This window comes from Grammomys surdaster, unplaced genomic scaffold (assembly GCF_004785775.1).
Source record: "Grammomys surdaster isolate TR1022 unplaced genomic scaffold, NIH_TR_1.0 135, whole genome shotgun sequence".
Classification (NCBI taxonomy): Eukaryota; Metazoa; Chordata; class Mammalia; order Rodentia; family Muridae; genus Grammomys; species Grammomys surdaster.
This window is the reverse complement of record NW_021604593.1, coordinates 1593105-1705068: the sequence shown is the minus strand read 5'-3', so window position 1 is coordinate 1705068 and position 111964 is coordinate 1593105. Positions and strand designations below refer to the sequence as shown.

General features: G+C 43.1%; 6 protein-coding genes, 2 long non-coding RNA genes and 1 other non-coding gene across 14 annotated transcripts; 5 read left to right on the top strand and 4 right to left on the bottom strand.

Moving 5' to 3' along the window:
- Nucleotides 1-4480: 4480 nt before the first annotated feature.
- On the top strand, nt 4481-9875 carry LOC114617235. The gene is made up of 4 exons (XR_003710754.1): nt 4481-4563; nt 5564-5598; nt 7403-7480; nt 8159-9875. It is a non-coding gene; the product is annotated as an uncharacterized LOC114617235 (long non-coding RNA).
- On the top strand, nt 7836-8031 carry LOC114617286. The gene has a single exon (XR_003710767.1). It is a non-coding gene; the product is annotated as a small nucleolar RNA SNORA74 (small nucleolar RNA).
- Nucleotides 9876-14313: 4438 nt separating the features above from the next.
- Nucleotides 14314-43443, top strand: Matr3 (matrin 3). The gene is made up of 15 exons (XM_028762715.1): nt 14314-14379; nt 23119-24205; nt 28935-28996; nt 29844-29885; nt 30192-30304; nt 30556-30608; nt 32519-32644; nt 32738-32863; nt 33273-33440; nt 34066-34197; nt 35278-35321; nt 35724-36093; nt 38686-38908; nt 39386-39507; nt 42345-43443. The coding sequence occupies exons 2-15, from the start codon at nt 23294-23296 to the stop codon at nt 42393-42395; spliced, it is 2544 nt and encodes an 847-aa protein (XP_028618548.1). The 5' UTR covers nt 14314-14379; nt 23119-23293; the 3' UTR covers nt 42396-43443.
- Nucleotides 43444-50559: 7116 nt separating this feature from the next.
- Nucleotides 50560-69372, top strand: Paip2 (poly(A) binding protein interacting protein 2). 2 transcript variants are annotated; one of them, XM_028762679.1, is made up of 4 exons: nt 50560-50702; nt 63308-63471; nt 65524-65703; nt 68353-69372. In XM_028762679.1, the coding sequence occupies exons 2-4, from the start codon at nt 63334-63336 to the stop codon at nt 68407-68409; spliced, it is 375 nt and encodes a 124-aa protein (XP_028618512.1). In that variant the 5' UTR covers nt 50560-50702; nt 63308-63333; the 3' UTR covers nt 68410-69372. The 2 variants fall into 2 exon arrangements, with proteins under 2 accessions (XP_028618512.1, XP_028618513.1); XM_028762680.1 differs by lacking the exon at nt 50560-50702 and adding an exon at nt 56905-57013.
- Slc23a1 (solute carrier family 23 member 1) lies at nt 67053-79404 on the bottom strand. 4 transcript variants are annotated; one of them, XM_028762675.1, is made up of 15 exons: nt 79260-79400; nt 78538-78672; nt 77999-78156; nt 77404-77492; nt 77219-77286; nt 76889-77070; nt 76637-76757; nt 76299-76455; nt 75441-75588; nt 74861-74966; nt 74514-74570; nt 74289-74397; nt 73778-73873; nt 71529-71793; nt 67053-67810 (listed from the first exon to the last, which is right to left on the bottom strand). In XM_028762675.1, the coding sequence occupies exons 1-14, from the start codon at nt 79293-79295 to the stop codon at nt 71546-71548; spliced, it is 1710 nt and encodes a 569-aa protein (XP_028618508.1). In that variant the 5' UTR covers nt 79296-79400; the 3' UTR covers nt 67053-67810; nt 71529-71545. The 4 variants fall into 4 exon arrangements, with proteins under 4 accessions (XP_028618508.1, XP_028618507.1, XP_028618510.1 ...); XM_028762674.1 differs by having other exon boundaries at nt 74289-74432; nt 74514-74643; nt 79260-79391; XM_028762677.1 differs by lacking the exons at nt 74861-74966; nt 75441-75588 and having other exon boundaries at nt 74289-74432; nt 79260-79391.
- Nucleotides 79405-92692: 13288 nt separating this feature from the next.
- On the bottom strand, nt 92693-95070 carry Mzb1 (marginal zone B and B1 cell specific protein). Its single transcript, XM_028762801.1, has 4 exons — nt 94807-95070; nt 93715-93839; nt 93245-93355; nt 92693-93147 (listed from the first exon to the last, which is right to left on the bottom strand). Exons 1-4 carry the CDS (start codon nt 95032-95034, stop codon nt 92991-92993), a joined length of 621 nt encoding a protein of 206 aa, XP_028618634.1. The 5' UTR covers nt 95035-95070; the 3' UTR covers nt 92693-92990.
- Nucleotides 95071-96239: 1169 nt separating this feature from the next.
- Nucleotides 96240-101104, bottom strand: Prob1 (proline rich basic protein 1). The gene has a single exon (XM_028762774.1). It carries the CDS (start codon nt 101102-101104, stop codon nt 98048-98050), a length of 3057 nt encoding a protein of 1018 aa, XP_028618607.1. The 3' UTR covers nt 96240-98047.
- A 989-nt stretch (nt 101105-102093) lies between these two features.
- Nucleotides 102094-103152, top strand: LOC114617209. The gene is made up of 2 exons (XR_003710752.1): nt 102094-102778; nt 102903-103152. It is a non-coding gene; the product is annotated as an uncharacterized LOC114617209 (long non-coding RNA).
- Nucleotides 102798-109844, bottom strand: Spata24 (spermatogenesis associated 24). 2 transcript variants are annotated; one of them, XM_028762729.1, is made up of 6 exons: nt 109676-109844; nt 108483-108548; nt 108131-108261; nt 107972-108042; nt 103065-103167; nt 102798-102960 (listed from the first exon to the last, which is right to left on the bottom strand). In XM_028762729.1, the coding sequence occupies exons 1-6, from the start codon at nt 109790-109792 to the stop codon at nt 102831-102833; spliced, it is 618 nt and encodes a 205-aa protein (XP_028618562.1). In that variant the 5' UTR covers nt 109793-109844; the 3' UTR covers nt 102798-102830. The 2 variants fall into 2 exon arrangements, with proteins under 2 accessions (XP_028618562.1, XP_028618563.1); XM_028762730.1 differs by lacking the exon at nt 109676-109844 and adding an exon at nt 109412-109513 and having other exon boundaries at nt 102812-102960.
- Between the last annotated feature and the right edge of the window lie 2120 nt (nt 109845-111964).

Here is a 111964-nt window from a genome sequence, read left to right as displayed (position 1 = left end):
TTCTCCTTCTCCTTCTCCTTCTCCTTCTCCTTCTCCTTCTCCTTCTCTCCTTCTCCTTCTCCTTCTCCTTCTCCTTCTTCTTTTCAAATTTATTTTTACATGTATGGGTTTTTTGACTTTGTGTCTGTGACTCACATGCCTTGTGACCTCAGAGGCCAGAAGAGGGCAGCGGATCCTCTCAGACTGTAGCTGAGCTGCCATGTGGGTGCTAAGAGTAGAACCTGGGCCCTATGGAAGAGCAGCCAAGTGCTCTTAACTTCTGAGCCATCTCTCCAGGCCCTCTGTATTCTTTCCATTGTTATTTTGACATCTTTTTTTTTTTTTTTTTTTTTTTTGGTTTTTGGAGACAGGGTTTCTCTGTGTAGTCCTGGCTATCCTGGAACTCACTCTGTAGACCAGGCTGGCCTCAAACTCAGAAATCTGCCTGTCTCTGCCTCCCAAGTGCTGGGATTAAAGGCGTGTGCCACCACCGCCCGGCTTATTTTAACATCTCTATTGAGATATAATTCATATACCAGATTATCCACTCATTTAAAGTATACAGTTCAGTCATCCACCGTGGTACACACCAGAATAATAATAATTCCAGAAGCTGTTGTAGGATGATCACCAAGAGTTCAGGGCCAGCTTGAGCTACATAGTAAATTTGAGGTTAGACTAAGCTATATAGTGAGACTCTGTGTCAAGAAAGGAAGAAAGAAAGAGAGAGAGAGAGAGAGAGAGAGAGAGAGAGAGAGAGAGAAAGAGAGAGAGAGAAGAAAGAAAGAAAGAAAGAAAGAAAGAAAGAAAGAAAGAAAGAAAGAGGAAGAAAGAAAAGAAAGGGAGAAGAAAGAAAGGAAGAGAGAAAGCTGGTAATGGCACTGCCTTTAATCCCAGCACATGGGAAGCAGAAGCTCGCAGCAGATCTCTGGGTTCAAGGCCAGCCTGGTCTACATAGGGAATTACAGGACAGCCAGGGCTACACAAAGAAACCTTGTCTTGAAAAACAAAAAAGAAAGGAAGAAAAGAAGGAAGGAAGGAAGGAAGGAAGGAAGGAAGGAAGGAAGGAAGAGGGCTCGAGAGATACTGAACAGTTAGGAACCCTTCCTGATCTTCAAGAGGGCCCGAGTTCCATTCTCAGCTCCTTTAATCCCCGCACTCAGGAGGATCAGTGGATCTTTGTCACATCAAGGTGAATGTTGTGATCACAGGTGCCACTGACCCTGGCTGCTAGACTGCTCTCCAAAGCAGCTGTACCATTCTGCATAGCTACCAGAAACACAGGAGGGCTTTAATCTCTCTGCATTTTGACAATCTAACTATGCATTTGAGAAATAATGAGGGCAACACAGAATCCTTACCTAACTCGGGTAAATAAAATAGAGATGTATAATATAGAGCTGGTGTGATGTAGAGATGGATAAAGAGTCTCCTGTAAACACTTAGGTCGGGGAGAGAATCAGCCGTCTCTAGAACTCTCCCTGCCATGCTACCTGCTAAAGCCTATATGTGTAATGTATGATATTCCCTACTAGACTATAGACAGTGCACAAACAGGAATCTCTATCTCTCTGACTTTGTCTGCATCTGTTGAATGGTTATGTGAACAAATTATTTAGTATTTTTCTACTGATGGTCCCTGTTGAGGTAGAAAAGGAAGAGTAGTCTGAATGGCAAAGGGGATTAAGGAAGAAACAAGGACGAGTGGGTAGAGCGAAGAGAAGGGGGAAGGCAAGGAAGAAGAAAGAAGCTCAGGGACTATTTCTCCAGGCTGGATTTCTGTTCTATGGCCATCATCCTTTGCTTCTCACCTACCGACATTGTTGGTCCGGACATGTTCCCTCCTGGGCTGCATAATGAGTCTATGGCCCAGATGAGCTACATAGCAAGGTCTCAAAGATCTGGGATTTAATTTTGAGCCCTGTGAAAAAAGAGAAACGTTTCTTCTTTATTTTATTATTATCCCCACAGCCTTGTCTCTGAAGGTATTATAAGAGTCAAAAATATGGGAAAATGGGGCAATGGGACAGTGGTTAAGAGTACTGGCTGCTCTTCCAGAGGTCCTAAATTCAATCCCCAACAACCACATGGTGGCTCACAACCATCTGTAATGGCATCTGATGCACTCTTCTGATGTGTGTCCGAAGACAGCTACTGTGTACTCATATAAAATAAATAAATAAATCTTTTAAAAAATATAGAAAAATATTGATAATACAGATAACAACAAAATACCAGGGAGGCAGAGACAGGTGGATTTCTGAGTTCGAGGCCAGCCAGGTCTACAGAATGAGTTCCAGGACAGCTAGGGCTACACAGAGAAACCCTGTCTCGAAAAAAAAAAAAAAAAAAAAAAAAAAAAAAAAAAAACACCAAAATACCTACAAATACATAAATCTACCTTTTTGATGACTTAAAAGGATATATTTTGTTTGTTTCATTTTATTTTTTTGAGTCAGGGTTTTTCTGTGTAGCCCTATCTATCCTGGAACTAACTCTGCAGACCAGGCTGGCCTTGAACTCACAGAGATCTGTCTACTTTTGAGTGCTGGGATTAAAGAAGTGTGCCACCACCTGATGACTGGATGTGCTTTTTTTTTTTCCCAAAGGGGAGAGAGTTTATTCAGGGCAAAGGGCAAAAGTGGGGGGAGAGAAATAGAGGAAGATGGTGGAGAAAGAGGGAGAGAGAGAGAGAAGAGAGAGAAGTGGAGGCCGGCCATGACCATGTGGAGAGTGGGGGAAGGGAAGGGAGAGAGGCTAGGGGACAGAGAGAAGCTAGAGGCAAGAGAGCAAGAGAGTGGATGTGCTTTTTTAAAAGGCAGACTATGAAGGATTTTTTTTTTTACTATGAAAATAAATCATAATCCAGATTCTCCTCCATAGGGCACTAAATGGTTCATCCCTAAAAAGAAGTTGACTACCTTTCTACTATGGCATTAGAACAGGGCTCACCACATAGCCATACTCACAATAACTTTCTTTTACACAATTCTTGCTTTCTACTTCTGCCTAGACTAAGTTGTGAATACAATTGGCATCAGGTGATTGGTCTCTTTCTCCCCAAAGACTCTTACATCTTCCTATGTTCAGTTACTTCTGCCTCCTCTCTGAAGTCACGAATACACACATGCACGCACACACGAAGGCTGGCTTTCTCTGCCAGGTTTGTAATTCCTGAATCTACTTTGTAACTCCATCAAGCTCTGCTTTCTGACTCCCAGCCTTTCCTCCTTTCCTAGCGTCTCTGTTGATTATCACACCTGTCAGTAACGGTCAGGCCAGCCTCCTGGAATCAGCCACTGTCCTTGGCTTTCTTTCCCTCATCTGAGCTCTTATGAACTCTGCAGGTCATCCTGCCTTCTCTACTTTGTGGGTTTGAAAGGGAAGAGAGCAAAATATATGAGGTGCCCATGCACTTCCTCCTTTTACAGAGCTCTGCAGGACAATTACCCAGACAGTCTGTCAGGTTTAACAGGTCTCATAACCCTCCTTTTACAAATACGCTGTGACAATGCAGCTGGATGCTGCATTGATTATGACAGAGCCCCTGCCTTCCAGCCCAGCACTGACCATGTGACCTTTTAAATTACTGTATTTATGTAAGCCTTTCCCTAGCCAGGGGCAGTATCCAAGTCCATCAAACCTGGGGAGGAAGACTGGGGACTGCTATTTCTCTGGTGGTTTTTTTGGCTCCATAGCCTAGGGTCTCCTGTCCGAATCAATTTGGAGCACCATGTGTTTTCAAAGGTGTATGCTAGGGCTGGAATGCACAGGACCCCGCCCCCTTTCACTATGAAGGAACTGAGGAAATAGATAATAAAATCATGTTGGCAGATGCCAAGGACAGTGGCTGATTCCAGGAGGCTGGCCTGACAGGTGTGATAATCAACAGAGACGCTAGGAAAGGAGGATAGGCTGGGAGTCAGAAAGCAGAGCTTGATGGAGTTACAAAGTAGATTCAGGAATTACAAACCTGGCAGAGAAAGCCAGCCTTAGCTGCTGCCACTCAGTTAAGGATTTCAATGAAGGATGTCAGGGATGTGGTCTGCAGGGTCAGACTACAGCATTGACCGGCCTAATCTAAAGAGCATCCAGGAAAGATCCAGAGCACATGACCAAGCGATCTGCGTGTGTGGGAGTTCCATTAACCAAGTAACAACGCAGATGATGAAAGCCAGAAAAATCTGCATTTGGAGGTGCTAAAAGCGTAGGCTAGACCTGCAGAAACCGCGACCGCTAGCACTAGGTAGGCAGTCGGCTTTGCTCCCATTAGGACACAAGGCACTCTGAATTTAGCAGCTGCAAACCCAGGGCTCATATACTTAAGGAACCGGACGGGAGCCCAGGAAATGTAGCATTTGTGCAGAGACTAACCAATTCTCAAACCTAGGTCAGTTCAAATGGGGATTTTGCTGTCCTTCCTAGTCTCCCGGTGTGTTCCTAGCCCCGCCTTTCTTGGGCGGGAACTCATCGCCCCGCCCTGCAACCGCCACAGGGCGGGGCTCCCGCCCGCTCCCGGCTGCCCTTTTCCTCCGCGGCCTCTGCCGAGGCTGTTGTGTCCTGCGGAGCTCCGAGCACGTGTAGGTAAGTGAGGTCCCAAGGAGCAAGGGGTCTAGAGGATTTACTGACTCAGGCGAGAAGCGAGGTGAGAAGGTTTCTGCCTGGCCAGGGAAAGAAACTGGGGTTTGTTTTCTATTACCTCCGGCCTTGGAGGTCATCTTGAAGGGACTAGCCCGAAAAGTCGCCGCCAGTGAGGTGCGGTCCCTATCCATCTGGGGAGTCACCTGGAATGCGTCTCAGTTAGCATTTCCGGAGCCTGGACAGGGACCGAGAAAGGTTCGTGAGGAACACGTGTCAGCGGAGAACCAGATCTGCTTCAGCCCACGTCCTGAAGTAGCTTTTAGACCTAAAATGAGGCCTGTTTTCGTTTTCCTGTCCCTTTAAATTGGTTGGAATTGGTTAGATGTGAAGTTTGTGCTTGGATAACTTGCCCTCAGATATGTTAAAATGGAATGTAAATCGCCAGCCGTTGAGGTCCTTGGCACATCTCCCCTCACTCTTACTCCATCTACGTTCAATTACTGTTCGAAGTGTTAACTTTTATTGCCTTTTAAAGTGCCCTGTATTCAAGTCTCTAGATTTAGTCCGCACACTAGATAACTTTCTCACCCATCTCCCCCCTCTCCCCCCCATCTTTACTAAGGTGTCATTTTTAAGAGTGGGTCTCAAAGTGCAGGATGGCTGGTTCTGGAGGCAGTCTTACTGCCTCAGCTCCCTGCATGCTAGGATTCCAGGGATCAGCCACTAATAAGTTCACTGTGGTCCAATCTACCTGATGTACCAGGGGTACTGTCTACTGCCAATCTATAAATGAGAACTCCAGATAGTGGACTTGGTTAATGGAATGGTTATTTGGGAGTAGAGCTCCCAGAGTTAAGTTGTTAATCTATTGTTTCTTTCACTCAGCCCAACAAAGTGAAGGGGGTTTGAGGGCCAGAGATGGTTTTGGGTTTTTGCCTTTTAATTTAATTGCACAGGTTTTGTCAGCTGGCTGACTCTAATCTGGGGTGTTTTGATTTCATAGTGCCCAGCTGCCAGTTTGAGGAGATGCCTGTCCTGGTAAGTACAGTTCAGCCCATTCCCTTTGCCCCAGCTGTAGGCAGCTGCCTAGGTTTCCTTGTACCTAGGCAAGTGTTACACTGCTGGGAGAACAGCAGCCAATAGCTGGTTGGCATTCTGGGCCTGGTTCATGCCAACTCTGTTGTTAACTATACCAGGATGTCAGCATAGTTGCTTACCCATGAAGAGAAGAGCAAGTTCTATAGGAAGAAACCTAAGATCCAGGTCTTCTAACATGGAGGTTACTTAAATCACAACTTGGAAATGGAACTGAGTAAAAGCCGATGAGGGATATAAATAGGAGGGGAAAAAAGATCAAGTTTTAGTGCCTGTGAATGGTCAGAAGTGAGCCTGAGGCAGTGGAGGGAGTTATTGGACTGCACTTTCACTAAATATATTGCTGCCTCTACACAATAATAAAAGCTAAATCACGACCCCTTTTAGTGAGCTCCCTGTTGGGAATATCGAGTCTGGTGTTGTAGTGTGCAGGGTCCCTTCAGATTGTCCAGGCAACCTAGATGCCCAGTCTCAAAAATTACTAGTATTCTGCCCTCTAGCTGGTCAATAAGTTTACGCATATTAATTGATGATGGGGTTCTGGGAAGTAGCTTAGGTCAAACAGTACTATGTGACTATGTGAGCAGTTAGGTGCCCTTTTTTTTTTTTTTTTTAGAATGCTGATTTTCTAAGAAATGCCTCAATTTTAGGCAAGCAGTGATCACTCACGATGAATCTGAGGATTACCTAATAGAGCCAACATAGTTACTGCTTTTGTAAAAAATCCTGGTTTCCACAGGAAGACACAGCCTTAATTTCCAGAAGTCTCTCTCTTACCCTACCCCTTAAATGTTTTTTGGGAGGAGCCCTGAAAAAAGGCTGCTTGCCAGGCCCACCAAGCACCCCAGACTGAGCGTCTTCTGGCAGGTCAGTCAGGAGCCTCAGTGTTGCTCATCTTCATCATTGTCCTCCCCTTTACATCAACACCCCCTTTGATCCTCAGTGTAACACCTAGGCTACCTAGACATGCGCACTCGCACAGGCACGCGCACGCACACCTTTAATCAGTCAGAAAATAAATGTATCACAGTTACCACAGGAATGTTACTGCCCCATATATTACCCACTCCATCTACCTGCTCTTGGATTCATGCCCATAATTACTTTGATACTACTGCTCCTAAGTAACAGCACCAGCTTAGCCTTGAAAATACCCTCCAATAGACCCCTGAGCCTGCCTTACCTGTGGCCGTCCCTCTGGTGCACTAGCCTTAACATAACTTTCCTGTCCCTCAAATTCTTACTCCTCTCCTGCCATGAGTCCCACATCTAGCAACTTAGAGTAAATTTCACTAATCCTTATTTCTAAACTTGGATCAATTTCCCAGCTGCTGGTGCTGTCCTGCACCCAAAATAAAGCTGTTCCCTACTTTTGCTCTTCCTGATCCCTATCAGGGAAGATGTGGGCAGCAACTCATCAGACTTTACTATTCACCTCTTACAAGGACTCAGTTGAGCCTTGAATGCTTTGTGTGGAATTTGGGGTTCAAGTGTTAATGGTGAAATAGACTAATGTAAATGGTTTTTGGGCCAGTGGTGATCAAAGGGTGGTTGATTGAAGGCAAAATTTAGTGGGCTATGAGTTATATTTATTTTGTGTGTGGAAGGGAGTTTGGGACAACTTGTAAGAGTAATTTCTTTGTTTCAAATGTGTGGGACTCAGAGAAGGAAGGTTATTTACAATTTGAAGTATATAGTGCATTGTTGAGGTACTGTAGGCTGCTAAAACTTGCTTGCATTTTTTTAGGATGACTTGAAAGTAGAGTGGTCATCGACAGGCTGAAAGAAGTAATGATCCACAACAGGGCGCATGTGTGGTTCTCAGGTGAGTGTCTTGATTCTAGCATTGGCTACTTGGTATGCATCGGGAAACAAATGGGAAACAAGCTCACTCTTGGCAGTTACTGTAGAATTTTGGTATTTTTGTTTGAAAGTAGCATAAAATATTTTTGTGTCTGCCATTCCAATTAAGGAACGATTTATAGGAATATTATGTGTCTTAGACAAAATGTGTCTTGATTCTGTTCACTAAGAGTCTAAGCTTAGTCCCTGCCAAATGGCAGAGACTGGATAAAACTGAAAGCATAGAAAGTACTTCTGTGCATTCTGTATTCATGTCTGCTACCTGGGGTGGTCCTGGGATACATGAAATGGGAAAGGGGGAGATTTTTCCAGAACAGTCCATCAGTTGTCAGCTATCCAGGCTGTGGTGCCTGTGATTGTGTTACACTGTTGGAAGAGTAAACACTGCTTCATTAAGGGTTGGCTCCGAGCACTGTTTTGGTGTCCGGTGCTGAGTACCTTTGAGCAGTGTATTGCATCTCTGAGAGTGGAATAACTCCTTGTGGAGTTGGTCCTGGTCTAGGTGCAAACAATTTTCATGTTAAAAGAACAAGGGAATGGGACTGGGATGTAGCTGTGTGAATGAATATAGGACACTTGCCTCACGTGTACTAGGCCCTGTACCTTACTGACAACATGTCACCTTCTCCTTAAATTCTAGATCTGAATGAGATCTGCCTCCATCAGGACTTCAGGTTTCTGACAACACCCTGTTTTGAGTAATGTACATGGTCTCTGTAATGTAGAGGTACTTCAGTTCAGATGGGGAAAATTAAGTTTGCTTTAGAGGATTACAGAACTGTGATTCCAGAGAATGCTTGTAAAGTCCAGCTACCCTTTGGCAGATGAAGCAGTGAAGGAGCCCACACCCATGGCCTCTGAGTTACATCTCCAGCTATAATTTTTAGAGGGACTAGATGATGTCTGTGTACATGTGGCTGGCTACTTGCTAATTAAAAAGTAAGTGATTTTCAGACATCTGTTTGGATGGTAGCCATCTTAGGACAGCTTAGAATGTTCCAGAAAGTTTAGGATATTGCTTTTTAAAAGCAAAAGTTTGGGAAGTTCTTTTAATGGCCCAAGATAGTAAGTATTGTTAATATTGTCTTTAGTTTTGCAACTATGTTGCTTCTGTGTGTGAAAAGCAATGTATCAGCAAATGAACATGGTTATATTCCAGTAAAACATAACTGATGAACACTGACATTGGAATTTCATTGGCATTTTCAGAGTCGACATTCCCAAATGTTTGAAAGCTTAAGATTTTCCCAAGGAACACTTACAGAGATAGCGGAATATTTCTGACCTCTGAAGTTTAGGCCTTGAGGCTTGAAAAGCATTAGTCCCAGTATCAAAATATATCTTCACACTTTTTACATAGTCCTCCTGGGTTAGCCTTCTAAGTATAGATTCATGAACCACATGACAATCTTATTGGTATTCCTTATTGTAGAGGAATAAGGTGACTAAATTATCCTGAAGAAACAGAACATCCTTATTTCTTATCCCTGGGTTTATATGGCTTCTATCATAGTGTTTTTCTCTGTTTATAGGGAGCTTAAAGTGAAATTTAATCATGTGTATGACATGTATGTGTCTGCCTCTGGAGGGCAGAAGAGGACTTTGAATCCCCTGGAATGAGTGCTGAGAACTTAGTGATCTAGAGGACCAGCAAGATTAACCACTGAGCCATCTGTCCAGATAAAACACTTTTTGAGATAGGTCCTCTTTTTTTTGGTTGGCCTCATACTCAAACTGCCTCCATCCCTGAAGTGCTGGAATAATAGGTGAGGACTATCACATCTGGCAGATTCTGCAGCCTCTGTCTCCTGAGTTATGGAATTACAGATGCCACATCTGGTTGATCACAGTTTTGGAGACAGTCTTATGTAACCAAGACTGGCCTTAAACTTAATACAGAACAGTAACCTACTGTGTCTTGAAAGCATTCGGATACCTGCAAGTACCACCATGCCCTTCCTGCAGCAATTTTAATTTTGTATCTGCATTAAGTGTGGGAATGCATATGCTACTCAACAGTGCTAATGGGCATCAGAGGGTAACACGTTTTGCCACATGAGTCCTGGGAACTAGGTTGTCAGGCTTGCCCAGAGGCAGCTTTACCCAGTAAGCCTCCGGCAGGAAATTGGGTCTTAGACTGTTGAGGCTGCCTTCCTGGCCATGGGTAGGGATGCCCACAGCATAGTTTACTGTGATTTTGAAAGAGGATAATACTGTGGCTATTAATGCATGGATTCACTGGCCTAGGTGGTTTCAATGCCATAGATAGTGCAATTAAAGCAATTTTAATGGGATTTTCTAATTGATAAGTGGAGTTAATTAGTTTATTAGTTGAATCATTAAAGCATTCAAAACAACTTACAATGTTTTGTTTTATTTATTTTATTAATTTATTTTGTGGAGGGAAGTTGGAGAGACAGTTGTTTATCAGTTAAAGGGCCTGGCTGCTCTTCCAGAGGACCTAGGGTTCAATGCCAAAGGTAGTGCGAAACCATCTATAACTTCAGACCCAGGGGATCTGATGGCTTCTGTGGTACACAGGCAAAACACCCATTCACATGAAAATAAAAAGCTTTATAATTTACATTTGTTTTATACATACCAGCTTTTGCCTGCATGTATCTATGCCCTTTGTTCCTGGTGCCCTAGAACTGGAGATAAAAATGGTATGTGAGCCACTGGGGGCTCAGAACTAAACTTGGTACTGGACAAGGGCAACAAGTGGTGTTGGCAAATTGCTCTGAACAAGTTTTATCTCCCACATGTATATAAGTTAAAAGGAACATGTGAGAAGTGAGTAGGTGACCAGTGTGCTGTTCATTACTTTGACACTGTCAAAACAAGTGACATTTGTCTTGAAATGTGCCAGGTCTCAAATTACAATTAGAAAAACAAAACCCAGAGGGATAAATTCTAAGGATCCCAATGGGACACACAAAAAGCCACTTTAGCCCAGAGGAATTTACACAGGGAAAGGACAGGTAAGAGCAACTAATTATGACTTAAGAAGAATGGAAATTACTCTAGAGACTTGTGAATAGCTCCCATAAATGGAGCTGTGGAGAACTCTTAGGAGAACAATTCCACTGAGCTAACTAATAGTTGAAATTTTTACCTAGCAGCATCCCTGCCCTTACCACTGAAGGCTTGCCTACAATTTGCTAAATCATGGTTTTCAATTAGGTGCCACCCTACTTTTGTTGTTGTTTTTGATTTTGTTTTTCGAGACAGGGTTTCTCTGTGTAGACCAGGCTGGCCTACAGAAATCCACCTGCCTCTGCCTCCCAAGTGCTGGGATTAAAGGCATGTGCCACCACCGCCCGGCCCCACCCTACTTTCAAGTTATCCTGAAAAGGAAATCAAGCAAACTTTAGCAATTGTATAGAAGTAACATCAACACTCCCAGCTCTTTCCCAGGGATAGGTTTCTGGGCTGGATCTCTCCATTAGCAGCCAAGAATGCATAGTGATACTTCATTAACAGGTCTCTGCCTGGGCAGTTTTCCCAGCACTTGGAAGTCAAGCACAATGACCAGAAGTCTGCTATACATTCTTGTGTGTTGAGTGTGCTATAGCCACCTGGCTCCACTTTACCTGACTGCTCTCACAGGCCTGTTGGCTAGCGTTTTAGATTCACAAGGAAGATCCTAGTAAAGTTAATTTTCGTGGAGAGTTGCTGGGGCCATGTATAGCCATAAAGTGTACCTTCTGCTCTTTAGTGACTTAAAGATAATAGATGCTTTCTTAATGATAGAAATTTCCTGTGGGCTTGTGAACCCCTTCAAGGTGTCTGGAAACTGAACTTTGGTCCTCTACAAAACCACCATACGCTTTTAATTGCCAAACCATCTCTCCCACCACCTAAGCTTCTGCTTTGTGTTTTGAGTAAGAGGCTCTTGCCATATAGCCAAGTAGTACAGTTACAGGCATGGTAAACCTGCATCCAGTTTAAGCTGCTTACTGTAAGATATATACATTTTTTCCCCATTGTTGGGAAATTGAACCCAGGACCACTTGAAAGCAATGGGTAAAACTCCTAACTCCGTGGGAGGGAAGACCATTACTGCCTAAGTTCATGGTAGATTGTATTAAAGATAAATGTGAAATTATTGTGACTTGGTCTCTTTCTTGGTATGTACTACCCTTGACCCTCCAGCCTGACAGGCCTACAGACACTGTTAAAATTATGTTACAATGTTGAGGACTGAACCTCAACACAAGGCTTCAAGTAACCTACCAGCTGTGCTACATCCCCAACTTTTGTCTTGAGTTGGAGACTTGATTCAGTCATAGGGCGTTTTATGAGGTGCTGGGGTTCAATGCCCTGCACTAGGAAAATGAAATACATAAGTCCCTGTGTTTAATCTGCAGTGCTCAAATATATTGATAATGTACTTACTATATTTATCAGATAAATATGGCATGAATTCGAGGGGTTTTGTTTTGGTAAGGTTGGATCCTATAGGTTAACTCAGACTGTTGTCACACTTGCCTCAATTGAGGTTGCAGGATGAGCCACCCAAATGCTTTAATGCATTTTGTCCTACATAGATGGTATGCTTTTTCCTGGTTGGAAAGCCTTATTACCAGGTCAGGTCCTAAGCTGTCCTCTATTTTTTTTTTAAAGCTTTGCATTGGGAAATCCCATCATATATCTGTACCAGGCTGGTCACCTAGACCTCAGAGTCTTAGCTTTTCCTGCTTGTGAGGGCTTCATTCTTAACCATCCCTGGTGGAAGCCACACTTCCCAACTTTGTATCCCCAAACTACTATAATGTACTTTATAAATACAATCTTTCAAATATTTGTCTTTGTTATAAGTCTCCTGTAATTTGTCTTCCACTTTACTGAAGATCTTCAATAAATAATTTAAAATATTTGACTTTAAAATCATGAGATGCCATTAGAGTTCTGCAGATGTTTGGTAAAGTGTATTGTGACTTGGAATTTGACAGCGAGATCTTGATATTTCAATGACCATTGAGTCTTTTTATTCCTTGAAACCCTGTGATCTTGGTTAAAGCTTTCTTTATTCCTGTCTTCCAACGCAGAATTCAACTCGCTCCATATATAGTTGTCAGAAAAACAAAAATCATTTGATTAACACTCTTGTCCTCCAATAAAACTTTAAATTTCAGCTCTATTATAATTTGTTCAGAGACATTTAAACTTCTATTGTGTTGTTTCCTTTTTCCAACCTCTCCTTATCTAAGATATTCTCCCTGCCAATTATATTTAGTCCCTATGGCTCATGTCATAGTAAAATAAGCTTACTTCAATTCTGTTTTCTGTTGCTACACATTCCTCATTGAATGTGCACTGTTTCCCTTCAAAATATTCAGAATCTATTATAATCAAGTTGCTAAATTTTTAGTCATGTTCTTACTAATCATTGTGATTTTCCAAGTATTCCTTCACTTTTGCTATTTTTTGAGGATACTATGATGTGTAGCAACAACTTGCTTCCTAGTTCCTTCAGTCTCCTGAGCAGAGATTTCAGGCATATGCCAGTTTCTTGTAATACTCCTTAACAACATTGTCCTGGAGTTCTCTTATAAAACTCTTTGCCTTTGCTCTATTCACAACGGAAGCAGAAATGTTTTTTTGAGGGTGTAAATATGGTTCTGCATGCTTTGTGTTTTCTGGATTTTTTTTTTTAATGTTCATCACTATCTAATTCATCTTGGGTGTTGCTTGTTTTACCTATCTTCATTGCACTTGCAACCTCAAGGAGAATGGCTCTTCAGTCTTGAATGAAATTTTTTTTTTTAAAGATTTATTTATTTTATTTATGAATAGTACACTGTAGCTGTCTTCAGACACACCAGAAGAGGTCATCCAATCTCATTACGGATGGTTTTGAGCCACCATGTGGTTGCTGGGATTTGAACTCAGGACCTCTGGAAGAACAGTCAGTGCTCTTAACCACTGAGCCATCTCTCCAGCCCGAATGAAATTTTTTGATGTCAACCTATACAACCACTAGTTTGACCCCCTGATCTTCCATTGCTTTTTCATTCTTAAGATTTCTCAGATGCTAAGTTTATGTACATTTTGTTTGTTACCTGCGTGTAGTGTAAGCTCCATGAGGACAGAAATCTGTAACAGTTGACTTTCTCTGAGGCACTGACGAAATCATAAATTGGGGTAAAGTGCTAATTGGGAGGCTGAGCCTTGCATCTTTTCACCTGTTAGAACGAACTGGTTATGTGTGTAAGTAGCCTTGACACCCCACAGAAAGCTGTCCATAATAATAGGAAGATTCTCTGCCTTCCAAATTCTAAGTTCTTGGAGGGTGTTTGCAGCCTGCTGGGCTCTATTTCATCTCAAAACGGAAGAATCGTGGACTTCATAAAATCTGGGACCAGCATCTCAGCTCCCAGACACAGTGACGAGCCCTTAGCAGTTAGGAGCGAAAACTCCACTTAAACAACTAAAACTTTAATGCCTTTTGGGCACGTGCCCTTATCCGATAAATCGGAGAGTATAGATTCCCGCCTAGCGCTGCTAACTCATAATTTGCAGCACTGTGTAGACGTTGAGATGTAAAGCATTTTTAGAGAGGTACTCAAACCTGAAGTCGAGCTGGTGCCGTCTTCCCGCCTTCGCGGGAAGTGGGATCCTAGGCCTCGGAGAACAACGCTAGCCGCGTGTGTCAGGTCCCCACCTCGCGCATGGGGAGGGGCTTAGCGCGTGCCGAACTAGAACTGGGGCGGGGGTGGGAACGGGCGCTCTCGCGAGATTAAGCTCTCGTTCTGTCGCCACCTCCTGCCAGCGCCGTTGCTGCGGGGGATTGTGGGAGCCTCCGCGTCCCGCTCGCAGAGAGAGGTATCTCTCCTTTTCCCTCTCCCTTCCCCTAAGGTAGGCGTGAAGAGGGTAAGAGTCCGGGCGGGTGGCTGGGGGTTCTCTGCATCTGTTCAGAGCGGGACGGCCGCCGTGGCTGAGGCTGTAGGGAGCTGGCACGCCGCTCCGGCTCGCCCGTTCTGCCTCCTCCGGCGCTGCGTATGTGAGTCGCCCGAGCGGCGGCCGCCATGTTAGGAGCGCAGTGGCGGCGCAGCCTGCCTCCTCGGGCGGAGGAGATGAGCGGTTGTGGTGGAAGGTACGCAGCCAGGCAGCGGCCCGGGATGCTGCGGGAGAGTCGGGGGTCCGGAGGTGTGCTTGTCTGCCGAGCGTCCTGCGCCCTAGACTCGCAGTGGGCGGGGGCGGGACGAGCCCGTTACACGCGGGCCGCGGCGCTGAGGAGGAGGGAGGAGCGTTCGACGCCTGAGGGACCGACGGAGCGTCCACTGGGGCCTGCCATTTGAGGAGGATAAAGCTAAGTAAAAGTCGGTGGGAGCGCAGGTCCCATATAGTGCGTTTGTCTTTTTTCCTCTGAAAACGCACCCAAAATGGAGGATTTCGTAGGATGTGAAAAGCTTGCGTGTTTTGACCAATGTTTCTTTCTCCGGCGTCAATAACCTCGCCATTCCTCACCCATCGCCTTGTATTGCCCCATTCTCAAGACTCCCGCGTCCCTCGCCCGCGCGCAATTTTAGCCAGACATTTGGAACAATTCCTCCCCACCCCCCATCCCCCGCAGTTGCGTAAAAATGGCCGAAAATGAAACGTTAACGCTTGGAATTTGAATTGCGTCTTTGGTGAAGCCTTTTCATGCTAGGATATTTGTTTGTTTAATCAGTTCCCACACATTTCATTTCTCTATCAAGATAGACCAGGTTCCTCTGGACAGGATCGTGTGTTGTGGGACCTTCCGGTTTTGAGACAAAGGGTTTGGAGGGCCGTGGTGTAGTCCTTCAATCTTTTCACTGCTAGTGCTATGCCATGCTTTTGTGTTTTTCTTTTACCGTAGGTGTTTGTCCCTTAGGCTCATTTCCTGTTCTATGATTCGGTCTTGTGGAATAACCCCCTTCTGTGGAATATTTCTATATTGGATACGTTACAATTATCCATCTAGACGTTTCTAGAACGTCTAGATGTGGTTCTGAAATTTCTAGTTTTTCTGGGGCTCTGAAATTTTTGTGTCGCTGATTTCATAGGCAGTGTTCTTGGGACTTTTGTATTGATTCTGCGTGCTGCATATTTAAATGGACTAACTTGTCAGTCGGTCCAACATGTTTCGCCCAGGTAAATTTAGACTTGACTGTGCGGGCAAAATTAATTATACCTCAGGCAGTTTTCCATAGGTGTTGAAAAGCTCCTTAAAACCTCTTAATTGTTGGGAGTCGTGACGCATACCTGTAATAGTGTCACTCAAGAGAACAAGGCAGGAGAATTGCTGTGACTTCGGGGCCAGTCTCGGTAACATCACGATTGTCTCAAAACACTGTACTAGCAGTTAAGTTACTCTATGCATTATGTAGATTTCTTTATGAGACAGCTGGAGGCTGTGCCTCCTGTCTCAACCTCCCTAGAGCTGAATACCTACAGGCTTGTGCCACCACGCCCAGCCCAGTTATCTTTATAACTTTTGAACATTAGTATTTTAGGAATCTAGAAGGGAGGAGAAAGTATTTTACTGCAAAAAACCCCAAGGTTGCTTCACTTAAATGTTTTTACAAACTCAATTGTCACCGAAGTACTACGAGAAGATTAATCTGGTTGATTATATAATCCTTTAAAAAGATAGCTTTTACCCAACAGGGTTGCATTGAGGTTATTTTAAGTTTACATTTCTAGGCACTTCACAAGTATTTAGTTCATACTTCTACCCATAGAGGTAGTTTTTCCTTATTCATCATTTATATACAGCTTTTATATAGCATTTTAAACATGAACTAATTTGAAACTATATTAACTTTTTACCTGATGCTTTTAAACGAAATAATAGTACAACAAGGCAATATGTGAAATTTAAAAAGCAGGAATGCAGTGATAAATGTATCTTACATAATTGTAGAAGTATGGATCACATACATGCTGTGGTAGAAGAGTTAAGTGGTTTTTGTTTGTTTGTTTTTATGCAGGTTTTCTCTAGAATTTGTTGTGAAGAGTAGGCTGGCTTTGAACTCACAAGAGTTCCACCTGCTGCTGCCTCCTGAGTTATATAGTGATAATGCTACCAGTATGGTCCTTAATAAGTGGTCCTAAAATGAAAAGGTTATACCTAAAGGAATTTATCCTAACAGTCAGGTTGTGTTTAGAAAACATTAATAATAGCAGTTTTTAAGCATATTTTAGTTGATGGAGTTGAGTGGTTTCAATCTTATTCAGTTATGAACAAAAGCAGGGTTTGTTGGTAGGCACATAAAATTTGACTCTGAAAACTTCAGTTTTTTCGGGGGAGGGAATGTGTCTTATTTGGAAATGGAAATCTGTACAGCTACTTTTAAATAACATTTTAAGGGTAGGGTAATAATGGGAAATGCTTACATCATTACATGGGAAGGAAAGTGAGTATTACTGATGTTGGCTTTGATTTATTAAAGAAATGTGTAAAAACAAAAATGCACCCAAAAATCTTGTCTCTGATGGTTGATACACTTGGGTTGATATCTTGCCTGGTAGGTTTTTGAAATTTAAAAGTTATATTTACTATTTGTTTGGTTTTGGTTTTTTGTTTTTTGTTTTGTTTTGGTTTTGGTTTTTTTGTGCATTGGATCATGGTCTTGGCACTATAACCCAGGCTGGCCTCCAGCTTTTCCTGCTTCTGTCTCCGAGTGCTAAGACAGCAGGTATGTGCCACTAAACAAGCCTACATTTGCTTTTGTAATGTGGAAAAATGAGTATGTAGGTATACATGATAGAACCCCTTATCAGATCAGACTCATGGTTTTTAGTATCATACATTTTTAAGAATTAAGAGAAGTAGACTAGCTTCTAACAAACTCTGGAAAGTAGGATATTCAGAAATGACAAAAATCTAGTACTTGTCTTAATATCAGATAATGGTTTGCTAAGTGTCCTTAGTATATCTGAACAGAATATGTTCTCTTTGTTCTAAAATTCCTTTTTTGTTTTTATTTTTAAAACCAGGTCTCATTGTGTAGATCAGGCTGGCCTCAGTCTTAGAGACTGACTGCTGCTGCCTCCCCAACAGTGGGATTCAAGGCATACAACACCACACCCAGCTGGTCTGAAATAATAAAAAACTTTGTGTGGAAAACTAAATAACTAAAAGTAGAGCAGAAAGAAAAAGTATTTAAGATTATTTGTAGTGAAATGGATAGGATGGCCTCCCTCTGCCCCTCAAATCCAGTTAAGGTATTCCGGTTATTATGTCACTCAGGAGCACATATTAGAAAGTAAAATGTTTCTGTTTTTGTTGTTGTTTGTTTTTTTAAACAAGGTCTTGCTATTTGACTTCTTGTGTTTGTGCAGGAACAAATGCAGGCTCACATGTATGGACTAGAATCATACTCCATGATTCTTAAGGATTGATCCTAGGACTTTACACATTAAGTGTTCCACCAGTGAACTCTATATCCCAGCCTCCAAATGAAATTTTTTTTTTAAATTTGTGTGTAAATGTGCACCACATATGTTCCTGATATCCACGGAGGGCAGGCATTCCTTGAAACTGAAGTCACTGATGATTGTGAGCCACCATGTGAGTGCTGGGAATTGATCCCTCTGAAAGAGTAACCTGTGCTCTTTCATAGCTAAGCAGTATCTCCAGCCCTACCAAATGAAACTTTTAAAGAATATTTGACAGTTCTGTCCTTGAACATGAATTTTACACTGGTCTAAAAATCTTCCACTTGGGCTTGGAGTGTATAGGTCTGTAGTAGAGTGTCTGCTTATCATGTATGAGACTCTGGGTTTGAAACTCAGGAGCCTAGTGAAAAAAATTCAAAAGTTCTAGCCTTATAAATAAACACAGTGGCTCATACCTGTAATCTAAAGCTTCTGCAGCCTTTATAAATGATAATGACTTGAGATTGATAACAAACTATCCATGCCATCTGCCAATAATGACATATTTGTTGTTACTTAAACATGTTTAATGTTTTTGACTTTGATAAAACATTTAGGTGTCAATGAGATGGCACAATGGGTAGAGGTACTCCACTCTTCTAATTTTATGTGTATGAGTGTTTTGCCCCCATGTATACAGGTACACTGCATTCATGCATAGAGATACAGATAGTTTATAAGCTGCTGTGTGGGTGCTGGGAGCCCAATTCAGGTCTCCTGCTAAGCTGTCTCTCCACCTCCTAGAATTGATTTTTGAATTATGGCATAGGCATGCCTGCCCTCACAGAACATACCCAAAAGCAGAAAAATCTAAGTTCTTGCCTTTGCCATCCTTTTGTATGGCTCAGAAGGAGAAAATAATAAAAGAATTGAGATTTTGTAGCTTTTTCTTTTTTTCTTCTTTCTTTCTTTCTTTCTTTCTTTTCTTTCTTTCTTTCTTTCTGAGCATAGGATTAAAAAGTTTAATGTATAATGAATGATATTATTACCTGCATGTTTCTTCTTTTTGGTTATGTCTTAAACTACCACTTATGGTTAAATCACCATCAAATTAGTTGACTTCTCTAGTCGTTTAGAGACTGTCCTGCTATGTCACCATGACTGGTTTGGTACCCACTCTGTAGCTCAAGTTGATCTAGAAATTTCCTTTTCTCAGCCCGACAAATACTGGTATCACAATATGAACACCACATGCAGACTTAAATGTGTTCTTAAGAAGTGATTGTTTTATATAATTGAGAATGTACCTCAAGATGTGACAATAATAGATACCCTTTTAACAGTTTGTGGTTTTTTTTGTTTTTTGGTTTTTTTTGGTTTTTGTTTTTTTTTGGTTTTTCGAGACAGAGTTTCTCTGTGTAGCCCTGGCTGTCCTGGAACTCACTCTGTAGACCAGGCTGGCCTCAAACTCAGAAATCCGCCTGCCTCTGCCTCCCAAGTGCTGGGATTAAAGGCGTGCGCCACCACTGTCCAGCCAGGTTTTTTTTCTTTTTTTTTTTTTTTTTTTTTCTGGCATAAACTTTACTTCCGGGGATTAAACTCAGGTTGTTGTGTTTGCAGGGCAAGCACTTTACTGTCTGAACAGTCAACCTAGACCTAATATTGTTTTTAATTTAAAAAAAAAATCCAATAAAGAGTACTTAATACTCAGGGAAGGGAGTTGTATTGTTACATGCAATAAATCAGAGGTTGTTCTATATGTAAATGTGTATTTTAATAAATTGGTTAGTTTTGATTATTGGGCTAAGTTCCTTTTAGCCAAGCCTGACATCCTGAGTTTATTTAATCCCCAGGACCCACATAGTAGAAGGAGAATACTAATTCTTGCAAGCTATCCTATAACCACACTCATATTCACTGCACATAAAATAAAAATATTTTTGTTGTTTCATTTTGAGACAGGTCTTACTATGTAGCTCTAAACTTACTATGTAGACTAAGATCCTCCTGCCTTTGTATATCAAGTATAAAGTAAACTGATTTTCATATTGTAGTAAATTGCATCTATTCATGTATTTTTGTGTGTGTGGTACTGGCAGTTGAACTCCAGACTTCTCAAATATGCTAGGCAAGCAAGTAGTCCACTGAACTATTCCCCTCCCATCCTACCTAAAGTGAAATTATAGGTCATTTTGGTAAGTTTTGTTTGTTTGTTTTCCTGATTTTAGAGGGTGGGGATGCTTTGTGTTTGGAGCGGGGAAGATTGTGCACTCATGGATGGACATTTAGAATTTATAGGTAAATTGTATTTTGACATTACATTTGTAGGTTAGTTCTCAGAGAATCCAGTCAGCCTCAGAACTCTTTTTGTAGGTGAAAATGACCTTTGCTCATGATCTTCCTGCCTCTACTCTGTCAGTGCTCTGGAAGTAGAAGCAAGAGCATCTTAGAGTTCGGAGCCTAGCTTCAAATGTGGACATTATGCTAGGATCACAATTGAGTGACATCATATCTGTGCTGGAGGTTAAGCCCAAGGTTTTAAAAGCACTCTACTCACTGGGTAACATCGCAAGCTTAAATTTTGTTTAGTTATAATTGGGGATAAGAACATGCCGAAATGAGGATGTAGAACAGCACGTGCCACAAGAAGACAATTCTGTGGGGTCGATCCCAAACATTTCTATCTGCTCCAGAGATCAAACTTGTATAACTGGTCTTTACCCACTGAGCTATCTAAATGATTCCCAGCCCTTGAACTTTTAATAAGTATTTCAGTATTATGCTAACTTTACTAATGAGTCAGGACCTATGGAAATGAGCCCTTTAAAATGACTTGTAGGTTCACTGACTAAAAATACTAGTGGCACCATTTTCATTTTTTCTCAGCAGTGCTTTTCATGCCTGATTTCTCTTCCTTTGTTCTATAACACACTTCTAAGTTTTCCTGAAGCCAGGTTCCAAGATGTCTTAGAATGTGTGTGTGAAACTGTGTAGCCTCAAAGTCACAGTACTCCTACTGCTTCAGTTTAAGTGCTGAGTTTATATTTGAGCTCTACTGCTGGCCCAGGGTGGGAGTATGGGGGTGTGACAATTTATTTGGCTTGTATTAGTTAAAAATCCAACTTAAGTTCTTTTCTGAGTAATACTACTTCAGTGTTGTTCTTAGCTGCATTTTGAAATTAAGTATGTTAAAAGTAATAAAGAAGTGGTTCTTGTGGAATTGCACTTGTCATAGGACTTACATTGTTTGTCCTTTTCTGAGTTTTTCTAACATCCATTTTCTGTTTTGTCTTTTACCTTAACTTGGTTTTCTAGATCCACTGTTTTCATATAAAGTACAAGAATGTAGTTGATGTCTCTGTGACTTCATGATTGTTTCCTTAAAATATGGTCTTTTTTTGTGCACAACAAAATACTATTATAGCAGTTTTTTCAAAAGACAGGCTTTTGATCAATAAAAAGCTTTGACTGTAACATGAAAGTCAAAGCTGTGATAAATATTATTAACCCTAATGTTTTAAAACTTTTATCTTGAAAGTGGCTTTTTAAAAAATGTATATAAAAATCTAGACATTAATACTAATATATATAGTATTTCAGCCTGCTATCCTGTGTTGGAGTTTTAAAGATACTATTAAAAAAACTTTCATCCACTGTTCACTAACTCTTCTCTTCATTAATCTTAACTCAAAGCTTAAGTAGATTACATATGTGGATCTTGTTTAGAACAAGTTTCTTTGGTGTCTTTCTCAAATTCATCTTTCTTGGTGTACAAAAACATCTGTAATTCCAGCTACCACTGATAGCATTTGTGTCTTACTTTATTACATCTTTTTTTTTTTAATCTAGTCCAAATCTTTCTTGCCTGTAACTTTTTTTTTTAAGTCTTCCTCTGCCTCTGTGTTCGTTCAGTATATCCTTCCTTTAATCTATCATTGATGGAATTGATCCTATAGTTGACTTTTAATTATTGGGTATTTTCTGGATTTTAGTATAATAAATTTTACTAAATTACCAATGCTTAGGCATATGACTAATCAAACAAAACTGAAAAGGCAATGCATCATAGAAGTCTGTGGCAAATTGATCAGAATTATCTTGTATGTGATTGTGATTATAAAATTGTCCTACAGAAAACATTGGTTGTGTTGTATCTTTTAACTAATGCTTTATGGGAATCACATGTTAATCCTTTGCATATTCTTTTAACAGTTTTGAGATACAGTGCAGCAGATTTAATAAGATAAGTTTCATCCAGAAACACATCTTGAAGGATCATAATCAGTTAAAAGGTTTCAAGCTACTGGGCTATTCTTGTGAAGAGTTTGTAGAAATCTGTTAACAAGATCTTAGATTTCATTTATAAACTTTGAATTGTAGAGGTGTTATAGCCTTGAACATTAAATGAACAATAATAGGTGCTAACTTGATGTTTCCCTTCTTTAAATCCACCTATATTTCCTATATCTGGGTTTTTTTCTTGTTAGGTCTGTTTCTATACTGACCGAAATTGCTCTCCTTACGTTACAAGAGTAGCTATCAAATAAGCACTGCCTGGTATGGGATGGTCAGTAAGAAGGCAAGTTAGTTGTGTGGCTTAAATTTGGGCAGAAATCCTTAAATTTGTAGGAAATTACTTATTTTTCTTATTCACATCTGTCTTCACCTCAAGTTATTTTTACTGCATGAAGGTCTCAACTGTTACTTGATCTTAGATCTTACATCAGATGCTTGACCCCCTAAGCTTCATTTACTTGTGATTTTACTTGGTTCTTTCTGAGAGTGATAATAGGTCTCATTTTCTATAGCAGAATATGACTGGTTCATCTTTGACTTGCTGACCTTGAAATTTTTTTTAATTTTGATTTTTTTTTTTAGTCTTCTAGAACTTCAGCATCGTACAATAGATAGAGTATATTTTTATTCTTCTAAAAGAAGAAGCCCATCAATGTTTTCACTGCAATTTTGATGCACCCAAACATCTTGCCCTTGGATTTAAATGTTTTTAAGCCAAATTTGAAATTCCCTTTGTTAAATTTCAGCATGAAAAGCTACTTTTTAAATATCTATATGCAGGCTCTGCATATATCCAGAATTTGTTAAAGATATGTAATGAATTCCTTGTAAGTTTGAGATCTTAAGTGGTTTTTTTTTAAATCAACATGATGCGTAAATTTTTTTTTCTTTAAAAAAAAAACGGCATCTACTTAAAGGGATTTATGACTAAAACTGCTTATTTTTCTACAGAGTTGTCTGCTGGTTCTCAGCTTGAAGAAGATTCTACAGTCCTTATTGATCCTTTTTCTTGGCGTTACCATTTTTGAAGCAAAGTTAACCTAGCTTTCTAGTCTGAGCTTTCTTTTTGGCCATCTTTTAAAACTTTTTTTTTTGATCTATAAAATAGACAAGAGATAGTTCTACAATGTCCAAGTCATTCCAGCAGTCATCTCTCGGTAGGGATTCACAGGGTCATGGGCGTGACCTGTCTGCAGCAGGAATAGGCCTTCTTGCTGCTGCTACCCAGTCTTTAAGTATGCCAGCATCTCTTGGAAGGATGAACCAGGGTACTGCACGCCTTGCTAGTTTAATGAATCTTGGAATGAGTTCTTCATTGAATCAACAAGGAGCTCATAGTGCACTGTCTTCTGCTAGTACTTCTTCCCATAATTTGCAGTCTATATTTAACATTGGAAGTAGAGGTCCACTCCCTTTGTCTTCTCAACACCGTGGAGATACAGACCAGGCCAGTAATATTTTGGCCAGCTTTGGTCTGTCTGCTAGAGACTTAGATGAACTGAGTCGGTATCCAGAGGACAAGATTACTCCTGAGAACTTGCCCCAAATTCTTCTACAGCTTAAAAGGAGGAGAACTGAAGAAGGCCCTACATTGAGTTATGGTAGAGATGGCAGATCTGCTACACGGGAGCCACCATACAGAGTACCTAGGGATGATTGGGAAGAAAAAAGGCACTTTAGAAGAGATAGTTTTGATGATCGTGGTCCTAGTCTCAACCCAGTGCTTGATTATGACCATGGAAGTCGTTCTCAAGAATCTGGTTATTATGACAGAATGGATTATGAAGATGACAGATTAAGAGATGGAGAAAGGTGTAGGGATGATTCTTTTTTTGGTGAGACCTCGCATAACTATCATAAATTTGACAGTGAGTATGAGAGAATGGGACGTGGTCCTGGCCCCTTACAAGAGAGATCTCTCTTTGAGAAAAAGAGGGGCGCTCCTCCAAGTAGCAATATTGAAGACTTCCATGGACTCTTACCGAAGGGTTATCCCCATCTGTGCTCTATATGTGATTTGCCAGTTCATTCTAATAAGGTGAGTTAAAGCAACAGATGCTTCTAATTTCTTTTACATTGTAGTGCCTATTCTGTATTTATCTATATCTTTTACTCTAATTCTGTAGCCTGATGACATTGAGTTGATCAAGAATTGTTATACTTTTGAGAACACTTTATTTGGAAGGTAATTGTTTTTGAGCAATATAAACCAGGGCTTTACATTAATAATACAATCTACCTAGAATGCTTCTTGCCACAAAACTGTCATCCACTGGAATTATCTTGGTGTTTTTTTGTTGTTGTTGTTTTGTTTTGTTTTTTTTGTTTTGTTTTTGTTTTTGGGTTTTTATTTTATTTTTGGCATCAGTATGTTCTTCTTAATCATATTTAAGCAGGCTTTTTTTCTCCCCAGTCTGCTTTGTTGAATTGTTTTAAGCATTTTTTATCCCCCTGAAGTCAATGTGCTTTCCATTTAGGATGCTAGATTTCAGCTTTCCATCTGTCTTGATTGCTGATTTATATGTAGTCAAATATATATTCTTATACAATTCTCTTTTTTCCTTATCTGTGGCTACAGGGAAAGAGTTAATGTAGAGCCCTGGTGTGTATGTTTCATATTTTAGATTAGTTCATTCTTCCGTTTTTAATTTCCCTTTAACACAAACTCTCATACTATGACTGAAAATTTTCATCATTTTTTTTCTCCGTTTCCACAACTTCTTAAACATACTTCAAAGCTCACTTTTTATTATCCCATATTTATTGCATCTGTCCCTTTTAGAGATTCTGATAAATCATTGATTACATTATTCTGCTCTGTGTTCCTTGTTTAAAAAAATTCTTTTTCTGATTTAGGCTTATTGTACTTCTGGTATAGTCATTTGTGGGGGGAAAAAGGAAACCTAATTCTCCTTTGATTATCACATCTGGCAAAATGGAAACCATTTCAAAATGCCCTTTTAAATATGTTGTCCTTCTCTTTCAACTTTTTTAGTGTTACTCATTTTCATGGGGTTTTAAAATCTATTTTTCAGTATATATTGCAGTTGACTTAAAGTCAATGGTGCTGCAGCACCCCACTAGCTTGTTCTGTAATCTATGACCATCCATTTTTTCCCCGATGTGCTTTGTAGTAACCTACCTAACTGGAATAAGTGCTACCATGAGATTGATTTTATGGTTACTGTTACAGGGTTTTTCTTTACTGCAACATCTGGGACATTTTCTTTTCATATCACTTTCTTTTAACTTCATTTTTTAGTGTTTGACTTTTTTTTTAATCCACCTGTTAACTTTTTTGTTTTGTTCTCTTTTCTGTGATTAGAGCTCAGCATTTTTTTCTTTTAATCTTTTATCCTATGTGGAATAAGTTACCATAAATGCCAAATTTAGATTTGTAGATTTTTTTTTTTTTTTTAAAGAACAGCCTCTGGGTATGGTGGCTTATGCCTGTAATCCCAGCATTGGGGAAGCAGAGACAGGTGGATCTCCAGGCCAGCCTGATCTCCAGGCCAGCCAGGGTTATATAATGAGACCCTATCTCAACAAAGAAATAGAACCTGGAGCTCTAAGAGTCAGCAAATCTTATTTGTTAGACATTTTTATTTTTCCCAATTTTTTTAGATATGCTAAATATGCCATGGTTTTACTCTGTACTAACTAAACTTTAAGATTTATTCTATTGTAAATTAAAACAATGAAAAGAGTCAGTTAAATTTGATTGACTTCTATTATCTCTTAACCTCTTTAACAAGCAGAAATTACTTGATTGGTGTTCTCAGAGAAAATCTCTAAATTTTAAGGGAAATAGTTACAGTGATCAAATGAAAGTGATCTTAAAGAACTGTGACTCTTTGCTATTGGAAGAAAGGAACATAAGAGGATTTGTCAGATAAAAGTTTCTGTTTTGTGTAAGGCTTTTTTTCCCTCCAAATTTTACTACTTCCTAGTTCCTAAAGAAGACTAGCAATTTAAATGAATCTAAATTAACAAAAGAGCAGTTTGAAATTTTTGCTGTCACTTTGAATTGAGGAGTTTTTTTTTTTTTAGCCTATAAAAATGCTTGGTTTCTAGTTAGTTTGCATACTCTTAAATATTAGATATATTCAACAATTATTCACGAAGACTTTTGCTTAACCATTGGATTTACAAAATTGGTGTTTGTAGGTTAGACCAGTTGGAACAAGTTTTAAGTACGTGGATTTTCTAAGTACTTTATAGTTTTACAGTTTTACAGATTCAATTTAGCTGATGATTTCTATGTATCTACTTCATTGAAAAGGCAGTTATTTACTTCAGCAATAAACTGAACAGATACAGACATAAAAACTTTTTTTTAAAAAAATCTTGTGATGGACATAGACAATGAAAAAAAATTAAGTATCCTGCTCTCTGGTATCACTGCATAACTTGGAAAATCTGTTGTTTTCACTTAAGGGTAATGTTAAATAGCCTACATTATACAAAGTTCACATGAAAAGCATGATGTAACTTGCCATTACAAAGTGTCTTTATATTTTTAGGTGATTTTTAAGTAGTGGTCTTCCTTTGAGTTCTTTTCAAGGTCATTTTAGAACATCAACTAGCATACAATCTCAAACTTCTTTCACCTTAGAGAAAATGCCCACTGTAGCATTTTTTGTCTTAGGACTTGAGTTTTTTTTGTTTGCTTGTTTGTTTGTTTTGTTTGTTTTTTTTTCTTTTAGTATTAGTTAGGTCTTTAAATTACATCCTATTCTGCCACTTTGGAAATGCTTCTAGAATGATTATTTTAAAACTAACATAATCAAGAAGGTTTTTGGGCTTTTTGTTTGGTTATGTTTTTTGTTTCTTTGTTTTTTTTAACTGCTGGATTCTTAGTTCTCATTTTAAACTAGACAATAAGAGATTAGGTACAGTGGAGATGATTAATGATGGATGGGTGGGAGGTGTGTAACTAAATTTCTGATCTTGGCCTTCTTTCTAGTACTTGAAAGACTAGCCACATTTTTTATCATAAACTTTGAAACTTAAAGGACATGGGGGATTGGATATAATTTCTTTTCAGCTCTGTGTCCTTTCGATTTCTTATAAATTCAGAAGCATGCTTAATATGATAACATGTATTCTTTTCCTAAAACACTGTTTCTTAAGGATCAATACTTGTATCTGAAATTGTTCTGAAATTCTTTAGGTTGATGGATTTGTTTAGTCACTTTCCTGAATTTTGTGAATTTACCTATGGCGCCTCTTATAGCCGTTTTTAAAATGGCTTCCAGTAATGGTCTGTTGTGTTGCAAGTAGAAACTATTATATAACATCAATAGAAATCTCTCAAGTTCCTATTAGTTTTAACTTTAGAAAGAATATAGTTTACAGAGTTACTAAGAATAGTAGTTGATAGCACCTCAGATTCTAAGCATTATTTTATTTGGCCGTGTTCCATTTCAGTTCTTTCACAGGGTTTTAGTTCACTTTCTTAGAGCATAAATTATATGAAGACTGTAATAAATCAAACTTTAGAAATTAGCATCCAATTTATAAAACTTCATTTTGAGCCTTCATAAAAGGCAAACTGTATGAATTGGTGCTATATTTTCCTTTAGCTGGAGCTCGCTAATCCCCATTTGAGAAAATTACATTGCCTGCCCATGTTTATATTCCATTTAGAACTTTCAAGAACAGTGCATATTTTAGTAATTGATTTGCAGGAATTTGAAAAATCAAAACTACTTATAAGACAGTAGATTTTTAAAACAGCTCAGTATAGATAACTTCATATATTTGGGAGAGTTCTGATGGTTTGTTTACCTTTTTATTCATTCATTTTTTTCACTACCGTAGAAGACTTCTATTGTAGTGAATTTAAATAATTTAACTTAGGAGACATAGCTAGGAAATAATTTAGGAAATAAGCCAAGGCATTTTGGTGGCAAAGCCTACCTTAACTGTTAATACTGAATAAAAAGTTAAACTGGATTTCTTTTTCCCTATAGAGATAGGGTAATTAATTTGGATTGAATGTAGTTAATGCCTTATATTTTAAAATAAATCTCAAAAAAAATATTGGTGGAATATATTGTTTCCCTCAAATTTTGGGGAAAGATGCACCTTAAAGATTATATTTTAGGGAAATATGGAAACTTAAAAACAATAACTTCATTTTTGATAAATGAAGAACATTTCTTAGATAAGCCATTTACATTAAATCATGTTGGCCTTTTTGACAGTGCTTTTGTTGTTGCTGTTGTTGTTGAGGTTTTTTGTTGTTAATTTTTGGTTTTGGGGGGGTTTGTTTTTGGCATAGTAGAAAGTATAGTATACTTGTAATTTGTCTAAAAGGCTAGATGAAATTAAAGATTTCACTTTAAGCTAATTATTCACACACATTTTCTGGAAATCTAGATATGTGGCTATTTGAACATACAGAATTTTATTAAATATCAATTCCAGTAGCAGTGGATACTTGAGCTTGGTCCACAGCAGTTCCTGTGTGCTCAGCTGACCTCAAGGTCCATTATTCTTCTTGATCTTTCCTATCTACATCTTTCTATTATCAGGTCTCAATTATGTTGACCAAGTTAATCCAGTTTTTCCAAGACTGTGCATAGAGTATTTGAGGGCAGGATCAAGCTTTAAGGGTTCAAGAATTGTTTTAACATAAACCAATGTGATTTAATACATCAGGAAATGTTTATACAACCTGATACTGCATAAACATTAATAGTTCATATAAAGATATTTTAGCTATTAATTTTTGTTAATTCTACTAATTTACTTTGCTGCAGGAGTGGAGTCAACATATCAATGGAGCAAGTCACAGTCGTCGATGCCAGCTTCTTCTTGAAATGTAGGAACTTGAAATACATATAAAGCATCCCTATCATGAATCAGAAACAGCCATTGTTGGTTTGGGGATTTCATCATTTACTTATACATATGATGTTACTGTCATAATTGATGTCTGGTTAATATTTAATTACAGATATATAAGTATATCTCTTAATGAATAATAGATGTAGTAATGCTTTGTTACTTGCTTTTTTATTTCTAGGATAAATATACATTTGCCTGTTAAGAATTTCACTAGAATTAATGAAAAGATAGCACTTTAATAATAGTTAATACATGCTATAGAACAAAAGAAATATGGGAGAATAATTTAAAATTACTAGAAAGCAAGTGAAAATTCCGCATGGAAAGCTTTTGACATACATGGCTTTAGTTCTGAATTTTGACTGCTACATTGAAATGGAATTCAAAGAAACAGCATACTATAGCACATATTATCCATTCATACATAATTCCTTTGGGGCTGTCCTTTCTTTCTGCTGCCATACTTTAACTCTGCTATGATTCCTAATATTGGGGAAGGAAACTGGTTGTTTTTTTGTTTTGTTTTGTTTTGTTTTTCTTCTTTATATAACCTTTCTAATTCCTTGTGCAGCATTTTCTCTGCTTACAAGTTAACAAAATAAAGGAACATTTCACCATGTATCACTTACATTTACAACTCCAGATTTATTCCAAATAATATGGTGTCTGAAGGTCTTTTTGAAATATCTATTAAATGCTTTTGACAATGTAGATTCTCAGATAACTTTACTAATAAATCATCTCTGTTTTAGAGGCTTAACAAAATTACTTTGTGAGAAGAACCATTTTATTTTAAAATTAATTTTCTGATCTTTTTAAAGCTACCCAGAATGGAATCCTGACAATGATACTGGACACACAATGTAAGTTAAAATTTTTTAGGCTATTTATTGTTTATAAAGGAAATCAGTGTAAGGAATCCAAGTTTAACTTTCTTGTTTTATAAAAAAAAATTATTTCTTCACTGAATAAGAACTAATATTTTTTTAAAGTACCAATGTAAGGAATTTTCAGAAAATAATGTAGTGATTTTTCGTCTTTCACTGCTACACATTTTCTACTACTTTATACAAATATTTCTAAAGCTTAACATACACAGTTATTTAAGAGGTACTTTATATCTGATGAATCTTTATATTGTACTTTACTTATTTTGTTCTTATTACTAGGGGTGATCCATTCATGCTGCAGCAGTCTACCAACCCAGCACCAGGGATTCTGGGACCGCCACCTCCTTCATTTCATCTTGGAGGACCAGCAGTTGGACCAAGAGGAAATCTGGGTGATTATATGAAATTCTTAGTGCCTTTAATAGCAACTTCTACTCTAACTGCCTTTACTGTAAATGGTGATATAAGAATGTTCAATGAAAAGTTCTTTCAAAGTAACATAACATGAAAAGACAGTCATTTTTAAATGTCTTTCCATTTGTATTTGAAAGATGTCCATTTTAAAAACAAAACTATCTAGCTTTATAAAGGAAATGTATTTATTATGAATCATTTAAAAAATTTTTTTATTTCCTCTACACAGGTGCTGGTAATGGGAACCTACAGGGACCAAGACACATGCAAAAAGGCAGAGTGGTCCGTGATATAGCTATTGCTTCTATCCATAGTTGCTGTTGGGAATGTGATTCCATTTAAATGCTTATTAATTGAATCAGTTTGGGGGGTGGGTGAGGAAATTTCAAGACAATGTTTCTTTATGTAGGCTGTTGTAGACTAGGGCTGGCCTCAAATTCAGAGATCCAGCTGCTTTTGCCTCAGAATGCTGGGATTAAAGGCATGTACCACCAATGCGTAACTGTTCGTTAATTCAATTTGAACCACAGTACTTATAACAGGATTATAATTTTAATTTGAAAACTGTTAGGTTTGCTGGGTGTGAGGGCATGTACTTAATCCCAGCATTCAGGAGACAAAGTCAGGCAGATCTCTGAGTTTGAGGCCAGCCAGGGGCTATATAATGTGACTTTATTTAAAAAAAAAAAAAAGATAAATGAAATATTTTTAAGCTGTTAGACTTAAAGTAGTAAAATACCTTTTGTAAACAGAATTAGCTTGGAAAGATGACTCAGCAGCAACAACTGAGTTTGATTTCCAGACCAATATGGTAGAAGGAAAGAACCAGTTCCCACAAGTTGTTCTCTGACCTCCTCACTAATGAATTCCAGGACATATAATTTTAAGAATATAGTAAGGGCCAGGTGGCAGATCTCCGTTGGTGACAGGGTTATATAGACAAACCCTGTCTTGAAAAACCAAAGAGGAGAAATGATGTAATAAGCATGAGAAGAGAGACTGTTTTTGAAACTTGACAATAACCACCATTGAGTTTTTGTTTTGTTCTGTTCTGGGGTTTAGTTTTTTGTTTTGTTTTGTTTTTTGTTTTGTTTTGTTTCTTTGTTTTTTTTAGAAGAATTTATTCCAATTCAGGAATGGTGGTACATAGCACTCAGGAAGCAGAGGCAGGCTGGTCTGCATAGTTAGGTTTAGGACAGCCAAGGATATGTGTGAGATCCTGTCTCAAAAAACAGAAAATACGTGAATTTATTCCCATAACATTTAATATGCTCTGTACTTTAAATTCTCTATAGTGCTAAAAGCTAAGTAATAGTGTTTTCAGGTTGATTATAGAGTAAAAAAGTTTAATGTATAAGGTGTTTTTTGCCAGCCTTTTATTGTGAATCAAATCTAGGGTTTTGGTTATGTTAGACCAAGTATTTAACCACTAAGGTACACCCTCTCCTCCCTCCCCCTTTTCTTTGTTTTGAGAGTTGATCAGGCTGGCCTTAAACCTTGTTGTGAGGGGATTGTCTCTGCCTCCCAAGTAGCTATATTACCAGATCCAGCTTTTCTTTTCAATACAATATATATTAATTGTATCCAGGTGTGATTGTATATGCCTTTAATCCCGGTATTGGAAGCAGAGGCTCAAGTGAGTTCGAGGTCAGCCTAGTCTACAAAATGATTTTGAAGACAGCCATGGCTGTTACATAGAGAGGCCCTGTCTCAAAAACAGACCAATATGTTTTAATTGTATTTTCTCCCTAACCACCCAAAACAAGAAATACGCCACCCCTCACAAGCCCATCTTCCCTCCCCCCCAATATTAAGTTGATGGGGAGGGGTTAGTCTTTAAAAATATGTTAGTATGGGACTCAGCAGTTTGTAGTAACACATACGGCTGTTGGAGTTTGTTGAGTAGCTCACAATGTTTTATGATTCTAACTCTAGGGAATCTAACCCTCTTCTGGTCTCTACAGGCACTAGTGGGAATACCCACACACATAAAAAAGTATGTGAAAGTTTTGTGGGGGGGGGGGAGAATGAGAGAGAGAGAATGAATTAGTGCTAGGTATTTAACCTGAGGCTTTGTGCTTACTACATGCTAAGTATTATATACGACTGTCTGGGAAATACATACTTTAGTTTCTCAAAATGCTTTTAAAAGGACTTTTTTTTTTGTTTTTGTGTGTTCCTCTAATGTGTAGGAAACCAGCCGAGTTGTTCACATTATGGATTTTCAGCGAGGAAAAAACTTGAGATATCAGCTATTACAACTGGTAGAACCATTTGGAGTCATTTCAAACCATCTGATTCTAAATAAAATTAATGAGGTATGAGACATTTAAATGATTAAATACAATAATGTAAAAATCTGTAAATTTTGTGGTTAACATTTTTAGAAATTTCTTCTTTTGTAATTTTAGGCATTTATTGAAATGGCTACCACAGAAGATGCTCAGGCTGCTGTGGATTATTATACAACTACACCAGCATTAGTGTTTGGCAAGCCAGTGAGAGTTCATTTATCCCAGAAGTATAAGAGAATAAAGGTAGTAGCCTTTCATTTGTCTTTGCATGTGGGTTTTGGGGTTTTTGTTTTGCTTTGCTTTGGTTTTGTTTTTTTTGTTTTTTTGTTTTTTGAGACAGGGTTTCTCTGTGTAGCCCTTGGCTGTTCTGGAACTCACTCTGTAGATCATGCTGGCCTCGAACTCAGAAATCCGCCTGCCTCTGCCTCCCAAGTGCTGGGATTAAAGGCGTGCACCTCCACTGCCCGGCCGCATCTGGGTTTTATATATCTATCTAGTCAGCTTAATTTACCATTTCTCTCTTTGTTAGCTTGGTTGATTAAAAGTTAGGCTGTTAGTAATTGTAGTATAATTATCAACCTTTGACTTGTCTTCTAATTTTTTTTTTTCTAATTTCCTCCCTGGTTTCGTTTTTTTATTCTGTTTTTTAAAGAAACCTGAGGGAAAACCAGATCAGAAGTTTGATCAAAAGCAGGAGCTTGGACGTGTGATACATCTCAGCAATTTACCTCATTCTGGCTATTCTGACAGTGCTGTCCTCAAGCTTGCTGAGCCTTATGGGAAAATAAAGAATTATATATTGATGAGGATGAAAAGTCAGGTAATACACATGGGCAGGTTTTTTAAAGAGTAATTCTCAATGTGCCTTAAGATATTTTGGTTTGCTTTGCTTAGATATCAATAGTAGATATGTATTGATTTGTGGGTAAATCCTAAACATATGCATGCATGCATATATATATATGCATGACATATACACACATATATATAAATAAATAAAATTTTAGGTAGATATCCATGTTCAGGCATTAAAATTTTGAAAAGTACAAAATGGGTAGTAAAGTGTTTTGTTTTTTCTCTTGTAGTAGACAAGTCCTTTTAAGAATTTTTTTCCTAATAGTCTTATACATATGTAGACGCCCAGCTTGGAGGACTTGGGTACTGGTTGTAGATTTTGTTTGGTAAGTGCCAGACTTAAACATGAGACATGGTGGCCAGCTTTTCAGAATTCAAATTTAGCAGCTGAATTCACTTTATTCATATTTGAAATTTTTACATAAAGAATTCAGAAGACGGGATGAAACAAGTCTTGTGATTCAATCACCAGCAATCTCTAGAATCAGGAGAGTATTGGTCTTTCGATTTCATGATGTAGAATAAAATAATTTTAATGCAGTTCCAGAAAAAGTAATGTCATTTTGATTTTCCCCCCTCCTTCCTTCCAGGCTTTTATTGAAATGGAAACCAGAGAAGATGCAATGGCAATGGTGGACCACTGTCTAAAGAAGGCACTTTGGTTTCAAGGGAGATGTGTTAAAGTTGACCTGTCTGAGAAATATAAAAAACTGGTGCTGCGGGTATGTATTGTCTAATAATTTTAATATCTTAGGTGACAAGGTCTGACTATGTAACCCAGTCTGTCCCAAGCTGCTGAATTCACCTTTTCCTGGTCTCTGAGGGTCTCTGGACTTTATTTACACTCAACACAGACAGGTAGACACAGAGAAAAGTAAATCTTACAGACTTAATCTTAAAGTTTTAATGAGTTATTGGAGAAGAAGAACACTTGATATTCTTGCTAAGAACATGAGCTCAGTTTCATCACCCACATGACTCATAACTACCTATAACCACTGTTTCAGGATCTGACCTGTAGTTGAACCAATTTAAAATTATCCCCTTCCTGTAACCCTCAACCAGGTAACTGAAAACTTACCTACATCTATGTCCTCCAGTAATTGGGTGTGGACATTTTTATGCAACCAGTAGTTTTAAATTAAAGAGCAAGATTTGTACAACAAAAGCTGCTGTTCTTGAGAATTCACTTATTTGGAGACATTGCCATACAGAATTTAGCATTACAATACAGGGCTATGGACCAAAACTCATTCTCTTCTCACTCAACTCTTCTATGTGCATCAGACGTGTACTTGGTACAATAAAATGCATTCAGACAAAACCCTTGTAAAATATAAACCCATATAAAAACAAGAAAAATCTGGGCTAGGCACAGTGGTACACACTATTAATCTCAGCACTTGAAAGACAGAGGCAGTCAGAGCCAGCTCCCTTTAGCTACATAGTGAGACTGCCCCAAAAAAGAAAAGGGAAAGAAAAAGATGTTTTGTCTTGAACTTTTCTTGATCTTAAAAAAGAACCTTTTTTTTCCCAGTATAGATTTTGTTTTATGAAAGCATCTTCAATGTTTCTAACCTATTTAAAATTTATTGGAACAGTTACATCACCAAAATGTTGTATTGCTTACTTCTATATTGATATGGTAGTGAGATGACATTTTAAAGTCCAGACAGATTTTGTTGGGTATGGTTGTAGAGATTTATAAAAAAGAGGGTTGCAGATTGTTACTTGATTGATAATATTATACGGATGAGTAAATTTTAATGTATTTAACTTCTACAAAATTTTTTATCTTTTAGATTCCTAACAGAGGCATTGACTTACTGAAAAAAGATAAATCCCGGTAATTTGATTTTGCTTGTGTCTGTATATTATGTAGTAATTATTAGTCTTTTGCTGTGACAAAATATCTGACCAAAGCAACTTCAAGAAAGAATAATTTATTTTTGGTGAAAGTTCAACGATTGAGTCCAGCATAGATAGGAAGTAATGACAGTGAGAACTTGAGAAAACTAGTCTTATCACATCTGTAGTCAGAAGTCAAGAAAGACAAATGCTTCCATTCAGCTCACTTTGGTCCTCTTATTCAGTCAGGAACCTCAGACAGTCCATGGGATGGTACCACCCACATTCAGGGTGGATATTCCCACTGCAGCTGACATCACGTTAGATAGATATTACCAAATTGGAATCAATATTAACCATGCTTTAACTTTTCAACTCCACAATCAAAATGCCTCTGCAGGAAAAGATCCTATTCTCCAGATGGAAAAGAATCTCCAAGTGATAAGAAGTCCAAAACTGATGGTACTCAGAAGACTGAGAGTCCAGCTGAGGGTAAAGAACAAGAAGAGAAGTCAGGTGAGGATGGTGAGAAAGACGCCAAGGATGACCAGACAGAACAGGAGCCCAGTATGCTTCTTGAATCTGAAGATGAACTGCTTGTCGATGAGGAAGAAGCTGCAGCACTACTAGAAAGTGGTAGCTCAGTGGGCGATGAGACCGATCTTGCTAATTTAGGGGATGTATCTTCTGATGGGAAAAAGGAGCCTACAGATAAAGCTGTGAAAAAAGATGCAAGTGCTTCAGCAACATCCAAGAAAAAGCTTAAAAAGGTAAAGTTTTATATTGATGTTTTAATTAGAATATTAAGTCAGATCAGTTTTTCTTGTAGGTTTTTTTCCAAACAGGGTTAGATATATCAGGTACAGTTAAAGATAAAAGTGTTTAAAGATGAAACTATGCAATAAAAATATTTCCTTATAGTTGAAAGAAAAAAGTCCACTTTCAAAAAAACTGTGTAGTAAAAGTACAAGAAGCCGGGCGGTGGTGGCACATGCCTTTAATCCCAGCACTTGGGAGGCAGAAGCAGGCGGATTTCTGAGTTCGAGGCCAGCCTGGTCTACAGAGTGAGTTCCAGGAGAGCCAGGACTACATAGAGAAACCCTGTCTTGGAAAACCTAAAAAAAAGTACAAGAAAGATGTCAAACTACATAAGCTTTTATATTGTAGTATATGTATTAAATTCTGATGTTTGTTTTTGAGAAGCTATTAGCTATACTAGCATGCCTATGTAACCTCAGCAGTGCAAGTAAAGACAATAGACTCATTTTTTTTTTAAGATTTATTTATTTTATGTATGTGAGTACACTGCTGTTGTCTTCAGACATAACAGAAGAGGGCATCAGATCCCATTACAGATGGTTGTGAGCCACCATGTGGTTGCTGGGAATTGAACTCAGGACCTCTGGAAGAGTAGTCAGTGCTCTTAACAGCTGAGCCATCTCTCTAGCCCCTAGACTCAGAAATTTGAGGTTCAGTGTAGTGAGACCCAGACAACTACAAAGAATAGGGTATGAGTTTTAAGTTCACTAACTTAAGTAACTTTAATCATTTATTTTTGAGCATTTCCAGGAGTAGGGCAGAAGGAACCAGATCTATGAATTCAAGACAGCCAGGAAAACAGAGATCCTTTCTCAAAAAAAAAAAAAAAGAAGTTTTTGAGGGCTGTAGAGGTGGCTCAGCAGTATAGCTAGGTGGGAGCGGGAAACACTGAAAAACAAAACATAAAACTAAAGGGTTTTTTTTTTTTTTTTTTTTTCCCTAAAAAGTTTGTCTTGTTGGTTAGTTTGATCTTTTGAGATAGGGTTTCTCTGTGACTTGCTGTGAACTTGCTGTGAGCACCAGGCTTGAATTCAGATTGCCTACCATTGCCTCCTGAGCTCTGGGATTAAAGGTGTCCATCAACACTTACATAGATGTTGTTTAGTGCCAGTTGTTTGTTTAGTATTCACAAAGTCCTTCAGTTTGATCCCCAGTACCACATAAAAACTGTGTATATAGTGGCTCATACCAAAAGTCTCACCACTCAGGGACAGAGAAGCAGAATCAGAAATTCAAGGTCATCTTAAATTATCTAGGGAACTTGAGGTCACCACAGGATACATGAAACCTTGTCTACTCAAAATAAAAGATAGCTGGTGTCTAATGAGTGTCAACCAAGATTGTCCTCTAGCCTTCATATTGATGGATACATCAAGATATTAAATATACCCTGTAATCCTAGCACATGAGTGCAGGATCTCTGAGTTCAAGGACAGCCAGGTATCAGTTTCACAGAGAAACCCTATTTGAAAACAAAGAATGAATTTTTTCTTTTTTTTTTAATTAGTATTTGTTTATTTAATGGTGCTGAGTATATAGAGTCTTGAGCATGACAAGTCTTAAGCAGGCTTTGCCATTGAGTTGCACCCTCAGTGGAATATAGATACTCTTTTTAATTTTTGTGAATCAATTTTTAATTTTTGTGCATTTGTGTTTTGACTGCATGTGTGTCTGTGTGAATGTGTCGTCAGACTTCCTGAATACTAAAGTTATAGACCCTTTTGATCTGTCATTTGGGTCCTGGGAATTTAACCTAGGTCCTCTGGAAAAGCAGTTATCATTCAACCACTGAGCCATCTCCATCCTAGGTATAAATATTCTGTTTTTTCTTGGATGAGTCGGGCTTTTTATTTGATGAAATAGGAGTGTTGGTGGCCTTCATGTTGTTGAAGCTTGGTGAATTTGTTTCTCTAAAGGGTTCTCTGAAGGCTGTACATTAAGCACTTTATAACTGAGCAACAACCATAAACCTTTTTCTTTATAACAAGCTAAATTGGCCATAATTAGTACTCTTAAAACTGACCATCCTGCCATTCCTTACACTATACCCAATAAGTATTTTCTTCCATTAAAAAAAAAAAAAGCTGGCTTCTTTTTTTTGAAGACATTTAGTGAGTCTAGCAGAAAAAATATCTCCTTGCTGCTTTAAGAATTCTTAAAAGATTTATGGTGCTGAGGTTTTATACATGTTAGGAAAATGCATCATCTGTGAGCTACATTTTTACCCCAAGAAAGTGCTGTTTACAAAATCAAGCTAGGCAGGAGAGCAAAGGGAATCTGAAGGATTATGATCTCCAGTTTGAACCTGTCTCAAGGAAGTAAGACATCCTTTACCCTTCGAGAAAAACAAATTGAAGGGATGCTGCAAGATAATTGTTGCAGAGTAAATATATCTTAACATCAGCTTTTCCCAGGGAGTATGGAAGGCTTTGTCATTATAGATGAGGTCTGAGGTTTAGAAGATTCCAACTTTAGAAATTTTGTATGCAGGCATGTCATATGTGATGACAAAAATGATGATGATGGTTTGGTTGAAATTCAAGGTGGACAAGATGGAGGAACTTGATCAAGAAAATGAAGCTGCATTGGAAAATGGGATTAAAAATGAGGAAAATACAGAACCCAGTGCTGAATCTGCTGAGAATGCTGATGATCTGAACAAAGACACAAGTGAAAATGCAGATGGCCAAAATGATGAGAACAAGGAGGACTGTACAGTTCCAGATGAGTATAGAATTGGACCATATCAGCCTAATGTTCCTGTTGGTGAGCTTTAAAGGTTTTATTCTTCCCCTTTTCTGTTTCTCCCAACAAATCCATTAAAATGAGACTTAAAAGTTAATCTTAGATAAGCTCTGATAGTGTATAAAGTTATGCCCCCTGCTGGGTTAATTAATTTTAAATTTACTCTAACACTGCTCTATATCTTTTTTGTGTCTCCTAATTTTGTATTGTGTTACCATTCCCACTGTGTTCTCTCCTCATAATGATTTCTAAAATTACACATTGCTTTTTGTTTTGTGTTTGTTATCTATTCTTGTCTTTCATTTTAAGACTACAGCTAGATGAGATCTTGAACATAAAGAAAGGGTAATGTGATATTGTTGGTGTTTTTAGCCTTGGCCATACTGGACTTCTCACAAATGTTTTCTGATTCAAATTATATTGACAGGAAAAAAAGATTTGAGACTAAGTAAAATTTAAGTTTACTTAATTTGTAAGAATATATGTTTGTGTTTCTAGGTATAGACTATGTGATACCTAAAACAGGGTTTTACTGTAAGCTGTGTTCACTCTTTTATACAAATGAAGAAGTTGCAAAGAATACTCATTGCAGCAGCCTTCCTCATTATCAGAAATTAAAGGTAAGGCTGAATATAAGAGGAGACTTGTGAAAACTAACAATTGATGTGCGTTATAGAAATAAGTGAGATACAATGTGTGTATGTCTCTGGACCCAGCATACTGCTTTATCTCAAAGTCAGTTTTCCATAACTGCCTGGGCTTTAAGGAGTTTAACTGGTTCTACAAACCTGAACATCTTTCACTCAAATGGTTAAACAAGCTTTAGTGTTATACACCTATAATTCTTAGACTTGGGAGATAATAGTGAAGAGAACTTAGCCATCCTTTAGCTATGTGGCAATTTGGCTTGGCAAGAAAGGAAATAAGTAATAGTTTCTTTTTTTTTTTTTTTTTTTTTTTTTTGGTTTTTCGAGACAGGGTTTCTCTGTGTAGCCCTGGCTGTCCTGGAACTCACGCTGTAGACCAGGCTAGCCTCGAACTCTCGAACTCAGAAATCCGCCTGCCTCTGCCTCCCAAGTGCTGGGATTAAAGTAATAGTTTCTAAATATATTTTTTACATTAGTTTATTCAAGTAGTTTCAAATGAGTAAAATTTCAAAGATGCTAGAGGTCTGCACATAAATAGAACAGTTAGCTCTGCTGATGGTGGTGCATGCCCTTAATTCCAGTACTCTGGAGGCAGAAGCAGGCCAATCTCTTGAGTTCGAAGCCAGCCTGGTCTATAGCTTGAATTCCAAGATAGCTAGGATTACTCAGAGAAACTTGGACTCAAAAAAAAGAGAGAAAGAGACAGAGCAATTAGAAATTTTTGAGTTTGTAGAGTACAGAGTCCCTATTTACTCATTTTAGGAACTGGGTCTCGCTCTCTAGGTCATATTAGTTTAAAGATTATTATTCCAATGTTATTTACTGATGATGCTCTCACTTTTATAGCCAACAGAGTATTTATCTTTGCATCACACCATAAATGAGTAAAGCCCAATAGAAAACAAGAACAATTCCTACTGTGTTTTTTAGTGAGGAGCCTCTATAAGGTCTGAATATTAGGTAATAAAACAAGCAAACTTGAAAGTAGTACTTAACCGTAGGTGACTTGGTTTTTCATACTTTCTTATTTATAATGTATAATTGCCACCTGTTGAATATGCCTTATCTGCCAGTCAAATACTCCAACATGGGGCTGGAGAGATGGCTCCAGTGCTTAAGTGACTAAGAGACTTATTCTAGAGGTCCTGAGTTCAATTCCCAACAACCACATGGTGGCTCACAACCATTTGTAGTGGGATCGCATGCCCTCTGCTGGTGTGTCTTAAGAGCGCGACAGTGTACTCAGATAAATTTTTTTTTTAAATTTCTCCAACACAATACAACATGTAGCTTAGTAGCAGAAATAAATTGTCATTAGAGTGTTGATACACTTAAAAATATTGTGTAAAGTTATATTTGGAGAGCTAGGAAGATGGCTCAATTGTTAAACTGCTTGCTGTGAAAGCAAGAGGACTGCTCCCAGAACTCAGGTAAATACTTGGTGGGGGTGGTGCATAAACTGTAATTCTAGCTGTCAAAGGTGGAAATGGAGGAGGCTGGCTAGTGAAACCAGCTTTATCAGCAAGATTTGGGTTTGATTGAAAGACACCCTGCCTTATTGCAATCAAGGAAGATTTCCTGATAACTTATCATGTACTTAAAAATAAAATTACCTATAGGAGGTAGAGATTCAGCTTAGTGGCAGTGTTCTTGGTAGCATGTTTAAAGTCCTGGCTTTGAAGCACACACACACACACACAAAAAAAACCAACCCTAGAAAAAAGATACAATTATTACCTTTGGACTGTGTTTCATGGGGCCTCATCAAAATCTGAACTCTGTAACACTTCTAGTCCCAAGTGTTTCAAACAAGAGAAACTTTACCTGTATAGCATTCAATTATCTCAGCACCTTTTCTGTCACAACTGGTGAATAATGGTACCATTGTATTTTAATGAAATTGTCATTTGTTATATCATTTTTTGTTGTTTGCAAGTGTATCTTTTTGTAATCTATATGTCTCCTGCCATTATGGATATAAGAAAGAATGGTTACTTTCAGTGCTAAGAACCATTTACTTTGGGATGAATACGGCTTCATTCATACTAGAAGTACACTGGATTTTAGGCTATATGTGGTCAAAACCAGTGTTATTACTTAGAAAGGTATACTTTATGACTAAGTATTTCCTTCTTTATTTAGAGAAAAAGATGACTCAGCTGCATTAAAAAGTCACCAATTGCTCAAATTGACACTTGAGATGTTTTGTGGGGTTTTTTCCCTTCTGTTTTTTTGTTTGTTTTCATTTTCTTTTTAAGGATATAATGGCTTTTAACCCTCTCAATCTGCAATAACCAATACTGATATATTTTAACCAGAAACAAAGAAATTGAAATCCTTTTTAAATATCCTTCATGTTCCCTTAGAGTCTTAATAGATCTGTGTCTAAAAATTATACATTAAAGATCATAGGTGGTCAGTCACCTATGTTGTAAATAAAGTCTTATTAGAGCACAGCCAATCATAGCCATGACCTTTCAAGTATTGTCTATGGCTCTTTTAGGTCAGTGGAATTGTTACAGCAAAGATATAATCTAACTGTTCCTTCCTATATGAATTCTCATTTCTAAAAGTTGGGGTTAATTGCACATTGAAATATCCATTTTCCACATTTGCTGTTTTTTTTTTTCCATGATTATTGTGTCCTGAGCCAGTTTAGTTTTGTATGTTAAGATTAACTCGTTCATAAAATACTATAGTGTTAGCGTTAACTCCCTAAACTTGGACTGGATATTTTATTTTATAATTAATACATAATACTAGGTCTTTCTTAAATTACTTAGTCCCTGTAATTCTTTTTTTCCCCTCAGAAATTTCTGAATAAATTGGCAGAAGAACGGAGGCAGAAGAAGGAAACTTAAGCTGTACAACAAGAAGCTTAATTATTTCAAAGAAAACAATGGTTCTTTGATTTTAATGTTAACCTTTTTTTAAATACAATACTGATAGTTAGAAAACTACTGTACTCTTTTGTTTTAGTGGAAAATAATAGATGTCTGTTCATGTGTTTAAGTGTTATAGCAAAAAATACACATACGGTTAAGTTAATGAAAAGGTTTTCTTTCATCAGAGTGACAACAGACAAAAGTACTTCCTGGAGATTGACTGTTGTAAGCTATGGAAAACAACTTGCACCACTAAGAGAAAGATAACATAGAACCATTCAGAAAAATGAAATTTAGTAGTTTGAGGCTTCAAAGAAATGTCAACTTTTGATTCCATTCAATAAAGAACAAAACCAATTGTATTTTTTCTTACTTTTCATCTGAAACATTCCACATTTTAATCTGAGCCTTGCAGACTTTTCATTTGACTTTGGAAGCTGTTTCGGTTGCATTGCATTTTTAGAGAACTTCGTTCATGTGAGATTGGCCATTCAAATGCAGGTGCGGTTTTCTTTTAATGTCATGCTGTTTAGATAATAAGAAATATTAAGTAATTGGCTTTAGATTTGTAATTTTTTTTTCTCTGAGTTCCTGCTAGGTTTTGTATTCTAGTAGTCAAAATGTTATTTCAGTGAAATGTAAAAATATTCTCATTCTCTTTGACCAGTATTATATTCTTGAGAACCTATTGCTTGTCACTTGAATCCTGTAGTTGTCATACATCTCTGGTATAAGCAACATTTGGTTTTTGAAGTGTGTAAACCATCTATATTTTCAAGATGTAATTTTACATTTCTGCATTTTAAAAACAGTTTGGCCATAATTCTAGACGCACGCTTCTAATTCATGTACCTGCACATGTGACCTTTGTGAGCAGAATTTGCATGTATAATCTGTGTTTACTTGTAACTCTCTGGTTATATACTGCTTATATCTGTGGATTCAAGTTACTGAAGTGAATACCAATAAAAAAAAAAAACCTAGGCCATGTTGATTGGTTGGTTAAACATGTTTGAAATGTTAACCAAAGTATTTGTCCCGTTGTGACTTTTTATTTACTGTTAAATTTTTATGCATGCTTTAACAAATTATTCTTAAGTCTATATTGGTGTTCTAAAAACTACTAAAGATTTTGGTTTAGTGCTGATGGATTTCTTGTTCTTGTTACATAACTAAAAATGAGACTTTTTCTTTAACCTTACAGTTTTAAATACTGAGGATAAAGAAATTACAAAAGTTCAAATTCAGTGATATCCATGCGTTTAACAATAGAATTGAGCCGAGCGGTGATGGTGCAAGCCTTTAATCCCAGCATTTGGGAGGTAGAGGCAGGTGGATTTCTGAGTTCGAGGCTAGCCTGGTCTACAGAGTGAGTTCCAGGACAGCCAGGGCTACACAGAGAAACCCTGTCTTGAAAAACCAAAAAAAACAACAACAACAATAGAATTGAAAATAGCATTGGAAAAATTACTCTGTTGCTGCTTCAGAATCAGAAAGGAATTTTTGGTGTATTGAATAATCTGAAGACCCAAGAAAATTTTAATTAGTGACCAATAGTAGTTGTCTTTCAAACTTTCCATCCTAGTTGTTTTAAAATTTTATTTCAAATATATTGTTAGGTAAAATTTTAGTAACATGCACAAAAAATCCTTGTCTATCTTCAGTCTAATTTTAGCTATTAACTAATTATGTACTTTTTTTTCTTTTTCTTTTCTTTTTTTTTTTTTTCCCAAATCTAACAGCAACTAAAAATAACTGGATAGGGCCAGGCATGGTGGCATATATCTTTATTTACTTGTGAAGCAGGGGTAGATTTGCCTTTCAGTTGTATGCCCTCCTGGTCTATATAGAGTTCCAGGCCACTGAAGGCTACATTATAAAACCTTGTTTCAAAAGCAAACAGGCAAAAAGAAAACATTGTGCACATACAAATGGAAATATGATATCCATCAGCATTGATAGCTTATATTGTATGGCCTATTGTGTGGATTTAGTAACTTGAGGAATACTTTGAACAGTTTGACTTGATTTGTGTCTTTAAGAAATCAGGTTTTACAGGGGTGATGGTGGTGTAGGACTTTAGTCCCATCACTTGGAACTAAGAGTCAGGTGGGTGGATCTATGTGACTGACAGTTCGAGGACAGCCAGGGCTCTTACACAGAGAAGCCCTATCTTCGAAAACAAAAACAACCAAAAAAGAGAAAAAAAAATCATGTCCATTTTGTTTTGATGGCGGTTCTGATGGTGTCTAGTTGTTTTGTTTCCTAAATAAGCTACTTGTGAGGAATCTGTAGCACTGTTTTTTAGATTGTTTGAAACAGTTTCTTTGTATTACCTCGACTATTGGCTGTTCAGAAAGTAACTCTAGGCTATTGTGGCCTAGAACTCAGATACCACCCCAGTGCTCAGATTAAAGGCATCTCTACCACTGCCCAACTTGGCAATGTTTTTTTTCTTTTTAGATATCTGTAAATGCAGCTCATTTTGTATTGGCAAAGTACTTTATAGCATTCACTCAGAAAATTCAGACAAGATCAGAAGTTAAGGTCATCCTCTGGCAACAGAAGGAGTTGAGTTCAGTCTGGAATGCAGACCTTGTGTTGCTACTATTTAAACTTAGATTCCTACCCAAACTTCTGTTTGGGTAGGTCACATACCTGCTTTCCCCTAGTTCTAGTTTATGGCAAACCTATAAATGAATTGTTTGTTTTTACACCTGTTAGTATGTTGAACCTATTTCCTGCTATTTCAGCCTTTAGTCTTAGTACTTTACAAATGTGAGTGAAGGTTTTAAGAGATGCTCTAAATTTATTCTAGAATCCCTTTATATTCATTGCAAGGAATGTTTGGGAGGAAGTTTGAGTTCTCATGGTGGTGGTCCTGTTGACATTTGGGTTACTTGTGTATCCCAGGAGTAAATTTTGTTTTGTGCAGTAGTTCAGCCCACTCTGGTACTTAAGGGAGTGCAAAGTTAACCTTCAGTTTGACCCCAGCCTGAGCAGTGTAGATGGTCTGAGGGTAAGAGGAATTTCTAGCTATAGCATATGCCACTGAGTTTTTTTTTTCTCATGTGAGAATATGGACACGCATACCTTTGTAGAAATCAGAAGAAAACTTTCTGGGATTATTTCTTTCCTCTTGTTCGTTCCCTAGATCAAACTCAAGTTGTCAGACTTCTATGGCAAGTGTATTTACCCACTGAATATTAACGGCCCTCTTATGATTTATTTATTCATTTACTTATTTACTTATTTGCTTTTTCCAGACAAGTTCTCACTCTGTAGCTGGAACTTACTATGTAGACCAGGCTGACTTCCAAAGCAGAGGCTTGTGTCTGCCTCCCAAGTACTGGAATTAAAGGCATACATGACTATACCAGACTTCCTCTAAGAATTTTTAAGGTTATTCATTATCTAGAAGGAAGAGATTTCCTTTTTTCCCCCCCTCCCATTTTTTCTTGTGTTTTGTAGTTGCAATGCTAGGGATTCAACCAGAGGGCTTGTGAATACTCAATAACAGCACTCAACCACTGAGCTATATCCTCAGCCCTTTGAATGTAGTTTTTATGGTGATGTGACAAGTGAGAATATGGAGACATATTTAATGTTAAACATTTTTCATGGTAAAGTTTTTGGGAGTTAAAAATGTACAGACAAGATGGATGTGGTGGTACATGCCTTCAATCCAGTGCTGGAAGGCAGAGGGAGGGTATCCTTAAGCTTGAAGCCAGTCTGGACTACAGAGCCAGCTGCAGGACAGTCAGCTAAACAAAAACTTCTCATTTGGAAAAGGATAAGGGGTTGCACGCTGGTGTATGGCTTGAGAAACATGCTACCCTGCATTTAGAATCTATCATAGCTGGGCATTTCTCTTAATATGTCTAGCTGAGTTTAATCATTGTAATGTGGGAGATCTAACTCAGGACTTTGTACACTCTGGGTAGGTAAGTACAATACTACTGAGCTACTTAACTGATCCTTTACAAGACTAAAGATCTTCCAGAAGCAGAGATTCCTACTGTGTGAGGGTATTTACTTGGTTGGTTTGGTTTGGGGGAAGGGTTGGTTTGGGGGATTTGGTGGGATTTTTTTGTTTGTTGTGGTGGTGGGGATTGAGCCCACTCCTTCAAGTAAGAGATTTGACTTGAACAAAATGCTGTTGATTTTCAGTGCCACCACCTATGAAAAGTAAAGGCCAGTTTGCTCAACTTTGCCAGGATTAAATCAGAAATGAGATAACACTTTATAGTCCAAACTACTCAGATATCTCAAGTCACAAAAGAAGAGCAATTTAAACAGCATAGTGGGAAAGAGAAAACACTGTTTATTTTTCAAAACAGTTTCTCTATGTAGCTCTGGGTGTCCTGGAACTTGCTCTGTAGACCAACCAGTCTGGCCTCCTCTGCCTCTGGAATGCTGGGATTAAAGGCTTGCTATACTACCATCTATCAGACATTCAAATGGAAGATATTTTTTTGCACCCCAAATTAGATTTGACTATAAATACAAGTTCCCAGCTGCTACCTACTAAGTTATGAATTGACTTCTTAGATGTGTGTCCCAGACTGGAGGTAAAAAGCTGTCTTAAAGTTATTGGTTAGCATGTTCAGTCCTCAGTAATAGGAAATGTGTTCGTGTTGTTGAAAGCCACCTAAATTGTATTGTAATGCGGTGAGAACCCCTGGAAGATTGCAATTCAAATACTTATTAATGTAAGTATTTACCTATGAGATTAAATATAACTCCACATTTTCTGGTGCTCATAAGTTCTGATCCATTTTTCAGCAGCAGCTGAGCTGTAGAAAGCAAAGCCAAACTAGAGAAGTCAACTGTTTAATCTTTACAATATTGCACACATCATTAATCATTACCTATCTATGCTATTATTTAAATCTGATATATATACACACACACATGTGTAAAACTTTTCTAGAAAATGCTACAGAATTACCCACCACTTCAGTGGCTCAGATGCTGATGCCTGCATTCAAAAGGATCACTTAGCTGGACAGGCGTTACTTGGAAGGCTAAAGCCTGGGGACCATTACTTGAAATTTAGTAAGCCACCTACCAAGACCTTGTTTCCAAAAGATAGACTAAATAATGTATTCCTCAAGTTACTCAGAGATGACCTTACTTCAATAGTGGGTTCTAGGGTGTATTGTCCAACTTCAACAGGATAAAAACAACGTTTATGCTTTTACCCTTTTTGAAACAAGGCTTTTGTTTGGGGTGTTTTGAGACAGGTTCCTTGTCTGGTCTTGAGCTCACTATGTAAACTACTCTGGCTTCAACTCACAGAAACCTTCCTGTTTCTCTGAGTACTGGTTTAAAGGTATGTTGACACTATCCCTGCCAGGGTTTTGGGTGGGGATTGTGTGGCTCAGGCCACCCAAATGTAGCTGAGGATGTTAAACTGATGTAAACTGTGATCCTAATGCTTCTACCCTCCCAAGTGTTGGTGTGTGCCACCGTGCCCAATTTTATTTAATGCTTGGTATCAAACTAGGTTTAGAATATGGCAGACAGATACTAAACTACATGTGCTGCCCCCTCCCTTTAATTTTAAAGCAAAATCTGTCATGTACCTCTGCTTCTGAGTGCTTGGATTTTAAACTAGCATGCTTAAATTGGGTGCTTTTGTGAGATACTGGAGATTAACCCAGGCCCTTAACATATTTTAGGCACACATTGAACTAAAGTTCAACTACTTTCAACTAAAGTAGGCCCTGGTTTTTGTTTTGAGACCGGTCTCCACTAAATTGGCAAATATTCCTTAGTAACTCGTGGTCTTCTGCAGTCAGTTTTAGAGATTGAGCTCTAATAGAGGGTGCATGCTAAGCAAACACTTCTAAGATAACTTTCTGCATTTTGTTTTGGGATAATTTTATTTTGGTCTTATTTATTTGGTTTATTTAAGTGTCAGAATTGGCCTTGCATTTGCAGTGTAGCCCAAGTAGGCCTGAATTTTGTGTTCTTTTGCCTCCAGAATAGCTGGGATTCTACTAGACATGTGCCACTAGGTTTGCCTTCTAAGTTTTAGGAGTGTTGGGGCTAGCCAAATGTGTGGTGCCTCTTGGCTATAATCTTACACTCAAGAGACCAAGACAGAGGATTGCCATGAGTTTAGAATGAACCTGGGTTACAGGTTTGTTTCTTTGTTTTGTTTTGTTTTTTTTAACCTATTTTCAGGGGGAAAAAATGAGACTATAGAGATGACTCAGAGGGTCACTTCCCAGGACCCACATGGAGGCTTATAACCACCTTTTAAATTTAATTCAAATACTGTGGTGAGTAGCTCAATTGCAGAATATGTAAAAATCTTGGTTTCTCATGTTCCTACCTTGGACTTATTTTCCAGGTTCCTCACCAATACTCTGTAGTTTTGAGGCTCAAACCAACAACAGTCTGGCTTGTTTTCTGAGGGCCAAGGTTACAGTTACACACCATTACTATACTCTGCACACCATTACTATAGTCTATCAGCATCCTTGGATAAATCAATCATAACAGTATCTTTCCTCTCAAAACTATATGCCTGCTCAGCAGCAACAAAGTCAAATTTTTTACAGTTGGCTATAATTGTGGGACTTAAGCTTAGTGGTTTATGCACTTGCTTGCAAATGGGAAGTTAGAAACAGTTTAGTATGTGGTTCTGTAAATGTAGGTGAAGTAGTTGAACTATGTTAGATAACCCATGTTGATTCCTGTGGGAATTTAAACTGGCTAGAAATAAATGGGAAGGAGTAACACAAACATACCTTATCACCAAGATTGGCCCAGGGTAAAAATGCTATTTGAAGGGTAGTGAAGACAAAAGGCATACTGCATTCTTACTGCAAAGAGAATGTCACTGGTGCTAAGACCTTGCAAGCATGGAGCTGGTTGCAACTGTTTACAGAAACAAAGGCCACAGAAGAATTTGATTGTTTCAGTGAATGATACAAATGTGATTTTGTTTTTGAGGTTTTTTTTTAAAGATTTTTAAAAAAGTTTTATGTGAGTACACAGACACACTAGAGGAGGGCATCAGATCTTATTACAGATGGTAGTGAGCCACCATGTGGCTGCTGAGAATTGAATTCAGGACCTCTGGAAGAGCAGTCTGCTTCTAACAACTGCTGAGACATTTCTCCAGCCCCAAATGTGGTTTTCTAAGGATTAAAATTTTATTTCTGAGTTCATATTTCCTATATCAAAGGGAAAGACATTTAATGGGGTTCATATGACCTCTTAGAAATATAGCCAGATAATTTTTCACACATCTTTACCTTGCTTAGTTTTACTAGATATAGATCTTAGAACTAACCAGTGGTGATAGCATGGAAATGTGGCTAAGAACATATGGGCTGGGGGGTGATTATAAGCTTAAAGGGTTTGGGGTTGGTTTGCTATGGCGTGTATGGATATCAGAGACAAGATTGTGTTCTCTCCTACGTTAACAACCTGAGAGTGGAACTTGGGTCGGGTCACAAAGCTCACTCTACAAGTGTTTTTACCCACTAAGAGATCCTGATGGCCTTTTTTTCTTTTCCTTTGGACAAGGTCTCTTGTCCAAAAGATAATCTTGTATTCCTGCTTCTGCTTCCACTTAAGTCCTGAAATTACTGGTGTGGAAATTCTTTTGTCTTCGCAAGTTTCCTGTCTTGATTTTAAAGAGACTCTGTAGGGTGCATAAGAAATATGTGCTGGTATTTTGCCATTGTGTTAATCGAGTTCTTGTGGATCTGCTATATGCCTCTAATTTTACTCTTTTGCTTATGTAAGGATCTCAACATGACATTAGTGCATAGTTCTTACTTTTCGTTTGTGTGTGTGTATATAGAGTCATTATTTGGATGTTTCTTTTGGTGTATATACTTGAGGCCACATATGCATACCTTAGTTCCCAGCTCCCATATCCACAGAATCACATCAGTCTGGTGCTGCTGGTGAATGAGAAGCCACACATGCCTCAGAGAAGTCAACAGGACTAGAAAAACCCAAGGTAGGTCTTTGCAGAGCACCTTTGCTCCTGAAGAAGAGCACAACACAGAGACCAGATCTTTGGAGTTGCGTTCTCTCTTGCGCCCTCTAGTGGTTCTGCCGGGAAGCAAAGACAGAATGGGTGGGCGGGGCCGGTGGTGACGGAAGTGAAGTCACTTCCGGGCAGGGGTGTTTGTTTGGACTGGAGAAGGGAGGCGGCGGGCAAAGCGCACGTCGAGCGGGGGAGCGGCGCTGCCTGTGGAGATCCTCGGAGGCCGACAGGATTCGTTGGCTACCGTCCCCGCTGCCGTGCACTGGGTGAGGGGTCCCTTCAGACGGACCGTTGTGAGGGCGTGGCGACCGCGGCGGTCGAGAGGTCGCACTCGGAGAAGGCTGAAGGGGTTAAAGGGCCGCCTAGGCTGTGGGCCTTCGAGCCGAGTTTGACCTCGGTTGTTCCTGGCCCATTTCCTCCGAGTTTGAGGGATGAGCTGGGGCAGGCTCCATCTATCTCCGAAATGGCCGTCGCTCATTTCATCTTTCGATTGCACAGTCAGACTCTATCTGGGTCTTTTGTGACGCGCGAGTGTTGCCGGGATAGCATTTTCTTGCATTCTTCACTCAGTTTTTTGTTTTGTTTTGTTTTCCCTGCTCAGTGCCTTTTCCCCTGCGCCCCGCTTCCCCCCACCTCCCTTTGCCACTTGGGCAACAAAGCTCATTGTTTCTACCCACTCTGCGCCTGCGCGTCGCCACGCGCAGTCCCTACTGCTGCGCCTGCGCCTTTCTGCCGATGCTGGGGTTGGGAAGAAAAGGGACTAGCAGGCTGGCGGTGTCCCAGGGGAGCACTGTGTAACGGTCGAACGGCTTGTATCGTTTTTAACCTTTTCCGTTTCTTCACCATTCCTGCTCCTTTAAGTTTTATCGGGTCCTCCAGATAGGGCCGTTGTTTGGAGGCGATGCGAACACACAAGCAAGGCTTTACTTAGATAAACTTAAAAGGCCCATTCAATTCTTACGATTCTTTTCACCTTTCGTTAATATATGCTTATTCACCGCCACTACTACCTCAAGGAAAGAGGGTAGGATAGTAGGGCTTCTGGTCAGGTTAATTTTTAAAAACGTGTTGCAGCAGCCTGAGGTAATTTTCTAATATGTGCTAAAAGATTTGGTTTGTTATCTTTCTTTCCCTGATTTTGCAGCCCCAAACCCTAGAACGAATTTGGTTTTCAGTTTTCTGACAGCCTTTGACTCTTATTTCAGTGAACGTTCATTTTGCGTGTATTGGGTGAGCGTTTCTTGTATCGAGGTAGCACGTTTTTCACACATTTCTTTTAGCAGTTGATAGGTATTGGTTCATTAAGTAGCGTCTGAAGTTTCAGCTGTAGGTTGTTTCAACTAGAAAAAGGTTCTATGCAAGGGCTTTAATGAGATCCAGTACTTGTTCTATGGTTTTGGTTTGTGAATGACAGGATATTGAGAACAGCCGTTCTGTGTTAGTTAATGTTAGTTAATGACCTTGAACAAAACCATTCTCCCAAGTATGTATTGCAAAGATAGGTAACTTTGAAAAAAAAATTATACCCTATTTATCTGTTTCTTTAGGGGATGGGGGGAATGGCGATTCACTGTAATGGTTAAAGGCTGTGCATATTGGTCCTTGAGAACTCAAACTGAGGTAGGTGATTTCTATCCTCTTTGGGACAGAGTAAGTTTATACCAGGTTTTCCCTCCAGTAAACAATAAATCTTATTCAGGTTTATCACTTTATAACTCTAGATAGTGTTGCTTCATTTTAATGGAAATTACACAATGTCTACCGTTTACCATTTTAATGGGTATTGTGGAAGGTTGAAGGGAGTATAACAACCTTTTGGACTTTTCACGTCTTTTTATAATTCAAAGGTATTTTCATATAACATCGTGTGAAATGGAACAGGTTTTTTTTTATTTATTTTAAAGTTGATAAAACAGGAGCTTGACAAGTTTATTATTATTTGGCAAGTATATGTCATTTAATAATAATGCTAGACATCATTCTAAGTACTTTTATAAATATCAATTAAACTATGTGATGGCTGGATTCTGTGAAATTCAGCACTCCTGTGGCTGTTTGGCTGTTGAAAAATTGAAATATAGGGCCTAATGTGGTGGCTAACGATTTGACTCCAGTACTCAGGAGGCAGAGGCAGATCTCTGAGTTCAAGGCCAACCATAGCTATAGTGAGGTTGGGGGGGCAGGGGGCATGGATACTTGAAATATGGCAAGCTCAACTAAAGGACTAAAAAAGTAAATTCTGATGAAAATGACTTTAATTGGTACCATTATACATGGTCAGCTGCCTGAAGGGCTTCAAATAAGTCTTAATTTTGATATCTGTTAGCATAAATTAGACTAGTGTTTATGATGTAGTTGAGCTTTTGATTAAAATGATGGAGAGTGGTGAGCCATCCTTACCTTTACCAAATCGCCTTTGTAACATTAGAGATGAGTGTTACAAACATTAAGGTTTTAAATTTTGTTTTGTTGTTGTAGTGCAACAGCTGACATCTCCAGCCCTTTGAGGCAGAGTCCTGATAAAGTGACTAGACTGCCTACCCTCTCTGCGTCCTTAGTAGCTAGGACTTTTAGGGTCTGCCACCACACTGGCAGGTTCTAGCCTTTGATTAGGATTTTTCTGTAACACTTTGAGTAGGATTTTTTGTTTCACTCCTATAGGTACAAGACCTGTGATTTTTAACTTGAACCTTCCTTACCTTCCTTTAGAGGCTTAGTTGTTCTAAATGATTAACTGAGTTTGATTAGATCATATTTATAATCCTAGCATTTAGGAGGTTGAGGCAGGAGAATTACCCCAAGTTTGAGACCATCCTGGGTTACAATGTGAGACTCAAAAAAAAAGTAAGTACAGGAGGCAGAAGCAGGTGGAGTCTGTGAGTTTGAGACCAGACTAGTCTACATAAGAAGTTACAGATGAGCCAAGGTGACATTGTGAGCCCCTGTCTAAAAATAAGTAAACCCCAGTGCTGCATTGCTCTAATCCCAGCACTTGGGAAATAGAGGCAGGAGTTCAAGGAGTTCAAGGCTGCTCTTGATTTACAAGGTTCTGTTGGGGGTGGGGAGAGCTGAAGATGTGGCCCAGGTGTTGAGAGTACATTGCTCTTACAGAGGACCCATATTCTGTTTCCAGCATCATTATAGCGGCTCACAACCATCTGTAACTTCAGTTCCAAAGTAGCTGTTGCTCTCTTCTAACTTTTGGCACTGAGCACACCTGTGATATATATAGAAGTACCTCAAAACACTCACACATACGAAATTAAATAATCTTTTTTTAAAAAGACTTTATAGATTATGCCTGTGAGTGAGTGTATGTGTGTGTGCATATGCCTGCTACAAAGATCAGAGGGTGGAATAGGATCCTGGAACCAGAGCTAATGATGGTTGTGAGCTACATTGTGGGTGCAAGGAACTGAAACACTACAAGTGCTCTCAGCTGCTGAACCACCTCTTCAGCCCTAGGTACTTAAAATTACTACCCATTTTACATGTGAGGAAGGTGAGACTCAGATGAAATAACTTATTACACAACTAATAAGAATAAAGCAGACTAATAATGATGAAACAGATTTGTTGTTGTTGTTGTTGTTGTTTTAATCTTTTGCGCCAGGCACACTGTATAACCCTGGCTGGCCTGGATCTGCCTTTTGAGTGTTGAGATCAAAGGTGTGCTCCATCTAGCACTGTCTGCTTCCTTCCTTTCCCCCTCCCCTGCCTTTAGAAAATAAATCTTGGCTATATAAATAGTATGCATTATGTATGCATGACTTCTTAAAGATTATATTTTATGTATATGTATATTTATCTTATGACTATGCTGTCTTCATCAGATCCCATTACAGATGGTTGTGGTTGCTGGGAATTGAACTCAGGACATCTGGAAAAGCATATAGTGCTCTTAACGTATGAGCTATCTCTCTAGCCCCCACACTCTGCCTAACCTTTTAAACTCCAGATTCTCTCATTTCAGTCTCCCCAAAGTGCTAAAATTACAGTTGTGCTCTTAGGATGCTCTTGTAATTATTACTTTGTGGTATCAAACATTATAACAAAATTTTTTTAAAAGATTTATTTACTTTATGTATACATTGTCACTCTCTTCAGACACAGCAGAAGAGGGCATCAGATCCCATTACAGATGGTTGTGAGCCACCATGTGGTTGCTGGGACTTGAACTCAGGACCTCTTAACCACTGAGCCATCTCTCCAGCCCTATGACAGAAATTTAATGCTTCCCCAAAAGGACTAATGAAAATATTTCTCTCTTGTGAATTTTGTTTTGTTTTTGAGACAAGGTCTTTCTTATTGCATATCCCAGGCTGGCCTAGAACTTAATATGTGATCTGGGATGGCCTCAAACTCAGGGCTTGTCTACGTAAACTCCTTGAGTGCTAGAATTAGAGATAGGCATCACTCTGTGTCTGGTAGAATATTTATTTTTATTTAACACCTGAAGAGACTGGTAGACTTTAGAGAACATGTGGTAGGAGGGTAGCATAGAGTGCACTTAAAGCTAAGGAGTTCACAGAAGGAAAATTAATGCCTTTCAAGGCAAATTAATGAAAGAAACAGAAGATAATTCTATTTGAATTTTAATGACAATTCTTTTTTTTTTTTTTTTCAAGTCAGGGTTTCTCTGTGTAGTCCTGGCTGTCCTGGAACTCACTCTGTAGACCAGGCTGGCCTCGAACTCTCGAACTCAGAAATCCGCCTGCCTCTGCCTCCCAAGTGCTGGGATTAAAGGCGTTCGCCGCCACCACCACCTGGCACACAAGTTTCTTTTCCAAAAGACAAAAGAAAGAGAAGGGACAAGCCGGGCAGTCCCTAGCCTGGTATACAGAGTGAGTTCCAGGACAGCCAGGGCTACACAGAGAAACCCTGTCTCGAAAAACTGAAAAAAAAAAAAAAAAGGAAAAGGAAAAAGAAAGAAAGAAAGAGAAGGGACAGGAATTATATGAAGAATGCAAGGACATACACCTATAACCTAGCTTTTAGAAGACCAAGGCAGGTGGAGAATTAGGATTTTGAGGGCAAGCACACAGCACACACAATTCACACAGGGGCACACTCACAGACATCAGTTACAACAACTAGACAAATCTTTAAAAAAAGAGGATAACCAGGCTGGAGAGATGGGTCAGCAAATAAAAGTACTCCAAAAGTTGACACTGTGAACTTGATTCGGCAATTTTTTTTTTCTTAATGACAATTCTTAAGAGATGAAACTAGTAGAAAAAGACAGTAAAACTATATTTTTTAAGTTTTAATAGCACTATAAAAGGACACTGCTGGAAAACGATATGTGAGGAATTTCAGGTAGGAACAGAGATCATAATCAAGTGACAATAAGTTCCTAAATTGAAGTGGTTGGCTGATTTCTAAGCAGTATAATTGAAAAAAAATAATCTAACAAAAGTTTAATAGAACTTATAAATCTGAGGCTGGAGAGATGGTTCAGTTGTCAAGAGCTTTGTCTGCTCTTCCAGAGGTCCTGAGTTCAATTCTCAGCAACCTTATGGTGGTTCACAACTATCTGTAATGGGATCTGATGCCCTTTTCTGATGTGTCTCAAGAAAGTGACAGTGTACTCACATACATAAATTAAAATCTCTATTAAAAAATTTATAAATCTTGAGTTTTAAAACCTAGTCATCTTCTCTTCCCTTACCTCATGTAACATGGGAATAAGTTCTCTAAATCCCTAGTAAGCCCCTACCCCTATTAAGGGGGTTGGTTACTTGTTTTTGTGGTGCTGGGGATTTAGAGCCCCAAAAATAGTGAACATTCTAACACTGGGCTATACTCCCAACCCAGTGGGCCTCATTTTTTCTATTTTTTTTTTAATAATAAAATTTTCAAAATTTATCTTAGTAGCTTTTTAATCTTACGCAGACTGGCCTTGAACTCATGCTATATCTGATCTTCCTGCCTCTGTCTTTTGAGTACTTGGATTGTAGGCATTAGGTACTTACTATGCCTCGCTATCTGTCCAGTATTCACAAGAGATAAAAATTCCCTGCAACAGTGAAGCCCAAAATAATTTAATATAGACTGTTGACTAGAAACACAAAAGTCTGAAAATTTGGTTCAGACTAACGTTCCTACTCAAATATGAATGCAACAGACATTTTTAAACATACAGTTGTTTGGGAATGTGTAAGTCTTGAAAGCCTTCAGGAAGAAAAAACTCTTGAAGTTAGAACAGGGAGCTGGAGAGAGAACTCTGGTAGGAGCACTGCTCTTCAGGATACCCAGGTGTGATTCATAGAACCACATCATTCCTCACAGCTGTCTATAACTTAAGTTTCAGGAAATCTGTGCCCTCTTCTGCAGGCACCGGGCATATGTAGGGTGTACACACACACACACACACACACACACACACATACACACACATATATATATATATAAAATGAGAAGAAAATATAAAACAATCTACCTTTCAGGAGCCCTGCATCTTCACTTTAGAAGTCCAGCTTCCTGTGGACTAGGAATGGATCCTGATTGCTGTTGGCAGTAATGATCCTGGCATCTTCTGTAGAAAGTGCTGCTCTTCTCTTGCTCCAAAGGCTATGTGAGTTGTTGCCAGGATTATGTCTCCAAAGAGGCATGCAGCAAGTGTAGTTTGTTGTGGTTCTCTGAGCCTGCATATAAATAGAACAACATACACAAACGTCAGAGGTTTTTGTGTGTGTGCATCTGTGACCCATTCCTTTTTCTGTAAGATGTCAATGACAGGAAACTCATGTACATTAAATTAATAGTAAAATTCAAATGTATCAAATTAAGAGATATAAGAAATAAGGATGGATGTCAAGCATGGTGAGACTTGTAATGTCAGTTACTGTGACGGTCAGAGGGGAGGGTCTCTAGTTCACCGGCAGCCTAATTTACAAAGACTTTAAAAGGCCTGGAAATAGATAACTTGAGCACTCAATGGTCTTGCAGAGGACCTGAGTTTGGTTCCCAGCAGCCACATGATGGCTCCCAACTATTCTATTGGAGACCAATTCCAAGGGATTTGATGCCCTTTTCTGACCTCCACAGGCTCTAAAAGACCTAGCAAGACCTATAGGTCAGTGGAGAAGAGTGCTTACCTAGCATAAATGAGGCCTTCAGTTTCATTCCCCAGTACTACAAATAAAGAAAAATAAATGGTGAACAATGGACCAAGTAAAATAAAGATGATAATATGAATTGTTAAGTAGTCAAATTTTGTTTCAAAAACACATACTAGGGCACTCAGGAGAGCTGGCCCTGCCACTGGTCTGCCCTGAGGTGTAGTCTGTACCCCAACCCCTAACCCTTTTCCACCTTGGGCAGGTGGGAAAGGTAGTCCTGCCTCTTGCCACCTGCAGCATTGGATGAGCTAGCTGGGCCAGTGCTGGAGAGCTGACCAACTCGGCTAACATCCAGGCCCAAATCAAGGACTTTGAGTTAGGGGCTTTCATCTACCCCATCTATGAACTGCTGGGGCTGGTCCTGCAGATCCAAAGCTGCAGAATTTCCAGAGTAACAACAGGATATAGGAGAGGAGTCCCTGTGAGGATTCCAGTATTGATAGTAAGGCAGAAGCCTGAGGCCTCAAACTAAACCACTGAGTGATTACTGCGAACATTTGCAAGTAGACAAAAGTATATATATACTATGTGACACATTACAGCTTCTACAAGATGGTTTGTTTTCTCTGTGTGTGCTTCTTTTGAGAGGGAGGTTGCAAAAGCAGAGGACCAATACAGAGTGATGGGGAGATGTGTGGGATTGGGGTACATGATGTAAAATTCACAAAGTTAACAACAAAGGGCTGGAGAGATGGCTCCAGTTAAGAGGATATACAGCTCTTGCAAGCCACCAGAATTCAGTTCTGAGCACTCATCAGGTGACTCTCACAGTGCCTATAAACTCCAAATCCGGGTGATACAGTGCACTCTTCTAGCCTCTGTAGTCACCTGCATTTACACATACACCTAGTGAAAATACAAGAAAAAATAATGTATGCTAGCTGATTGTGGTAACAAAGGCCTACAACCTCAGTATTGGGAAGGCTGAGGCAGGAGTATCATGAGATCAAGGATAGACTAGGTTATATAAAGAGACCCTATCTAATTTTCTCCACTCTCAACCAAAGAACTGAGTATATGCTTGGTAATACAGGATTTACCTGGCTTGTGTTCTAATGCCCTGGGTGTAATCCCCAACACAAATACAAGAAAAACAGTTTAACCCATAGGAAAATAAGAAAATAAACATCATGGGGGAAATATTTAATCGAATCTAAAAAAGTAAGAAAATTAGCATGGAATTAGGATGGAAACTATAAAACCAAACAGTCATCAAAAAGTTTAAAAAGAATAAAACAACAATAGCTGGGTGGTGGTTGCAAACTCTTTTAATCCCCTACCACTTGAGAGGCAGAGGCAGGTGGATCTCTGAGAGCTTCAGGACAGCCAGGACCACATAATGAGACTCTTGTCTGGGGAAAAACAAAATGCTAACACACTGTAAGACAAGATTGAAAGACTAGGCAGATAATGAAATTGTTTTGTAAAGGATTTAGAAACAGATCTATATAGGCTTATATGTCTGTCCCTTAGAAAGTACTATCAACAGACAGTCAAATGCTCTTTTCTTTTTCCCCCTTAAATTTTGTTTCCAGACCAGTTTTCTCTGTGTAGCTCTGGCCATTATAGAACTTGCTTTGTGTTTGTTTTGTTTTGTTTGTGGGGATTGAAGACAGAATTTTTCTTTGTAGTTCTCGATGTCTTGGAGTTCACTCTGTAAACCAGGCTGGGCTGGAGCTCGACTGCCTCCTGGGTGCTGGGATTAAAGGTGTGGGTCACCCCAGACCCCATCTTTTGTTTTTATTTTTGAAATTTGTATGTCTTGTGTGTAGGTGGGTATTCTGCCTGTAAGTATGCCTGTGGCACTGTATGTGTACAGTGCTCAGGAAGTCAGAAGAGGGCATCTGGTCCCCTGGGACTGGAGTTGCCCTGTGAGTGCTCAAACTAAAAAGACTCTTCCAGTGCTCTTAGCCACTGAGCCACCCTGGTTTTTTAGTTTTGTTTTTAAATGAGATCTCACCAGGATGGGGGGCTTTCTGACTAGCCTAGACTGGCTGACAAGCCTCAGGGATTCACCACCTCAGTGCTGGTATGATAGCATATGCCACCACGTTCTGCCTTTTATTTGGGTGCTGGGAATGGAACTCGAGTCCTCATACTCTCATGACAAGCACCTCGCTAGGTTTTTGGTTTGGTTTTGGGATTTTGTTTATTTGAGTCAGGCTCTTGCTATATAACTGGCTGGTCTGGCACTTGCTATGTAGCCCAGGCTGGCTTTAAACTTATAGTAGCTAGTCCTTTGACTAAGCTTCCCAGTTATTTTCTCATTAGTTTTCAGTCAATGTCTTTCTCAGTAGCTCATTAGTTTTCAGTCAATGTCTTTCTCAGTAGCCCAGGCTGACCCAAACTGCTGCTTCACTTGAACTCTTTCCCTCCAGGATTTCAGGCATACAATGTTGTACCTGCCCTATGTATGTCACCGCTCTAGAAGTGGTGGGACCTGGGAGAAGGGAGCCAGTAGAAGAGGCCAACTAAACTCTCATGCAATAGCCAACTTTATTTGGAGCCTCAGACAGGCTCAAAACTTCTGAGGATTAAGAAAGCTCACCTGAGTAAAGTTCTCTTGAGTTCTAGCTGTATACAATCACAAGAACAAGCCATACATTGCATGAGTATTTTTCCAGAAGCATATAAAGAATAGTTTAAACATTTAATTGAGTAACAGCAGCAAACAATAATGAATAATCTGATGTAAATTCACTATCCTACACCTGGGTAGAACATGAAAATATTTTCCAAGAACAATTCCAAGTTTTAAAGAAACCGAGGTCACCGGCTCTTATTGTCTTGAAGTGTGCTTACAAGCACTCAGAATTCTCATATGACTCCATACCTGGGCCATGTGCCAGCATATGTAGGCATACACTTTAATTTCTTAAGTATATACCTAGGAGATAGAATTGCTGTGCCAAATGATAGTCTCTGTTTAAACTATTAAGGGCCTGCCATAATATTTTATAAAGCAGTTGGTGGCATATTACTTTCCCACCCTCAATGAGTGAGGGTTTCTGGTTCCTCTGCATTCTTACTTAGCCTTACTACAGCTCTCCTAGGGGGTGTGGTCTGGTGTCTTATTGTGACTTTGGTTTGTATTTCTCTAATGGATGTTTACTTTAAACGCTGCTTATAGACTTTTTTTCTTTTTTAACTACAAGAACTGTGTGGCTCTGGTAGGCCTAGACTCAGCTAAGGAAATCTCTTCCTTTGTTTTTATAAGCCGTCTGTGTGTCTTATATATCTGTCTTTGTTGAAATCTTTTGCCTGTTTGAATTTGATGGGGGTTAAAAAGTATTTTTTGTTGAAATATCCATCTGTCTCTCCCCCCCCCCACCCTCCCACCACACCATGGTACTAGAGAGTGAATACAGGGCTTCATACCACTACCACCCACCTGCCCACTCCTGCCAAGACAGGGCTTCTCTGTGTGGCCCTGGCTGTCCTGGAACTTACACTGTAGACCAGAGTGGCCTAGAACTCATAGAGATCCACCAGCCTCTGCCTTCCAAGTGCTAGGATTAAAGGTGTGGGCTGCCACCTGAGTGCTACCCCCTCTTACTGCTCTACCATTGAGTCTCCAAAGATAGCCCCCCCCCCAAAGGGTTTAAGACAGTGTCCCATGTAGCCAGGCTTCAAATTCCCTATGAGAGAGGTTTTGAAATTTTGATTTACCTCAACCTCTCCAGTGATGGGATTGATCATAAGTGTTTGGCATTGTGTCTATGTGACATGTTCTCATCTTGGACGTCTTTGTTGCAGCTTCGGGATCTTGATTCTTTTTCACTTTGCTTTCATTCTTGGGATATTCTTGTGAAAGACCGTGTGTGCTTTTTCTAATCCAAGCATCTTTCTTGTATCCTTTCTTTCTTGTATCCTTTCTTGTATCCTCAAATGTAGATGTCTTTGTACTTTTTATTCAGTGAACAGTATATTTCATAAGGTTGCTGTAGATCCCCAGCATTTCTTTTCATAATCTTTTGGGATATGGAAGTGAATACTTTTTCTAGATTTTCTTTGAGACAGAGTCTCACTGTGCCTCCCTGAGTAGCCTGGAGCTGCTGTATAGACCAAACTGGCCTCCAAGTCTCAGAAATCCACCTGCCTCTACCTCCTGTGGGCTAGAAGTAAAGGTATGTGCTACCTTGCTGGGCTAGAACTCTTGATTTGGTAAACTTAAGGCAAACCTAATCTGTACCTATAAGAAAGCCCACAGCATTGTCAAACTGTTTCTGTCTCATACCCTTTGAATTACTAATATAAGTGTTTTCATTAAAGATAACATCAACTAAATATCTAACTGAGGTTTTTGCCCATTTTTTTAAAAAGATTTATTTATTTTTATTTATATGAGTACACTGCAGCTGTCTTCAGACACACCAGAAGAGGGCATCAGATCCCATTACGGATGGTTGTGAGCCACCATGTAGTTGCTGGGAATTGAACTCAGGACCTCTGGAATAGCAGCCAGTGCTCTTAACTGCTGAGCCATCTCTCCAGCCCTTCTTTGCCTATTTTAAAAATTGGGTTGTCGCCGGGCAGTGGTGGCGCAAGCCTTTAATCCCAGTACTTTGGAGGCAAAGGCAGATGGATTTCTGAGTTCAAGGCCAGCCTGGTCTACAGAGTGAGTTCCAGGACATCCAGGGCTATACAAGAAACCCTGTCTCGAAAAACAAACAAAAAAATGGGTTGTCTTTTTTTTTCTCCCCCCACCCCCAAAAGGTTTCTCTGTGTAGCCCTGGCTGTCCTGAAACACTCTGTAGACCAGGCTAGCTTCGAATTCAGAGATCTGCCTACTTCTGCCTCCCAAGTGCTGGGATTAAAACCATGCACCCCTACCACCAGACTTTCAAACATAAATTTTCAAGAATTATTTTTTTAGTTTTAGTTCTGGAACATAACTGTTTTAAAGAATTTTCTGAGGCACTTGGGAGGCAGAGGCAGATGGATTTCTGAGTTTGAGGACAGCCTGGTCTACAGAGTGAGTTCCAGGACAGCCAGGGCTACACAGAGAAACCCTGTCTCGAAACCCTCCCCCCACCCCCCAAAAAAAAGAATTTTCTGGCTGGATATGGTGGCACACACCTTTAATCTCAACACTTGGAGGCAGAGGCAGGTGGATCTCTTATGTTTGAGGATAGCCTGGACTACATAGTTCCAGGGCAGCCAGAACTATATAGTGATACTGTGTCTCAAAAAAACAAAAATGAAATTATTTTTAATGTGGGAGCCAAGAAGATGACTCAGTAGATGAGGGCATTTGCTGCAAACCTTACTGAGTGTGACTCATAGTGCAAAGAAAGCACCAACTTTGATAGATTGTCTACTAGTTTCCACACACATCCTGTGACATGTACATATGTCTATATCTCAAACATAGCATATATCATACTTTCTGTTGAGACCGGGTCACACTATGTTGCACTACCTGTGCTCGAACATCATATGTAGGCCAGGCTGGCCCAGAACTCACAGATATCCATCCACCTGCCTCTGCTTCTGAGTACTGACACACACACAAAAAAACCTTTTTAAACAAGGAGGTGACACCAGACCTCTGTCTCTCTTACATGTCTGTGTCCTCACACAAACACTAAAATTGTTGTACATCTATACCTCAAACCTAGCCCTCAGCTATTTCTTAAAGTCATTTTGGAAAAAAAGAGAAGCTTTCCAACTAATGAAGCATGTGCCTCTAATACCTTGATGGGTAACAAAAAGTGTGCTCATTAAGATTGTATTCTACTTTAAAGGTTAAAAACGACCACGAACACCAACCATGAAAGATCCAAGTCGCAGCAGTACTAGCCCAAGCATCATCAATGACGATGTGATTATTAACGGTCATTCTCATGAAGAGGATAATCCATTTGCAGAGTACATGTGGATGGAAAATGAAGAGGAATTCAACAGACAAGTTAGTTCTGTATACAGACATGTTTCTTTTCATAGCTTCATATCTCAAATATGTGCTTGGCACTGAACTCTTGTGTGTCTAGTCCTTATGTGCACTAAGGATTTATGTGCTACCACTCCTATTTTATTTGGCTGCCAATTACTGCCAGACTAAAGTGCTCATTGAAATTACTTGGGCAGCTTGTTTCAGGGTCCCACCCTAAAGATTGATTCAGAAGAATAGGGTGGCGCCTGGGAAACTGAAAAGAGCTCCCGGATAGTTTCAGTTTGGAAACTACTGTCTCAAAGCAGTCACGTCTCTATTACAGTGCAAATCCAAAAAGTATTTAGAAAACTGGAACAGACAGACCACAGATTATCCTGGTTCAAAATTATCTGCTTTTCACTTGAGCCTCAATCTTAATCTGCCTGAAGAATCTACTACTGCCTCTCTTTAGAGAGCTCTGATAAATTGATAGATGTCATTCTCATGTTTCTACTGTCTATTATTTTGTCATTCCCAATCCTGATCTTGGTTCCTGCAGTCAGCTCAATTTCTCTGCATCTTGTCATGGACATTCCAGAGTAAAACAGTTCAGTCTGTTTAAGTGAGAGTCAATTGAGGGCAGGGTCTTTTGAGGGGAGAGGTTGTTATTACATTAGAAAAGGCTGCTTTGTTTATTTTTAAGGCAGGGTATCTCACCCTTTAGCCTTGGCTGGCTAGAATTCATTATATAGACTGGGCTGGCCTAGGACACATGAAGAGCCACCTGTCAGTCTCTGCCTCTACCTCCCAAGTGCTAGAATTAAAATGCATGAGCCATTAGGCCGGGGTTTTAGATTATTTTTACTATTTATGTATGTGTGTACAAGTCCCTGCAGAGGTCAGTAGAGGGCATTGGATCACCTAGAGCTGGAATAGAGGCAATCATGAGCTGTGCAGTGTGGGTATGGGAACCAGACTTTGGTACTCTGCATGAACAGCAAGCACTCTTTACCATTGAACCCTTCTTCAACCCCTTTATTTTTTATTTTTTTTAAAGATTTATTTATTATATATGAATATATTGTAGCTGTCTTCAGACACACCAGAAGAGGGCATCAGATCTCATTACAGATGGTTGTGAGCCACCATGTGGTTGCTGGGATTTGAACTCAGGACCTCTGGAGATGCAGTCAGTGCTTTTAACCACTGAGCCATCTCTCCAGCCCCTCTTCAACCCCTTTAAAAGGGGTATGTGTGTGTTTCTTTGTTTTGCTTTGAGAGCTGACCGTGTCTCCTCCATCATACTGAAATCAGTTGAGGGGTTTTGAGCTGTTTTTAATCTTTACCTTTGAGATTTTCTTTAGTCTTTATGGAGGTTGGATTAAGGCCTGGGTATTTTAAGGCTTCCTGGGTAATTCTAAAAAAATTCCTTGAAGAGATCATTCCATTACTTTCTACTTTGCTATTCTCAGTGGAAAAAAATTCTGTAGAGACAAGTAAAGATGTGGAATAGCCCTAAACAGATATTGCTAGGTCTTTATGGTAGTTTTGGGCTTCCTCCCTCTCTCCCCCCCACCCCCGTTTAGGATAAAAGCAGGGAGGAAAGTTTTTAGCCTTTACATTTTGGTGTTAGGAGGTCAGACCCAATGCTTCCTGCATAATAACGTACTGTAACAATGAGTTACACTCCCAGCTCTGACATGTAGGGTTTGTGTGGATATGAACTCCACATATCTCAGCCTTCAGAGTACTGGGATTACAGCTGTGCCTGGGTGTTAAGAGAACATTTGAGAGACAAACTCATCAAACTGTGTCACAGGCTGGCCTAAACCTTGTGGTAGCCATTTAATCTTATTCTTCAAGTGTGAAGATGATAGTTGTAAACCACACAGCCAGGCACATTATGATTTGATTTGGTCCTGTTTTGATGAGACAGAGTCTCACTGTGTAGCCTTGGCTGGCCTCAAACTTTCTTCAATACAAAGGCATGCACTACCATACTTGGCCCTTACATTAAGATTTCAGATGGCATAGTTTAAGATATTTTAAGCCATATGCTGTAATTAAGCCCCTTTGTTGTAAATCTAGATAGAAGAGGAGTTGTGGGAAGAAGAATTTATTGAACGCTGTTTCCAAGAAATGCTGGAAGAGGAAGAAGAACACGAATGGTTTATTCCAGCCCGAGATCTCCCACAAACTATGGACCAAATCCAAGACCAGTTTAATGACCTTGTTATCAGTGATGGCTCTTCTCTGGAAGATCTTGTGGTAAAAAGTCATTTCTTATCTTTTTATTAGACCCTATCTCATCTCCCATAAGTAGAAAATCAACTGCTCTCTAATTAAGGAAGCGTTCCGAATCTCTTGCCCTTTGAAAAAGCTTCCACTGTAGATGGCAGCAGGGGTCTCCTGTCTCATTTGTGATGGGGAGCTAACTTCTTGTTGCTGCTTTCAGCCTTGATGTTGCATTAAGCTTAATGTTGCCCTTAGAATATTTAAGTGTCTTAGACCGGTCTAGTGTCTTAGTGTCTTAAGTGTCTTAGACCGCCCAGCCCTGACAAAATTTCTAAGATCTCCTGATTGAGTTTATTTGAGATATATTTATAAGCTCTTGGCAGAAAAAGAATACAGCTGGGCGTTGGTGGTGCACGCCTTTAATCCCAGCACTTGGGAGGCAGAGGCAGGCAGATTTCTGAGTTTGAGAGTTCGAGGCTAGTCTGGTCTACAGAGTGAGTTCCAGGACAGCCAGGGCTACACAGAGAAACCCTGTCTCGAAAAAACCAAAAAAAAAAGAAGGAAGGAAGGAAGGAAGGGAAGGAGGGAGGGAGGGAGGGAGGGACGGAAGGAAGGAAGGAAGGAAGGAAGGAAGGAAGGAAGGAAGGAAGGAAGGAAGGAAAGAAAGAGAATACAAACCTAGGTTCATATTCTTATTTCTCAGTCTTATCCCTGGTAATGTGCTTGCAATAAAGTTTTACATCATCACTAATGTAGAACCTAAGGAGTCTTTTAAAAAGACTTTTTTGTTTTATGAAGTGGGTGGGTGATTGAAACAGAGTTTCACTCTAGTTCCAAGCTGGAACCCAATGCATAGCCCTGACTAGCCTCAAACATGAGCAGTCCTTATGCCCCTGACTGCCAAGACCTAGAATTAGAAGCATGTCACCATGCTCCACAAGAGTTTGAAAGTACAGGTTTTTTTTCTGGTTTTGAATGTTCACTTTTTTGACCAAGAAAAATATCTGGACTCCTGGGCTCTAGAATTTCTCAATTGCTTTCTATTTATTATGGATTAGTTTACTAAACTGTTCGTCATAATCACCTAAACTTGAGTACTCAGACTGTCAGCATCCCAAAGGATGCTTTGCAGTTCTCCTCCCCAACAAGGTTTTGGAAAACATTCTGCTGCTAAAGAACAATACAGAAAACACCAAAATCTGCATTGTGGCATACACGTTTCAGTAAATGACAGGAACTGAACTGAACTGGTGTACGAGCCGGTCTCTCGGAACGTATTTGCCTATTGCTACTTTAGTCATTTCACATGCTGCTGATGCTCTGATGAATAAAGGCTTAATGTAGAGCCTGGATTTGCATATATCCATAACACAGACACTGAGTTGTTTGACTCAATCTATTGACAATCTACTCAATCTATCAAGATTGCTTTAATTCGTTTTTAGACTTCTCTAGCTTCCAGAAGATTATATATTCAAGAATTCTGCTTTTTTTTTTTTAAACAATTAAACCATCTGCTTTTTTTTTTTTTAAACAATTAAACCATGCTTGTTTCTCTTCCTCTTAAGGGTTTTTAATTTCTGTATATTTAATGTTGAAGGTCAAGCTCAGGCCTAGAACATTCTAAGTAGACATTTTTATTACTAGGTTAGTCTAAAAGTACAGATTTATTTCCCCTGTGTGAAGGGAGAATACTTATCTAACACTATCTAAATCATTGGTCCAATATGTTATTTAATATTATGTTTTAGTCTTAAAACATAAACATTTAGTCTTAAAACATAAAGCATTAGAATTAAATTCTGGGGTTTTTTTTTGGGGGGGGTTGGTTTGGCTGGTTGGCTTGTTTTTTGTTTTAATCCTATCTTCATGTCTACATCTACCCCTGGAATCTCTCCGGTTTCTTCTTTATCAACTCTCAGTGTAGAGGATCTCCAGCTCTTCCTCTCCATTGACCACATGCTTAGGAAAGAGGAAGTGAGGAGACGGAGGAATGTAGTGCAGGGCTCTGGAGACTTGGGCTGACGCGGAAATGGGGTCACAAGCTTCCATGGGAATTTGGAGTAGGTAGAGCTGAGATCTCCACCTCACGTCTTCTGTCTCCCGTGTAGTTTTCTTTTCCTGTTACACACAGTGCCTCCTATGGGAATTAGAAAACAACAGTTGTAGAAAGATAACCCCCAAGTTTTCAGTGAATAGAGTAAATAAAATTCCCTAATGGCCAACAATGCCAATTAATCAGACTGGAAACATGTATTTAACATGTTTGGAAGTATTTTTATGCATCAGGCATGCTTGAAAAAAATACCTTATTTCATGCTATTTCTTACAGTGTAAGTGAAGTTAGTGAGTTTCTTGTCATGCTTAATGTCATGTCCTGCTTTTAGAAGTTGACACAATAGGACACAGAGACCAAGTGGTGGTGTACACCGGCAGTCCCAGCATTCGGGAGGTACACAGGCTGGTGGATCTCCGTGAGTTTGTGGCCAGCCAGATGACATTCTTTCTCTGCTATAAGTTTGGGGGGTTAGGTAGAACCTTAGAGCCCAACCTTCTGTGCTTTGCTGGAAGATTTTTACATAAAGGTCTAGGCTGAATACTCTGAGAATTCACAGTCATCTGTAATGAACTTGTTCCTTTTTGTTTGTTTTTGTTTTTGTTTTTTAATGTATTATTTTCCAGGTCAAAAGCAATCTCAATCCCAATGCAAAGGAGTTTGTTCCTGGGGTGAAGTACTGACATGTCTGAGCAGCCGGCCGCTTTTGGTGGATGTAGCACAGTTTCCACACTGGGAAGGCAGTGTTAGAAGACTCCATTGTAAAAGCTCTCTCTCGTCACTGTGTTACACTTTCGCATTGCCAAAGTTTTTGTTAGTCTTGCATGCTTAATAAAAGTGCTGAGACTGTTACTAAGTAAGAAGCTGTCACACAGTTACTGAAAGTAGAATTGGCCGCATGGCTTAATGTAAAGACAGCAACGGAAGAAGCACCAGTCAATTGTGACAAAGAACCAAATTAAATCACCTCCAAATCTCCAAATCTCATTGAATTGTCTGTCTTTGAGACTAAACTGGTCCCTTAGGGTTAGTTGACACTTTAATGTCTACACTTTGTAAAAAAAAAAAAAAAAAAAAAGTAAGTTTAAATTAGGTTCTGATTGATAAACAGACTTCTCAGTTGCATTTGTCCTCAAAAATAACCTTTTCTGAAGAAAATCTGTTACCTTTTGAAGTAAGTAACTTCACAAGCATGCCTCTGACTGAGGTTACACGATGGGGGTCAGATAGGAGCTAGTCTGTCTGGCTTTTGCCTGGTGTATTATCATGTTAGGAATACCGAGTTCTAGTGTTAAACCTGAGGAAATGCAATTTGAGGCTTGCATCTTGTGAAGATTGATTGCATCATAGCCATCCTGTGTGACATTCAACACAGGACCCACACCAGCCCATAGTCCAACTGAAGCACTCGGAAGACGGCAGCGTGACTTTGGTGCTCTTCCTTGCTTTGTTAACTATCATGAGTATAGTCTGCAGCACAAGTTTTCTTTTAACAAAGCTAGAACAGTTTTGGCTTCTTAAACTTCATATTTGAGTAGGTTAAGCTGCCATACGTGTTCAGTGTGAATAGTGTTTAAGTTGAAAATATTGTAAAAAAATTATATTTTTTCAAAAATATTTAAAAAAATAAATGATAGTAGAACCGAGCTGGTGCTTGTGTTATTGGTACAGACTCCAGCATGGTGCTCGCCTAGTGTGGGCAGTGGGCAGCCCTGTGTGTGAGGTATGCTGAGGAGGATGCGCTCCAGTCCACGTTAACCATGCAGGTGTCTGTCCGGTGTTTGACAGCCATGGTGTAAAACTGTGGTTGGGCTGGGGATATCTGTTAATGGAGAGCACTTGCTTGGTATGTGTACGAGCATAGATGTTTCTTGATGTTATAGAGCTGATGATTGAAACAGGCCATGTAGCCATTTATTGTATTTGAGAATGGTGTATTGCTACATACCCAAGGCCAGCTTTGAACGTAGAGCCCTCCTACCTCAAGTTTCTGGGTGCTGGGGGTTACCTTGTTCTTTGTATGACTCATTCTTTCTGAAAAGGTTTAAGGTGGTTTTTTTATTTGTTTTGGTCTGGTTTTTGCTCACCGTGCTAGAGGTTGAACTTGGGGGCTATGTCATGCATGCTAACCAAGAAGTGCATGTTCACTGGTCGGCCACATGCACTTCGGACTGTCCTGGAACTTGTTCTGTAGTCCAGACTGGCCTTGATTGTCTGCCTCTGCTGGGATCATGCCACCATGTGCAGCCAATGAGAGTCTTTTTAAAAACAGTTCCCTTAAACTACTAAAGAGGCAAGTGTTTTAATTTTCTTTCTTTCTTTCTTTCTTTTTTTTAACTAGATGGGTGACTATTGTCAACAAGTATGTCTGTGTATCACTTTCAAGCCTGGTAGCCAGAGAGGCCAGAACAAGACATCAGAGCCCCTAGGACTGGAGTTAACAGACAATTGTGAGCTGCCATGTAGCTGCCAGGAATTGATCCAGGGACCCCCTGGAAGAGTTGGTTCTGTTGGTTGTTGTTTGGTTTTGGTTTTGGTTTTTGAAACAAGGTCTCCCTCCATAGCACTGGCTGTCCTGGAGCTCACTGTGTAGGCCAGGCTGGCCTCACATCACAGAAATCTGCCTGCCTCTGCCTCCCAAGTCCTAGGATTAAATGTGTGCCACTACATCTGGCCACAGGCAAGTTTTTTAAAGAAACTCTGGAAAAGACAGGCATTCTTGACACTTGTTTGGGGAGGGAGGGTGGACATAACACATTTAGTCCCTGTGTTCTCTACCTGCTCAGAATCAAGTGTACAAGGGGCACCACTCAAGCCAGCTTCAATCTCATCTCCTGCCTGACTCCTTATAGCAGGCGTTATAGGGTTAAGCCACCACTCACAACTTTGACTGGACTGTTTCTTGTTTGAGGGGGAAAATATTTGAATTAACTCGAGCCAGGTGTCTGCATTCTCAGCAAAACTAGGATTCAGAGCTGCCCCCATGTTTTGAAGCTTAAAGATCACCCCCTTATAGGCTTGTATTAGCATATTTTTTGTAACTGAATTGTAAGTGATTTTAATTTTATGACTACTAACATTGAAACAAAATAATATGGAAGGATCTCTGCTGTTTATAGTACTGCTGGTGTTTCCAACCTTTCCAGTCTCAGAGAGACTACTTAGGTGTGGTAACGGTAATACACACCTATAAATCCCTGCATTGGAAGGCTGAAGAGATGGCGCGATAGATAAGAGCACGTGTTGCTCTGGCAAAGGAACCAGGTTTGGTTTTCTAGCACCCACATGGGCGTTCACAACCATCCGTAACTTCAGTTCCAGGGGATCCTATGCTTGCTTCTGAGCTCTGTGGGCACCAGACAAGCACATGATGTGCAATAATGTACATACAATAGATACTTGAATCCCTTCACTTTGAGAGAGGCTATGAATAGAAGGATCGTGCATTGGCAGACGGTGAGCTGATCGTGCTAATGCCAGTACTTGAGATATATATTAATTACAGAAATACAAGGACCCAGGCTAGAGGTGACTGTTCTTAGACTCTAGTTGGTCTAGATGCTCTCTGAATCTGGTAGGATTGATCAGCTTACTTGTGACCATCACAACAGTTGGAAATTTCTGTTGTCACTATGACATGGCTAAGGAATTCTACCCAGATCCACATAAGGACTTTTTAGCCAGCCTATCTCCTTTTGAAGAAACTTGTAACAGATTACAAAAATGAAAGTTTTGATTTTTCTTTTTGTTTAAACAGCTGTTTGGTTATTCCGCCTCCCAGAAGAACCGTAACACATCCTACCTTTCATAGAGGTAGTGTCAGACCTTGGTACACACAGACCCAGGTTCTATATTGTCTGGAGTGTCTTCTAGAACTGGAGGTTGATTTTCTGTCTTTTTAGAAAATCCTCTGAAGACTGGGCAGATGGGGACGTATCTGAAAAAGGTGGTCCTTTTTACCATGCCCATCCCAAAGGGGAAATCATAGCTCTTGAGACTGGCCGAGGTCTCACTGTTGGCGTGGGCTCCAGCTTTCCACTGTATCAGGCCTCTTTCTTCTGGGCTCCCTGGAAGAGGACAGGTCATCTAGGAGGGTAAAAACTCTCTGCCACCTCCCCTACACATAACCAGCCCTAAGGCATATTTCTAGAATCAAGTATGAGTTTGCATTGTCAAAATGGAGCCCAAGGCAGTTTTGCATGATAGATAAGCACTCTACCACTCTGGATACCTTACTTGCTAGAGCTCTGAGAAACCTTCAAAGGTTGAGTACTGTGTAACTACAGCATCAGGTCCTGTGCTAAATAATTTGATTATTTCTGAACACCCCTGAGAGGTACATAGACAGAATTTTAAGGTGAAGAAACAAGCTAAGTCATTTTACACTATCTGAATATGTGGCTAATGTGTGCTTGGTTCATGGGACCCAAATAGTGTCCAGGTTGTACCTTGGAGTAAGGACATATTTTTAAAAATTTTTTTTATCACATTTACTGTTTATCTAGAATTATTGGAACCATGAGAGTGAGGAGGTCTTAGGATATACGCAGGAAGTAGGTTCTCTTGCTCCATCATGTAAGCCCTGGGCATTGAACTTGGATCAGGTTCAACAAATACCTTTTTCTGCTGAATCATCCCACCAGCCCAAGGATATAGACCATGAAATACTTTATCAGTATTAGGATTCACTGTTACAGTTATACATTTGTGACATAAACCATTTTTATAGTAGGGATGAAAGCCAAGCTAAGCAAGAGATCTATGATGGGGTAGGGGTGTACCTATGGTAGAGGACTCCCAGAGACTTCAGGTTCTCAGAAGGGCTGGAGCTGGCAAAGACTGAAATAATTCACCTAGCAGGAGGAGTGAGGGCAGCCAGAGCTAAGAGTAGCCCAGAGTGCTGCAGCTAAATAAGACACAAGCTCTCAGCAAGAAGGGCAAGAGCCATCAGGAGAGCCTGCCTGGACCAGGAATCGGATGGCAAGAGTAGAAAGGGAAAAGAGTATTGGCATGTGGTCCCAATGTCCCATAGTGGGAAAGCCTGCCTAGCCCAGAGCACCGTCTTGCTAACAGGCTCCTAGGAGGAAGCTGGCTTATCCACAATGACCACAGCCTACACTGCAGCTTAAGTGTTATTTAAACCCAGTGGCCAGGATTCCTCATAACAGCTCTGCACATCCTCCTCAGTTTGATTCAGGGCCAAACTGGTAAATTCCACCAGCTTGTCCTAAACTGCGTTTGACTCTGAGGTATGAGGCAGGTATAATGTCAACACTGAGCAGATAAAGATGAGAGTGAGAAGTTTAAACCAGTCTTGAACTGCCATGTCTCAAACGTGGGTAATGACTGTGACTGCACTCTTCATTAAGCTTTGCCCACCCGGTTTCCCCAAACCCATCTGCAGAGGCAGTGTGGTACAATGGCTAGGATACATGCTGTTTTAGATTGGCAGTTTAATGTTACTTTATGACTTTGCAGTCAATTTTTGTTGCTTTGTTTCAACATGGGATTAAGTCTAGTACCTCCAGTTTGGGCAACTACTTTGCTTGTTGGGTTTAAGGATGAGACACCCTACTCCTGACTGAGATCTGATGGCTGTCAGTGTTTAAACTATATTTTCTGGGCATATGCATACTGGACTGTCACATTTCCACAATCTTTGCAAAAAAAAAAAAAAAAAAAAAAACTTCGGCATCCAAAGTTCATTTTGGGGCCTCTTCTATTTGTGCAGCAGGCTGCTACCATTCTTAATAGCTTTTCTCCCACAAACCATTTTTACGTATCCAGCTCTATGAAGATAAAGATGTTCTCAGCCTGGTGGTGATAAGGAGTTGGTGGAGAGTCAAGGACTCCCAAAATCAGAGAGCTCTCTCGACATCACCCTTTTTCAAGACCTAGGTGATAGGTTGTGCCTCCAGCCAGCAGACATTCCTCCAGCCTATTCTGTGCACTGGCCTGCATGGCACCAGGCCTGGCCCAATCTTAGGAACCAAACCATCATGAGAGTATACATGATAATAGTATGGCTGCCCCCCAGAGCTGACCCAGTACCTGGCACTGTGTTGTCCAGTATGAAAGCAAGGCACCCACCAACAAACATCTCTGTGGTCAGCAGCACAGTTAGGATCTGATCCACTTCAGGAATGCCTGTGGAATAAGTCGGGGGCCAGAGGGCTAGTGGCCTTTTCTGGAAAGCAGAGATCAAGTGGGCCCACCTGTGTGGTCCACTGACTTCTTATAAACTGCCATGGCCATGGGATATTCCAAAACCAGATCTCCAAGCCTGTCTGTACCTCTGCTTCTCCCATCTTTGGAGAGAAACTTGTGACTGCTGCTAGTTGTTGACTTAGGACAAATAAATCACTTAGCCTCGTTCCTCTGGAAAACAGAGGTAATAATAGAGTCTCATGGAACTCTTAGGAAAGTGAAATGAATATATTAAACAACTCAGTAGCTAGGCTCTTATAGTCCAGCCTCACTTGCTGGTACTAGGGAAGTGCTGTGTCACTAAAGTGGTTTCCAACCCACATTCCCCCATCTCTGGAGATAGAACAAAAGGTACCTGTGTTGATAGCACCAGGATTAGAATCCAGGTAGTTGGGTAGTGTGAGGCCAAAGAACATGGAGAATCCCAGTACAAAGAGGTTGCGGGAGGAGTTCATGTCCACAAACTGCAGATTGGACAATCCCACAGCGGTGATCATACCTACCACAGCAGAACTGCTAGAGGCTCAGCCTGGCTAGACCAGGTCCTGTCACTCCCCCTGGGGAAGCATCAAACACTCACCAAAAAGAGTGCAAAACATTCCTCCCAGGATGGGGTCTGGCAGCGAGGCGAAGAGAGCTGTGAATTTGCCAATGGCACCGAGGATTAGCATGATACCTGCACCGTACTGCACGACTCTTCGGCTGCCCACCTGCAGAAGGCCAGGGGCTGGCTAGGCCCAGAGGCAGGGCTAGTTCCAGGGGGCAGGGTATTAGGCATATAAATGGACTCCAGCATTAGGAGGGGGTAGGATAAAGATGGAATGCTCTCAAAGACAGGATGGGGCGAGGCCAAAGCCAAGATGGCTTAGAACAGGGCCTGCAACACATGAACAGTATTGTGCTGCTCTGGCAAGTGGCATGTGGCACCTTGGTAATCCCTAGGACCCCAATGTTGGGGCTGGATGAGGTGGACCCGTTGCCTGTGCCCAGTAGCCCAGCGATAATGCAGCAGATGCCTTCAGTGAAAATCCCCCTGTAAAGAAATGTTGAGTGGGGTGTTGGCCCCGCCTCTTTACCAGTCTATCATACCTTGGTCCACTACATGCCCCTCTGAAGCTGTACAGGCTGGTACCATCAAGAGACTGGAAGCCAAGTGTCAGTACTAGCACTCAGAGCTCCAGTGCTCACTCCCTTGGACTATTCTGAGTTTTGGTTCCCCCTCTGTACCATGAAGATGATGAGGAGGCCAAACTCACAGCATGGTTAGCCACTGAATAAGAATGCACATGAACTGGGTACACAGAGAGTTGTCAATAACTGGTTTCCTTGGGACTAACCTCCTCGGCGGTTCCCAGCATTTACAGAATGTGTAATTCTCATTCCATACTCCAGATGAGGGCTAGAGGTGAGGGTGACTTTCATGCCTAAGCCTATTAAGTGTGGGACCCAGTCCTGTCTTGCTGTCATAGTGGCTCCTCCTCAAGACCAGACACTGAGGTGGGCATACCTGTTGATAGCATGTACTGGAGGGGGTGGTGCTCCAGCCAACCGGGCACAGGCGTAGTAATCACCAATGGACTCAATGATGCCTGCCAGTGTGGCACTGAACATCCCCAGAACTGCTGCCACAGTCACTGTGGGTAGCCCCCACTGACCTGGGTTGGAGGAAACATAATAGGTTCTTGAGGAGGTTGTGGTGGCTTGGGAATAGATGGGGTTATTTGAAAAGAGAGAATGTGTGTGTGTGTGTGTGTGTGGCAGGGGTGGGGAGGGTGCTGTAGGATGGCTCAGCAGCTGAGAACACTGGCTGAACTTCCAGATGATCCTGAGTTCAACACCCAGCAACCACTTGCTGGCTCACGACCATCTATAAAGGAATCTGATGCCCTCTTCTGGCATGTAGGTGTACATGCAGAAAGAGTACTCCTGCATTAAAAAAAAAAAAAGAATAATATATAAATAAATTTTAAAAAGAAAAGAAAGGCTGGGCAGTGGTGGCGCAAACCTTTAACCTCAGCACTTGGGAGGCAGAGGCAGGCGGATTTCTGAGTTCAAGGCCAGCCTGGTCTACAGAGTGAGTTCCAGGACAGCCAGGGCTATGCAGAGAAACCCTGTCTCAAAAAAACAAAAAAAAAAAAAGAAGATGAGGAGGAAAAGGAGGAGGAGGAGGAAGAGAGAGGAGCTGATGGGGGGCCATGGTGAGGAGTCTCACTGATACACTTGTCCAGAATAAGATTTGGATGTAAACCACCATTCAGGGACATCCACAAACAGGGCTAATGCTGCTTTGTCAGCTGAACCCAGACACCAGGTGTGTCATAGGAATTTCAGTTGGAAGCAGAAGGAACAGAACAGGCTTGCTTACATGGGTAGGGGATTCGGATCCAGGGAGAGATAGCCATGATGTCCCCTCGGGCATCAGTTCGAGCCTGGAAGCCATAGACTGTGGGATCTGCAGGCAGCACGTCTGTCAGGGTCAGCACATAGCAGAGCAGCCACACGGTCATTATGGCCAGCACGATCTGGAGCAGGTGGGGTGATGAGGTGCTGCAGGCACTGGAGACCTTGGTGCAGATTCGCCTGCTTCTGTGTCAGCCCCAGAGCCCTGGCTGACTCCTAGCCTCTGGTGGGAACCCCCACCCTTGCCTGGACCTTCCCTGGCTCAGGTCTTGCCCCTTTTCACAGCACCTGTAAGCTTCTTACCGGAAACATCTTAAAGATCTGGATGCGGAAGAGAGTGAGACCCTTGCCCCATCGGTAAACAGGCAGCAGGAAGGTGAGGTTGCGTAGATACTGGGAGAACAGAACGATCAGTAGAATGGAGCTGCAGGCAGAGACCAGAAGGAAACAGTTGGTGGGCCAGGTTGGGGCCTGGAAATAGATGAGGGGGCAGGGATGAAGGGGATGTGGGGTAGCGCCTAGGATTGGGCAGAAGTAGTCCTGTTGTCTGCTCACCAAGCCGAAATGCCCCAATGGGAGCCAGCTCGGTCACCAGCAGCTTGGAAAACAGAGAGGCCAATAAGGGAAACAGTAGGGGTGACTGTGAGAGGTCCAATGTAGCTGAGCAGGGCCCCAGGCAGCCCCATTAGCCCAATCAGCACCTCCACCGTGCTGGATACCATGATTGCACCCTGGACCTAAAAAAGGCAAAATGAGCTATAGTCACTTTGACCTGGCCATTACCAAAACGTAAACTCCTCAACCACCTCCTTAAACACAGCTCAGCAATGGCCTGCCCTGCCCTGCCCATTTAGCCCTTCCTTCAAACCCAGTCTCTTTACCCACCTCCCGAATCCGAGGATGCCAGATATGAGAGGTGTTCAGGGGCATACTCCAGTTACCATAGATCTCCTCTGGGGACCAAGATGGAGAGAACACAATGCCATGAACACACCCTGGTGCTAGACTCTGGGAAGCTGCCCAGACCTCCAAGACCTCTCCTTCAGTGCAGACGCCAAAACTGAACCCACCTTCTGGAGGACACTTCCACCTCTCCAAGGCCAGGATAGACTTGGCCGGAACCAGAAAGGCAAAGGCACTGGCCTGGAACAGTGGCAGCCTGGAAGACGGCCCACGGTAGCAGCGGTGGTGAGTTGAGGAAAAAGTATAGAAAGCGAGGGTTGAAGGAAGGGACAGAGAAAGGGAAGTTCCTGAGCCCTCACGTGGACTCCCTCCCGCACATTTTCAGGGCCCCTCCAGTTCAAACCCTGTGCTTTGCCTTCAGCCCTCCATCTCAGCGCCCAGAAGAGCCATCTGCTCAAAAGCGGACTGCTCCATCTCTGAATCTGAGGGCTGCTCGTGACTGTTCCCATCCACCACCACTGAGCCAACCAGACTTGGCTTGTTCATCTGAGACTAGGGATCGCCCAGGTCCACATACAGACGCTGAAAACCTGCTCTCAGGAGTGGGCAGTGGGGCAGGGAAACAGTACTCCTAAACTTTTGGAGTAGAGTGAGAGGAGGGGACTTGAGGCCTCCTAGGAGCCAGTCTCAGACCACCTGTCCTGCGGCGTGCACACGTGCAAGTGCGTGTGCTCATGAGCCGGGGAGGGAAAGGCCGCTCACCGGATGCCCACTGTAGTCTGGATGAGAGTGGTGATACCCACGCAGGTGAAGATGGTACCAATGAGCTGACTGACCATGTGCTGGTCACGGCCCACACACAGCGCCTCCGCCAGGAGGAAGGGCACGGCGATGGTGCCACTGAAGCATGTGAGGTAATGCTGCAGTGAGAGACGGTGGAGAGGTGGCCCCACAACACTCTCATGGAAATGGGCACCGGGGTCTGTGTCCTGAACCTGGACCACACTGACAGGGTGCTTACTTACAATGACCCACCACACCCGACAAGGGATTCCCAGAGAGCTCACCACTCAGGGGCTCCATCTCCCCCACCCCCAGATTATTCCTATGGTTCTGTAGATGGGCCCTTCCCGTCTGTCATGTTACCCACAATCCTCCCAGGCCACTTAACCTTCCTTGGCACAGCTGTTCGGTGACCGTCATTGTGCTGACCTTGTCTCCTTCTCTAGCCTGAAGTGACCTCGCTGACCAGAGGCGATTTGGGATGCCAGGGGAGTACTTCATATAGGTACTTCACCCACCTGGAAGCCCAGCAGGATGCACAGGTACCAGGGTGGCACGTCCTCAATCTTGTACAGCATGTCAAACTTGGGCTCCGTGGGCAAAGATGCCTGCTGGTCCCTGCTGGAAGTCTCTGCTGAGTCCAGGACCTCATGCTGCTCAGGACAAGGGGGAGCCTCGGCTCAGGGCAGAATGATGACCGGGCAAAGCCTGTGCTGCCTGGACTAAGGGACCAATGGCCTCCCAGAACCTCAGTGAGGGCGGGCTGCGGCAGCCACCCTCCCTAGCTGGTTCTCAGTGATCCTTCCTTCTTTCCACGCCCTGCTGCAGGAATAAAAGCTGTGTCCTGGCTTCCAGAGCCCTTAGATCTCAGGCTTTCTAGGGAAGCCCCTAAGTCAAAAACTGGGAAGATATCAGACCAAAATGGAATCAGACTGGGCAGGTCTACACCCTCCTGTCCCACCACTACCTCCTAGATGTCCTTGAAGGTGTCACAGGGAGAGGAGGCCCAGCCACTACTGACTTCGAAGCCCAAGTCAGCTAGCCCCTAAACCTAAGGCTCCTTTACCCCTTCCCTCCACCCCACTCCCCCACCCCCAGTGCCACTTGCAGCTCAGGACTGTCACTTTTTGTCAAGTTCATTAGCAATGTTGTCTTTGCCCTCCCAGAAAGGCCAGCACAGGCCCAGCCCCCACCTGCCATGCCCCCTGCCCAGCTCCCAGCTCCACTATTCCCCCAGCACCTGCTTTGGGCTCCCGGGGTCCTCCTGAGCTTTCATCTTGGAGGCACAGGTTTGAGAAACCTCTGAAGAGAAAAGAAGAGGGCTTCACCAAGGCCAAGGAGGACTTTAGTCCACTCATCAGGCATTGTTCGAAGTCAATCTGTAACCAGGGCCATAGCTCCAGATTGCGAAAGGGGACTGGGCAGAGGTGAGGTATTAACTCTGGCTCCTGTGGTAAAGGCCACCCAAGCAAGGAGCACATTTACCTGCTGAGCATTCTCTATCCTACCCACATCCGAGCCTGGCACCAGGCCTGTTCTTGTTTCCCTAGGGAGGTCCAGAGTCTACAGGGTGAAGAGGGGACAGTCTAGGGATGACATGCGAGGAGAGGGAGAGGGCATGACTCATCATCGCCCGCTCTCAAAACCCTCTACATTTATTAATGGAAGTTTATCTTATCATCATCGCTGCTCTTCAGGGATAGGATCAGATGCCATTACCTGTATTTGTATATGCACTGTCACATGTACCCTCTGGGGCTGCATGTGTTAACTCTTTCGCTGCTGAAAGAAAAAGACTTAGTGATAAGACCAAGGTCAGACAGGAAGTGAGGGTCAAAACCAAGGCGGAATTCACCTTGGTGTCGGCACCTCTCACTGCCTTCTTTCACCACAGAGGATTCCTGAGGCATCCACAGATAGGCCCCCGCCCCTAGTGCTGTGTCAGGATGAGAATATTAGCCAGGATGAACTACTCAGTTTGGGGGACCCTGTGAAAATGAAAGAGGCTTCTTGTTGCAAAAGCATTAAGAATGTTGTTGTAGCTAGCTAGTGGCTAATGCCTGTTGCCCCTGTCCTCAGGAGGCTGAGACAGGCAGATCCTAATGAGTTCAAGCCCAGCCTGGCCTACATAATGATTTCCATCTAGGCAAGCCTGGACTATGCACTTAAAAAGAATACCCAAGCTGGGCAGTGGTGGCACACGCCTTTAATCCCAGCACTTGGGAGGCAGAGGCAGGCAGATTTCTGAGTTCGAGGCCAGTCTGGTCTACAGAGTGAGTTCCAGGACAGCCAGGGTTATACATAGAAACCCTGTCTCGGAAAAAAAAAAACCCAACATGGCAAAACTCTGTCTGAAAAGTAACAGGGAAGGGCCAGCTGGATGGCTCCTTAGGTAAAGGCATAGACCACCAAGCCAGTGACCTGGGATTAACCTCTGGGACCTGAGGGAGAGAGCTGACTTCCATAGGTTGTCTTCTGACTTCCATATGTATCCCTTTGGCAAAACACCCAAACTCAAACAACACAGACACAAATGCAGGCAGACAGACAGATAGACAGACAGACAGACAGACACACACACACACACATGTTCGCGCATACATGTGTATATACACATAAACTAATAATAAATAAATAAAATTGGGGGCTGGCAAGATAGCTCTGCAGGAAAAGGCACTTGCTGCCAAACCTGATGATCTAAGTTCCATCTTCTCCCCAAGACCCACATGGTCGAAGAAAACTGACTCTCACAAGTTGCACCCCGCACACACTTCTTCATTACGCATGCTCGAGCACACACACTAAATATAATTTATTAATTTTTTAAACTAATAAAAGCTAGGTATGATAACATATGCCTGTGATCCAGTAAAGGAAGGTGCAGGCAAGAAGATAGGGTATTTAAGACCAGCCTCCAAAATTCTTGGCTGCATAAGACCCTATCTTAGTAGCTCATGCCTTTAAAATCTGGCACCCAGGAAGCAGAGACACGCAAATTTCTATGATTTTGAGGTGAGGCCAACCTTGTCTACAGAATGAGTTCCAGGTCAAAGCTATATAGTAAGATCCTCAGATAACATAATAGAAACACCCAGCCGGGCAGTGGTGGCGCACGCCTTTAATCCCAGCACTTGGGAGGCAGAGGCGGGCGGATTTCTGAGTTCGAGGCCAGCCTGGTCTACAGAGTAAGTTCCAGGACAGCCAGGGCTACACAGAGAAACCCTGTCTCGAAAAAAAAAAAAGAGCTGGCCTGGGTTCGGCACCTGCTCCCCTCTGCTTAGTGTAGACCCCAACCACCCCAGAGGCTACCTACTTCTGGGATGCTGTGCCCATGGCCGGGCTGGGATACAGGGGCACAGGCCAGGCCAAGGGCCCACAGGTAGCACCGCTCTCCAGCTGGGCAGCAGCTTCATGATCAACGTCTTGATTGCCGTTCCCTTTCCAGATCCAGCCTTTGCTCTGCCTTTTGGTCCACTCCTCTCCTGGTTCCTGCCCTGCAGTTTTCAAAGTGGTCTGACCTGTTGGGCCTCTGCAGCTCCTCCCAGCTCTCAGCGGGTGGCAGAAAGGGAGCCCCTACCCCCTCTTCTTCAGTCACAGCTCAATTCAGCCCAAACCTCAGCAGGACATGTGCATTACAAGGCTTGAAAAAGTGTCCCCTCGCGTGCGTGGGCCATGACACTAGCCCCCCCACAGTGATGTCTTTAAGACACTGTCGTGGTAGTGTAACCTTAGAGGCCGCTGAGGATGGACCCCTCCCTTCAGGTCAGCTTTGGACCCCACCTCCTGTTTCTTAGGCAACGCTAGGAAGATAAACATCCACTGTCACTGTTCCTTAAGCTTACTGCTTGGGGTGGAGACAACATTCTGATCTGCTCCAAAGATTAGAACATTACCTATTGTTTCCTCTCCTAAGAGTTACTTCAGGCCTAGCTAGCATGGCGGCATACTCCTTCAACCCCAGCGTACTTGAGGCAAGTAGGGGATAGTGAATTCAAGGACGGCCTGGTTTACATAGTGAGCTTCAGGCTAGCTTGTGTGATGGCTATTTTTGGTGATCAACTTGACGACACTTGGACTTAACTAAACCTCAAGTGGTCTGTGAGAGATTTTTTTTTCTTGATTACGTCATTTGAAGTGGGAAGACCCACTTTTATTCTAGATCCTCTGAGTGACACATTGTCTGCAGGTAAAATGATCCACCTCAAGCCAGATTAACATATACAAAGGCAGATTTATTGCCATGAGGAGGGAGAGAGAGGGGAATGGGAGGAGAAAGAGAGAAAGAGTGTGTGGGCAGAGAGAGGGAAAGAAGGAGAGAAGGAGAGATCAATATGTCTGGATTATATAAGGAGGAGCCTCTAGGGAAGGGCAGCCCAGCCCGTGGGCTGGGAAGTTCAGGATTAGGAGCAGGGTATGCCAGGTCAGGACCAAGGGATGCTGGGAGAACCTGGAGGTCAGTTCAAGACTGAGGGATGCTGGGAGAACCTGGAAGACAGCTTAGGACCAAGGGATGCTGGGAGAACCTGGAGGACAGGTCAGGACCAAGGGATGCTGGGAGAACCTGGAGGTCAGGTCAGGACCAAGGGATGCTGGGAGAACCTGGAGGACAGGTCTGGTTTGGTATGTAAAATATGTACCTCAGTCCCTTGTCCCTAGGTCCAAACACTGAGGTGGAAAGACCCACCTTTAGTCCAGGCCACCCATCTGTGGCAGTCTATATAAAGGACACAGAGGACACTGCCCTCTTTGCCTACTTGCTGTTTGCTCTTGCTGGCAAGTCCATTCTTCCCTGGCATTAGCACCTGCTTTGGGATTCTGGCAGGTACTGAAGATCAGCTGAGACTTGCAGCCTCGTGGACTGAACAACCACTGTCTTCTTGGACCTTCCTTTGGTAGGCAGACATTGTTTGTCTGGCAGGACCACAGCCTGTAAGCCATTCTAATTGTTAGTGAAAGGACAACATAAGCATCATCTGTCTCCATTTAAGGACCTGGCCTGATTTTGAAAAGAAGGCCATAGGCACCAGCTCCAGGAACAGACCATAAACAAGGTCATAAAACCCCCTCCCAAAGAACAACCTGGAGGTAACCAAAAAATGAGGAAATATCTTATCTCAGAATGGGCCATCTGTGCTGGGCAGCCCTATTTCATCCTATGGTTAAACATTCAAAAGATAGGAATGCAGACCACTGACTGACTACCTGTGACCTCCTCCTCAGTACTCACAAATGAAATTTTTTTGTTTGTTTGTTTTTCGAGACAGGGTTTCTCTGTATAGCCCTGGCTGTCCTGGAACTCACTCTGTAGACCAGGCTGGCCTCCAACTCAGAAATCCTCCTGCCTCTGCCTCCCAAGTGCTGGGATTAAAGGCATGCGCCACCACCGCCCGGCCACCAATGAAATTTTAGATTATCTAATATTTCTAAAGAGTTTTCCCTGTTTTTCTATAAGAAGGCCTGAGTGCCTTTGTCTGGGGTGGCCATTTTAAAGAATGGTTGACCCCCACATGCTGGATGTTTCTGCAGAATAAGCATGCTTTGTCTTAATAGTATCTGAGTCTGGGGTCTTCTTTCAGCCATCTTTGGACTCTCACATTAGCATACAGGCATTCCTGACCTGCTCTCAGGGGCCTAGCATCATCACCTGCCACCACCAGGTGAGCCAGGCATGTACTGTTGATAAAATGGCCCCCAGCCACCCCAGATCTCTCCCTATGTCCTTGTATCCCTCTCTCTCTGCCCTCTCTCATTCCTGTCTCTAGGGCCTTCTTTCCTATTCCTCCTCTCTGTCTCCATGTCTATCAGCCTCTCTCTCTCTCCCAATTCTGAGACGCCTTTCACTCTCCCCTCCCCCAGTAAACTTCTTACATCAGATGTGTTGCCTGGCATAGTTTCTCAGTGGTCCATCTTGACATAGGCTATTACTCCTTGCTCACAATTTTTATCCTATCACTAATTTGCCCTTGATAGATAGATAGATAGATAGATAGATAGATAGATAGATAGATAGAGACAGACTCAGTGTATAAGTGTCACTCTTCTAGAAAACCCTAACACACCCTGTGTGGTGGTTTGAAAGAGAATGGCCCCCATAGGCAAATACATTTGAATGCTTAGTTACCAGAAAATGGAACTGTTTGGGAAGGATTAGAAAATGTGGCCTCCTTAGGGGAGGTATGTCACTGGGGGTGAGTTTTGAGGTTTCCCAAACCATTTCCAGTCAGTCTCTCTCTCTCTCTCTCTCTCTCTCTCTCTCTCGTAATTGGTGGTTGGAATGTGAATGTGAGACCTCCTATGGGCTCATATTTTTCATTGCTTAGTCACTAGACTAAAGAGGTGTGGCCTTGTTGTGGTTATTATTATTCTGGAGGTCATTATACTCCCTTGTTGCCTTTAAATATCTATTAGGGGTTCCTATCCCACTTGAGATCAGTTAGCTGCCAAATAAAAGACACAGAAACCTTTAGATTTATAATAAGCTTAAAAGCATTAGAGCTGGGCAGATATCAACCCTCTCTGCTGCTTTGTTTACTTCCCTGTGGGGATCCCCGAGATGTCACCTCCCCTGTTCTACCTGGGCCACTCCTACTCCCTCATACTTATCCTCATGGCTATGTGCCCACGATCTGATACCCCATAGCAGCTTCCTTCTTCTTCCTCTCCTCCTGGTCCCCACCTCAGCCACGAAGCCCTGCAATCTTTGCTCCCCTCACCTGTTCTGCCCAGTCTAGGATATAGACATCTTTATTAACCAACCAGAGGCAAATATTTCTGGGATCTGCTGGGTTTCATAGACTTTGGATGCCAGGGTTCACTGGGATAGCCTTTATATGAAGCCACCAGGGGTAAAGAAGACAAAATAGAATGGACCCCTGAGAGGGACGTGGCTTTTAAGCTTCTAAGTAGAGCCTTATTGGAGCCACTGGCTGCGGGCCTACTGGACATTCACAAACCTGTCTACCTGTATGTGGATGAGAGAAAAGGGATTGCAAAGGGGGTGCTTGTCCAAATTTTGGGACCATGGAAAAGACCTGTGGCTTATTTATCTAAGATGCTGGACCATGTGGTCCAAGGATGGCCAGCCAGCCTATGGGTCACAGTTGCCACTGCCCTGCTAGTCAAGGATGCTGACAAAATAATGATCCCCCATTCTATTGTGGGGATCCCCAAGGATCCACCCAGCCGGTGGCTCTCCAATGCCAGACTGGCACCCTTTCAGGCTCTACTTTTAAATTCCCCTCACGTAAGAGATAACCCATCATCTGCCCTAACCCAGCCACCCTGCTACCTGACCTGTCCTCAGATATTCAGAATGATTGCTCTGTAGTTCTGGGGCATATCCAGAACATCAGACCAAATTTGACTGACATACCCTGGCCAGATGCAGAACATATCTACTTCACGGATGGGAGCAGTTTCATCCAGAATGGAGTCAGGTGTGCAGGGGCAGCGGTGATGGACTTGGACTCTGTTATTTGGGCAGCTGCTTTGCTGCTGGGAACTCAGCCCAGAGAACTGAACTAAAGGTTCTCACCCAGGCTCAAACTGGCAAAAGGAGGCATAGCTAACATCTACACTGACAGCAGATGGGATTACTGACTGCTGAAGGAGAATCCATCAAAAATAAGGAAGGAATACTTGCTTTATTGGAAACATCATGGCTTCCTCTCAAAGTGGCCATAATTTATTACCCTGGGCATCAGAAAGGGACATCAGAAATAGCCCGAGAGAACAGCTAGCTGATAAAGCCAAAAGGGAGGCCACCCAAGCTTCCACTGCCCACATCCTGGTAGCTTTGCTGCTCCCCCCCATAACCCCCCCCCCAGCCTCCGCACTCCCAGCCATCCCTGAATATACTGGTGAAGACAAATGACATCAGGTGAAATGCCAGTAAGTTTACAGAAGAGACAGATGGTTGCTGACCTCTGAAGACTGCACATTCCACCTGAGGACTTTGCTAAACAACTCAACCATCAGATTCATCAACCTTCACACCTGGTCACCGAAAACTGAAGGAGTTGCTGTGAGGGGCAGGGTACAAAATATTTGACTTAGAACACTTAGAAGATTACATCAGGTAATCTTAGACTATGTCACCTGTCAGGCTGTAAGCCCCTTAGGCCCCAATCCAAGAGCCACTCAGGAACCAGAATCAGAGGTCAATGGCCAAGGGTTAATTGGGAAATAAATTATACAGAAATAAGACCAGGAACATATGGATATAAGTATTTGCTAGTTTTTATAGATACCTTTCAGGATGGGCAGAAGCCTACACTACTAAGGAGACTGTCAATGTAGTGGCAAAGAAGCTTCTGGAAGACATCATACTCAGGTATGGTTTGCCTACCCTGCTTGTGTCTTACAATGGAGCAGCACTCATCTCTCAGGTAACTCAATCTCTAGCACAGGTTCTGGGGACCAATTGGAAGTTACATTGTTCATACAGACCCAAGATTGCAGGGCAGGGCTGGAGAGATGGTTCAGCGGCTAAGAGCACTGACTGCTCTTCCAGAGGTCCTGAGTTCAATTCCCAGAAACCACATGGTGGCTCACAACCGTCAGTAATGGGATCTGATGCCCTCTTCTGGTGTCTCTGAAGAGAGCAACAGTGTACTCATGCATACAATAAATAAATCTTTAAAAAAAAAAATTGCAAGGCAAGTAGAGAGGATGAATCAGACCATGAAGGAAGCCTTGACCAAATTAACCCTGGAAACTGGCCATGATTGGGTGTCTCTCCTACTGTAGGAATTTCAGGTCTCAGTTTAAACTTAAAATTGAAAGAATCTCAAGTTTCGGTTTAAACTCAAAAATTAATTGCCCCAGGACACATCCTGGGAGGAGCACATTCCAAAGACATACACACATTCCAGGGGAAGGGCCCAAGATAAGAGGTAATCAGGAAGCTGGGCCCTTAGAGTAATAAACCTGAGCAAACGGAAACCACTTAGCTAACACTCATTGTCATAAAAATAATGTGCAAATCTGAGTCACCTAGAGTCCGGCCCTGGGAATGGCTGTTGAGGTCAGCCTTTGTGGTTATTGTTTAAGAGATAAAATTGCCCTCATGAACTCTGTATAAAAACTGCTCTCAGCTTTAGCTTGGGGTTCCTCTTGCCTGCATGCGAGGGAACCCCAGTGCACTGGTTATCAACAATAAACCTCATGTTATTGCATCAAATCCTCTGTCCTTGAGTGTTTCTACGGGAGCATGTCCCCTGGTTTAGATCTTAGAGTCCAACACTACCTTATCCCTTATATAGGGCTAGGAACAACCCCTATACTTTAGGTCCCCCCTGTTTTGAGATATTACATAAGAGGCCTTCTCCCAAGCTGCCTGAACTTCAGTCTGATATCTTAGCTAAATATGACCAATATAAGTTTTTAAAATCCTTAAAAGCCCACCATAGGGTTCAGAAGCAACTCTGGCCTGCCATCTGCCAGGTTTATGAGTCTGCTCCTCCCCCAACCCCCATTGCTTTGAGCCAAGTGACAAGGTCTAGATTAAGAGACATAATCATAAGATTCTGGAATCTCGCTGGAAAGTACCTCACACCGTGATCCTAACCACACCTATGACTGTTAAGGTGGACAGGATCTAGAGGTGGATACACCACTCCCATGTTAAGCCTGCCAGGAAAGAGACGATCTAGCAGGTAAGGTCCCAGCGGAGGTTACTTCTAGGCAAACCGCCACAAGAAGGTCGCCCCACACCTTGTTGATTCAATGAAACCAAGACTCCAGAACTCTCGATCCTGCTTGCTGGTTATGTTTTCTGCACCAGCCAATAACCCCTTTACTATCTGGGTACCCCCAGGGAGCGATGCAACAACCTTGTCATCATGTTATCACATTCACAGTGGCTGGCAGGAAGGCTGAATAGACTGCTGGTTCTTAACTCCTCTCCCCCTGGACTTAACACAGAACTGTGGGTTACTGGACAGGGCCTCTGCATCGGAAAAGTAAGGCACTGTAAGGAGGCAAAAGTTACAGAAAAAGATCAGGACCCTCATCTGAATTAAAGTTAGTAAATTCACAGGCCTGAGTTAAAGAAAGAGCCAGAAGGCAAGTCAGCTAGGCCGTTCCAGGGACTGACTTACTACAAAGAATAACAGAACTACAAATACAGGTTGGTCAAGGTACTCCGGGAAATGACTGACCACAACGGGCTAGGTTAAGGTCACACTCCTAAGAAAAATGTGTGCAGGATGTTTCCCACTCCCCACCTTGGTTTATGGCTAACTGAATAATAGGTTGAAAACTTTTCACTATTTACTACTGTTCCACTTTTTTATTTCCCCCTTCACCCGCCCTGGTTTGCGGTTTTCTCCTTTAAATACCCCTTTCTCCCAAGCCTCTTGGCCAACACTCCTCTGCCCTTGCATGGGATACAAGTCTCGACCCAGCGCTGACTATGATTAATTAAACCTCTTGCTATTGCAACAAGTTTGGTGTCTCTCGTGGTCGTGGGTGAGTCGCATCTTCTCTAGACTTGAGTGAGGATTTCCCCTCTCTGGGGGTCTTACAGCACCAGCGCCTATTCCCACCTCTGCAACTGTACTGTAACTCCAGAGAATGCCTGGAGGGCTTCTACCTTGGGACTTACTCCATCCATTGATGGCCTGGTTGTAAATATGACTGAGGATTTCTATGTCTTCAACCAGCTAGCTTACCTCCAAACAATCAAGTTAAAGGGATGGCCATTTTCTGCTGTGTTACTAGGTCCTCTCCTTGACATAGGGCTGGCTGCTAGTGTAGGGGCCTCAGAAATATCCCAAGGATTCAAGACGGCCTATAACTGAAAGGGGGGAATGAGAAGGCTAGGCTGATTCCATGACAGGCTTCACATTGGCAGTTAAGGAGACTAGACCTAAAAACTGGGCAAGTCCAGGCAAGCCCAGGCAAGTCAATTACTAGTAGAAAAAAAAACCCAGGCTCCAGCCTTCATGCCCAGGTAATAGACTATCCTAGCCACCTGGCCTGAAGCAAGGACAGTGGGTCAACAGCAGTTTCCAAACTTCCTCAGCAAGTTCCCAGACCTCCCCAGCAAGGTTCCAGCCCCCACTCCCCAGTAATGGGATGTCCATAGAGATGGACTCAACAGATTAACATAGAGGTCACCTACCCCAGAATTCCCTGATGTGCTTTAAATCAGGCCTGCAAGCTCACTTGGGTGTCTTTTCTGGTACTGGGAGACCCCAGCATGCTGGACTTCTGCAGAATAAAACACTCTTTGCCTTTACATACTATTTGAGTCCTGGGTATCACTCTTTGTCGAATCATGGACCCTTACCGTTTATTAGCATATCAGAGCCTACCAGGGCTTGGCTCATATCCCAGCTGCCAACCTTGTGATTGGCTCCTCCCTTGCAGGCACTACATTATTTCAAGTCAGACAAAATGGTTTCACTTATATATTCCTAACAGACAAATTCTATGGTAGGCAAACAGATAGGGAGGGGACATGATTAGGTAATAAAGATGGTGAACTTCCAAGATGGCCAACTTTGTCCTCACCCTCCTGACCTGGCTGCTTCCAGGTGGAAGTCCTGTGGGCTCTTCCTTCTGCCAGCAGGCCTCCTGGTAACAGATTGGTTGAACAAGTTAAGGCTGGATCAGAACAAACAGCTGTGGGCCACTCCATCATCCTGTCTTTCTCTTTAAACTAACTAACTCTAAATTAAGGCAGGGAAGCTTGTTAGACGTCTGTGCCCAGCTTAGAAGAGACCACACCAGACCAAACGGTTCCAAGTGGGGTTTATTCAGGAGATAGGGCAAAGATAGGGGAGAGGAGAAGAGGAAGAAGACGGAAGAAGAGACAGAAGAGAGAGAGAAAGAAGAGAGAGAGGTCAGGGGGTTCTGCCTGTTTTATATGGGCAGTGATGTAGCCTCTCCCAGGTGAAGGTGAGGTAGCCAGGTGGATTCTTGGAATGTATGGTGGATGCCTTGGCAACAATGTGGCATCACCTAGATGTGATGTCACTGTGTTCGGAGCCTGATACCAACAAAACTCTTCAGAGATTTTAAAAGCCCCAGCCTTGAGAAGAGACAGGATTTTCAGATTTCCAAGGGCCCTTCTGCTCTTTGGAGGGTATTTTCTCTGTGTCTGCTGCATGTGTGTGTTTCCCTATCCCCAATAAACACCTTTCTTAAGCTACTGATTGTGTCTGCTGCCGTTTTTAGTGTTTCAGATTTTTCTGCTACTACCTGTTGTAATCAAGATATCTACATACCCCGACCCTGCCTTTTAATTCTATAAATGACAGAGGACAAAAAAGCAAAAACAAAAGACCTCATTGAGATCCCTAGACACTATCAATGGGATGTGGGGTGCCACAATACATTTTTATAAATATATTTCTTGGCTCCACAATAGAGTAAACTTTTTTTTTTTTGAGACAGGGTTTTTCTCTGTATATCTCTGGCTGTCCTGGAACTCACTCTGTAGACCAGGCTGGCCTCGAACTCAGAAATCTGCCTGCCTCTTGCCTTCCAAATGCTGGGATCAAAGGCATGCACCACCACTGCCCAGCAATAGACTGACCTTTTGGCAACCCTCATAAGCAAAGTTAATAAACCACTTGAGATCATTTAAGACTATATAGTTAGCCTGTTATTCTACTGTATGCCCCTTCAGCCTGCTTAAGTTTAACCTGCCTTTAGGAGAGCACTGTAACCAATCTTGCCTTAGGTTTCCCATGCAATCAGCTTTTACAAGCTAAACCAGTGCATAGCTTTAATTTTAAATTGTGTACTTTTCAATGCCCTGACCCAGAATAATGTTATATGTATGTATGCATGTATTGTTAGTGACACATTTTTACTCAAAACAGACACAGGCTAGAAGAAATCTCAAAACAAATATCCACAATACACATTGCAAAGAATGCATGGAGAAAGGCTGAGAGTATGTTTGCAGCTTTATTACTAGCCTGGATCAGTTGGAGGCAGTGAAACAGTGAGTAGCCTATCCCCTTGTAAAACTCTGTTTAAGATTTTTATAAAGAACTCCTCATTCCTGGCTCGGTTTAGTGGCACATGCCTTCAAACCCAACACTAGGGAAGCAGAGGCAGTCAGATCTCTGTGAGTTCCAGGCCAGGCTGATCTACACAGAGTTCCAGCACAGCCAGGGCTACATGGTGAGATCCTGTCTCGAAACAAACAATAAATACAGAGTCAAGCCCTTTGTTAGGGACAAACACAGTTTAAGCACAAACACAACAGAAAGATTACAAGCGGGCCAGAAATGAGACTATGGACATTTGGAAGGTACAGGGAAAGAAGTGAAGACTTCACACTTGGTCTTGATCTTGGTCAAATTAATCCAAGAGGAAGCTGCTGTGTTTTCATTCTGTTGGAATCAAACAAATGAGACTTATCCTAAGTGCTGCCATTTTGTTTTCAGACTCCATTTTGATCATAAGTTGAAAATGAGTTCAAGTCTCTAGGCTCTAGGGGAGCTTCCCTGATGGCTAGGCCAACTTCCTCCTTTTCCTCCTCCTCCTCCTCCTCCTCGTCCACTTTCTATTCCCGAAACATAACAATTGTTTCTAACCATGAAAGAATAAACTATTCTGATTGATGGAAAGTTGTAACTGTAACTTGGGACAGATATTTGTGGATTTGGAGCTTGACAACTCTAACATTCTGGCTTGGAGTTCAGCTCTGCAGTCTGGTTCTATGACCCTAATCAATCGTTTCATCCCTAGTACAGTAAATTTTTATCATCTGCTTAAATAGTTACCAAGATGAACATTCAAAGATGCAGTCAGCTCCCGAGTCTGTGATGCTGTTGTCCTGACTGGTCAGTTTTTGCTGCCTCATTCAAATAAAGGTCTTGCTTTGTGTGGACGCTTGTGTCTGCTTGGGTTGTTTTGAGCTTTCAGACCCTAACAATTCTTTCATGAACTAATTCCCTCTGCTGGGTACTAGGGATCCAGAGCAGTTCTCAGTCCCTAGTAGTTCAGGCTTGCTTATGATAGCCGGATTCCTCCAGCAGCCAACACTATGCAGACCTTCGAAGTCTGAAGCCCCGCCCACCCCAGCCTTTACTTGGTCTGGCACTTGTCGGGTCCCAGGTGGAGGCTCACCAAGTGCTTGTGGCTCCTCTCAGCACTTCTCAGCCCGCCTGCTACCCTAAACCTCTCCCCAGCTTCTCAGTCCTATCTAACCCTGCCACTTCAGCCATGCATTCTCTTGGTCCTCAGCTCCTCTCTTGGTCTTCTGTTTTTGCCTCTTGGTCCCCCTCTCCCACCACCACCCGCCACCTCCTCCTAGTGCCCGGTTCAGTCTGGACTCTTCTAGACACCTCTGGCTGTGCTTTCCCTTATATCTACACCGACACCCTTCTCCTCAACCACACCTAGGAGCGGTCATGTCCTCATTTTTATTCCTTACTTAGATTGAGCCTCTATTGTATAAGTGGGTACAGAGAGAAGGCAGTCCATGCCTAGGTGGCCACAGGTGCTGTCTGCACTTTCCCTACTGATGGAGCTAGAGATCCGGACCATATGACTGGATCCTCTCCTAACTTGCTCACATTTCCAACCATGCCAACTTTCTTCTAGGTAGGTGGAGTGATGTGTATGGACTCCATGGGAAGGACTTCAACAGAAACACCATTTTCTGCCCTGTCTCCGACCCCCCATCCCCAAATGCCTTCACAGAGAGAATTCAAGGTCAGTGAGCTTTATTTGAAAGTTGAAAGGTGCCCTTAGCCCCAGTACCCCAGGGAGAGGTGGAGGGAGATTGACAGCCAGGCTTCCCTGCCCCCTTACCATCACCACTGCTGAAAGAAAGATATCCGAGGGTCAAGCATGAAGGTTCAGGACTTAATTGCAGTGCTTTCGAGGCTGAGCAGGAGGACAAGTTCAAGGCCAGCCTGGGCTACATGATGAGAGCCTGTCTCTAAACAGCCATTAATAATAATAATAATAAAATAGAGAAGATCCAGAGGTGTTGCAGCTTGGACTAAAGCTCTTCTCTCTGGGCCAGGATCTCCTGTGAGCAGGACCCATTGGTGCCCCCACAGAGCAGGGCCTCCAGATTCTCAGGGCCTTGGCGGTAGGCTTCATAGATCTGGTCCTCTCCAAACTCTCCCAGGTAGTGGAAACATGTCATGGAGAGCCTAGGAGAGCAAGAGGCAACCTGAGCTCTAACCTGCCCATGGGGAAGTCGAGGAGCAAAGCCAGACTCCAGGGGCTCCTTCCCCCACATGCTATTACCTATTGGGCCAGGGACCCCCAGTAATCATCACGCTGATGCTTGGCTCTGGCCCCTTGCTAAGTCCTGGGCCCATGAGACGCTTCATCTGGTTCACTTCTTGGACTCCATAGCTGATGGTAATGACAAGCGAGGGATGTGGGATCAGTGCAGGTCAGCTCGGGGAGGGGCTTGCTCCTAGTCTAGGCTAAGTATACTGAGCTCAGACAGGGGTAAGTCCAAGGCTCAAGATCTCACAGTGATCTTTCTGTGGCCATCTGCTCTCCCAGATGTTCCCAGCAGCAACTGTAGCCCAGATTTCAGCCCAGCCAACCTCCTCCCTCAGGACAGAGCCTTCGTGGAATGAGCATGAGTCATCAAGGGGAGGATGGAGGGCTGTACCCACCGGTACCCACCGGTACCCACCGGTACCCACCGGTACCCACCAGCCCTTCCCCTTAAGAATGTGGCAGGGACTGGATCAGCAACTCACGACTGCCAGTTCTGAGAGCAGGTCCGGTCCAGGACATCTGTGTATGTGGATTCACTCAGCTCCTGCAATCCACTGGAGTCTGGAGTGTGAGATTTAGCCTCTGCTTTCGCCAGATGTTGCCCCATCTGGAATGAGGAGGTGCTAAGAGCCTGAACTTTGGGACTGCTGGTCAATTGGGGGAAGGAGAGAAGAACAGATACCCAAGTCTCTAGGGAGAATTGAGGTGGCAGGGGAGCTGTTGAGCCGGAAGCACCTGCAAAGCAGGCTGCAGGGGCCCCTCCTAGGCCCCACAGCTGGGCTGGGCCAGCTCAGGCAGGACCTGCTCTCTTGGGGGAGAAAATGCTGACTGAAAGACCTGGCCCCTCCTTCAGGGCACACTTGCCCAGTAGCACATGCTATTTTTAAACCACGAGAACAAGGAAAGCCAAAATTAATGATAATGATAATAATAATAATAATAAATTAACCGGGGGCTGGAGAGATGGCTCAGTGGTTAAGAGCACTGACTGCACTTCCAGAGGTTCTGAGTTCAAATCCCAGCAACCACATGGTGGCTCACAACCATCTGTAATGAGATCTGATGCCCTCTTCTGGTGTGTCTGAAGACAGCTACAGTGTACTCATATATAATAAATAAATAAATCTTTAAAAAAAATAAAATAAATTAACCAGTCTTTAATTATACATGTACTCACTCAACCCTGAGTACATACAGAAACGTGGTCACACAGGCATGCTTGAGTTGAACAAGCATGGTGGGTTCACATAAATACATATGTATTCAACATGTGTAAAGTAAGGCACCTCAGGGACCTGGGGAGGGTGTCCAGACGAAAAAGGATACAGACAGGGAGAATAATAAGAGGATGAATGATTTCCTGGGGTGACAAGGTAAGATGGGGCCATCTCAGATTGTCTGCTCTTTGGTGACCAAATAAAAGAATAAACTGTGGCATGGCAATTCAAGAGAAGGGGGCTCGTAATGTCCTGGAAAGACGGCTGATTAGGGCTGAGGGCTGGGTATTAAAGGCTCAACAGTGAGGTCTAAGATAGACGGAGTGGTCAGAGCTGCTGGGGACAGGCAGAACTTACTTGGTAGGCTACAGCCCGGCAGGCATCGCAGCGCAGGTGAGTCGGCATATGAGATGAGTACTTCTCTTCATCATCCAGTGTGGGAGCTGTAGCTGAGAGGGAAACCCTATCCCCGAAGCTCCCCAGGATAGCCCTGCACCCGAACAGTAGCAACAGTGGTAGAGGCAGTCTCATGGCCTCTGAACTTACTTCTTGGAGCACAGGCTGCTGTGGGGTGCAGATGTGCATTCGAATTATCTGTGGTTTAGGCCAATAGGGAACTGACACCTCACTGACCCTCTTCCCTTCCAGTGAGGCCCTGGAGATGCCACGCAGGCACGCAGGCACGCAGGCACGCACGCAGGCACGCACGCAGGCTCTGTAGCAGGGCCCTGGCTCCTGGTGACTCAGCTCCGTTTCACAGGTAGAGGATGGAGATGCAAGGACAGAGGCTGAGGCTGGCCAGGGAGACTTGGTGGCTAATGGAGAGCACTTACTGTGACCTCAGCAACTGTACCGAACATCCTGTGGGGCGAAGTGGCTGGTTACAATCATCTTTATTCTACTACAGAGGATGTGAAAGGTCAGAGAGAAGAGATAAATCCTCTAGCTTGAGAAGCCATGTTGAGAGTGGTCCCCAATGCCCACTGGTCACAGCCTCCAGGAGGAATGTGGCCATGGCTGTGGTTGCTAGCTTAGGGCTCTAACTGTAGTGAAGCAGAGTTACTGAGTCTGGGAGACCACAGTGTATGAGAGTTTACATGGCCTTTTTCTCCAACCCTAGGCTGCCCTTTACCTAGGCCAGAGCCAGCCATGGAGGGCTTTGCGGAAGGTGTTTAAGAGGCAGCAAGCAGAAGAAACCTCAGTGGTTAAGAGCAATTGCTTGGGCTGGTGAGATGGCTCAGTGGTTAAGAGCACTGACTGCTCTTCTAGAGGTCATGAGTTCAAATCCCAGCAACCACATGGTGGCTCACAACCATCTACAATGAGATCTGATGCCCTCATATGGGTGTCTGAAGACAGCTACAGTGTACTTACGTATAATAAATAAATAAATCTAAAAAAAATATAAAAAAAAAAAAAAAAAAAGAGCAATTGCTTGTCTTGCTAAGGACCTGGGTTTAGTTCCCATCACACACACAATGGTACACAACCATCTGTAACTCCAATTCCAGAGGGTTCAATGCCCTTTTCCGGCCTTCATGGGCCTCAAGCATACACGTGGTGTACATACATACATGCAGGTAAACACTCATAAAATAAAGATAAGTATTTTAAGTGTTATTTATTTGACTTTTCGAGACAGCCTTGGCTGTCTTGAACTCATAGAGATCTACCTGCCTCTGACTCTCAAGTCCTAGGATTAAAGGTGTATACCATCATGCCAGGCAAAAGTGATGTTTTCTGTTTTGTTTTTAAAAGGTGGCAGCAGGAAATTAGGATCATACACATAGTTGTCATTTCAGTCACCATGGCTCTCCATGGTCAGCCATTTATTGCACACCAGGTCAAGATGATACACTCTAGGGGTGGCCCGGTCCCTCCATGTCACTGGGACCAGTGTCTCTCATAGAGATGTTGAGGTTATTTTGAAGGTGTATTTTAGCCAATTTCCAATCTAGGGCAAGGTTGACAGAAACTCCAACGGATCTTAGCTACACAGGCTCGGAACCAGAAAGCTATCAAATGCCTACCTGGCATTGCTTCTAGTGGGAACTATCCTTTCCTAAACACCTCATGTCAAAACACCTCTCTAGCAAGGCTCAAAACGACACAGAGATCACCTCCAACCTCACAGAGATTGTTCTCTGGCCCTCAGTTTATCCCAGACTCAGAGCAGCTAGAGCACAGGTTTGGGGTCTTTCCTGTGCTGTGAGCAGCCAGAAGGGCCAGTCCTTGTGTGGGCACTGTTGCCTCTGCTCCTGGAGGAACATGGAACCAGCTAATGGGTCAGGGCCCCTGGGTCTACTCCATATAGGAACACCCTTCCTCTTGCCAGTTCTAACTCACCCAGTGTAATAACAGCCCGGCCTTCCTCCCTCTTGTCATCCTGGTGATCCAAGTTTACTTGCTGTCTATAGAGGTGGGGATGGCTTCAAGATAAGCTAGCTCAGCTCCCAGGGTCTACAGAAGACAGGAGGAGCTAGGTTCCTGCTGTTAGCTGTAGTCATATTTTTGTTTGTTTGTTTGTTTGTTGTTTTTGAGACAGGATTTCTCTGTGCAGTCCTGACTGTCCTGGAACTCGCTTTGTAGGCTGGCCCTGAACTCACAGAGATCCACCTGTCTTTGCCTCCAGAGTGCTGGGATCAAAGCACCGCCCAGCTGTCACATCATTTTATGAAGCTCCTCCATCTTGGTTAAATAACAATTCCCAAAATTAAAGTAACTTGTTTTTCTAGATTCTTGCTTTCCCTGCCCTCTCAACTCCAGAAATGGGTAAAACAAGAGAAACATTTGCTGACCATTTGAGATTCCTTAATTCACTACTTGTCCCTAGTCACCCCTAGCCACAGAAACACCCAAAGAAGAGTAATCTTCCTCCCCTTGCTCATTTCCTAGTCCCTCCTGCCGGCCTTTCTGTGGAGGAGCTGCTTGTCCCATTGGCTGTCTTTACAGCAATCCCGGGCCATTTTACCAGTTCTCTCTCTTCCAATCCAGGCCGACCCTCCACATCTCCTTACACAGCATCCATATTCCATCTCCAGCCGCTATCCTCATCGCTCTCATTCGCTGCCCCAAAGTGCCCTGGGGCCATACTGGGTTCTCCCATAGCCTCCCAGGACAAAGCGCACATCCAGATTTGATGGCTGTCACCCATCTCTTCCATCTCAGCAGCACTGTCCTGCTCCACTCAACTGGGCCCCGTGTTAGAGAGATATAAGCAGTTCACCAAGGCAGCCCGAGTCCTGCTGCTCCACACCTGCTATTCTGGGAAACCACAACACCTCTTAGACTGGCTTCTCACTTTGACAAATTTGCTTGCCTACATAAACACATACACAAACACACCGCACCCTGGGAAGGTTTGGGAAAGGGATACATATTTTTGTTGGGAGGTGGGGGGTAGGCAGCCGGCCGTTTGCTAACGATGCTCCAGCACTATCAGCCCAGGTAGCATATACATTGTCTTAAGGTCACTTCTGGTCTGGTGACTGGCTGGAACTGGCCAAAAAATTGATGGGAGACAAAAGTTAAAGAGACTGATCCGGAACTTCCAAAGCCTTCTAGGGAACCCAACTCCATGGGGGAAAGGGCCGAGGCTTCACAAAGGAAATACAGATCCCTTGCTGGACTGGATGGGACCAGAACTGGAGGGTGGGGCACAGAAAAGCATCTGAGGTGCCGGACTAGGGGTCCCGCTCAAGGGCATGTAGTACATCCCCTCCAGGGGTCCAGCCTCAGGAGCCCAGGGTAGCTGGAGACTACCAAGAGCCGGCAGGTTGGGGGACAGTGGCGACAGTGATGGGCCAGAGATAGGCCCATAGGCGGGCGGGTAGAGGCCGGGCCCTAGGGCCATCGGGGCATAGGGCTGGCGTGGCTGCCGGGAGGGAGAGGGCGAGGGTGGCAGCAGTACTTCCACGTACTGCCCGCTTTCAGGATCGAAGAGTAGCCGCAGCCTCGGCTGCCTCGGCGCCTCCACAAAGTAGTACCGGCCGCTCTCGGGGTCTACGAGGACCTTCCCCGCGGGCGGGGCTCCCGGAGGCCTCCGCGTCCCCAGGGAGGATGCTGGAGGGAGCCGGTCGGTGGGAGGCGCAGAGGCAGCTCGCGGGAAGGGTGCAGCCGCCCTGGCTGCAGTCGCCGGAGGGTCGGGAAGGAGGGGCGCCTGGACCGCAGTTGTAGGAGCCACAAGCGGCGTCTCCAATTCGGGTGCTGCCCTATGGCTCGAGTTTGGAGACGCTTGCGGGGAGCTGGGGCGAGGTGGTCGGGTCCCTGTGGACTCTAAAGGGGAACACTGGGTTGAGGTGCGAGCGCCTCCTAAAGGACTGGTCCGACCCTCGCGGTCCCGGACCAGGCGCTGGGTCTCAGCATCCGGGTTTTCTCCTCCAGGACTGCGTCTTTGGACACTCGCGGTTTTCTCTCGCCGCTGGCCGAAGGCTAGAGCGCCAGGCAAGCGGATCTCACTGCGAGCGAAAGGTTTCGCGGTGCTGTTCTCTGCCCTCCGCCTCGGGACCCCGCTGGACTGGGAGGCATCCTTAGGGGTTGCATGGAGTGAAGGCTCTGGTGACTCGTAGGGATGAGGTACCACAGGCAGAAAGTCCTTGAGAAAAATGGAAGTGTAATGCGCCGGGGCGGGCGACTCGAGTGCCGGGAGCTTATGCGTTTTGGACGCATCACCGTCCTCCCCGCAGGTATCTACAGGAGGCGCGGGAAGCCCGGAGCCTGGGGTCCCTGCAGCGAAGCTTGGCGCGTAAGTAGTCTTAACCATCTTGCGCACGTCTCGCGGCCGGGGAATGGTCACGCGCGGACGCCCAGAAGCCGCTTCTCCCGAGCCCAAGGCTTCTGGGCCCACATTGTCGTCTAGAGTGCTTGTGAGATGACTTCGGGACTGTTCCGGTGTGTCTACATCTGGAGACCGCTGACCGCCTCTGAAGGCAATATCCGCATTTTCCAGTGAGAGCAGACACTGCGCCTCTGTGAGCTCTGGAGTCTCGGGTGCTGATGGTGTAGGCGGCTCCAGCTCCTGAGTTAGGCCATTCATAGCTTCCTGGGGCAATGCCGTCGATGAACCCTGCACAACAGGACTCCAAGTCTCTCCGGGTGATGGGCTACGCGTTTCAATGGGATGAGGTGAGTCCCGTGAGAGCAGGGACGGCAGGGACTGGTCCCTACTCAGCCCTACTGCATCTCCGCCTCTCGAGTTTGGAACCTTCCGCACAATAGGAGCTTCGGGACATGGGTTCCCAACTCTAGCGACACCCTGAGTCCATTGGGAAAGTGGTGGCGGGGAAGGGGTCCTTCTGCTGCTGACTTCCTCGACGGAGGCATTCCGATTTTCCCATGCAGAGGATGCTCCAGGGAAGGCCGGGCTACTGGTTCTCCAAACAATCTTAAGAGGTTGTGGGAGGTTCTGGGGAGACGGACAGCGAGGACCCCGCACGGCCCCGTTTGGAGCCTGCTGCGGAGGAGATGGGCTCCTCGGCCTCACGACCCTACTGGGAACTACCCGGGAACCTCTAGAATGGAAAGGAGGACTCTGTGCCCTGGGCACGGTTCGATCAGGAGTCTCACGGGGGAACTGGGTCTTGGATTCCTGTTTGTGAGTCTGATGAATTTTCTCCTCTGACTGCAGAAAAATGCTGGAACTAACTGGACCCAGAGGCTCGGTGCCGGGCGCCGGCTTGTCCCGCCGAATTGCCCGCTCTCGGAGGCTAGGCCAAGGGCGCGGGGCTCTGGCGGAGGCAGAATTATCCTGCGCGCGGGGTGGCCGAGACTTAGCCACTTCCGGGACCGCACGAGTGCTGGCTGCCGTCTCCTGAGAGTTCCTCGTGGATTCTGGCTTGCCGGTAGACTTAAAAGTGACGTTGTGGGGGGCTGGGACAGCAGAGCCCAGCTTTCTGGCCAGCGCCGTCTGCACGATGCCCGCGGCGGCCTGCAAGCGGCTCAGAGACTCGTCCAGGGAGCCGGTGCGCAGGAGCAGTCGGGGACGCGGCGCGCGACTGTCCTGCGAGGGACTCCGAGGCCGCGGACGCAGCTCGATCTGACGTTTCGGCACCGTGCGGGCTCTAACTGGAGCGGTGCGCTCCTCCAGGGCCACCTCCACACACTCGTACTGGCCTGAGACGGCAGGACTCGGCTCGCGGGGCGGCAGCTCCAGATAGGTGGCCCAGCGAGATCCCCCGTCGGGGACCTGCGGCTGCGACGAGACAGAGGCAGGAGACACTGGCCCGGGCAGCAGGCGACTGCTGAAGGTAGGCGCCATGAGCTGTTGCTCCTCCAGATCCTCCGCGTCCGAGCGGCTGAACAGAGGCCCCGCGCCGAAGATGACTTCCATCTCCCCCGACGGCAGCATGCGCAGCTGGGGCCGGGGCGGCGGCGGGCCGGAGCCCGGGCCTCGCGGGAAACCCGAGCCGGAGCAGTGCTGCTGGCGGCTATTCTGGGCGCTGACGGACAGGACAGGCTGCGCGCCCGCCCCCCGCCCAGGAGCCACCCAGAGCCAAGTCCCCCGGCCTTCTGTGTCCGGCCCAACGTCCGGGGGCTCCGGAGAACCCGGAGCTGTGTGGTAGGAGCCGGACGAACCGGACGAGTCCTGACGCCCCGCAGAGGCAGGCAGCCGCCTTGAGAGCCCGGGAAGGGCTAGCGGGGTGAGCGCAGTCAGCATGGTGGGCAGGACACCTAGCACTACCTCCCGCGCAGTGCCTCCGCTGGTGGCTCCTGCACTGTCCCCGCCCCCGCCTGGAGGCCTCGGGGTCAAAGCGTCTTAAAGCGCCAGCGTCAACGCCTGAGCTAGCGGCGCTGGCAGCAGAGAGACCTAAGCTGCGGGCCCTTCGGGGTGAAGCCCCCCATGCCGAACTTTCTCCAACACAGGTGCAGCGTGGGGGTGGGGATCCAAACCCAGGCTGACAGGCATGTGAGAAGAAAGCAGGCCTAGCTTTAGTGAGGAGGCAGCAGCTAGGCCCAATTCTAGAAAACTCTGGCCTTGCAAAGGGCTTACCCGAGATGAGGTTCAGGGTGTGAGATCTTGAAATTCCATATCCTCAGCCCCCAACTTTTACATCCCAAAGAAACTCTCCTCCATGCCTTCCTTGTGCTTGACTTCCCTCACACCCTCACACCACCTTTGATAGGGTTAAGAATTATCAGAGGGCTCTCTCCTAACTCAGGTAGGTGCTGGCTAGACTCATGGCTCTTAAGCCAATAGAGAAGAAAGAGCTGGAGGATGAACTCTAGCTAGCTTTCACAAGCGGCTCAGCACCCAGAACAAACATCGGAGACAAACCAATCTTTGTAGGGTTCCCTCTAAAGTCCTAGGCCCACAAGGCAACCTTATTCCAGTCCCCCAAAACATTCATCCCTTCTCTCATAGGGAAGCAGTCACCAGCTGTCTTTGTCTTATGACAGACAATAGGACAGGACTGTCCTTCTGGCTTGACCGTCCTGCTGTGACTCAGGCTCCAGCTGGCCCGGATGCACCGCCCCTCCTTTGCACCCAGCCTCACAGTGACACAGCACAGGATAGATTTAACCAATCTTAGTCTTGTGGCTCTTGTGCTCCCCACAATTACCTAGGGACACACTCAGTGATGGCTTCTGAACGGAGCTGACCTTTCATCCTCTCAGATCTTCCTGAGCAGCTTGAGTAGGCTGTCCTTTCCCTGTTTCCCTGCTTTAAAAAGTTTTCTCACTTTCTTTGAAGGCTTTGACAGTTTTTGTACAGCAGTGTAAGAAGGTGCAGATGTGATCTGTATGGACAGTATGCATATATTCTCATTACCTGATGCCTTCCAGTTTCTCAGCTTCACTGTGGTCCTGGAATCCAGTCTTAGAATTTCTGGTCAGGTCTAACATGAGTACACACACACACACACACACACACACACACACACGCACAGATACATGCATAAGCACAAGTACAGATACGCACTCCCACGCTCCATTCTGCCCTAACCCTATAGCTAACCCAGAGAATGACATTTTATTAGAGTCCAGGTAAGGTGTAATTGGGCTAACTGTATGTAGGAAAAAACCTAATCACCAAAAGCAAGCAGCAGTGTCTACTGACCCACAGTTTCAGCAAGACCCACAAAGACCCAGTTCCCACTCACTCCCATTGGCTCTACCCCATCCCAAACGAGGGCAATAGCAGGGCCTGAGGACGTGAGCAGTGTCCTAAGCTCAGAAGAGGCGGCTGCAATGGTGGTGGTCCCTAGACCTGACTCCCATGAAGCCCTTGGACCCCTGATTTTTTATAGGAGACAAACAGAGCAACTGCTCTTGGAGGAGCACGGGACCCCAGGAATGGAAGGAAAGAGCTGGTCTCCCCAGGATGGAGAAGGTAGAGTAGAGGTTGGGCATTACAGCTAGAAAATAGGAAGGTAACCAGCAGTTTATTTTTCCCTGGAACACTGACGGCTACGGGCCCGACGTGTTCCTGAGGCTTTCTTATGCTTCTGGTCCAGCACCTGGGCCATGTAGGTCTCCTGCTGCTTCTGGATCCGGAAGTCAGACATGTGATTCCTGCAACGGAGCCAGCTGGTCGTAGGCTGGACAGCCCTGGGTAGGGGCCAGAAGTCAGGCTCCCCACTTCCATCAACAACCCCCAGCCTGGCCCAGCGCCTCACCTGAAAATCTGTTTCTGCTGGCTGATAACTTGCTGTAATTCTTTAATCTCATTCTCTTTGCCATTAAGTATATCTTCTTGCTTTATAATGTGGGATTCAATTTCTGTGGGGGAGAGAGGCAGGGGGGAGGGGTGGTTCCCACTCTCAGGCTTCTGAGTTGAGGTCTTCCTTTGTGTGGCTCTTCAAACTTGGCTCTCCCTGCCCAGGAGTTCTTCTTGAACAGCTGCCTGTACCTTCGTATGAATGAGGTTGCTTTTCTGTATTGGAGACTGAACCCAAGGCCTCACACATGATAGGTACCACAGAGCTCTAGCCTCCATTTTTTTTGGGGGGGGGTAGGTGGCAGGATTTTTCTACATAGCCCTGGCTGTCCTCGAACTTACTATGCAGACCACGCTGGCCTTGAGCTCAGAAAGAACTCGTATCTGCCTCCCGAGTGCTAGGATTAAAGGCATGCTACCACGTCACACTCCCCCAATCCCATACCCAGCCTCTTTTTCTTTCTTATTTTTTAATTTATTTATTTTGAGACAGGGTCTATTATAATAGCTCTGGCTATTCTGGAACTTGCCATGTAGACCGGGCTGGCCTCAACTTTAAGAGATCCCCCTGCCTCAGCCTCCTCCCAACTGCACCAACACACCCATCTCTACTATCTACTTGGTTTTGAGGCAGAGGCTCATTAAGTTGACCAGGCTAGTCTTAAACTCACTCTGTAATCCTGGTAGGCCTTAAACTTTGGGTCCTGCTACCTCAGTTTCCTAAGTAGCTAGGCTTACGAGTGTTCACCACAAGACTGCCACATTAGCAAGTTTTTGGGGGCTCCTGAGTAGGGACAATGATTCTGTCAGTAACTTTATCACTGTATTATGAATCTCACCTAGGTAAGGATGGGCAAAAATCCTTGGAGAGAAGCAGAGGGTCCTGTCACAGCCCTGGCTGGCCCTTAGGTCTTTATACTTCCATGGTTAGACCCTTGCTCTAGAAATTGCAGCCTCTCCCAGTACTTCCTATTCCCATCCTGTCCCTTTTGTTCCTTGTGCCCATGTCTAAAGTGTCTCATCCATCAATTGTTGGCCTTTTCTACAACTAGGACATCAGGTCCACAGGGACAGGGACTATTACTTTCACCACTGTTAACTTTAACACCTAAAACAGAGACTGGCTCATAGATCTGTGTACTGTGGAATGAACAAGATGTCCCTAAAGGCTTTGGGCTTTGAAATACCAAGTTTGGGCATCTCAGTTAAAGCAGACCTAACAAGGGCAGACTGAAGTCAAGCCTTGTGCTATACAGGGCCTCTGGTGGGAGATGAAGTCCTTGACGACTCCAGACATGTGCTTAACTTCTCAAAAGGCGGAGTCAGGACTCAGGAACTAGAAGCTGGATAGATGGCTCAGCAGTTAAGAGCACTGACTGCTCTTCCACGGGACCCTGAATTGGTTTCTAGCACCCTATGGTAATTCCTAAACATGTTAAGTCTACTTCCCGGGGATCTGGTGCCCTCTTCTGATCTTCACGGGCTCTAGGCACACACATGGTGCACATACATGTATGCAGGCAAAACAGTCACACACATAAAATAAACCTGAAAACTAAGGGTGGAGGCATGTGCTACTACATCCCAGCACTGGGAGGAGGTAAGAGTATGGGAAGTTTAAGGACAGTCTGGGCTACCTTAGATGCCCATTTCAACAGAATGGATGGATGGATGGATGGATGGATGGATGGATGAATGAATGCATGCTGAGGAGTTGAAGGCTGGTGCTGTGGCTCTTTACTAGAACACTTGCCTAGCATGTGTGAGGCTCTTGGGTTTGATTTCCTGCACAGAAGCAAGGAGAGAGGAGAATAAAAACAAAAGACAGAAGAGGAAATGATCAGAGGAGGATGGCTGCACTGGAGGAAGGCTCACGATCATGAGGCAGTGGTAGTGAGCTGGGCTAGCTGCTTTTCAGACCAGGTTCCTCATACATAGACAGTCCTTAGTCCACAGTAGCATGGAGAGGACCTAGCGGGACAGTGATGGAAAAGCCTCCCTCCTAACCAAGCACACATCAGAGACAAGGCTTTTTGTGTCTTAGGTCAAAATCCAAGGTGGCTATAAGGATCTGGGAGCACTTACATAACTGTCCTTCATAGAGCCCTGGAAAATTTTGATCACAAAGGGAGAAAAAAAAAAGTCCCTCTGATTAAAAGGATGGTTGCACAGGACTGGGAAGGCAGTTCAGTGGTCTAGTGCATGCCAATACTTAGCTGGCAAAGCCCTGGGTTCAATTCCTAGCACCATTAGAGAGAAAAAGGGGAATGTTAAGTGTGGTGGCACATGGTGTAATCCCAGGGGTTCAAAGTCACTCCTTAGAAAGCTTGAGGCCAGCCTGGAATTCATGAGAACCCATCTTGAAAAGGGGTAGGGGGCTGAGGAGTGAGCTCAGTGGTTAAGAGCACTGGCTGCACTGGGAAGTGGTAGCGCACGCCTTTAATCCCAGCACTTCGGAGGCAGAGGCAGGTGGATTTCTGAGTTCGAGGCCAGCCTGGTCTACAGAGTGAGTTCCAGGACAGCCAGGGCTACACAGAGAAACCCTGTCTCAAAAAACCAAAAAAAAAAAAAAAAAAAAAAACCAAGAAAAACCAAGAGCACTGGCTGCCCTTCCAGAAGACCTGGTTCCATCCCCAGCACCCACTAGTTAACAACTTCCTGTAACTCTCTGTGCACATGCAGACAATACACCTATACGTGTAATGAGATAAACAAACCTAAAAAATCCAAAATGATTAAAGTTAGAGAAATATAAAAAAAATGGAGGAGGGGGAGAACGGGGAAGGGCTTGTTCTGTGAAACACTCACCTTGCAAGCGAGCACTAGGTGTGGTGGTGTGTGCTTATAATCCTAGTGCTAGAGAGGCAGAGGCAGGAGGATCCCTGGGACTTTCCTGGCCAGCCAGCATGACCAAACTGGAAAGCTTCAGGCCAGTAAGAGTCTGTCTTACCAGAAGTGGGTACCATTCCTCAGGATAACATTAGAGGTCGTCTTCCAGCTTCCAGATGCATACACACACACACACACACACACACACACACACACACATAAATACGTACAATTTAAATGGGATGGGGGCTACAGAGGTGGTTTGGTTGGTAAAATGCTTGAGCAATAGACATGAAGGCTGCAATCTGGATGCCCAGCACCCACACAAAAAGCCCCTGTAGCCGGGCGGTGGTGGCGCACACACCTTTAATCCCAGCACTTGGGAGGCAGCAGCAGGATTTCTGAGTTCGAGGCCAGCCTGGTCTACAGAGTGAGTTCCAGGACAGCCAAGGCTACACAGAGAAACCCTGTCTTGAAAAAAAAAGAAAAGAAAAGAAGAAAAGAAAGAAAGGAAGAAAGAAAGAAAGGAAGGAAGGAAGGAAGGAAGGAAGGAAGGAAGGAAGAAAGAAAGAAAGAAAGAAAGAAAGAAAGAAAGAAAGAAAGAAAGAAAGGAAAAAGCCCCTGTAATCTTAATGTTGGGGAAGTCAAGACAGTGGATCCTTGGGGCTTGCTGGCCAGTCAGCCTAGTCAGAACTGGTAAGTTCCAGGTTTGGTGTGAGACTTTGTCACAAGAATAAGGCAGCGGGCCAGTGAGATGGTTCAGCAGGTAGAAGTGCTTACTGTTCAGCCAGAGGACCTGAGTCTGATCTCCAGGACCCACACAGTAGACGGAGAAAGTGAAGGCTAAATTTTCCTTTTACCTCCACACATATACTGTGGGATGCACGCACACACACACACACACACACACACACACACACACAACTATAATACAAAACCACTGTTTAAAAAAAAATGCCAGGTAGTTAAAGACTTGGCTTAGCGTTTAAAAGCACTTGTTGCTTTTGCAGAGAACTCTGGGTCAAGGCCCATCACTCACAGGGCAGCTCACAAATCCAGTGCCAGGCTGTCAGATGCCTTCTTCTGGGATCTGTGGGCACCAACCATGCACAGAGTGCAGATACACACATACAGGCAGGTAAAACATTCACACACATAAAATAACATGGAGAGTGGTTGAGGATGGCTCCTAACTCTGACCTGTGGACCTTGCCTACACAGACACGGGCACACACAGGGGAGGAGGGAGGTGGAGAAGAGGTAGCTACAGCACAAGCCCCAGCCACGCAGGCATGTCGGTGCATTTAGCAGTTCAGGTGAAATCCAGCACAATGTACAGGAGAGGAAGGAGACATTGGTGAAGGCTGGAGGCCAGGAAGGAGCCACTGCATGATGGTTTTTGTTTTGTTTTTGAGACAAGGTCTTACACAACCCACAATGGCCTCAAACTCCAAATTCTCCTGCCTCCACCTTCTGAATGCTGGAATTAGAAGCATGTGCCACAACATTTGGCTTCTAGCTTCTTTTCTTTCTTCCTTTTTTTTTTTTTTTTTTTTTTTTTTTTTAAAGATCTGGTAATCCTAGGCTCTATTCTCAGGGGAAGGGCATGGCTCTGGTAACCCCAGTCTACAGTCCTACGGAGTGCCTTGATCCTGAGTTTTAAGATCCCAAGTAGGATTGTGCTTGTTCTATGACTCCTCTTGAAGCAAGGTTATACATAGAGTATACTATTTCTAACACTTATCAAAAAGGGAAAAAACAAAAGGTGGACTAAGAAGGTTGTATGTTTCAAGAAAAATGGGAGCGAGCCCGTTCCTTTATGGCTGTGAAGAATACCGCACACTGACCGCGTCCATCATTTCCGGGGCCTGCCTGGTCCCTGAAGGCACTTTCGAAGATGTGACCCGCCTGGACTTGCCTGTATCCTCAGCCGGGGGCAGAAGCTGGGGTAGAGCCCTGCTTTTGGCACCATCACTGGGCTGGTGGAAAAGAGCCCGTGTATGTTAACTTGGGGGGCAGCACGGGCCTCCCGCCTACCATTGCACTTGGTGATGAGCTGGTCCTTCTTGCTAGACTCCTGCAGGACTCTGCTCTTGACACTGGAGAGCCTGGAGGAGGTTAAGATGAAAGGGTGGGCAGGCAGAAGGCAGACGAGCCCCCAAGCTCTGAGCCCCTTCCTGAGGCCCACTCACTCACGCTTTTTCAAAGGCCATTTTCTCCTTCTCCAGCTGCTTAGACAGCACCTCCACCTCTCCGAGGGCAAACTGCAACTTCTCTTCTTCCTTGGCCAGGAGGGCTTTGGTTTTGGCATGAGCAGCTTTTTCATCCTGCAAGGGAGATGACAAATCTCTATCCCAAGCCACCATTGGTCTCTTAGGATCCTTTTAACTACCCCCTTTTCAGAGGCGCGTGCTGAAGTCAGGGTGCAAGAAGGTTAGAAGGAATCACTAGGAGGGCTAGAAGTTCTGAAAGGCCAAGACTCAAGGATTCTGCCCAGCCATAGGGATCTCAGGAAGCAGGAGGAGGGTCTGCAGAGGCATCTACTCACCACCAGTTTCTTCTCTATTTCCTGGAACTCTTCTTTACTGACAAAATTTTCATCTTGGAGAACCATCTGCAACAGAATCTGGCTTAGGAAGGGACTGGAACTGAGGTGGGAGGGGATGGCCTCTAAGGACCAGGACAAAGGATGGATAATGGAATCATGTCCAAGGCACACAGGTCTTGACAGGCCTTAGGACAGGAGAACTTAGTCCCACAGATTTACTGAGGCCTAGCTCTAAGTGCTGGCTACAAAGAGCAACTAGCCTCATGAAGAACACTCAAAGCCAGCACTCTGCATTGTATGTCCTAGACAAAAGTACAAGGGGCTGTGGTACACAGAGGGACTCCTGGGCCTAGCTTTAGTAAGGATCAGGACTGCTCTCAGAGAAAATGACATTAATCCTGAGATCTGACTGCTAAATAGGATGAGTAGAGAAAAAAAATGTTCCAGACGGAGGAGTGAGCTGCCAAGAGAAAGCTCTGGGGACCCTCTGGGAATAATTCAGAGCCCATGTTGGCATACACTTCGTTGAAATAGAGTACGCCCCTCATAATCCCCCTTGAATCTAACTGCTTAGAAGGGAAGATTGTTTAAAAATCATTAGAGTGAAAAACAGATGTGAAGCCAGTTTTTTGGGGTTTTGTTTTGAAACAGAGACACATCTCAACATTGTTAACAAAAGAGAAACAGCAACAAAAACCCTATGGGCTCCAAGCTGGCCAGCACCGAGGTAACATATGATGCCAGTGCGTGGCACCCACTAACTGAAGTTGGAAACAAAAGGGCACAGAAAAGTTTGGAGGCCTTTATATCAGCACCGTGAAAGGCCAAGTTTGTATTTGCACTGCATTTGACACTGGAGAGGAGTGCGGTTTAGGGAATGATCTGGTCTCTGAGCACAGGTTGCCTTGGGGAGTCGGTGAGGTCCTTACCGCTAAACGTGGAGACACTGAAGTTCACTGAGTATCTACCAGTCCCTTCAGTAACCAGGCAGAATGGGGAATATTGCCCGATTTGGTAAAGTTCAGGAAAGCACCCCGCTTTTCTTGGTTCCGACCCTGGCTAGGTGAGTCCCGCCTCCAGGATGACGCCTTTAGCAATGTATATTAGCCACGCCCCCTACATCCACAGGGCCTGGCCCCGCCCCCATCGGCGAGGCGTCCAGTGCGGCCTTTCGCCGAGCTCTGGCTCCATACCACATTCCTCAGCTGGTGGATCAGTTCCTCCTGAGATTCAATCACGTCCCGCAGTTGATCAAAGGCGAGACACACAGATCCAGAGCCCCCCTGCGACCACCCAAGGGGCGTCGCCATCTTTTGCCCCCGCCAGCTCGTTGGAAATGGCCTCCCGCTGCGTGCCTCGCCCGTCGCCAGCCAATGAGAATGCGACGCCACAGAGCACCCTGGCAACCGGGGCGGGGATTTCCTCTGTTCGCAGGGCCGAGGCCTGGCTCTGAGAAAGCCCCTTGAAGCCGGGGCGTGTGGTTCAGTGAGTAGAGCCAGACTGGATTTCATCCGCTAACAATGCAGCAACAGATGACAGGGTATGATAGCTTAGTCTGGTAACTTCAGCGTTCAGGAGACTGGAGGATTGTGAGTTCAAGGCCATCCTGGCTTACATTTAAAAGCCCTGCCTCAAAACAAGAACCCCCCAAAAAATACAGAAGAAGAGTTTTTGCTTAGCATACACAGAATCTTGTCTTCCTTCCTAACAGACCCCAGCACTTCGGTGGTAGAGGCAGGACAGAAACTCAGAGTCATTTTTGCATACTTAGCAAGTTTAAGGCTAATATGGGCTCAAGAAACCTTGTCTTCAAAACCAAAGCAAACAAACGAATAAAAACCAAACCTTTGTAAAAAAAAAAAAAAAAAAGCAAGGCATGGTGGCAGATGCCTTTAATCCCAGCCCTTTGTGAGTTCCAGGACTGCCAGAGTTACATAGTGGAACCTCTAAAATTTATCTCTTTTTGTAAAATTAAAAGATTCTTGTAAGCTTCAAGGAATCTACTTAGGTCCACCTCTCACAGGTCAAATGGACTCCAGATAAGAGTACTGTCAATGGTTTGTTTCCTTCCCCACCTGCCTTATTCCTGAGAGTGAGATCTAGTCTCCTTTCCCTGGTTCTGGGACATCCGCCCCCATGGGCCTAAAGTTTTCAAATGTACAGCCAAGAAAAAATATTCTCTCTAAACTTCTTAACTTTATCTTTTGCCCCAAATATATCGCTCAGCATCCTGCCAGACGCAGGTGTTTATTCAATACCTGCATCCAGGACAGGTGCTCTGGTCCAGTCTCCCAAACTGCTTCAGCTGGGCCTTCACATCCCTAGCCCCAGAGATCCTGCAGAGGTTGGACAGCAGCCTGTTCTTCCCAGACCTGGCCAACAGTCCAGCTTTTGGACTCCCCAATAACGACGTCTCAAGGTCAGCAGAGAATAGCCATAGACAATTATGTTGCCCCTTATTCATTTATTAACAAAAGGATGTTTTAATGTTAAGGATGTTGGGTTTCAGACCTGGGACAAGTAGCTGAGGTGCATATTTAATATATCAAAGTGGATCTGGCCTCCAGGTTCTCCCAGCATCCTTTAGTCCCTACCTGTTACAGGGCATGGCTGGCATACCCTGCCCTCTATGCTGAACTTTCCAGCTGAGGACTGGGCTTCCTCTTACTCAGGGACTCTTCACTATATAACCTAGGCATTTGGTTCTCTTCCCCACCCCACGGCACTCTTCTCTGTCTCCCTGCCCTCTCCCCCGCCATTTCTCTTCTCTCCATGTGCTTGTGCTTTCTCTTTCTGTTATTCTCCTCTGTTTCCCTCTGCATGACAACTTCACTGATCCTCTTTTGTGTGGTGTGTGGCTAGTGAATTTGCCCAAGAGCTGCCCCCCCCCAAACCTGCTTTTATAATTTAATTTGGCTTGGATTGACTCATTTCATCGGCCAAGATAACTTAGCACCTAGTGCCTATGGGAAATAGAACTGGGGTCTCATATTCCCGGAAACTGAAGTTATGGATGATTGTGAACCACTTTGTGGGTGCCGGGAACTGAATCTGGAGCTTCTGCAAGAGTAGGTGCTCTTAAATGATGAGCTATTTCTTCAGCTCTGTGCCTAAGGACTTAATTTTAAAAAAAATTTAATTGTATGTGTGTGTCATTTGTGTGTTGTATGGATGTGTGCATTATGTGTGCAGGTGCCCATGGAGGCCAGAGGAGTTGGATCCCCTGGAGCTGGTTTCTGCTTGGATGGAAGGATATCCTGGGACTCAGATGCCCAGGAACCACACAGCTCTGAGGTGGGACAGTGTCCCACAGGAAGAGCATCCTGAGACACCAAAGCTTAGGAACCTCACAGCTCTGAGATCGCCACCTCAGAAGAGGTGTTGCAGCTCCCAGGAGAGGGGATCCTCAGCTGAGCTCAGGAGCCTCAGTCCTGCTCTTTCTTTCTTTCTTTCTTTCTTTCTTTCTTTCTTTCTTTCTTTCT

Bases quoted from the DNA above. Each gene is read 5' to 3' on its own strand.
- Spata24 (XM_028762729.1), bottom strand. From the start codon at position 109,792: ATGGCGACGCCCCTTGGGTGGTCGCAGGGGGGCTCTGGATCTGTGTGT. The intron at 108,549-109,675 runs GTATGGAGCCAG...ATTCTGTTGCAG, and splicing joins TCCACCAGCTGAGGAATGTG to ATGGTTCTCCAAGATGAAAA. The intron at 102,961-103,064 runs GTGAGGCGCTGG...GCTCCGTTGCAG, and splicing joins CAGCAGAAACAGATTTTCAG to GAATCACATGTCTGACTTCC.
- Paip2 (XM_028762679.1), top strand. From the start codon at position 63,334: ATGAAAGATCCAAGTCGCAGCAGTACTAGCCCAAGCATCATCAATGAC. The intron at 63,472-65,523 runs GTTAGTTCTGTA...TTGTAAATCTAG, and splicing joins AAGAGGAATTCAACAGACAA to ATAGAAGAGGAGTTGTGGGA. The intron at 65,704-68,352 runs GTAAAAAGTCAT...ATTATTTTCCAG, and splicing joins CTTCTCTGGAAGATCTTGTG to GTCAAAAGCAATCTCAATCC.
- Matr3 (XM_028762715.1), top strand. From the start codon at position 23,294: ATGTCCAAGTCATTCCAGCAGTCATCTCTCGGTAGGGATTCACAGGGT. The intron at 32,864-33,272 runs GTAGTAGCCTTT...TGTTTTTTAAAG, and splicing joins AGAAGTATAAGAGAATAAAG to AAACCTGAGGGAAAACCAGA. The intron at 35,322-35,723 runs GTAATTTGATTT...ATGCCTCTGCAG, and splicing joins CTGAAAAAAGATAAATCCCG to GAAAAGATCCTATTCTCCAG.
- Prob1 (XM_028762774.1), bottom strand. From the start codon at position 101,104: ATGCTGACTGCGCTCACCCCGCTAGCCCTTCCCGGGCTCTCAAGGCGG.
- Mzb1 (XM_028762801.1), bottom strand. From the start codon at position 95,034: ATGCACATCTGCACCCCACAGCAGCCTGTGCTCCAAGAAGTAAGTTCA. The intron at 93,840-94,806 runs GTAAGTTCTGCC...TCCTCATTCCAG, and splicing joins GCCGGGCTGTAGCCTACCAA to ATGGGGCAACATCTGGCGAA. The intron at 93,148-93,244 runs GTAATAGCATGT...TTGCTCTCCTAG, and splicing joins GGGGGTCCCTGGCCCAATAG to GCTCTCCATGACATGTTTCC.
- Slc23a1 (XM_028762674.1), bottom strand. From the start codon at position 79,295: ATGAAAGCTCAGGAGGACCCCGGGAGCCCAAAGCAG. The intron at 77,071-77,218 runs GTGGGTAAAGAG...TGCCTTTTTTAG, and splicing joins GGCATCCTCGGATTCGGGAG to GTCCAGGGTGCAATCATGGT. The intron at 74,644-74,860 runs GTGCCACATGCC...GGCCTTCTGCAG, and splicing joins GGGTCCTAGGGATTACCAAG to GTGGGCAGCCGAAGAGTCGT.